Source organism: Fusarium coffeatum (genome assembly GCF_003316985.1).
Source record: "Fusarium coffeatum strain FIESC_28 chromosome Unknown BRIP53273_contig_39, whole genome shotgun sequence".
NCBI classification, from domain to species: Eukaryota; Fungi; Ascomycota; class Sordariomycetes; order Hypocreales; family Nectriaceae; genus Fusarium; species Fusarium coffeatum.
The window spans coordinates 1,622-135,202 of record NW_022157836.1 but is presented as its reverse complement, the minus strand read 5'-3'; the positions used below and the strand labels follow the sequence as shown (position 1 = coordinate 135,202).

Genomic DNA, 133,581 nt, shown 5'->3' with positions numbered 1-133,581 from the left:
ACCATCATGGGCATACCGATACATGGCAGACTGGAACAACACACGCCTATACCCGACAAGCGGCGCTTACCACGGCGTGGACCTTCACATGATCTTTGGTGCATCTGAGGATGTCAGCGGAATCGCGCCATCAGAGGATCAGAAGAAGCTTACCAAGACAATGCAGCACGCATGGTTCTCTTTCAGTAACAACCCTTCATCTGGTCTATCGAAGCTTGGTTGGCCCAAGTTTGATCCGAAGCGAAAGACACTGATTGAGTTGGGCAAGGGTACTAAGGCACAGATCGACTTTGTTAAGCCATCAGTCTACGATGCGCCTTGCTCAACAGTTACAATGGGGGCACTTTCGTCTTCCTCTTAGTTAGATAATGTAGAGGTACTTCTTAATTTTATAATATCAACTATCTAGAGCGACCACTTACAGCCTTCCGATAACCTTGAGATCATTAATTTAGTGACTCTTATTAATTGAGAAGGAAAGGAGAAAAACTTACTGTCATACTCCTGACAACAGGTTGTTATGTTACTAACAACCAACACAACAGAAAATGTTTGGCCGAAGCCCCAGGTATCCTCAGAATCCCCAGAGAGGAGTCCCTTGTTTAGTGCTCTTAGTTCAATAATGAGATGAATACCAAGACCATAGACAACACTTTGCAGGACCGCGACGATCCACGCCGCCAGCCCCAAGGGATTTGAAGGTACGGTGGAGGGAGAGGCTGATTCATTCAAATCATCCCGACGCGCATTGTAAGGTTGACGTTCTCTTTGGCGCTTATCGATCCATTGGGGGTACCCAAACACAAAGACCATTATCATAACTTCTGTTCCACAGAAAATGCCTGTATAGAGCTGATAACTCGAAGGTTGGGCACTCGTGGAGTAGACGCAGGAGCCTGGCTCGCTTTGATCCCAGCTGCCCAGCGCAGTAATCAGGATAATGGAAAATACAACGTATAGAATAACAAAGGCACTGAAGGATAGCTTTCTGACTATTCCCTGGGTCGGAGTTGAGTTAGCAATGCTAACTGTAGTAACGCAGACAGAAGCGCTATAACTCATGTTAATTCAAGATATGGTCCTCCGAGTTGACTTAAAAAGATACCTTATGAAGTTGACAATATATGATACAATGAGAAAATGATACAATGAAAGTGAGTCCTTCTGTATAAGCCCAGAAATCAAAAGTCCCAGTCCTATTGCAGTTAGCTATTTGAGTTTTCCGAATCGTAAGTCCTGAGTATATAGGAGAGCTTACCACTTAAGAGTGCTAACTCGTTAAATCTCATCAAAACGTTATCTGTGGCCTTCTTCTTATATTGGTCTGACTGCTTTTTCGATTTTCTAGCTTTCCTCCATATCACCAAGGAGAAAAAGGAACAGATAATCGAAAGCCCAGCTTGAATTGCAAAGCCCACGATCATCTGTAGAGAAGTTAGATCGCCACTCTTCTGGCTACGCAGGCTGTTAACATACTCCAACTCCTGCAATGTCAGGGTTTGCAGGACCAACATCCGTGCAATACGCGGTGTCCATGTGTATTGTCCAGGATGGAGGTATTGAAAAGAGCCGTTGTATTCGTAGGTATATTCACTCTGTACTAGAAGTGAGAGAATTTAATGAAGGGGCAGGGAAGGGGAGAATATTTATACAACAGATCCAAGGACAAGACACTCCTTGCATAATGGGTATTCAGCCTCATGTATACCAACGTGGGATACATGAGCAATGCCACCTTAACCCAGTCTAATGAGTAGCTATTGCACAGCGTGTGAAGAGAACGTGGTACAAGACGAATTTACAAAAGTCATTCGCGAAATGTGCCATTGGGCCAGAGTCCTGAAGATGCGCCGTTCCGCCAGATTGACAGCAAATTAACTGGTGAGAATAAGCGTTGGCGGTGGCTGTGTGGAGGCCTGGGCCGATAGTTTCTCAGTAGCGTGCCGGGGCTGAAAAGAATGTCTTTGACCAGGCACCCAAGGTTGGACAACCAATTTGTCGCAAGTTTTGTAAAAGTGTACTTCAAGATATTAAATTCTCGTCAATTTCCTTCGGATCGTGTGAAAGTAAAGAATACCCGAGGCCAATGTCGGGCTCGCTAGGTAGTAGAGGTCGCCGCTTACGTGATACTGGATATAAAGATAAAGTCCGTCATCTGCTGCAACAGGCGGTCTATTTCTCCGGACTTCGATTAAAATTTGACGTCCTACAAGTAACCTGATCGCGTGGTATGATAAGCAAAATCTAGTTACGCGTTTCCATTTCGGCGCGGCAACTATATGCAATAATGGTCGGTGTGCCAAAAAGCAAAGGGTGCCTCTTATGCCTCCAGCGAAGCGTCAAGGTATTTACTCAATACCATCGGCTTTCATGATGACTAAAGCGATTGATAGTGCGGTGAAGAACGACCAGCCTGTGCCCAGTGTCGAAGAGGTGGCCGAACTTGTCCTGGATACGACCGGCCGATGAAGTTCGTGGATGAAGGGAGCAAAGTCAAAACACGCCTCGCAACAAAATATGGTCGCCGCAGAGCAGTGGCTAAGTCAGTCTCTGACTCGAAGGACCAGACCACAGTCGACAAAGAAACTCAACCGTGGGACGCGAAGAAAAGACAAGGTACTGTTGACCAGCTCGAACTACAAACGCTTAAGCAGCCCAGCGGAATGAAGGCCCAAAGAGACCAGTTACTTTCTTCGTTTGTGTCTTCTATGTTTCCTCTCGGGTCCGTTGATGTCCAGAAATCCTTTCTTGGAAGCTGGTTGTGGCATCTGCCACCCCGACTGGGCAGCAGTGTAGTCTTGGATCATGCTGCATTATCAGTGGCCTGGGCTTATTTCGCACGCGTATTAGGGGACGTTTCGGCATTAAGAAACGCCCAGATATCATATGCTTGTGCCGTCAAAAATCTTGCTTTGGCTCTAGGTGATCCCAAGCAACAACTCGCGTCGAATGTGCTGTGTGCTACCATCCTTCTGGGTCATTATGAGGTATGTTTTTATTCTTAAACAATTATTGCTTTTGAAGTCTCTCTAAAATACTGAACTCGACAGACCTTTGTCAACGTGAACTACGCCTGGATTCGTCATGCTGGCGGAGCTGCTCGACTTATGCAGCTCCGAGGTCCGGAGCGTTGTTATGACTCGGCGTTTGAGTACTCTATGTTCCTTACATCTCGTGGAGCAATCGTTGGTCCAACCACATCCTACTCTGTTCCTGTAGATTACTGACTTGATCCTCAGATTGGCGAAGCATTGGTCTCCGGTGAGCCATGTATCCTGGAGTCCAAAAGCTGGCAGAAGATCCCTGATGGTCTGATCGAATTCCCATTGCTACCAAAGTCTCCGAATATGTACCATGAAATCTTCGGCTATTTTGCTGTCATTCCCGGATTACAGAGTCGAGTACGCCGTCTCGGTGATGATGCTTCTGATAACACTCGAGCTTCTTTACTTGACAGTGCTCAAAGGCTGTATAAAGACATGCGGCTATGGTATGGTCAATTCGTAGGCCTCGGCGAAGGTCTAAGAAGACCTCGAGTTGTGTCTCCTGTTGCGCTAAATACTACCCATTCCACTCCCAGTATATCTACCATGACATCCCTTCAGCGAGCACAATTACCACTTACTACGCTTATCTGATCCTTGTCAAGCAAGCAATCGACACCTTACAGCCTAACAACGACGGAAGCTTGGAAGCATCCGAGCTCGCGAACTCGATATGCATGTCATTAGACTATTGTCTCCATGCTGGCTATTGTGGGACGCAAACAATGAGATTCTCGCTACCTATTGCTCTCTCCGTCCTACCTACCCAGCACCATGAATGGATCAACAATTGGATAGACAGGTTCTCTGCAATCATGGGGGCAACGATGATCCAACCACTATATTCTTAAACAGCACACGATCTACAGTCTACCCTGAGAACCCCAATCTAGTATCCAGTCACAGCCTTGGGTTCATATGCCGATTCAAGTCTTGAGATCTCGTCGTCCGTCAATCTGATCTTGGCAGCCAATACCGCCTCGTCAATACGTTCCTTGCTGTTCAGTCCTACAATTGGGTTGACGCCCTTGTGCAGACACCATGCGGTTGCGATCACTGCCATTGGTACTTCTCTTGCCTTAGCAACTTCCTCAACTATATCAACGGTGGCCTTATCCATCCCATTACCGTCCTCGTAAAGCTTTCTGATGGTGGCGTCGTGCTGACTTCGAATGGAAGTGCCTGCGTCTATGCCGTTCCAGGGACGGGCCAGAACACCACGGGCGTTGGGGGACCACTACAAGGAATCGCAGTCAGACAATGCCGTGTACTAAGGGATAATAGAGCAACTTACAGGAATGCATCCTACCCCCGCATGTTTGCAGTAGGGTATCATCTCTCGCTCCTCTTCTCGGTAAAGAAGGTTGTAATAGTTCTGCATAGAAATGAACTGATGCCAACCATGCTCTCGAGCCACATTCTGCAACGCTTGAAACTCCCAAGCAGGCATCTTGACATTCCATGGTTAGCCTTGTTCATCGAGCTCTAAGGGCTCAGACAAACTTACAGAGCTCGCTCCAATATATCGTGCCAATCCCGATTCCACCACGTCATTCAAAGCCTTCATGATCTCTTCACGCGGGACATCTGGATACATGCGCTGGATTTGAAGCACATCGATATACGTGCCGAGTCTTTGGACACTCGCTTTTGCTGCGTCAAATACGTGCTTGCGTGATAGGCCGACTCTGTTGACCATCTCACCATCATTGACTGTGGCAGCATATGGAGAAAGTTGATGTTCATCTGGACCACTTATAGCAAAACGGCATTTGGTCATGATTACGACGCGTTCCCGAGGGATCTTGTAGGTCGATAGTGCCTTTGCGATAATTTCTTCGGAGACGCCATTGGAATAGAGATCAGCCTGGTAGTCAAGACCAGTCAGTCAATGCATCAGATATCTTGGAAAAGGTAGATAGAGACATATGAGGTTGCACTTACAGTATCCCATGTGTTTATTCCAGCCTTGAAGGCGTGTTCGAGGAGAGGAAGAGCTTCATCTTCCTCCAACACCCACTTCCGCCAGTCTTTGCTTCCGTATGACATGGCTCCAAGGATGATCTTCGAGACTTTCAACCCAGATTTGCCAAGTCTGTTATAGCCCATACTCGTGAGCGGTGGTCCTGTGATAAGGTCCTGAACGTAGCCATGCTGAGAAGACATGATGAAGTTGGAGAAAGGATGCAAAGAATTGGGCTTGAGAAAGATGTGAGATTGGACTACACGCAAAACCAAAGAGGCTCTTTATACTTGTCCACCGTCATCCTCGTTAAATATCAATTGATTTGCTCATGTTGATGAATCGGCTGTAAGTCGATCCGCCTGTCATGGGCCCTGGGCACAACATGTAAGCGCTAACACCAGAAGCGACTCATACCACGAGAGCACCTTGTCTTCTTTCAGTTCCATGATCCGAACTAATCCTAATGGGGTTCCATACTACGATTTTTAGTACGACCCGCAGTCCGCTGACAGGTCGGTACAATTTAAGATCAGAGGCGACGAATTATCGACTTGTTCTCAATGCTGGTATCGGACTTGAAGAACATGAACACACCAGGCGGAGTTTCGAAGCCGTGGAAGCAGATATCATAATATTATCCCCAAGATGCATCTTATAAAGACATCGATACCTTCACCTCAGGCTGGCGGTACATACACAGCTCGTTCTTCACTTGATATCCCTTCACTCTTCAATTCATCACAATGGTATCTCTTACAGACGGTCAAAAGGCCACTATCAGCCCTGAAGCAGTCGAGTTTCTCAACAACGTCCGGCATCCTCCATTAGCAAACGCAATTTCTTCCTTCGTTACTTCACCATGTCGTGTTCCTGGTCTTCGGGAAAGCTTCAGCGAGAAGACAGCACCTGGCGAAGCCACCCTGATCGAGAAGCACAACTTCAAAATCACCGATCATGTCATTTTTGGCATTCCAGTTATTCTCATTGAACCTCCGGTCATAAAGCCTGGCAAAGAGAAGAAGATACTGTTCAATGTCTTTGGAGGCGCCTTTATCATGGGTAGTCCAAAGGACCGTGCTGCGTTGACTATGGCTGCTGAACTGGGCGTTCGTGTCTACTCTGTCGCCTATACCAAATCCCCCGAGGCTAGATATCCCGAAGCTCGCCATCAGTGTCTTGCTGTGTACCGAGAGCTCCTTCAATGTGGCCCTCCTGGAGGTTCGCCCATCGACCCATCTGACATGTACGCCATGGGATGCTCTTCAGGCGCTCAGATCCTCGTTTCCATGCTCCTCATGGCGCAGAAGGAGGGTCTTCTCATGCCCACTGCCGGTGTTTACCTTTGCACTCCCGCTATTGACCTAAGCGGAGCAGGTGACTCAATGGTCTTCAACTCCTTGGGCCGCGACATCATGCCTGTCAGTCTTCTCACAGGTATGGTATCTCAGAACTATGTTCCTGAGGGCATTGATTTGATGGATCCTCTTTACTCTCCCATCTACGCTGAGTATGATGAGACTTTTCCACCGACGGTCATTACAGTTGGGACGCGAGATTTTGCTCTCAGTCATGGAATACGTTTCTATTGGAAGTTGAGAGAGGCTGGTGTAAGGGTAGAGCTTTTGGTGTCGGAAGGAATGTGGCATGGCTTTAATTGGGATCCTGTTATACCAGAGGCACTTCGCGCTCGTGCTGCGGTGATCAATTTTCTTGAGAGCGGACTGTAGGGAAGACATCCATCATAATGATGTCGAAATTGATCAGAAGTCAACCCATAGATTTTTAAATCGGATTCCGGACGGTATAATTAACTATTTGCGTACTCATCAATAAGATACATAGCCAGACTTTGGCAACGCTCTGTCAATCGTCTGTGTCCAAAACATGGTTCAAAGCTCAAGAAACGATGTCGCGATAACGTGCTCTGTTACCACATTCAGCTAAACAATCCAAGACATTATGACGAAGTCAAAATAGCGCCTACCGCAGCGACCGTCGTTTGCGGAGTCTAGCCTACGAACTTACGCAGCATATGCATGTATGAGGGCTCGCCCAGACCTCTAGCCTCTTTGACCCCAGCCCTTTGCGTCACTGACTTGAGCCTCAACTCCAACAACTTCTCGTCAGATCTATTCCCTCAATTACTACAAACTCTCAATTCCCCAAGAATCTTCTACTGTGCAGCCCAAACACATTCGCCATGAACACGGACTTCTCGCCCTCAACCATAGTCTCGGCACTCCCTCTGCTCTTCGGAGTGACCGGCACGAGCATTGGCATCTATAGCTTCGTATCGCCATACAACGCAATTCGTCTCTTTGGTCTTCAGAATTCGGCTACCGAAAAGACTACTACCTCTTCGCATTCTGAGGCCTTTCAGAAATCTCTCATCTACGCATCTGGTCTACGAAATATCGGCACAGGTCTCAGCACGCTCGGCCTGTACGCCTTCTGGCAATTCTCACCTATCTGCCAGGTTAGCCCATTGGCTGCCGCAATCACCAAGAAATGCATGGGTATCTGCTTCATGTGTGGAACATTCGTTGGCATTGGCGATGCTGTTATTGTACGGCAATTCGCCAACAAGGATTACGTCAAAGGGGAGAGTGAGGACAAGGCTACGAAGGCCAGTATCAGTCATGCTGTGACTGGTGTTCTTATTCTCGCAACAGGCCTTTTCTTGTATCTTTGAGAGGATATTTGCTTTCTTCAGTGGCGGATGTACAGATTCCGTAACAACAACTTCATGTCTCGGCTCTCCATGATTCATCATTTGCATTCACGTTCTGCATCGCATCAAGCACACGATTTTCAAATTGTATCAAATTAATTTCCAATCAATCTTCATTATTCATACACAAATTCAGGTTCGATTTAATGCTTGCGGTGCGCTCCGCTGGTGTCGCCAGTATCATGAATGGCATTTGGTACAGCCCTCTCAATGCCTTCTGGTAGCTTCTCCTGCAGCTTTTGGGGAACCATAGAAGCATTACCGTCGTCTTTAGCGTGTGTTTTGTCGGGCGACTGGCCCATGTCGGTACCGGTGGGGTGAATCTATCTTGTCAGAATTGTACATGACGGACTGGGGATGTTTGCCATACAGAATTGGGGAGGCTTTTTTCTAGACCCTTGGGAACCTGGTGTGCTATACTCTCAGGGACCTTGGAGGGGCCTGTCGCATGGGACATGCCCTGGCCGCGTTCGTTTTGGTAAATTCCTGACATATTTACTGAGTGTGATGAGTGGTGATAACGGTAATGGTGTTTACTAAAAATGTAAAGTTGAAAATAAAGTAATTCTTGGCGCGTTTGGGGCTAGATTTATATGGCTCAGCAAGCTCAGGCACGAATGAGGTGAGGAATGACAAACGTCATTGATGTTTCGTGTGTATCAAATGCAGGGGTTCTTTTATGCCATACAAAAATGCGATCATACGGAAAGCATAATGATATCGAAGATCGTGAGGTGGTGGAAGGGCATTGGCTGTGGGCATGATCGACGATGAGCTGTCACCGTCGCTGGCTGAGTGGCTGGCTTGCGATGACGTAGAAGATCACCGCCTGTCACCTCGCTAAGCTCCCGGTCCCTTCGCTCCTCCACTGTAACGAGATGAGAGAAGACTCCGACCAGACAGATTATGAGAGGCATCATATTTCGGTAGGATCGGGATCGGAATATTATGCACAGTACGGTAAAATTCTTGGATAGCATGTGTCGGGGCTATATGTTGTCGCGGTTATGGTGATTGTGCATTGTGTTCCGCAATGCCTGGGGCGGAACACAATGCCTGGGGCTGCGCGACACACGCAGGACATCAGCTATGCCCGGTGACAAGAGGCAATGAGACCCGGGTACAGATCAAGCGCCCAACAAATTAATGCTGACATTCACTACTTCACGTGAGTATGGCAAAGAAGGCGCAGGCATGTTTGCACAATAATATTTTGAGACCTTTTGACCAATGAAGGGTTATCCTCTGGAATCTTGATTGAAGGTGGGGCTATTGTTGGATCATGAATTCGCATCAATGAAGAGAATAACATGATAGCAGTAATTTTTAATGCGCACCTGAATACCAAGACATTGACAAAAAATGCAAGGAAGATATCGATGGTTACAGTAATTATTCCTTGTATTTTCTCTATAGTGATGATAAGAAAGACATCACAAAGCAAAAAGAGTAATGACCGTAGGGTAGGCGACAGACAGAAGATAAGATCAGATGATGCCTTAACAGAGTCAGGCGCTACTAGTGTCGACATCTGTTAAGGGATTAATTATCAGGATCTGCCGACTGGTCGATCGCTGTACCCCGCTTACGGTCGAGAATCTTATCGCCACGTGATTTGGCGTCTGCCACGAGACAGTCAACGCGTTCCGCCATGCGGAAGGAACGAAGGTGGGAGCCTGGTAGCCTGTCATTGCCATTCGCAAAAGATCCAATTTTCGCCTTTCCCATCACCGCAATTGTCTCAAGTATTGTCGCATATCGTCTGTTCGATTGAGCAAAAACATCCTTGTCACTATCTTCGCTCATCCGACACCAAAATGGGAATCCCTGATGACGACTTCGACTCCGGGGACGCGCTCTTTGACGATGTGGATGAAGATGACCTCATTTTCGACGGTATTGAAGAAGAGGATCTAATCGGCAAGACACCCGGAAAACACAGCCGAGGCAAAGAGAACGACAATGTACCTGTCAAGAAAGCGCGAGTTGGCTCTGTGAGCACCACCAATGGCAAACTTGGTGAGACACAACGACTCCAGATCGCTCAGAGAATATTGGCAGACAACTTCCGCTACAAATCGTTTCGACATGAGCAAGAAGCTGCCATCAGCAGACTTCTCAATGGGGACAGTGCGCTCGTTGTGTTTCCCACCGGCGCTGGAAAGTCGCTCTGTTACCAGGTATGCATCACCTCAGCGCACCTCAAGGGCCTCCTGGCTGACACCCATCCAGATTCCTGCCATCGCTTTCCCAGAGGTGGACAAACTGACAAAAGAGCGACATGCCGACGATGCTGGCATCACAATTGTCGTCTCCCCACTGATTGCTTTGATGAAAGATCAAGTCGATGCACTCAAGCGAAAGGGCATTGCTGCGGAATGCATGGATTCAACAAAGACCTGGGATGAACTTCAACAGATCAACAAAGATCTCCGCGAGGGTAAGCTGCGAATATTGTATTGCGCCCCGGAGCGTCTCAACAACGAGGGATTCGTTGGCATGATGAAGCACGTCAAAGGAGGAGTCAGATTGATTGGTGTGGATGAAGCGCACTGTATCTCAGAGGTATGATTCTCTGTTTCATCTATTTCCGGAATCTGACTGACATTCATCCAGTGGGGGCACTCATTTCGTCCAGACTACCTAAAAGGTTTTCATCCGTCGCTCAGGCTCACTCTTCGACATAAGCTGACTCTACCCAGTTGCACGATTCGTCAGAGAGATTCAAGCAGAGCGTGTCATCTGCCTCACAGCCACAGCCACACCACCTGTCATCGACGACATTTGCAAAGCTTTTGATATTACCGAAGATGGTGTTTTTAGAACATCAGTGTATCGACCAAAGTAAGCGCCCGCAATTTTGTGAGCTATCCTGGACTTTGCTGACTTGACTCTCAGTCTACGACTGGAAGCAGAGGCTGTTGGAGAGAAGGATGACAAGTACAAGCTTTTGTATGAGTTCTTGAAGACACATCCTGGTTCGACTCTGATATACGCTACTCTTCAGAAGGTTGTTACCTCTTTCTGAATCTCTGTATCACCCCAACGCTGACATGTGACTCAGCAAGCCGAAGAGTTGGCGGAGCATCTCACCAAGAAGGGATTTCCTGCTGCCCACTTCCATGCTGGCATGAAAGTGGAGGAAAAGAAGATGATTCAGGATGAGTTCATGACATCCAAGATTCAAACGGTGAGTTTGACTGAGATGATGAGATGAGCGGTACTGATGGTGGTCTAGGTTGTTGCGACAATCGCCTTTGGCATGGGCATTGACAAGCCAGGTATGTCAGCATGTCACCTCACAGTGCAAGACTAACATCTGCAGACATTCGCAACATCATCCATTGGGATGTCCCAAGCACCGTGGAAGAATACTGTCAACAAGTAGGCCGTGCAGGCCGTGACGGTAAACAGAGCTACTGCATGCTGTATCTCTGCCGAGAGGACTTCTGGATCCGCGAGAACTTTGCCCGTGGCGATCTTCCCTCCCGCCAATCCCTACGCGAACTTCTCAAAGATATCTTCGACGGCGATGTCGTCAACCTTGCCAAGGGTGAGACTTTCAAAGTCAGCCACTATCAGCAGTCTACGAAATTCGACATTCGCATGAGTCCTCTTAGTGTGATCTATGCGGCGCTCGAGTTGAAGTTCAATCTTATTCGTGCTACGACGCCTGAGTACAGCTCGTACAAGTTCGAGGCAACGTCAAGTTACTTCCCTCGTCTCAAAGCTCTCAATACACCGGAGAGCAAAGCCATCCTTCAACATGCCAAAAAGGCTAAGAAGTTCCATACTATCGATCTGACCCAGGTAGCGAACACAGAGGGACTACGACGAAATGATCTTGTCAATCTACTCAACGATCTCAACAACAATGGTGCTATTGTCCTCACCGTCGGCGGCGTGGAACAAAAGTACAAAGTCCTGGACAAACTGCCCAAGACTGACAGCGCAATCGATAAACTGACGGACGAGCTCTACGAAGATCTTAAGAGGCGCGAGAAGCAAGCTCTAGACCGTCTGAAAGAAGTCGTCAACTTTGTCACATCTCCCAAATGTTTCGGCGTCGCTATCGCAGAGCACTTTGGCATGGATCTACCCGACAAGGCGAATAAGTGCGGCCACTGCACGTTCTGCTATCAAGGTCAACGGGTTGCACTGCCACCCGCGTCACCGAAGAAGGTTGATAGGGCGGCGGTTGCCCAGGTACTTGCGGCGACGGATGTCCGCGATGATGCGCGATTCCTGGCGAGGATCGCATTTGGCATCAAGAGCCCTCGTGTCGGGAAGCTCAAGCTTGACAAAACAAAGGCATTTATGTCGATGGCGGATCAGGATTTTGATGTGAGTTGTTCTATACTTCCGATGAAGGCCTACTAACGCTCTCCAGGCGATTTTGAAGGAGTTCAAAAAGGCTTGTAAAGAAAAAGATGACTGATGAGTGTCGTCCAACTTTGTGTGCCGTGTTTGCTGTTTGAGATGGTGTTGAGGACTTTGGGATCGTACGGGTTATCAATCATCTGGAGTTACACGAATGGAGTACATTGTCGGTCAATTTGATCTCTTGACTCTAAGCATATATGTCTTGTGCTGGTAGTCTCTAGGACGGTGTTACATATGATGGCATGGGAGGCTATGTAATCTATCATGATGTTTGTCTGTCTCACGTTTGTGTCGTACATTATCCATCCTGAGCCTTCTTCCACGCGGAATTATGTCATGTATCACAAAGCCACTAAGCTGCCAGAGGAGGAGTTGAGTTTGTTGTGATAATGGGATGAGAGGCCGAACCAAGTAGCCCCAATGATGTTCTGTCCTATGTGGGCTTTCGTTCTTTCTTTCGGGGCTTCATTCAGCTTAGAAAATAGTCTTACGCTTACTCCGACATCATTGTTTCACCATTCGTAGACTGTCAGATTGCGTAGCCTTGCATAAAACATTGACAGGACGTGCACTGACGAGACCCTCCAGCTGAAGATGTTCCGAGATCCGCGTGAAGCGACATTGCACGAACGCAGTGGATTGAACTCGGCACGTGACCCGGAGCGCGTCCGAAGGGATGGAAAAGGATGGATGGCAATCCACTCACTCACTGTCTGTTCGCCTCGAGAAGCAAAAAACAACGCACTTTGTGGTCTTAGCAGCTTACTGTTCATTTATTTCCCAAGCTAAATTATTAATTAGCACCGTTTTGCGATCGGCGGCCGGCCACTAAGTTAGAAGCTAAGGCTGACATTTTTCGCCTATGGGTCTGGTCTTTCGCTGTAGAATGAACCGTGCGACATTCCAGGGACTGGCTGAAGTCCCCGTGCAGAGGGATAAAAAAACACCGGACGGAATGAGACGAGACGGGCAGACCGAGCAGGAAAAAAAAGTCAAACGTTAGCTGCCTTCTAGAATAAAGTGTCGTGTTCTTTTCTGGTGGTGTTGTTTGTCCTGAGGTTAGCGTCGAGGCAAACGCTCCGAGGTGCTGGAAATGGCGTCATTATGGCAGATTGCGAGTTTTTTTCCTTCTCGCTCATTCTTCTCGCATTCACATTCAAACTTTGATGGGGGAGCCGAACCGAACCCGATGGTTGGTAGCGAAATGAAACAGAGAACAGAAAGTTACATTCGGCATCGTTTTATGTGTCTAGTTTTCCCTGTTTTCTCGTTTCCCGTGTTTTTATGCAGAATGCCAAATTGCATGCAGGGGAGAAATCAGGAATTGTGATGGCGTCAGTGCACTAGACATGGGGAGGGGCTATAACCGATGTGTCTTGGCTATTGTCTCTCAACTGGAAGAGACAGACATAGTGATGGAACAGTATTTGCATTGAACAGACCTTAAAAGAGGGCTGATCTCGGGGTAACGTTGATCTGCTCTACTCAATCTGCATTACCCGTACAAGTCCGTGGGAAAAACTCACTGATACTATTTTTATGAGATGCGCGATGCAAGTGACATGCTTGGTCCTTGTCTTGCTGTCCGTACGTGGGGTTATACTGTAGATACTGTAGAGTCTAATACTGTACGGTACCTGACCCGATGAATCAATTTATTATTCAAGGGATTAAGGAGTGGGGCCACATAAGAATTTGGTGTCTTTACTTGTAACATGAAATGAACGCCCTGTTTTTTCTTGACGTAACGGGCCCTCAACGGTTCATTATGGCATGGTCAGCCACAGGGACAGTCAGCAGAGCAATGCAATGGACGTTTAATGCTACAGTATATGTTCCCATGATATGGATTGACTTTTGTTTTCTGGGTCTGGGTACACGCATCAAGTATTGCGCGTATACGAGGCTTTGTTCCCCTTGCCTCGACCAAAAATAGTAACTGTGCTTTTTTGGCTGACAGGATTAGACCATCCTGACCATCAAATCCATGCCACCACACAAAGCAAAGGACTCTACGTCACCCTCTCACCAACCAAATCTGCCCTGAGCTGGCATAAACTGGAGACGCTAGTTTTTTACTCTAGGCGATCAGCAGTGAAGGGGATGGATCCATTACCCATTACCCAGTTAATATAGCATTTTTCTCAGACTGTGTTGGCTACAGCTTCTGACTGATGCGATGGATCGGAAAACAAGAAGACTGATCAGACAGCCTGACAAGACTGTACCGTACCGTACCTGATTCCATAGACTGTCTGTCCATAGTAGCACAAGCACAAAGTGACCAAGCTCGCACCAGCCCACAATCCCATCCCATCTCAAAGCTTCCTGTCCCGTTCCATTTTTCGCGTGACTTTTTCACACTCTTCTCTTCCTTTTCCCCATCACAGACAGAAGTAGCTGTTTTGTTGTTACCTCTCGTTTTCCTCAAGAGAAAGTACAGAGCCATTCTTGTGAAAAAGAAGGTTTCTTCCATTACTCTACTCGACTACCTAATTCCCCATAATCTTTACTGCTTATTGTCCCTCGTTTAATTCACCTTTTTTTATTTTGGCGCCCCATTGCATCACTTATTCGTTTTTTTTGTGCCGGCACTCCCGATATCGCGAATCGCATGTCCACCATCGGCTAGAGCTGGGGTTTTCTGGAAATAAAGAAGAAGGGATCGATACAATATATTTGAAAGCGTTTCCGAGTTCAAAGAGAGCGCAAAAACGACAGACAAGATGGTTTTTAACGAGCATGGCCAAGGGAAAGGCCCAAACTATGATGCGCCACGAGAGATGCAAGATCTACCCGCTGGCCAGGCAGTAAGTTACAGTTAAGCCTCCAACAGTTACAGCGACTGTTACAGGGCAGCTGCTCCAGCAACAGCCCTGCAGCAGCCTCGACTGTCGCAATCAATTTTGACGACCGTTTCTGACATTCTTTTTCTTGCAGTACCACTTTCGCGAATCCGACGACGCAAATGTCTCCAACAGATCGCCCGTGAGCAACCCAAGCAACCCATACGAACCCGACTATGATCAATTGTCTCCCCCTCCCATGCTGGGCGCCCAGCGTCCCGTCCCCGAGCAAAACGAGTCGAGCCGCGATCTTCTGCACAATTCCTACCATGGCAGTATAGGCCAGGCCAGCTTCGACAACGGCAGCTTCGGTCACAACGGCAGCTATGGCGTTGGCGCTTTCGGCCATTATCCTCCTGACCAGCACGGTCGCATGCCTGGCTCGCCGGGGTACGAGTACCCAGAGCCTGAATATGATGTCGAAGCTTCACGTCTCGCTGAGTCGCGCCTCTCGGTCATGCACCGGGCGCCTACAATGCAGGAATGGGACCAGAATGGCGAGGCGCTCTCTGTCCCGCCTGATTTTGCCCGCGGTGGTCGTCCAGACTCGACATACCAGGAATTCGACGTCGACGAGAGCTGGATGATGCGACAGCAACAAGCACAGCTTGGCGCTGGCGGTCTCGGTCGCTCAAAGACCCGTAAGATCAAGCTTGTCCAGGGCTCCGTCCTCAGCATCGACTACCCCGTTCCCAGCGCTGTCAAGAACGCCATCGAGCCCAGGTACCGCAACGGTCCTGGAAGCATGGAGGAGGAGTTCACCAAGATGCGCTACACAGCTGCTACCTGCGACCCTAACGACTTCACCCTGCGTAACGGTTTCAACCTCCGCCCGCGAATGTACAACCGCCACACCGAGCTCCTCATCGCCATCACCTATTACAACGAAGACAAGGTCCTCCTCGCGCGTACCCTCCACCATACAATGAAGAACATTCAGGATATTGTGAACCTGAAGCGATCCAAGTTCTGGAACAAGGGAGGTCCAGCCTGGCAGAAGATCGTTGTGTGTCTCGTCTTTGACGGTATCGATAAGGTCGATAAGAACGTCTTTGATGTTCTCGCGACTGTCGGTATCTACCAGGATGGTGTTCTGAAGAAGGACGTCAACGGTAAGGAAACGGTCGCCCACATTTTCGAGTATACTAGTCAGATCTCCGTGACGCCCGACCAACAGCTCGTCCGCCCCGATCCCGACAAGCCACACCGAAACCTGCCCCCCGTGCAGTTCATTTTCTGTCTCAAGCAGAAGAACAGCAAGAAGATCAATTCGCATCGCTGGCTGTTCAACGCCTTTGGCCGCATTCTGAACCCAGAAGTCGCCATCCTTATCGACGCCGGAACGAAACCTGGCCCGCGCGCCCTCTTGTCTCTCTGGGAAGGCTTTTACAACGATCGTGACCTGGGCGGTGCCTGTGGAGAGATTCACGTTATGCTGGGCAAAGGAGGAAAGATGCTTCTCAACCCGCTCGTCGCGGTACAGAATTTCGAGTACAAGATTTCCAACGTCCTCGATAAGCCGCTGGAGAGTGCCTTTGGATACGTCAGTGTCCTCCCCGGTGCCTTTTCAGCGTACCGCTTCCGTGCGATTATGGGACGGCCGTTGGAACAGTACTTCCACGGAGACCACACGCTTTCCAAAACATTGGGCAAGAAGGGTATTGACGGAATGAACATCTTCAAGAAGAACATGTTCCTTGCCGAGGACCGAATTCTCTGCTTCGAATTAGTCGCCAAGGCGAGTCAAAAGTGGCATCTGAGCTACATCAAAGCGTCCAAGGGCGAGACCGATGTGCCTGAAGCCGCTGCTGAGTTTATCGGCCAGCGACGACGATGGCTCAACGGATCTTTTGCCATGTCTCTCTATTCTCTTATGCATTTTGGCCGAATGTACGGCTCTGGCCACAACCTCATCCGACTCTTTTTCCTCCACATCCAATTCGTGTATAACTTGCTCAACGTCCTCTTCTCTTGGTTCTCGCTCGCCGCTTTCTACCTCACCACCACGATTATCATGAAGCTTGTCGGAACGCCGCAGGTCTTGTCCGGGTACCATGGATGGCCATTCGGCGACACAGCCACACCAATTGTCAACGTCCTCATCAAATACATCTACATCGCCTTCCTCGTATTGCAATTCGTCCTTGCGCTTGGTAACAGACCCAAGGGCGCGCAATACACCTACGTTCTCTCCTTCATGGTCTTCGGTTTGATCCAATTCTATCTTCTCGTATTGACTGGTTACCTCGTCTACCGAGCCTTTACTGGAACGCCAATTGAGGAGCAGATCTCTTTCGAGTCCGGACAAGCCTTCTTCGATAGTTTCTTCGGAGGCGATACGGGTGTCGCAGGTCTGATCATCATCGCCCTGATCACTATCTACGGTCTCAACTACATTGCGTCCTTCCTCTACCTCGACCCATGGCACATGTTCCACTCCTTCCCCCAGTATCTCGTCCTCATGTCAACCTACATCAACATTCTGATGGTGTACGCCTTCAACAACTGGCATGACGTGTCCTGGGGTACCAAGGGTTCCGATTCCGCCGAAGCCCTGCCCTCAGCCACCATCGTCAAGGATGAAAAGGGCAAGGAAGCCGTGGTCGAAGAAATTGAGCAAGAACAGACGGATATCGACAGCAAGTTCGAAAAGGTCGTGTGGCGAGCTCTCGCGCCCATGAGCGAAATGACGGAAGAGCAGCCAGAGAAGAAGGACGTCGAAGATTCCTATAAGTCTTTTCGAACGGGTCTGGTCATTCTCTGGTTGCTTTGCAACATTGTTCTCATCGTCTTTGTCACAACAGACGATTTCATCACTCTCGGCGTTTCTGTAAGTTACCTTTTCCTTACTAGTCATACCCAACGCATACTAACAGCCTTTACAGAAAGCCGCAGATGTCCGCACACCCATGTACTTCCGCTTCCTTCTCTACGCGACAGGTGTGCTATCTATTGTCCGCTTCTTTGGTTTCCTCTGGTTCATTGGACGAACCGGCATCATGTGCTGCATTAATCGGCGATAAAAAGTATGGAGCAAAGGAAACCCTTGCTTGTCAATGTCTTAACGAATTACATTTTTACTACATTCATGGGTTGCACGGGAAAATCCGGTGTGATTTCTTCTTTTAGGGTTGGGAGATACGGGACGAAGGGGTTTTGTGTTACTATTCGGTGTGCTATTGCCACGAACTTTTACATACTGGCGTTACTACATAGGTAGATTGTTTTCGGATTCTTAATCTAATCCATATTGAACATCATCACTGTTTCTTGTCTCACTTCTTCTGCGTTTCGTGTCTTTGGCAATTAGGTCTAGATGCACCATCATTCTGATGTCGTTGTGTAAAAGTTCGGCCATCGCTTGAGCCTGAAACTTCTCGAGGTTGTCAATAGGCTTCCATTACATATTATAGCTTTTCTATCGAGTATGTCCAGTCTTCCCAATATTCTCCCTCAAATACTCGACTGTTGTCTCATCCCACATACCGAGGTGACTCTAAATTATATCCTCGAAAGCTTGGCCTTGAACTCTTGCTTCCACTCAGCTTCCTGCCTCTTCCATCTCCAACGATCCAACTTGGGAAGAAACATGTTACTCCAGATCACCAGCCATCGGGGATTAAATGGTGGTAAGATACGTCCTGTCGTACCCTTGACAGGCTCTTGGGCCATTTCCCTGAACCATTCGAAGAATGCTTCATAGTCGGGACCGATGGTGTAGTACTCCTTTCCTCCTTTTCTTTCTTCAACGCGTTTGCGCTCCCATTCATATTGCTCCTCGATGCCTGGGAGGGGTTTGGAGCGGCCTGCTAGGAAGCGAGCTACTGCTACGGCTTGCCATTCATAGGCCTTGAATGTGAAACTTCCGATCTGATAAGGTTAGCTAGGGTACAGATTGCGATAGCGAGGTATCTTACCATTCCGATAAATGTCAGCGTTGGATCCTCGATATCCCAAGTATGTTGATAAACTCCCGGCAATCGACGGTAAGAGTTCTTGACACGCTCTTGGACAGCAGGGAGGAAAGGAAAACTGAACGTGTAACCAGTTCCGTAGATGATGTGGTCTATATCGTCGAGGTAAGACCCATCAGTGAAGAAGACACGTCCAGTTCTGGGGTCTAGGCGCTCGATGGCTGGTTTGACAGATATCTTGGGATGTTCCAAGGGAACCCATCCGTAAAACTCGATAGGTTCGTCTCGCACAGAAGCGTATACTGGACCACCGACATGGTCTAGAACTTCGTACATTATTTCGACAGAGGAGACTGAGGCCCCTACCACGATAACGCGCTGCTGGCTGTGAGTATAAAATGCCCCGTCGTTGATGACTTGGAACGGAAACGTACCTTTCCCTTGTAATTCCGACCTGCTCTGAAATGCTTACTGTGTACGATGGCACCAGGGAATCGCTGATCATACTCCAAGAAGCCCTCAACCAGTGGAAACCAAGGCACGTTGTAATGGCCCGATGCAACGACCACAGCATCAAAAGTCTCTTTCCACCAGTAATTACTACCATTGACGACCTTTCGCAAAGTAACCTCCCACTCGTCCTTCACCTTGACAACGAGCTCGACTGAAGTTCTCAACTCAAGCAATCTATCATGTCCGCCACGGATAAAAATGTCTTCGATCCATTGTCGGACAACTGTGTGATGCCGATAAGGCGCACCCGGACCATACTCTTTCAAAGTTTGTGGCGATAGTCTGTTTGGCAATGGCTCCTCAGTAAAGCTCATAATCTCAGGCGCAATGTTACTGTGCAGATTCTCATGAAGTGGCGAATCAGAGTATCTCTGCTGATGGCTATTGATCTTCTCATCAATTGGTGTCACAGCTGGTAAATACTCTGGTATAGGAACAGGCTCATCCGCAGTACCATTGACCAGCGCTTCTAGCGAGGGGACTTTGGGTGGTAGATGTGGTGTGTAGACCCTTTTTTAAGTTCAATTGAGGTTCCTATCAAGGGGGAAAGGAGTGGTATCATACCATGTTCCTCCGACTATAACTCTGCGATCAAAGACTCTGATCGTGTCAAAAGCGCCTTCTTTAGCGAGAGCGTCTGTGGCGATTGCGCCGGCTGGTCCGGCTCCTATGACGGCCACGCGTCGAATGTTGTGAGGCATTTTGTGAGGGTTTGTTGTCTCCCTTTACTGAGGTTAAAATTAGGGATCCTCGCTGGAGATGCTCATCGCGCGACCGGGAGGAATGAGTCCAATCAATTGAGCCAAGAAAATGAACAAGTCTACGCGTTAATCGGGGTCTCTATGAAGGAGGCTGATTGTAGCGACAGTGTTTGCACCGATGCAATGATATGATATGAGATGAGCTGAGGTGAGAGGTTGGCCCGAGGTCAAATTCAAGGGTGGCTGACTTGACTGGTGAGCGCGTCCAAGCGTGGCGCCGTCAACGTAAGCTGAAAGAAAAAGTAAGCGCTGTTACCAGGCCAACTTTTTCTAGCAAGCCACTCGCACTCGTATTTTCGCTCTACGTTTCAGCTTTTGCCAAGCTGCGTCGAATATCCTCGAAGATTTTCTGGAGCGATTGATCCGGGGTTCTCCACATACAGAGTCACCTCGGATGAGCTTCTTTCTTAATGTTACCTATTTATATCACATGTCTGTGCAAAGAAATCACGCGATTCTTTGACATGGTGTTATGCACATCATCCAGAAGGTTCAACCAAAGCAAGGCACAGATCATAGAAACTGATCGACGCCAAAAGTGTGTGAATTGCTTCATTATTATATAAGTAATTAATATAACCGACAACGCCTTTGCTGAAAGAACTCCGTCATACACATCGCCCTGTTCAGCAAGGACTCCTAGAGTCTGACACATGCACAATTGTTTCATTCTTGACCATAATACGACCAACGCCTGTATAGGTCGCAGCAATCGAGGGGCTTGGGATAGTCACCGAGGCCGTATGTCCATGACGCCTACAGCCCTCGCTTTCGGCCACTGAAGCCATTGATGTATTACTCGCGCTCGGTTCGAATTCGGTGAGCTCTTGTGTAGAGCTACTTCCATCTTTGGGTATCGTTCCAAGACGGATTGAATGCTTTCTTTGGTGGTTTCGGGGGTAATTGCGACGGTATTCGTTGGAATGCGAGTCAATGGTCGATGCAGGGTTCGTGCATGTGAAGAGATATAGGCAGGCCGGTCGGATGATTGGTAGACAGGCTGTTCAATTAGCAATTAGTATAACATACATGCATGAGACAGTGACTGGGGGTGAGCTTACTCGATATTGTTACCAGGTTTACCTCGACCGAGGCCCATATGATGATGGGCGCCAGTTGATAAGTCATATCCTCCGATTTGTTGTTGAAGCGGGTAGCCACAGTGACAATGACTATACCAGCAACACAAACACTATTGATATGTTAGATGGGAGCTTAAGAGGCCTACGGAGAGAACTTACAGAGCACCAAACGTGAACAAGAGGCAGATCGCCAGTTTCTGAAGACCGGGGAGCTGAAGCTTCTGGATTTGGACGATAGGTAGAATCAAGATGCCAATGTCTATTAAAACGTGTGCAAGAACAGTACCAAAGAAGAAGTCTGCACTCTTGATCGGACACACAAAGTCCTTGACGCTAGGATCCCAGAAAGCACGTACGGGATAGCAATGGAACGTGGTAAGGAAGATCTAGAAGATATATGTAAGCTTGAGCTAGTCTTAGGTAGCACCTAAGATGGCTTACACGAATAAGTATCCAGAGAATAGAACAAGTTAACAGAATTAAGACAGCAAATTGGATATTAGCGACGCGGAACATGCGCCAGTAGAAGGACAAGATGGAGATCTTTCCAAAGAAGAGTGTGAAGGCGTAAAGGTGTTCGATGATGAACAGGTACCATTTAGTAGTGTAGCTGGCATTTTCAGTAGTCATACCATCGATATCGTCCGAGTGTAAGCCGAAGCCGTGATTTATCCCTAAAAGAAAGAGAAATTAGTAAGTAAAGCACAGGGATGACGATCAAACATACAGATTGGAAGCATGGTGGCCCAGGCTACCGCAGTGGCCTATTCACTGTTAACAAAGCGTCCCACGTTGTAGATTGGATGGTTAACGTACATAGCACAGTATCGCAAAGTAATCATCCCACCAGAGCTTTACTCTTGTTATCCTTCGGCTGAATAGTCGTAGGATGAGACAGATGGTTGCAGCTGGGAAGGTGACGAACTCAGCTGCCCATAGATCAGGCTGCAAAGAACGCATTATGATAAATAGTATGGGGAAAGATAAAGACAAAGAAAGGCAAGGTGATGTACAAGATTGGCGATCTACCGGTCGGGAAGAGAGTGGGACCATCCGGGGATGTTATACAAGCTGTAGATCGTTCATGCGGCTGGGGATGGGATGATGAGAGCCTCGACCTTGGCCGAGAAGAGTCGGGATTAAGGCTGTACATGCAGCCATCACGCATAATCGTCAAATTAGTGCACGTCAATTCGGGAATAGTCCAGTCGATAATGAGCCTCAAGCCGAGGAGATCTGGGCATCTGCAAGTCTAAAAGCCAACAATCCGCCACCAGACATCCTCAATTCGAATACTTCACAAGAGGCTAGGCGGTATTTGGGCAATCAAGAAGCGTGTTGTTTCATGCATTTTAGCCTGAATAAAACATCCGAGTATCCGGGAGCAGAAGATCAACGCGTTGCTCAGTTAGAGGACCGTTCAATCTTCAGGGCGTTGAAGCAGGGCTGAGCCTGAAGACGATGGCCAGAGCCCTCTACCAACACAGAATACAGCGTTTCATTTCAGAAGCTTTGTCACTTATTTAGAACCATCTGATTCGCTATTCAATCTGTGGCGTCGAGTAGTTGACTGTTAGCTTTGAACTCTATTTCTGATCGTAGTGAACTGCAGTTTGAGCCTCGTACTGGCGCGATCTTTTCTCTCCGTAGTTCGTTTCAGATCGTGGAGCTATTGGATTGGCAATAGACTTATGGCGTGATTCTTCACTAATAGCCTCCGAAAGTTGGAAATTAGACACAAGATCTAAGAAGACAGGATGAAGTTTGCTCCAACAAACTTGATAAGGCCAAGACCCGGCACTAATACAAGCCCAGGCTATCCCGCAAAATCACTTGAGTCTAAGTCTTTGACCGAAAGCCAATTGAATTTTTTACCCTTTTCCTACTCGTTGTTTCCCGAATTGACGTGCACTAGACCACATCTGTCCCGTGTCCTCCTCTTTACCTATGATGAGAGTGGTGCGACCATTAGCAAGCTTTGGACAAAACGAGCATTCGCCTCACCAGAGTTGTGGCACCGATCAGGTTTTGAGGCGAACGGTCCTTGGGCAATCTCGCTCCAAACGCCCTACAAGAGCCGGGGCCACAGACTGGCATCTGCCTGTAAGACATCGAATGCAGGGTATCGTCTGCTCTAAATAGGGTTCAAACAGATGCTAGGATCGTCTTCCTAACCATTAGTCGATGATCGTTACAATTTTAACTTTTCATGCCTCAAAACGCATCTGCTGCTTCATACACGAAGCTTTTGTAACCTTATGGGGGAAAGCTAGAGCAAAAGTGATATCAGAATACTCCAATTTTTGGGCAGGCTATGGACGACCTTGCTCGATATCAAAAGATATTGCGGGGAGTCTGTAGATCATCGTGCCGCGCATGAGATCCGGGACACGTCCGCCTGTTTGTGCTCGATTAGAGTGTCAATCTTTGTACCTATCCAGGTGTTTTGATGGAAGAATTGTCCTCTAAGGCTTAGAGAACCGAAATGGACTAGCCTAAGTGCTCCTCTAAGCAGACATAAGGCGACCTAAATATTTTGTCTCTTATGCCCAACTGAACAACCTGTGGTTCGATCTAGTTGTAGCGAGGTTTCACTGTCGACGTTCGACGTCGAAGGCGTCTGTCATTCATGGCAAGAACTGTAACATTAGGACCGATTTTATAGAGAAATTATAATGAATTCACCTATAGTTGGATTGCAGCTGGTCCGGAAGTCCATGATATATTTGGCTTACGAGCTAACGTTCAAAAGACCGTGGTGGCTATGCTGACAGATAGGTAGTCATGGATAATTGAATACTTTGCTGACCAGTAAGAAATTGCAAAGCCAGCTAGAACGTTCAGATTTTCTCCACTCCGCACCTCAGCATCACAGAAAGGCATCAATATCACAACAACACCTCAGAACTCTGTGGCTGTTATTGGTCTGCAGATTACTCGAGACTGTCTAGTCTATTGATCACCAGCGTACCGGATTGCAACGGAGGTCCCTGTGCACAATGGGCAAGCTCTGCCGGCACTGCGCGATTATTGTTTCAGTGCAGACAGATCCAGAAGCATTCGAAGACTATCCTCTTCGCTCTGTCAACGCCTATGTGGACTTGATACATCACAAGTATGTCCAAGAACTCATCGACTCTGCAGAGACCTGCCTCCTTTGTGATTTCATCCAGCATTCTTGGTCACTGCCCAAACTTCTCAAACGCTACCCAAGCATAAGAGAAGAAGACTACAAATCACTCGAGCTCAAGTTCAAACTGACCACCAACGTGTCTGCTGCCGATGATGTATCTTGCAACTTTCTTGGTGGAGATATAATTGTGCCGTGGTATGCTTTTGCGGATAGCTTTAGAGTGACAATCACAACTTGTCGTGATGGCAGTATGAATTGACCGCTCTCTGTTATCCATATAAATACTGACTATTTGAATAGGCAAGGCTAGCGAGAATCCAATTTGGAGCTGGAGGGAACCCTCCAAGGAAGACAAGATCCAGACTATCAAATCTTGGTACGCAGACTGTGTGTCTCAGCACTCTGAATGCAAACCTTCCTCTCACGGGTATCCAAGGCGTCTCGTGCAGATAGGCCCGGAGAAAAACAATCTTCGCCTAGTAGACTCGCTTACACAACCTGAGGAACGTCCGGAATACGCTACTCTTAGTTACTGCTGGGGGGCATCACGTTCGTTTGTGACCACCAGGGACAATATCAGCTCTTTGCTCCAAAGCATACCAACAGACTCTCTTCCCAAAACCTTTCACGACGCTATAGATATCATATGGGAGCTCGGTCTTCGATATATATGGATCGATAGCCTTTGCATCGTACAAGATGATTTTGAAGATTGGCGTAGGGAAGCCATATGTATGAAAGATGTGTACGCAGGAAGTTCGGTCACCATCTCGGCATCAGATGCACAGGAAAGCACGCAGGGTTGCTTTGTTGATTTGGACCTAGATCTTTTGGAGGGCCGCGCTTTGGCGTATAAAAACATGGGCGCGCGTTTTGACGACCAGACTTTCCGGATTCGGGTACATCAAGACGATATCCGGCGCCGGACAAGAATTACAAAACTAAGTACCAGAGGCTGGACGCTACAAGAGCAACTACTATCTCATCGAGTGATACACTGCATGCAGCCTGAAGTTCACTGGAACTGCCACTGCAGCTATTATACAGAATCCCAGGTTACTTTCGAAGCCGAGAGGTTCAAATACTTCTCGTGGAAGTTCTTCCCGCATGATGCTTCCATAGAAGATATGAAGAAGCTGTGGCTAAGATGGATGACCGACTATTCTAAACGAGAACTTACTGTTGCGGGAGATCGCCTTGCAGCTCTGGTGGGCATGGTACAGTACTTTCGTGACAGGACTAGGTTCAAACACTTGTTGGGCTGTTGGCGCGAAACACTTATCGACGAGTTGTTATGGATTCGATGTGGCGAAATTATTGATCCCTCGGAAGCTCTTCCTCAAATCCCATCGTGGTCATGGCTCACACGCATTGGAGTCGTCCATAACAGCTTCTGGTCTCGATCCATGGATGATGAACCTTGTGATGTGAGAGACCACACAAGCATTGTGGAGGTCAACATCACATGGACAGGAGAGCCAATGGTCTCAGAGATCTCATCCAGCACCATGATCCTCGAAGGGCCAACTCGGGAGATAAGACTACGTCCAGACCCCAGGACTGTGGCTTTCAATCCTCCCTGCTTCAACATCAACGATGAGGAGCTTGATTTTCGGGCGGGTCCAATGCCCTGGCGATGTTCAGGAATGTTCGATTTAGAAGAGGAAAGGGATGACGATTTGTTTACCTGTCTCCTTGTGCGATCAGTTACGGTCAAAACTCAGGATCTACATATGAATCGATTTCAAGAAACATGTTTGGTCTTGGTACCTGTTGATTCTGAAGGTACGACTTATAGGAGGATTGGCATTGTTTTATTTCATGGGACTCAACCTGAGTTTGCGTCTGCTGAGACGAAAAGAATTAGGCTATTGTAGAGTTTCACATTGAATCATCTCCTGAAAGAATATGGTTTTACGAGTCATGCATCATTGCAGGTGCCCGGTGGAATCGTGGTCCAAAGTCGCCTGTGGAGAATCGCCATCCACTTCTACCAATGGCTCCACCGGCCAACAAAGATTAAAAGTCTTTATGGAACTCAAAGTGCTCTGGAACATGTTTCTTGTATGGTCAAAATGTTACTTTGACTTTGCCGCCACGCGAATGAGTCGTTGAGTCTGGCTATATAAACTTAAAACTCAAGCTTTATCCAATAACAACACGGTGCGCTGGCGCAATGGTAGCGCGTAGTCCTCCTAAGACTAAGGCTCAGGGTTCGAGTCCCTGGTGTATCGGTAGTTCAGTTAACCACTGATCTGTTCACTTTTTGCGGTTTATGAGTCTTGGGTCATGGTACATTTTTGACCAGGTAGTCTGTTTATATCACCACAGCCACATCACTCTACCAGACTCTAACTTTTCCTTCGCGAAATGGCAAATCAACCTCAGGCAGTAACCTAATAATTATCTCTGCAACCTATTGCTATTTTGCAGAGCCGCTTTCGTTGATCTGGGTGTTATAGCCGATATCTCGCTACGGATCGTTTGTGGTTACACAACAGCTCTTAGTGCAGTAGGAACCCTCTACATACACCGTCGAGCCATCCATTTATCAGCCTCTTCAAAAACGATTGACCTGGCTTTAAACATCCATCTTAGCCATGGTTTCCTCTGCCTCCTGCTTCCACTCCTCACGCCGTCGAGTCAGTGGTGGTCGTCTCTCCACCACATCGCCCATAGTCCACGTCATGCGCTTCTTATCCATCTCCTCAGAAACATCGTTATCAGGACAAATAATGTAGAATTCATTCTTGCCCATTTTCTCATACAGATACTCTGCAACTTGTTCGGGTGTCCAGGCTCCATCTGGTTTCTCTTTGAACACCTTTGCGCCAGCCTATAAAGACATCAGTCGGAAGCTTCGGAATTGGAACCATTGGTCTTACGAGGTTAGTAAAGGTCCAGCCAGGGACGAGAAGATGGACGCTCGTGCTTTGGTCCTTGAGATCGTAGCTCAAGTGCTCAGCTAGAGTCTTGACCGCTGCCTTTGAGGCATTGTATGCTGCGTTACCGGGAGGGTTGGTGATACCCTGCTTGCTTCCGGTGATGACGATGCTTGTTGGCTTTGACTTGGCGGCTTCCTGAACGACAGGGAGGAAAGCGTTGATCCCGTGGATGACACCGAAGAGATTGGTCTCCAAGGTCTTGTTTCGTTAGTCTCAGCTGACGGGACCATGTTCAATCGCACTCACATCTCTAAAATAGCTCTCATCACCCCATGTACCCTTCATTCCCCGTCCTGCGTTCAACACCAAGAGCTCAACGGTGCCGAACTTGTCCTTGGCGAGCTTGTTCAAAGCCTGCCAGTCCGAAGTTGATGTTACATCGACTTTCGAGGTGACGACGTCGGAGTCATCTGGGAAGTGCTGCTTGGTCAAGTTCTCAAGAGCTTCTTCGTCATTGTCGACGAGGAGCACTCGCATGCCCTTGCTTCGGCATATCTTTGCAATGGCAAGGCCGATGCCTGCTCCGGCTCCAGTGATCAAGGCGGTAGAGCCTGAGCTGAAGACGTCTGTGGGAGGCATTTTGAACTCGAATAAGGTGATAAATTTAGGTGTGTTCTGTATGAGTCGTGATCTTTTAGGTTTGTAACGTTATGAGTTTCTTCGAGATGTTCAATTCGGACTTAACGGGGCGGTGATACGTAATCACCACCGTAAGTGGTTGCAGTCAATGCGGGGGGTTCCATTCTGTTAGTCAATGTTAGCGAATGAGACCCAGTTCCGACTCTACGCTAACATTCAGTATCAACCTTTGACATCCATGAAATTATCTATTCTTCCATGCATGTCCAGTTGGTTGGACAATTTATGTTGCATTTCGAGAATAAGTCCCGGTTCTAGAAGTTTTGTAGCTTAATAATGGAAACCAGACCCCAAGTGACTGATCTGCCGTAGCAACTCATGAGATTGAGCAAGCCTCGTGAGTTCAAAATCCCTAAACAGAGTAACATCAATGACGCATCGGGAGGGACCTTGACCACGAGCCCACCCCCAAAGACTTCCACTAATAACTTCCATCGTCCTTATCAAAGTTGCCTCGCAAGTTGATTCCTAACTTGCAAAAACTCCATCAATAACGTTAGCCTCTCTCACAACTGCTTACATACATGGGCTTATTTCCCACATAGCCCAATAACATGCATAAGTTTCCGAGGCTCAAGGCCCATTTCTGACCCGCCAAGCATAAAGTCCCTAGTAAGCAGGAAACGAAAAGGGATATAAAAGACAACCACAAACCCCCCGCCTTTCACTTCTTGTCGACGATTTCTACTGAGTACTGTACCAAGCACCAACTCAAGTTCACGCACCATGGCTCCTCAGAAACAAGGACGCAAGATAGCCATCATCGGCGGAAGTGGTCAAGTCGGAAACCCTACTATCAAAACCCTTATTGCCCAACAAGTTCACACCGTCACCGCCATCCAGCGTGTTGAAGCTACCAGCTCATTCCCCTCTGAAGTCATTGTCAAGACAGGTGACCTACGAGACGAATCTTTCCTGGCGGACGCCTTCAAAGGACAGGATGTAGTCGTCCTAATGCCACCATTTCCACACATTATCAGCGTGCAAGAACCAGCTGTCCGCGCGGCTGCCAAGGTCGGCATCCCATACATCCTGCCCGCTGAATATGGCCCCGACCCATTCGCCCAACGACTCATTGAGCAGAATGAGCTTTTGCAGAACAAGAAGCGGATCCGCGACTTGATCGAGGAGCTTGGCGTAAGCAGCTGGGTTTCGGTAACCGTCGGCCCGTTTCTGGACATGCATGTAAACTCAGGGCTCTGGAGTGTCGACTTCAGAAACCGCAAAGCAACCCTGTTGACTGGCAGCGTCGGCACAGTCAGCAGCACTGATACCAAGCATACTGGCCAAGCAGTAGCAGCAGTTCTCACTCTCCCGGAGGAAAATCTATCCAAGTACAAGAACAATGCCATTTACACACCTGCATTCCACTTCACACAGCGGGAGTTCTTTGAGGCTGCGCAGAGAGCGACGGGGACGACAGAGAAGGATTGGAGTATTGAGAATCAAGGTATAGAGGAGGTGCTGAAGAATTGCAATGCCAAAATTGAACAAGGAGATGCCATGGCTCCATTGAGCAAGTTCATGCTGACGCATTTCCAGGAGGGTAATAGAGGGGATTTGAGAGGCAAGGTTGATAATAATGAGTTGAAGAAGCTATATGAGCTTGGACTTGAGGAAGAGAAGTTGGAGGATGTTATTCAGGCTGCACTTGGCTGATCTTGTATCATCTGTAAGGTCAGAATATCGTCTGTTTGAGTTTTTTGAAGGTCAGTTTTCAAGTCATATAGTCCGAATCAACACAACAAACAATAACACAACTACGAACCTAATACTGGTGAGGGTTTATCAAAATATCGACAACTGTTGGCGTGTATCTAATAACAACGTGACGTTCTACTTCCATTTTCTGTGTACCCTTGTCTGCCATTCATATTTCTGGGTACTTTATGTCTCCTCTTCCACATTCATGTAACCAAAGCTCTCAACAAGATTGGTCAACACGCGGAACTTGAGATCCTCTTTCCTCTTCACCACACTGACTGGCCATTGACTTCGCACAGCAACAGCCAATTCCGGCTCTTGGTCGATATCACCAGCCTCCAAAGCCATGGAAGACTTCAACAGTCCAATCTCTTGCGGACGCATGCTTCCTCGAATAACTCGAAATAGCGCCTGGGCTAGGTAATGGTTTCGACGTTGGTTGTATAGACCTTGAGCTACGAGGATAAGTACCGCTCGGAGAGCCTCTAGCTCTGAGGGTGGAGTGTCGTCGTTGATGGCACCTAGGGAGTCGGAGCCGATGATCATGAGTGGTATGACAATGAAAAGATCCATTGATTCGAAACCGTGCCGGAGAAAGTAGAGTCTAACAAGAGTTTGAAGGTTTCTCTTCGCGATAGCTACGATGTGGCCTGGTGATGGGTCCTCGTTTGTCTCTACGTCGAGTAGAGGTTCGAACATGGTGAAAAGCAGCTGGTGGTACATCATGCTGGATCCCGTTAGTTGGCTTCTCTTACGGTGTTAGATAACTCACTGTATTTGTAGCTGTCCCGGTAGGACAATTCTTTTCGGTGTCAGGGATTCTGGAAGACTGTTGTACCAATTCTCCATTCGTCTGCGGAAATGATGAGCATGGTAGAGATCTACCTTAGAGCCTTCCGTGTAGGCTATATCGGAGTATTCGTTCATGATAATCCGGAATTGGCTCCTTGCCCGAATAACTTCGCCCAGATGTAGGGGCGAAAGGCCACGGTTCAAGGGGTAGTTTACCCATATTTCGCCATACCACAATGAGTCTTTTGAGGGATCTGGTAATTTCCATATAGGAGGCTCTTTGATGATTGGACGGAATATGAACGAGAATGCAGATAGGCTGTGAATGTCAATATACAATCAGAAGTCCACATGTGAGGGCACTCACGTTTCCCAATTGTACAGAGCCCATGCAGTATACTCTCTGCCCCTCTGCAGTCTCTCACTCTGACCCACCACAGGCGTGTCAAAAATACGAAGTTGGTGACCCAGCGCCACAGCTTGTATTAAGTACGCATTTCCGATCTCATCTAGACCGCAAAGGTTATGGTATACAGCAAACAGCATGCCCGCTTGGATAGTCGTGATGCGCGGCACCTTCGCTTCCAGCTCCCATAACCTCTTTGCCTCCGCCATAAAGCGGTATGTCAGATTGTTGGGATTCCAGTACTCAACGCGACCAGAAAGTTGCGGATAGCAGACCTGATTAGCATGTCAATGATTAGATCCTCAAGTGTTGATAATGTTCTCCTTACACAAGCATAAGCAAGAAGCACGTTGACGAGAAGGGGGGAGCAAAAGCTCTTTCGTCCTGCTGATAGATCTTGGAGAAAAAGATCCTTTTGAAATGCTGCGGTGAATTGGTATTCGCAGCGCAATAGTGCGCGTATCAACTCTCTCATCAGCTCATCATCCTTACAGACGGGTGTCCACTTCGATATCTTCGCGTCGGTGAGAAGTGGTTCGACAACTCGTGCTGCATGGAAGGGCTTTAAGTAAAGACTCTTCTCTTCTTCAGAAGTGACTTCGGCGGGAACACTTGGTGTTGTCAACTCCGGACCTCCCTTGTAGGAGTAAACGGAAGCTGTTTCGTATAGCATAGACTTCAAATAAGGATTATCAATATAGTATCCTCTTGGCATATTTGCTTTGTAAGGAAATTCATATCGATATCGAGTTTCGGGTGTAACAGCCATTTGGAGTAGAACGTCTCCAGATTTAGCCTGCTGTAGAACTGAGCCAACATCCGATCCCGACCTGATCTTTCTCAAAATATCTTGAGCATCTTGGTCAGGTAGATTTTTCAGCAGGCCAACAAGTTCTTCAAAGATGGATTGCTTGCTTTCTTTGCAGTTGCCTGAACTGCGATGAAAGGCTTGAATTCTAGTTTCTCCAGGCTTAGCCAGAAAGTTACACGTAAGATTGCGTTCACCACAGCGACGGCATTTCGGTCTTTCGCCAGAGCACTAACACAAGTAATCAGTTTTCCTTTCCGAGATGAAAACGACTCAACGCGTGTCGGAACATACCTTGACTTTATGCTTCCGACATGATTCACAGGCCGCAATTACAGGATTAATTCTCGGTGTAGTGATTATTGGCCCCGAGACCGAACCAGGTCTTACGCTCGCCGGTAGAAGACGGCGTGCTGATCTTGAAGGACCTGCAGTTGATGGTGGCGGTTGATTGTCGGTCATTGATTGCGGTGTCGTTCGCTCCAAGGAATTTGTTTGAGTGTAACAACGAGGCACTTAGCAATTGTCACCAGCTATAAGCGTCGGGGCCGCTGTAGGTGAAAATTCCATCGACAAACGCGGTTGCCTAGACGTTTGTAAGAGAGACTCACGATATGCAAAAGGCCCCGCTTATGCTTGTATCCAATCAGAGGTTACGGAGCATCTACGTAACTGTGACGTTATAACGTATCAACTCATGGAATTAGGTGTGACATGTGGATACTTATCCGGCTTTTCTGTAACTATAATTGGACAGCAGTTACGCAGCAGAAGCCTCCAGTATATCCGTCTTATAGCCTTCGAGAATAGTCAACAGGAACCTACATATCCAGTAGCTTAACTCCACAGTTCATACCTAATCTTATGAGTTTTTACAGTAGCTGAGGTTTTATGCAATATTTCACATTCCCATGTTCAGAGCTAGGTAGTTAACAGGTCACCAGACAGCAAATTGATCCTAGTGCATTATCATCGTACGATGGTTGAAAGCAAATGACATCTCACAATTCCTCTTCTCTCTTCCGATCCCAGACCTGCATGAGTTACCAGTCAATCGTAAGCTCTATTAGGCATAACCCGGTTTCCAGGATGCACCAATCCATTGGTCGCCCTGAGTCTGAGAGTGCTTCCATCTGCCGAGATGCAAAAGTTCTCCCTCATGACACTCGCACCTCTACCTTCCAAATTTGTTTTGTCGGGTCTTGAATTTGGATTTGCAAGTGCAAGAGCGAGAAGATCGGGCACAGATTCCCATGAAGATGATGTGATGCCCGACCAGATGGACCATACAGAGTATGCTATGACGAGAAGTGCATAGACGTAGAATACGGCCATGGCTCCTCTCATGGTCAGACTGTTATCAGCAAAAGCAAAACCAGTCACCCACGTCTCCATCTCAGTCTTGAAGAACCGCTCTGTGTCTTCTTTCGACACAGCATAGGGACTTCCGCCTGGACCAAACACTTTGCCATCCTGTGGCATGAAGCTCTTCCACCACTCGCCATCTGGATCAGCCAGCGTGGTGATGGCGGTAATATTAGGGTTTGAACGAGCCAAGCCATTGGCTGCCAGTCCGCCAAGAATCGCCTCCAAATGCGCCGTAGAATTTGATCCTTTGCCGTCGGTGGTCCACACACCGCTGTTGAGAAGCATTTCGTGAATGACAGTTCTATTACCTCTCTCGTCCAACGGGTTGAGATACTTGGCAAAGCTGGGTGCAAGATGAACGCGCTGGCCATAGCCTGGGCTACCGATCCATGAACCCCCAAGTGCTGTTGCGATGGCACCTGAGAACGGAGGGTATCCCTTGCTGGTCATTGCGACTGCATCGCCGCTCAAGTCTGTAGTGATCCATCTTGCATCGATCATGCATCCGTAGATTTCAGCTGCTTGACTCGACTTGCTAGAAGGCACAGCTATGGCTACACCAACAGAAGTATTCGCGATAGCTGGCCCAGAGTCAAACCATAATACTTCAGGTTTCCTCAAGTCAGGAAGAACATCCGACAGCCAATCACTGAGGAAGTCTCTTTCGACTTCCAACGTCGTGGGAGGAAAGGTGACCAAGTCAGGAAATAGTATTGTCTTCGTCTTGTTGTCGCTTACAGACGTCAGCTCACATCTGGTGTTGGTAATAGGCATAGGCGCACTAAGTTTATGCGAGATCTTCTGGCCGTTGTTAAACCTAGTTTGCTTCCTCTTGGCCGAGTCATCGGCCGCCTGTTCCCAATGCAGCGACGTTGTGACACAAGCCTCAGCCGGTCCAAGATGTGGCATTCGAGCAACTGTGTGGTTAGGACTGTTTAAGTTGACCCACTTCTCTCTGACATCAACCACCAGATTGACCAGTGTCGAAGAATGGCCAGCTAGCATGATCTCGTTTGGTGGTCTTCTGACGAACGGACCATTGTTAACTTCACCAGACAGTCTGAGTTTCGATATCAGCTGGCTGTTGATAACATCCCACTGCCAAGAGGGGCACAGCTCGTTTCCGGTGACGTTGCATGCCGAACCAATTGTGTGGTCTTCTGTCAGTACAGCCGGGAACATCTCGTCCCGGGTACCGTTGTAGTACACGAAGCTTCCGCCGGCTCTCCAGTCACCTTCCTGTGGCATCATCGCAACAGCGCTGAGAGAAGAAGCTCCCAATGCCATGATGGTGCAGACAAAGACTGTGATAATGAAACCAATTTTCTTCCAAGTCTGTGAGAACTTCCCCTTCAGGATACTAAAGAATTCCTCAGACCACAAGAAGCTAATCTCGGAAATCTGTTGGCCTGCTACCAGAGCACCATAAGGCACAGACTGACCAATGGTAAACTCATGCCGAATCATAGAGAAGACGATAGCGTTGAGAGATAGCACGATGAACATCTCCATCAACTTCGCCGCGAGCTGAATGCCCAATTTCTTCTCAACATCATAGCCAGGTTTTCCTTCGAGCTCTTTACCAATGTAGTAGTTCTTGAATATGTAGAAGCTCAGTGTGATGATACCAGCGATCGCCGGCAGATGAACCAGTGCTGCCAGGACCGCCGTGAGTCGATCTTTGACGATGGGCACTTGGCGATTCTTTTTGCGTGCCGACGCCGCGACAATTTGCATGCGCCATTTCTTGAGGATTGTCTTTAGACGCCAACCCGCTGGTTTGATCTTCGTACTCTGCCTCTCCAGGGCAAAAACCGCGACATCGTCCTTTCCATTGTCCGCTTTAAATGTGGATAGTGGGGTTCCTTCATGGTGCAAGGGATCAAGCGAAGCATGTTCGTCTGAATGGACGGGCTCATACCGCGGCTGGGTGCTCGAACCAGTTCCTTCAGTCATAGTAGCAGCTTCAATTTCACATCATTTGGCACAGCAGATACGAAATGGACATAACGGACATTTATTATCAGTTAACTAACCACCTGCTTCGCCCGTATGCAACCATTATCATCGTGGGGGCTGAAAAAGTGACAGGCCCTAGGCTTACATCGCCAGGCATACTTGAACCGCCAATGAGACGGCCTAGAGTTTCTGCAACACAGCCTTAAACAGGGGTTCTATACTCGTAAATGTCACTCGATGATTAATAAACTGCCATCACGAGCGAGAGCGTGGTATCAGCAAGGTATCGTAGGATTCATGTCACAAACGTGTGGTAAGCGCTAAGAAAAAAAGACTCACAGCCCTGCAGAAAAAAGAGAATCGGCAGTGATCTTCCCCCACTCAGGCGCTTGCTGTTTCTTCATTTTCATGCTTCCGAGGTGTCATTGTAAGGATCAAATTGCATGTCACGCAACGTCGGATTTAATACTGGTCAGCGTACGTGGTTCTTCCGACGTGTGGTCTAACATGCTTAACTAACATAATTGCATCAAATAAACACTAGGAAGGTAGTAGGGCAGGTAAGCGAGTAATTTACGCGAAGACGGGGATAGCACCATGACTCTCACAGAAATATTTTCACGACATGTCACTGTCGCGTGATGTGCCAATTGCAAGCAAAGACAGTATCTGTCGGTAGTAAAGAGAACAAGCCGTGGTAAATGCTGTCTCGGGTGCAAGAATCAATAAATACACCAACACAAAGGTCCAGCACTATCAAGGTTCAAGATCTATACAATAAAAATACAAAAAGATTGATCAGTAAGAGAGTTTAACTATCTGTCAACTCAATCTCGCTGCCCCCTCACCAGCTGTATACTATAGGTGCTTAGTAGCCGAAAAGTTCTAAACCACCACCAGGGTAACCGGTCTTTTAACGTAGCTGGGTACGTAAGCCGAGTCATTGAAGCAACCGTGGTGCCAGCTGATGTCAACCGCCAAGGCCAATCCGCCTTGTGAGCCCAAATGCCTAACGCGATAACAGGTATACCCACATTCGTGCATGTTGAGGTAGCTAACGTCTTAGCCACTTACTTATCCATGGACGAATGGGGGATCACCTTCAACCAGTTTTGTAATTAACAGATAGCGTATTGTTATAGTGTGTTTATGTAGAAGGACAATGTAAACGACTGGAACCGGATTCCATACTCTGCATGACATTTATGCGCTTACTGGATTGCCGGATTTTTTTCTGTACAGATCGCTGTCCTCAGCGTGCAATGCCTCCGAGTACGCGGTTTGCTCGCTCCCAGCCTCTCTGTTTATGACCCTTGTTCTACCCCTGCCACCACCTTGCAACCCGCTGTGAAAACGAAATGTCCGAGACATCTAGGGTAAGGCCGCGAAAAAGAAGCATCAATTCATTGCGAAGGACATTGGACAAGTATTTGTTAAGTGTGAGGATTAGTTACAATGGCATTGGAGTTTCTTCTTGAGTATGGTTTAGATTGCATCAATTTCCTGCCATTAGGTACTTTGAGCTTGTCATAGGTTCTCTTGTCTCAACCTTGCAGGGCCTACACCTTACTCTTTAGCATAACTGTTTTGACCACAACTCGCCTACCTAACAGCCAACAGTCTCTGCTTGGCTTTGGCGGGTCTTACCAAATCGTATACCAAACAAACATCCCCGATCATCGACGAAAACGCGTCACAGCAACACGTCTGATCCACAGCGGAAATGAGGCTCCAATTTTCATGTCTTAAACACGATATCGATAACGACAGCATTGACCTTCTATCAGCTATAAAAGTCCACGTTTCCCTCGTTCTTCTGTTTGTCTTTTCCTTTCTTCTTCATACTTACCTTGTTCCGAGGAGGCCAGCTCACAAATTGGCCTCCTCAGTATGGAAGGCCTGCATTGCACATCGCGGAGTCGTTTCCATGCTCTATTGTCCTTCGGGGCCATAGGGGGCGTAATTTTTGATTTAAACACTGTTTTCATTGTGTCTTGGGCTTGATGCTTGAGTATGAAGAAGACGTAGATAGGTTCCAGTAATTGGCTCAACGTTGATGCGTTGACGCGCCCTTGAGAAATGACGCGACGCGCTTAGGCTAGCGCAGGACAGTTGTTGATAAACATTCCAATGGTGCGATGCTCTTGACGCGTTAAAGCTGGCTATGAGAAAGATAAATGTCAAGTGACTGTATGTGGTCTAGATCAGACAATCATGACAACCCAACGTTTATCCTCTATCTAAATGCCGTACTGTCGTTCTACCTCCTTTTCAACTCAAGCCTTACCCATAATTATCGCAGCAGCCTGCTCCGAAAGCGCGTACAGAGGCGCTTGAATATGCGCACTCAACGGCACAGGAATAACCGACGCGTCGACAACCCTCAGGCCTTCAATCCCCTTGACGCGAAACTCTGTATCTACTACTGTACCCATAGAGCAAGTACCCGTCGGGTGCCACGATGTACCACTAGTCATCGCTATCCTCTGGTCCAGCTTTCGGTCATCATCATCCAGAGCCAGTGGTTCCGCGGGGAGAGCCTCAGGCACTGATTCGCCAATGACATGCTCACTGAACTTGGTGCCCAGCATGAACTTTGTCAATTGACGCAGTCCTTCACGAAAGACGTGCCTGTCCACCTCGGTAGCGAGGTAGTTCAGGTCGACTGCCAAGAGTTAGCTGTTTATACTTTTCGTAGGACATTGCTTCTCACCTTCCGGATAATCGTCAGGATTCGCCGACTTCAAGGACACAGAGCCTCTAGACGTCGGCAGAAACGTTACCAGAGCAGTGGTCATATGCTCTGCATCAACCGGAACGCCGGGGAATGGAATCTTGGCAAATGCAATGATGTTTTCCAGAAAAGTTCGCTCCTGGGCGAGCAGAGGATGCTTAGAGCTATCAGGTCGTTCACCCTCGTCCTTCTCGATAGCTTGAGCAAGGCCGTCGCTTGCAACGCTCGTGTTAAAGACCCAATCGACCGGTGTACCTTGTCCATACTGGGGTTGTTGGAAGAGAGGATTCGATGAGCCAAGAGTATAGCCGGCTGAGGGATCGCGAAGGCGCCAGTGCTGGAAGAAGATCATGTGGTCGGCCAGGTTCTCGCCCACTGGCAGGTCAACCACTGGCTCAATTCCAACTTCTTGAAGATGAGCTCTTGGACCGATACCCGAGAGCTGGAGGATTTGAGGAGAACGGTAGGCTCCGGCAGACAGGATGATGTTCTTGCCAGCAACGACACTGCCATCCGCCAACTCAACACCTGTCGCCTTGACCTGTCCATCAGATTCCTGCACGACAACTTTGCGAACAGAAGTCTCAAAGCGGATCTCAACTCCCTCAAGCGAGTATTGACTCGCCGCCCATTCGCGTCTACCTTGTTCTCTGGCTTCACAGATATAGCCTCGACCGAGGTTGTTTCCAGTATTCTGATCGCCATCTGGCAGCGTAGAGACACCGAGTTCTTCCCAACTAGCAGCGGCCTGCTCAGCGAGGGGAAATAAGCGGTTTGAAGCCTTCGCGCAAGTAATACGCATGGGTCCATCGTGACCATGCTGATCAGGATTGGCATCGTCAAACCAATGCTCAGATTTCTTGAACCAGGGTAGTTGACCTTTGTAAGTGTATCGGTCATCGCCGACGAGCGATGCCCATTCGTCGTACTCTATTGACGCACCACGTGTCCATCCACCTGATATCCTTAGCATACAGCCTTCACTCATTAAATATGCACTTACCAGAGTTGATCAATGAGCCGCCACCAAGGCCCTTTCCAGCATTCAGTGTAACTCGTCGACCACCAAGAGCAGCAACAGGCTCCGACTCGTACTGCCAGTCTAGTTCGCCGCCCAAGTTCAGGACCTGCATGTCTCGAATCCCAGGACGCTCACGAGTGTCCTCTCCAGCTTCTATGAGGAGGATTGTGGTGTTTGGATCATATTCTCGCATGCGGCTAGCGAGAACGCAGCCTGAAAGGCCACCTCCTACTATAATATGATCGTACATTGTTGTAGAGCGATTGGTCAACGCGGTTAAGCTTCGAATGGATATAAGCCTGGGAAGTTTAGATGTGAAGCAGAGTCTATCGTACAGATCCGAGAAAAGACCTCGTATATAAGAGAAAGGAATATGGCCGAGGCATGATAGTTGAAGCTGACGTGAGACAGAAAGGGTGGTTGAGATACTCCACTACTGTGCCGCACGGATATCTAGGGGACAGACGTCTGGTGTTGAAAGACCCATTTCGAGCACCAAAGATCATTTTTCTGAAATCCGGACATTGAAATCAATGATTTCCATGATGTAGAGTAGCTTAGCTTGTTTTCGTTGTTGTAAATTTCTTCGGTGGAAATTCCGAACGGTTCCAAACATCAATTAGAAGCGTTGGTTTCGTGGTCTAACGGTTATGACTGCGGATTCTGATTCCGCCAGCGAGGGTTCGACTCCCTCCGAGACCTGTCTTTTTGCTTCATTCCCCAAGGTTGAAGAAGACGAGTAGCATGAGAACCGTGTTAAAAGAGATGTAAATGGACAAAGGATGGTCACAGGTTAATCCATCTGTCATGTGCTAGATAGGGTGTGGATTGTGAGCTTATGCGCGCCGCCTAGCAGCCCAGGCAGTTGAGTTATAGCGCATTACAGTGAACCTACAGTGAGCCGGTCCCTGAAAACCTAGGCGCCCAACTGCGTCTGGGATTCCATGAGCCTTCACCAGTTCGATCAAGTATGGCAATTGAGATATGTCCTCGAAACTATTGACAGCATTAATTACAACAAAGAAAATTGAAATATAATACGGTGCCCGTGTAAAGAGATTGCAGGTGAAATGCATTCCCGAACCGAGCTTTACTTCGGTTTGTCCCGAGATAACGAACCCCCGCACTTTTTGGACGACCTCTAAATCTTTGGCGATGCCAATCAACACCAAGGCTGCAAGACAGACGCAGCTTGCACATCAACCATCCCTCATAGCGATCGAGAGAAAAGACTCTGGTATCTCGGGAAGTCGCATTCTCTAGGAAATTTTCAGTCATTAAAATACCGATCAAACGACGCCTCAGAAATGCCGCGGAAGCGGGGTATGCCGACATCAAAGACTCCTGGGCGTCAAGTCAAGAGCAATCCAACAAGGGGTGGACAGCCACTCTCGATATCGACTGCTGCGGCTGTCGGGGTTATTGCTATCGCAGCACTGATTCCTTGGAAGTTGGGTCTCTTCGATGGAATACAAAGCAAGACTGCTGTTACCGATCTGAAAGGGCTACCAGACAAAGCCCAGATAATTGACCAAAGAAGATTCAACGTCCTGGAACGCGTTGCGCCACCGAATGAAGCCAATGCTACAACAGTATAGCATCTCTACCAGAAACTCGCGAAAAAAATACTGATGTAGGTACAGAGGTTTCTGTGGCCGGGTGTCACGCATGAGTCCCTCCTCGAACGACCTTTCCATGTCTATGATGCAGAATTCCTGGATATCATTGGGAAGAATCCAAGCGTAACACTGCTTGCCACTTCGGAGAAAGACCCTCTCTTCCATGAGGCCGTCGTATGGTTCGCGGACTTCTCTAGTATAGCTATCTCACAAGCCAGACTGACGAGAGCAATGCAGGTACCCGCCCACTGAAGAAGTGTTCTTTGTCCAGTCAGCTGGCTCTCCGGATGCAGGAACCGGCCTAGATAAATCTTCTATTATCCAAAAGATCTCTCTGGCTGACGCTGAAGGCATGAAACATGGGTCGCATACACAAAGTGAGGTTGAAATAACGATCGTGGACTCAAAGCCACAAGTCATAAACCCCAATGGTAGACAATCGCACCCAGTTACATATTGAATTACTGACCACACGATAGGCGGAACCAACTACAAAGGCCAGATTATCTTTGCGGGCGAGGGTCAAGGAGAGAACATACCTTCCGCCCTTTACTTGATGAACCCCAAGAAGCCCTACAACGCAACAGGTAAAGCCCGGTCGACAATTATGCAGAGATGGAATCACTGATGTGAATATCCTAGTCCTCGTGAACAACTACTTCGGGAGGCAGTTTAACTCCATTAACGACGTCTCCGTCAATCCACGTAACGGCCATATCTATTTCACTGACACGATGTATGGCTACTGGCAGCACTTCCGTCCTGAGCCGGGCCTGCGTAATCAAGTCTATCGTCTTGATCCCGAGACTGGGGCTTTGACTATCGTAGCAGACGGCTTCGCTGCTCCGAATGGTGAGTTGGTCTAGAATAAGCAGTCTAAGCGCGATTGATACTGACGAAGCAGGTATAACGTTCTCTCCCGACGGGATGCACGCATATATCACAGACACGGGTCTGAGTAACTCTCTGTTTGGGACTAATCCCACCTATCCTGCATCGATGTAAGTAACAATCTGTATAGTGTCAGATAATGTCTGACTGTATTTAGCTACCGCTTTGATGTTCAGAAGGACGGTTCCTGGGACAATCGTAAGACGTTCGCATACGTACACGCCCGCTTACCCGATGGTATGTCTCACTACAGTCTTCGACTCATCATAGAAATACTAATTATTAATGTTCTACAGGCATCCACTGCGACTCAAAGGGTAATGTTTATGCAGGCTGTGGTGATGGTGTCCATGTCTGGAACCCATCAGGGAAACTCATCGGGAAGATTTACACTGGTATGAATGCAGCGAACTTTCAGTTCGCAGGAAAGGGACGTATGGTGATCATGGGCAGGACAAAATTGTTCTATGCAACTCTTGCTGCTTCTGGGGCTTCTTTGAGTTGATCATGGAGCGAAGGATTGGAATGGCTGTGCTGCTTCGTAACATGAGCGCAGTAACGTCAGGGTGACAGAAGGATTGGCTACCGAGAGCATAAGAGATGAAAGAATTTAGTTATCTTATGGTAGATTAAGCTAGCAATTAGGCTACTTTATTTCTGTAGTCTAAGTCTTAGGATGATTCTTCTGACACCCACCCGAGTGAGTTGTACCATCATGACACCGGCTTTCCTCCCGTGAAAGTTACTAGACACGCTAGAGTCGTCAATATCGTACACCTTCCCCATTTGGTACTGAGACGGGGTCAAAGCTGGTGCCTAGATCGAACCACGATGCCGATCATATGGTTTAGTCTGAGGGGAACCTGGATAGTCGTCGGCATATGTCGTCTTACAACCGACTCTGAGGATGAACAATCCGATCAATGCACCGACCGGACGATCCGCGGCTGAGAAATGATCATCAATAATGCAGGGCGATACCAAAAGAACCTTTCGGTCCCGAAGTTTTCAAATTCATGCCGATCCCAAACGAAGTTTCCACAAGGCTGTGCAGCTGAGTGCTGATCAATCAGGGGTGATAACCAAGCTTTCGAATGCAACGCAAGAATCCTTCTGTGACATCAGGACTTAAGCTCATTTACCTCTTAACCTTATCACAGTGACTGCCGTCGTGGCTTGGACTAGATTGGGATGTAATGAGAGGAACCCTTGTAGAAATAAGCGGCATTCAGACTTGGGGATCATCGCTGGTGAGTGGAGCCGAAACAAGACACGACTTGCCCGATTTGAACATTTCTTTTTCGTCTCTGACGTCAAGTTGGATCTGGTAAGGCATATTTGCTCGGAGAATATTGAGCTGGTATGTCACTGTTCTCGGTGATGCTCAGGAACACAAACTACTCTGGACCTCAAGTTAGACTGCGAAAGGAGTATCGCTGAAGAGTAGTGCTATTTCCAATTGACCAATTCCACTGCTTCACGTTCATAACTTAATAAGTATTTAATTATTCTTGACTCTCAATGTCATGAAGGTAGTTAGTTCTTCGAGGTGTTGCGTGGTAGCGAGAGGTGTAGACCGCCGACTTCACACAGCCTTACAGTTGCATGATTGACCCACGTGCGCTACAACGCCGTGACGATCTTTTTTTAGTGCTTCATCCCTTGTTAACTCCGGGCATTAAAGTATTCACCGTTCAATAAAAAGCAAGACGATGATGCAATTGACTCTATAACGTTTCATGGCTGAAACAGCACTACACGTTAATTGGGCCCGATGCATAACGAAGGATTCACTTAGCAAAAGGTCTATCCCTCGTGGGATTAATTGAGGCATGCGAGAGTTCCGTGGAATTGTGAAGGAACTCGTACAAGGAGCCAGTTAGGATGGTGGGAAAATATTGTGATCAGCGTTTGTGCAACGTAATTGTCTGAGAGGTGCATAAGCTGAAAGATCAGCAGTGCAAGGCTCAATAGTAACCTGTTCATCGATCGGATGTTGATGAAGGAAGATGGTTGAATAGAGCTTCAATGAAGTATAAATATTCCAACAGATGCCAACAAACCTCAATCTCACCATCACCATCACAACCCCATTCCTCAACCTTCATCATGCAGAACAAGTTCTTTACCGCCGCAGCCCTTCTCGGTGCCATTGCTTCAGTCCAGGCATCGCCCGTCTCTAAGCAAGTCAAGAGAGACGTTCTCACAGCCCTGCCCGAGGGTGCGGACGAGATTGAACTCAAGTTTCAACCTTCGCTCGACTTCGACGGCGATGGTTGTTACCAGACTGCTGCTATCGACCCTGATGGCAATTTAAATCCTGGACATGGAGCAACTGGCACCCCTGAGGGGGACTGCCGTGATCCTCCTCAGCTGGATAACTCCAACACCTACTCTCGCAAGCGATGTAACAACGGTATCTGCGCTATCATGTAAGTCCTTCCGGTCTTCAATCAGAGATAAGTATTGATGATGGAACTATAGGTATGAGACATACTACGAGAAAGACCAGGGTGCTCTAGGAAGCTTCGCCGGTGGTCACCGTCACGACTGGGAGAACATCGTTGTCTTCGCAAAGGGTGACACCGTCCTCCGCGTCGCCCCCTCATGCCATGGCGGCTACGGGGGAGCCAGCAACGAGTTCCCCATCGACGGCACAAGCCCTCTTCTTGTGTATCACAAGGATGGTCCTGGAACACACTGCTTCCGCTTCGCCAATGATGATGACCGGGCGAACCCTGAGAACCCTACAGGTTCCTTCTTCAAGGCTCCTCTTGTTGGTTGGGACAACTGGCCTGATGTTGGTCTTCGGGACAAGATGCTTCAGAACTGGAGTGGTGGTGTTGGACCGAAGTTGGATGATGAGTTTGGTGACTCGCTTAAGGATGCGGCTGGTGATGGCGGTGTTGAGGGATTTGACCCCTACGTTGACGAGTAAATATTCTAGTTTGACACAAGAGTGTATTTAGTTTCTATTCCAATATATTGTCCATATTTAAGTATGTATAATGTTCGCGTCTGTCGATAAACAAATCGCAATAATTGTGAATATGAGTTTGGGATTAAACTCAACATACTTAGTTACTGTGCCAAAGCATAATTTCTCTTATTGCTGTCGTATCAGAAACCTTGTTATCGAAAACCAAAACCTATCGAACCTCAAAGGCTCGCTGTAGTACCCCGTCCGCCTTCTTATACTCGCCCCTTCCATCAGTCTCAACGAACCTAAACAGACCATCGCACTTCTTCGTACCATCAGAGGAAACACTATTAAACGCCCCCACACTTTTCCAAAAAGCCTTCACATCATCCATATTATCCAACAAAAAAGCTCCCAGGCGCACAGCATACATGCCCTTCTCATCATCTCGTCTATCCAGAACCAAGCAGTGAAGAGGCTTCGTTGTTCTTGTCATATCAGCAAAGATGGGCACTGCAAAAGGCCCTTGACATTTGGCAGCCTCTTCATCAAAGTCTACATCCCAATAGTTCTTACTATCGATGTCGATAGTCTTGCCTTTCCAACCAAGGTTTGGATCTTGGTTGACGGTTTCGAAGTTGATCAGTTTCATCCCGTTTCCCTTGCCGAGGCCGGCGATGGGGATGATGGAGCCTTGGATGTAAAGAGAGGAGCGAGGTGCCTCTTTAGAACCATGGTCTGAACTCGGCATAGTCTTTACATCGAGTACACTTGCGAAATAAATGTCGATCGGACTCACTCCTTGTGGTTCGATGAGAGCATCCTTCAGAGAACACCATGACCAGCTTGGAGCGACATATTGGTTGTATCGCTTACCAGGCGCCATCGGGGCGAGTCCATTCAACTGGAACCGCTGGACGTTTGATGTCGCTCGCCATGCCAGCTGCATCTCCAGATAGGGCCTCCACAGTCCCGCAATGAAGAGGTCTTGCTGTCTGTCGTCAACAGTTTCTTGCTTTTGCGAATCTTTGTCTTGATTCCTTACCTCAGTCTCGGAATCAGCTAAGTGTTTGAAGGCGGGATGGAATGCATCAGCTAAAGCACGGAGCGCTGCCAGCTTATCCGTTCCTACAGCGAGTCTTGCTTGGCCATAAACCCGGATGGCATTACCCCAGGCGTTGAATAAGCTCTCACGGGTAAGATGTTCTAAACCATCATTCCTCACTTGCGTGATGAAAGACTTGAGCGCTGAGACCGGATCAGAACTAGAGGTCCGCCGACCGAGTGGCAGCCTCTCGCAGACACTCATCGAACCGCATTCAAACATGAGTTGTTCTAACCCTAGATGTAACACTCGAGGCGCAAGGATACGTGCCTCGATAGTTAAAGCCTGCTTGTTCACTGGAGAGCGTGACACAGCGGTCCACCAGTCGTCATATCGCGAAACGCAATAGTCGCCGGATGAAGGACCACCCCATTCGCGGGAAACCCATATCGGAAGCCAAGAGCTCTCATCACGTGTCACATGAACACCAGAGATAGGCTTCCCTTCATCTAAAGCGCTATGGGCTACTAGGTGGAGCCAAGACCTCTCCCAGATAAAGGCCATACGGTCAGCTTCGTCTTCAGGGTCGTCTTGGATGACGCAAAGAGAGTCGATCCAGACATACTCTTTACCCAGAGTCCTGACCATTTCACATGCTGAGATGAAGCTTCGGGAGAGTTGAGATGTAGGAATTGACTTCTTGAATTCTTCGAGATTTTCCTTCGTAAGTCCCAGGGATAGCTCATTGTGACTAACTGTCAGGTACTCGACTCTCTCGGGTACATTGTCACTATTGACAAGACGTATCTGCAGGGATTCGGGCTCGCTGCTAAGATGCAACAGTCGACTTGGCTTCCATGATGGGTCTTTCGTGACTTTGCAAACGTTGTGTTTACTCTCGCAGCGTTTCAACCATTCCTTGATCAAAACTGTCTTATCTGAATTTGCCAATTGATTGGTGTATATGAAGACCGCAACTGCAACAAATGGTCAGTCATGCAATAGGAATACAAGGATAAGGCGCACTCACGTTCCGCTGGAACCAAGTCAAGCTTCGCCCACATATGACCTTGAAACGGCCAGCAAATATACTGTGCAGAAGTCTCGAGCTGCCAATCATGATAATTGATGAACTGAAGTTTCACGTCCTTTGGATCGACTGCGTTCTGCGCTAGAGGATGCTGCTTGAAAGCTGCGACTTGTCCATCTTCCTTCAATTCACGCCATGATTGGCGCAAGCCTTCCATCCACATAGCACAGTAATGGCAGTGTTTTGAAGCCTCGAGAAGATCTGCCAGAGCGCGGGTACGGTACGGTTCACCATTTTCTGAGATGCGCTTCAAGCCATCGTCACACCAAGCGCATAGTGTCCCAGCTTTGAGCGAGAGGAATTCTGACGGCTTGTCGATGGTGGGCAATGATGTTGAGGCTCCCATGATGATGCAAAAAACTTGATATAAAAACTGGAATATTGTTGAACAGTGGAGTCATGTTTATATATATCCTCCGTGCACTTTCGTAGGATGGGGCGCAGCACACCATCTTATGCTCATTCACGCAAAGTGGATCCACCGTAAGGCTCCTTCAACCTGCCGCGTCGAACGAGAATCCAAATCCTGTCCCATGGAAGCTTTTCGCATAAGCTTGCAGTTGTTTCCCCCAATCATTCCGAACGCCTCCGAATAAGAAGGTGTCTGGCCCGGTTGCCTGATGCGGCCTGTCCATGAAAACGAAGTCTCGACGTGCTTGGAGGACAATATGGTTCTTGTCGATGAACTGCACAATGAGGGCAAATCTTCCATCGATAGTGTCAAGTCTGTATTGTTTCAAACTCGAATGTGATGGAGGGTAGAATGGAACAAGTTCGCTTTTGACGTCTGGATTGAGCCATAAAACGCCCATCAGAAGACCGTTAGGGTTCTGCTCATCCGCATTCTCGTAACGCAAGTACTTCGTACGATTACCGACAGGACTAGGATCGTATAAATGGTCAAAGTAGTCCAGGGAGTAGAGCTCAAACGTGGTATCCAATTCACCAAGATCAGCCATGTAGCCCGTACCTTCCAAGGCTTGATAAGCAGTCTGCACCTCTCTCATTTTGTCCTCTTCGTCTTCTCTGTTCTTTTCTTTCTGTCTTTGGATAAACTCCCTTCGCTTTTGGAGTTCCCTTTTGCGCTCTTCTCGTTTCTCTCTCAGTTGGTGAAACCACTCTGCATCAGGCCCATTATAAGCACTAGCTTCATTATAACGCGCCTCATCGAGATCCGAGATGTCTTCATCGAAACTCCATGGAAGAACCACGCCGTGAGACTTGAGATGAGGAGCAAGGCGATAATACCACGAGGGTAGTGGATGGGCAGAAGACGACATTGTGCCTGTTCTGGATAAAGACGTTAGCAGTTGAGAGTTGGAATGCGGGGCTTCAAGAAGCTTAAAAGTTTAATTCTGGACGAGTCATGCATTATGCACGGCAGTTTCATTAGCCGGCCAAAGAACAAACAATAAAAAGTCTAAAGAGACTTTAGAGATGATGATAAGATAGATTGATGGAAAATGCAAAAAAAAGAGACGGTTCCCCGAAACCTGGATCGAACAAGTGACCTTTCGATGACATATAACAATTACAGTCGAACGCTCTTCCAGCTGAGCTATTCGGGGACAAGGTACTGGGTTTTGATTGTGGCTTAGCAATTTAAGTACAGATAACCAAGTGCTTGCCACGGTCGCAAGATTGCAGCCCGACCGTCGTAATTAATTGTTTGACGCTGGAAACCTACCATATGGCCTCCACTACGATGACTTCTTACACAGATATAATTATCACCAACGCCTTACGCTTCAAGCATTTTTAAGCTTAAACAGAGAGACCAGGCCAGCCACTGTAACGTTCACTCTGCAAGTCTACACTTTACTTCACTATAGAGCAGCTCGGCTCTAATTCTGAACTCCATGGCCCAAATCTGCAGGCCTTATTCCTCCTCTGACTCACGCTCACAACCACGGTAACAATGACGCTCGAAACGGCAACTCGGTGTAAACTGACTACTGCCGATCACGGCACCGATACCTCCGATCGCCGCACCCCGCAAACTAGACGGATATTAGGCAATTGACCATGCGATCACATCGGTTCGATATTTTCCTCACCTCTCATCTTTCAAATGGCGACGCAACGAACCTCTGTCGCTAAAACGGCTGGCTGGCTATACCACGAGTCCGGCATCTCAGCCGTTTACGGCGCTGGTAAAGATGCATGGTTACTCATCCTCTCGCGCACATGTCGCATGTTTGCCTTCAAGGCCGTTACGCTCACGATAGCGCAGTTCTTTTCAGAGTTGGGCTTTTCGGATTTTCGGATTGGACTGTTCATGAGTTTGACGCTTTTGGGCGATGTGGTACTGGGGCTGGTTGTTACGCTCATGGCGGATGGGCTTGGGAGACGGAGAATTCTTGTTGCGGGTGGTGTGTTGATGGCTTTCTCGGGCGTGATTTTCTCTATCTTTGAGAATTTCTGGATTCTTCTTTTGGCTGCTGTTGTTGGGGTTATCAGTGCCAGTGGCAGTGATTTTGGTCCGTTTCGAGCGATCGAAGAATCCATGTTGTCTCACATTACAAGCCCAAAGACTCGAGCTGATGTCTTGGCTTGGTATGTTACCAGCTCAAGTCTGGGCGCCGCAGCAGGGACGGCATTGGCCGGACGATTTGTTGAGACTATGACTGAAAGCAAAGGCTGGAACCTTGTGTCGGCGTACCATGCTACCTTTTGGGTATACATTTTGATGGGTGCGTTGAACGTCTTCTTTGCCTTTGTCATGAGCAACAAGACGGAGGCCGATCATGATGATTCCTCGGAGGCATCAGATGAGTTGGCTGAGGGACTTCTTCGAGACTCTATGGACGAGGACGAAGACACCAGCCGTCCGACAACTAGCGCTTCGAACCCTCCGCAACACGCCAGTCGCTTTTCACGTGTCTCTTCAGGCACCAGATCTGTCATGTACCGTCTTTGGTTCCTTCTTACTATCGATTCATTGGCCGATGGTATGGTATCGGAATCCTTAACGACGTACTTCCTCGACACCAAGTTTTCCCTATCTAAGGCTAGACTCGGAGACATCTTCTCAACAGCGCAGGTTCTAGCCACAATCTCCACAGTCTTCGCTGGACCTCTAGCTCGACATCTGGGACTCATCAACACCATGGTCTTTACCCATCTGCCATCTTCAATCTCAGTATTGTTCTTCCCTTTTCCAAGCGGTGTCGTCATCACAGTGATCCTGTTGTTTATCCGTATGGGTCTCAACAATATGGACCAAGCACCGAGAGCTGCGTTCATCGCTGCAGTAGTCAAGCCTGAGGAGCGCACTGCTGTCATGGGTATCACCTCTACACTTCGAACCTTGGCCATGGCTACTGGTCCTTCGCTAACAGGTGGTCTTGCTGAGAGTGGAAAGTTTTGGATCGCCTTTGTTGTTGGTGGTGTGCTACGAATCATGTATGATTTGGGGTTGTGGTTTATGTTTATTAACATGAGATTGCATAGCCATGAGGCTCCGCAAGAGGAGACGGTGGCGAGGGGCCAATCGATCGATGAGCAAGATGTTGAAATGCTTCGGCAATCTATTGAGACTGAAAGTTCTGAAGAAGAGGAAGAAGTACATGCTCACGGGAAGTAAAGTGAAGGAAGGGTCAGTGAGGAAAAGGACAAAACTGAAGTAAGTTGAAGGGTGAACGAGATATTACTATGGATAAGTTTGACAGCCAGCTCATATATAGGCTTTTGACAATTGCACACAAAGATAGACTGCGTTACTACTAAGAGCATAAGAGACGAAATGATATGGTCCCTTTATGCAAGCTTAGGCTAGCAGTTAAGCTACTTTATTTCTCTAATCTAGGCCTTAGGGGAGAATTTTCCTGACACCCACCTGACCGGTTTGACTACTTAGATAGTATTTACCTAAGCAGGAAGAAGAAATACGAATACTGCCGCCGCTCACATGATTCAAACTAACCAAACTCATCCGCTTGCGCGAACTGGCGGTAGCGATAAGTTATGATTCTCAATAATAATATCCCAAAGCGCCGATAGCTCTCCGTTAGGCAACTTATCATCCTCCTTGATGCGTCGAATATCATGAAAGAAGCCGTCTCCCTCAGTGCGTAAACCTCTTGGTATTGTCTCCATATCGGGAAAGTTGAAGAATGCCACGATGGAAACCTTGACTTCGTCCCCGCTGATATCGACATCATGAAATGTTGGAAGAAACTCATTAGCCCAACGATAAAGTGTAGATCCACCCATCATAATCGTGCCCTTGTATCCAGGAAAACGCACAGTTCCATCGAGGTCATAGACACGAAGTCCAGGTCCATTTGTGATGAGTGCAGACAGGAGATTACCATCAGGATGAAGGCCAATGCCACCAGGGGCGCCAGCATGAGGCGTATACTTGATAGCACGATACCGAACAGTACATCGCTGCACCATGTCTGCATCGATACCAACAGCCATACTGGTCTTCACCAGAGCACTGTCCAAGGAAGCCTTTAGACAATGCATAGAGTCTCGAATCCTCGAGTCACGCAGAGCTTGAAGACCAGTAAGACCATCCTTAAGATCACCGTCAAACTTGGCGATGTCATCCTCAGAATCTAGGAACGGATGACCTATGCCGTGGCTAGCGAACCAGCAAGACTTTCGCCAAACAACTTTCTTGTCCGTTCCCTCATAAGAGAGAGAATGGTCAAGTTCAGTCAGGTAAGAGCCAAGGTCGTTCATGGCTTGTTCTATCCGTGCATCCTCTTGGGATGTCCATGGGACGACGTGTTCCTTGCCAGCCTTAAAGGCATTCTGTATGTGTGTAAGGCTTTCATCTGCTACAGGCATGTGAGAATCTGTAAGGGATTGAGCGAAGTGAAGTACATACTGTCCTCCCTAGGTTGAGAGCTACTGGGTATAATCGGCTCGTCGAGACGAAGGCCGTGGCTTGGCTTAGTGGCAATAGCAGACATGTTTGCTTAGGTGCTTACTGACGAACATATTGAGCTAGAGAAGAACTTTGGGGGTGAAGGAGCATTAAGTAATGATGTACTAGGCCTCTAATCACGGAATAGCTTTTGTGTATGCCTTAATAAGTCACTCTAGCCTGTCCGTGATTATCTCACGCTACCCTAACCGTGACTGTCTCACTGCATTGTCGATCTGTTTTCGTCCAACGCCACATCATACCGCCCCACGCCCAAAACCTTAAGGAAACACGGATGCAATACTGCATGACTAGTGAGTTCTCCCCGAAATCTACCCATCGATTGAAGTTATTGGACTTTAGGGATCGACATCGGGCGTCGCCGAAGGGGCTGTAACCCCGTCCCTACCGCGCCTCTGCAATCTCACCCAGCACCACGTCAATGTTATCCATCGATAGCGATCGTATATGCAACTCGCGACCCGCAAACAACTTTGCTAGCCTGGGACAATGTGTAATCATCTCCGCTTCCAGTTGTTCTTTTGTGGCTGCCTGTGCGGTGTCTGGTGTTCCGTATTGCAGCAGCCAGATTTGTTTATCTGGATGGCGGTCAGTGTCAATATCACGATTTCTCAGAAAGTGAGTCCACTCACCGCTTCTCAGGCTCATCTCCCACTCCCAACGATGAATATCATCCATATTTGAGAAACGATGCCAATCGCCAGGTGCTGCCAAGATAACAATTTGAGAGACTGATAAGAATGTCTGAGATATTCTCTTGGTGACTTCTCCAGCTTCTGTGCTTCTCGTCATTTGATGCTGGTCAAGCCAGACACGGCGTGCCTTTTTCTCAATCATCTCGGCTACTAGACGTGCCATAACTCTGCCTCTTTCGTAGAGATCTGGTGATAACCACCGATAGAAGATGATATAGTCGTATTCATATGCCTCATTTATTTCCACAGCTTGATTTCATCTGTCAGTTTAACTGTTTGGTTGAAAAGCGGACTATAGCTTACTTGGATAATGCTTGATGGAGGGAATGTGGGCCTCCAAGACCGATGTTGTTGGCATAACACTCAACATGATAAAATTGCGTATCTGATATCTGATGGTATCGTGACAGCAGGGTCCAATGTAGTGCGTTGTTTTTAAAGGACCAAAGAACTCCTTCACGAGAATGAATCACTTGAACAGCGGTGTGCAGTGTATGTGATATTGTGTCTTGTGCTTTTGTAATACGAAACACTTGATCGAGTCGGTCTGGTTCATGTTGTGCAATTTACAGGGTCTTTATTCAGAAGCATCATATGTATTAATAATGAAGAGGTCAATTGCATAACTAAACAGTGGCTCTTGTTGAGACCTGGGCATTAAGCTTGCTTAGTTGCTCATTCCCGGCGAACGGACGAGCAATCAGGTCATACTGCATAAACCTTCCCAAGGTCGGCAGATCAAGGCAAATACCTTGCGTGCTATATCCTCCCTCTATTGGGTACGCTCCTCATTGTTCAGCACGGCAACCCGCAAGCTGCGCACGATCAGTTGCTGTTTTAAGGTATTGATGTCTTACTTGTGCGCCATAAGCAGCCACCTTCAGCTGGAGCGGATAGGGCCGCGGGGTTGGACCGCTGGTTGCAGTTCTACACGGTTTCGGGTATAGCGTTGTACACAAGATCGGCAATCCATCTTGATTTGAACTTTGAAGATCTCTCTAAGATCTACAGACGGGGACTCGGAGGGTTCATCGCATATCCATTGGAGGATAAGTTAGGCACAGCGGAACTCTATTGTGAAAAACAGATCGAGGTATAGATCTTCAACCAGAAACAGAGCTTATCTTGCACTAAAGTGGCGACCTGTCGTATGTGAAGTTTCTGTATTGGGAAACGCAATGGGTAGCGCGAATACTGATTAGTCGTGAACGGTGAGCCTTTCCAAAACGGTGACCGGGGCAACTCTCTAGCTCCGGTAGAATCTTAGAGTCAAACGGAGAAATAGAAAGCCGTGATAGTTTAGACTAAGGATACTTTCGGCGTACCTTCCTCTTGAAGCCGATGACAGGTCCAGTCCAGTATATAATACTACCTGACTGAGACCCAATGAGATTGCAACTTCCATTGATTGAAGGCAAGGGTTAGCTATGAAGTAAGGTCACGCCCAAGAAGGTTTACGACTTCGTGCAATGACGGTTCCCCCGTCCGATCAAAATTCCGTCTTCGCTATATCTTGCCGTCAGGGTCAGAAGAATTGGTCGCCTTTAGCATAAGGGTCGAAATAATTTGGTTACCTCATGCGAGCTTTTAGGCTATCACTTATGCTATTTTATTTTCACGCCCTAAGCCTTAGAGGACAATTCTTCTCACAACCACTTGCAGGTCTCCCACATAACGTCTCATCTTCATGACTCACCATGCATGGTATAACTCTATTACTTTTCCTGAAGCTCTCTCCGCTCTCTTGGCTTCTCCGGAGGTCTGTTTCATCATATCAGAGCCTTGGTCTCATCTAAGTCTCATATGTTCACTACAGCAGCTTTAAAAGTCATGTACGAATCTGTTTTATTGGCCATGCTGTAGACGGCGAGTTCATACTTGCTCCGTCAAACCCAACTTGAAAGACGATACCGATGCATCTATATTCTTGAATACGGAGTTACAATGAAGTACTTGATTATCAGCAAGACCCAGAAAGAGGTGGCAATACGTCTGTGACGATGGAATCCAGGGCCGATCCATATTCACTATCGCCGACGGTGATTTGATTGGTATCAACACTATTCATGGCGACAATGCCAAGACGATCAACATGTGCTAGATGCAGAGCTGTATTATGGATGATAGTAGAGATTGGACGAAGAAGGATGCTGGCTTTGTCATGGTATCGCCTGAGTTCTAGGTTGAGCCAAGCTGCATTGCTTAGCGTGGTGAGTAAAATGCTGGGTTGCCTTTGTTTATATATGTATAGATAGTGTCGCCAGAAAGAGGAGTTATGATATGCCATGTCTGGTCGTCTGGTTGATCTGCCGCTCGGAGACTACGGAGGAAGATAATGTCTTGGCCAGCTGTTGGTGAGGTCAAAATTCTAAGCAAAAGCCCTCTCCCAAAATAAACCAGGGCTAACTGCCGGCTTATGCAGGTTATACTTGCCGTGCCCATCTCTCCCCTTCTCAGCTAGCTCATCGCAGTACGCCTCTGGACTTGCATCGCTGCTTTCTGTGCAATTTATCCGAAAGTTAATTGCAGAGTACCGATGCCCAAAACTTGAAGTAATGTTGCCTGACGCAACACTAGCCCTGGTGTGTTTTGCGAAACACTACAATGCCATTACGAGACATCGCAAATGAAGAATCTCTCACGTGCGAAAAAAGAGCGAATATTATCAGTCTGATAAGAAACAGGCCAAGCTTTTCCAATCGCGTGGATCAGTGGATCAATCCATCGCCCACAAGGGAATCTACACGCGTGCTCTGTTTCCTCTTCAAGCATCAAATTTCCTCTAGCAGACAAGCTAACAACAAACTCGTACGAGCGCAAGCAGCTTAGGTAATTGTTGACGCCGACACTGACGCGGCAGTTGAGCAAAGATTAATGATCAGACCAAGGCATTGGTTGCTTTGAGTTGGCGCTACAGAAGCTTAGTCGAGCGGAATGACGACTCCTGTTGGTGCTCGGGCCGTCTCAGGTCTCGGATTCTCCCACATCCCACACCTTCGGCTCGGACCCGAAATCGATCGGTCAATTGATACGAGTCTTCAAGAGATCAGAGTTGGGATGTGCCAAGTAAGGCAGATCGGTAACATCAATTGATATCGGTAGTTTTGTAATAAACTCAAATGCTATAACCTTTACTACCCCAGGCCTTTTAAAACACTATACTCCCGCTTTACCCGCATCTTGTTTTCAAGACAGGCTAATAAGTTAGATGATTGCTTTTAGATTCGGAGGAAAAAAGGAAAGGCGCCACGAAATTACAGGCCTTGTTGGCCATGGACTCGCCTACGTGCGCTGTCCACGAAACCTGCTACCATGCCCCTCTTTAAACTCCCCTTACCTGCAAGCCTAACTCATCTGGGCATCGTGAAGTTTTGGGCTTTATTCGAAAATTCCATGGGATGACGCATTGATGCTTGACTCTGCATATTCTTAAACAGGCGATGAGCCGTGATGGATGTGCATCCCCCAGAAAGATCATCACGACTATCAACAATCCAATTTTCACATTGGGTATCGCCACTTTATTTACAATGAAACGACAGATTATTGCTATGGCTTCCCTTGTGGCGCTCGGTTATGGCGCAGATGTGGACAATTCTAAGCTTGATCCGTTGCAGTTCAAGAAGGATGGCACTTTCCAAATTGCCATCTTCTCTGATATGCATTTTGGACAATGTGAGTTTCCTCAATTGGCCACCGCTGATATACGACTGACATGTGAGTTTAGATGAATCAACAACAGGTCCTGAGCAGGATCGTCACTCAGTCGAGGTTATCAGCAAGGTCCTGGACTACGATAGACCAGATCTGGTCGTTCTCAATGGCGATCTCATCAACGGTGACTCAACATGGAAGCATAACAGCACACATTATGTCGACATGATCGTTGAGCCTATGGTAAACCGCAGTCTTACCTGGGCTTCCACCTATGGAAATCACGACCACAACTACAACATCGCTGGCGATGGAATTCTTGAACGCGAGCAAATGTTCCCTGGAGCACGTACTCGGAAAATGGTCAACACGACAAAATCTGGTACAACCAACTACTATCTACCCGTCTATGCTTCCGACTGCAAGAAGACTTCCGATTGCAGTCCACAGCTCATCCTATGGTTCTTTGATAGCCGTGGCGGAAACTATTATCAGGGAAGCTGGCAGGAGAATTGGGTTGACCAGAGCGTTGTGGACTGGTTCAATGAGACCAACACGGACATCACGGACAAGTACAACAAAACCATTCCTTCACTCGCTTTTGTCCACGTACCTCCCAACGCGACAGTCGCCCTTCAGACCGAGCTGGGTATTCGCAAGAATTACCAGGTAGGTATCAACGATGACCCTCCAGTACCTCAACAGGGCTACGGATGGTGCGCAGACGGAACCCCTACCTACGACTGCCCATACGGCGGCCAAGACATTCCTTTCATGGAAGCTTTGGTCACTATTCCTGGAATCATCGGCCTGTTCTACGGTCACGACCACGGAAACACATGGTGCTACCGCTGGGATACGAAGCTAGACGGAATGGACATTGAAGGCAACGGTATCCACCTCTGCTACGGACAGCACTCAGGGTACGGCGGCTACGGCGATTGGATCAGAGGTGCGCGAGAAATCGTCGTGACAGAGGATATGTTGGAGAAGCACGAGGTTCAGACATATATCCGCCTTGAAGATGGTGATGCGGTGGGCAACGTGACGCTGAACTCGACTTTTAACGACAATTATTACCCTGCCACACCGAATACCATGACTTATATGTCGGATGATGCGGATGATGAAAGCGGTGCATTTGGTCTTGAGAGCTGTTTGGAGTTTGCTTTGGGAGGATCTTTGGCAGCGATGGTTTGGTTGATGCTTTGAGAATGTTGTTTATACGATTCATGATTATCTGAGATACCCATGCTCTAGTTTTATTATGTAGATATACCATATGTTTAGTTTTTAGCAAATGCATACCGTTCATACATGCCACGAAATCATATGCTTTTCTGCTGCTCATTTACTCAGCCACATTTTGCGCCGCGGACGTCTGAGGTCCGCTCCTTCCTCAACCTGTCAGTACCGACAATATCGTCGTCGTCACCGACCTCTAGGCAGGGCCCCACAAACTTTGGTTTCCAATCCTTCCGGGAGGCTGCGTACTGTTCTCAATCTGCAAATTCCCTTTCGCTGTCTCAATTGCAACTTTCTCTCGGATGACTTCTCTTAAGTTTACTACAATGGAAGACATTTCAGCATCGATTAGCGACAGCACTGAGCTTGCTTGGCCCAATGATCTGCCAGATGCAGATGAAACTTCTGGCTCTTTGAATGAAACAAAGTCTGAGACTCGAAACTGTTAGTGTGCTCTACTTCAGCATATTTCCCATGTGACTAACTTATACTATGTGGATTGACGTCCTTGAAGAACAAGATCAGCGACTCTCTGCCGCACGACTTGAAAACCGAAAACGTGCCTCAGAGCATATGTTCCGTCATCTAACTAATTCAGAACCTGATTGGAATCTGAATGGAAGATGGCTGTGCCGCATCCAAGGCATGTCCTGTCATGGTACGAAATTTGAGTCTGAAAAACAGCTCATCACACACTTGGCGACTGGAAAACATCGGGTAAGTGCTCTGGTTGTTATCTTGACGATCAAGCTCTAAATATTACAGGAACACCATGCATCCCTTGCCCGGGCTGCTATAGCTCCGGATCCTACTCCAGTTATCAGACGATATGCAGACTCTGAGATTCTACACTTAAACTCTAAGAAGCCTCGAGTCAAACTGAGTAGCAAGAAGACCATGGGAAGCAAGACCTTGAGGAGTACAAGGTTGAAAACAAAAAACCAGAGTCACCGGAACCTATGGTAATGGCAGACTCAGATGAGGACCCGGAGGGGTTCTGTGGGCTCAGCAACCGAAGTTCAAGCATACCACCAACGATACCACTGGCCATGATCTTACGATGGCTGATTCGGCTGAGCCACCAATCATACCGGAGATCCCACGTGCTATGTTGTACCATCCTTGATTGGTAATTGCAGATTCTGCAGAGGAGTCTGGAGATGAGGTTCTGGAGTGAAGTTTTGATAGGATATTGGAGTTACAGATGGAATATCGGAATGGGTATGGGATGGTATTAGAAGAATTGACTGTCATAAGCATAAGAGACGAAATAGGTTAGGCATCTTATGGTGATTTAGAGAAGCGTTTAGGCTACTTTATTTTGGTACCCTAAGTCTTAGAGGACATTTCTTCTGTTACCCACCTAGCTCCCCTCCGTAAACTCTCAGATCGTGCCATAGTCTGTGTTCTCCTTGGCCTGGAACTGATTATCTCTTTGGTCCCCTTTCATGTGTCTACCTTGACCAAATCTTAGCTGTAACTCCTCAGGACGATCTGAAGCTGTTGAAGTTGATGTATTACCATCGATAGCCTCGATCCAGCCAACCTGACTTGTAGGAACCCATGTTCTGATACCCGCCGAAGTATTTTCTAGTCCACGTTCACCAGTCTGTCCAGGGCGGTCTGGGTTGAGACCCAGAGTAAACACTTCGGTGATGTTCTCCCAAGCGTCACTCGTTCTTCGATACCATACCACCCATACCGAATGGCTGAGCGCGATGATAGTATGGGTCAAGAGGACTGCAATACAGAAAAAGTCGAACCAGCTCTCGGCGGACATGGCATAACCGTGTAGTTCCATCTGCATATGGAGCTTGGCATTCTTGGCCGAATTTCCTGAGTCCGGCTTGTTCTTTGGGCCACCAATCCGGACTAGAGTTCTTGCAGATGCCCCATTCCATGTCGTCGAGACAAGAGGCTCGAAGGTGGAACTATAGTTCGTAGTGCGCCAGCTTGATGATCGCGAAAGACCGTCAGCAACAGTGACCGCCAAAGCAAGCTCCCGCATTATGTTCGCATCGACATCACCTAGTGGGCCATCAGAAACGGCTTCAAATATACTCGCGATCGTCTTCTGCTGTCTGGTTCCATTGTTCTGACCATTCGCTGGTATTTCAGCATTCAGGGCACTCAGCCAACCAGCAGTGATGTTGATACGTCTCCATGTCCCATCATTCGGGGGCGTAAATCCTCCCCAGCCATATGCCTCGACATCTGCCGTACTGTCCACTGTGGAACGAGGTTGATCAGCGCTGAAGTCATATTTGACGCTAAGGGGGTCTTCTGTGATTTTTGTCTTTCCTTTGACCCACCTCCCGTCGATGGAACACCCTTGCAACTTCCACCTTCCAGTAATTTCACCTTCGGGGCTGAGGAGTAGCACCCCTACAGAGCTGGCTTGATTTAGGTCTGGTGGTAGATCGACTGGCTCCACGACGATTCTTGTGAATGCCGGAGTGTTCATCATACCAATCACAATATTGGTCACATCGTATGTTTGGAACCAGACAACATCTCCCCCAGGCGTACTGTTCCGCAGTTGCAGACCATACTCTGTGAGCATAGGGAAGCTGGCTAGGATATATGTGCTATTCTGTTCAACAGTCTCGGCGACATCAGTGCAGAATACTCTTGCCGCAGGAAGCTCAGTCTTGACGCTAGCCGTGCGGCTCGAAGCGTAGCGAAGAAGCTTGGGATTCGGGTGCATGATTGGGTTGGCGATAGATACCAGGTAGTTAAGTGCTGCCACCCACAGACTTACGGAAGCCGCATGCAGTATGGCGGTGGGGACATGAGCTGTACACGCCCAAGTTTCGACGATGTAGGTCGTTGACTCTCGAGCTCGAGCATGAACAGTCTTGTAAAGATCGCCATCAGAAATTTGCAAGGCTATCCGTCCCTCCTGGCTGCTCCCTCTTCTGTTGGTAAATGTATCATGGATTGATTGGTAGCCATTTGCAAGGCACCGAGAGTTATTGAGCCAGGTGTCCCCGCTACAGTTCACAGTCGGTACGTCGAGAAAGTTCGGCCACATCTCTTCCTTCGTTCCTGGAAACCATAAGCTCAAGCTATGTATCTTCTTCTTTTTACTCACCATTCAGGTAGAAGTTAGCCCCTCCAGCTTTCCATTCTGTTTCTCGAGGAATCATCAACACAGCAGTTGTCGGACCAGCAAGGACAGCCAAAAGACCTGAGATGATAAAGAGCCCAAAGATGCTAGCCTTTCGGAGCAGGGCTTCTTTGTATCTGGTAGATCCCCAGAACTCTTGAGACCAAAAGAAACTACCACTAATTAGCAAGGTCACCTTATCACCATGCATTAATCGTACTTACCTCAGAGACGTTCACTTGAACCCTGCTCCCAGCAAACCAAGCGGTAAACCCGGGCCGAAAACAAGCTCTGATCTCAAAACATGAAATATCACAGTTGAGAGACTTGCCACAACGAGTAGCTCTTGTGCTTTTGCGCAGATCTGAAGTATACCAAGTTTGATGCTGTCGCCATTCTGGAAAGCTTGTAGCTCAGCACCGATAAAGTAGCTTAACAGATTGATGGTGATGAGAATCAGAGACACACAAGACGGAAGTATGTGTGCTCCGCATCGCGCGAGTGCAACCTTTCTGGACATGGTCAAGAGCCTTTTGGGCTTCTCAGGACCTTTCGTGATTGTTGCGATACCGAGACCGATGGCGCGTAGGAGCGTTGAACATCTATTGACAATGCGGCGATACGCTGCTGCAGGGAAGCCCCATACAGTCTTGAGCAGCCCTTTCATGACTAGCATGAGCTTTGCGATGGGTTTGTTCATTCTTGTGATGTTGTTGAGGGATTATTTTGCAAATCATGGTGAAAGATTTAAACCAGGCTCTGGATTGAAAATGAGACTGTGGTGGTGGTGAGAAGTGCACAACCTTCGTATAACCACTAATAGTATTTAATCTGACGGAACGATGAGCCGCCCTCCCATGGTCACGCAGGCACTCTAGGTGGGTGACAGAAGAGATATCCTCTAAGGCTTAGGGTACTAAAATAAAGTAGCCTAAGTATTAGTCTAAGCTGGCATAAAGTGATCAAATTATTTCATCTCTCATGCTTTAACCGGCCAATTCTTTTGACACCCTTGCGGCACTGTTACTGTCTTGGTCTTTATGGCAGAGGACGAATGACAACCTGTGCGTTGATCAGAAGCTAGAGATCGCTATCCAATAATCTTGTCGAGAAGTCAGTCGTGAGACGGCACAGCCCAGCTCGCACAATCAACCTATTGGGGTTTAGCGTCTGCTTTTCAGAGGCGCTATCAGACAGCGTCGATCTCGAGCAATGATCCCAATTGGGAATAACCTCATTTCAGCGCTACAGTTGGTGATGGAACAGGATGTGATGGACTGTCGCTCTGTTTAAGATAAAAGGTCGCATATCCTCTTCGTGAAGATCGCTGTTTGTATCTTCATCATCTAAACTCCAAACAATTCACGATCCTCTCAAAAGCGATGTACTCCGACGAAAAGAATTCCCAGCAGCATCAAATGCTTGTTGAACTACAAGGCGATATGCAGCATCGTCACAGCTACGAGCACCAAGGAGCTCCACCATCCTACCAAGAGACCATTCCAGCGTCTCCTTCACAGACCACCATGACTCTATCTCGACCTATTCTACTCCCTTGCTCCTCGATCACAGGGGGTCTAGAAGCCACTCCTCCATTCATCAGAGCATACCCTCCAGTCCTTGGCTCATACGGAATATCCTCCTCCGAGTTTATGGCCATCGTGGACTCTCTGAATATTGCCCACGCCGAGCCAGCACCTCTCAAAGCGATGCAGCTCGCCAGCGATGGTGTAGGCTTTGTGCCAGACCCCATTTGCCAAAGCGTTTCTCTAGGTCTTGGACTTGCAGCGGGCACCGCTACAGCCGCGTCTGCAATCATCAGATCAAAACTTGTGTTGGACAGGGCGAATCGAGATGTCTTCGGGCCCAAGGGTTTGAAGATGGAGATTGTGAAAGATGGAAAGGTTATGCAACGACTCAGCGCTACAGCTAAGAGTCTAGATCCGCTTCAGAGACTACAAGAGCTCGGCCCCTACGTTGAGGCATTGTCTTTCGACGTCGAGCCTCCAACTAGACACAGCAATGTGGTAGATCGCATCAGCGCAAAACAAGCGTCCATGAAACAAGCCAAGAAAGAGAAAAGGAAGCAGAAAAAGGAGGACAAGAGGCTACACAAGCGCGAGGAAGCTGCTACAAAGTACAGCTACCCGATTGCATCCATCGAAGAGCGATATGACTCTGATACGGAAGATCGGCTGCAGCTCGGAGCCAAGATCGTTGGTCTGGAGTATAAGATCTTGGACATCAATGCCAAGGCTGATGCGAAGCTCGAGCACGCGAGTGGTAAGAAGGTGGCCGAGATTGAAAGGAGACGGATGAAGGATATAGAGGAGGTGGAGAAAGATCGAGCAAAATTGGTTGAGAAGCACGACAAGGCTATGGCTAAGTTGGAGAAGAAGTCCGAGAAGAGAGAAGAGAAGGATGAGAAGAAGGTGTCTAAGCTGGAATGGCTCATGATTTACAGTGTTTAAACAATTGGATTCATTATTACGGTAGACATCATATAGACGGCGTTAATTCGTTACGCATTAGTTATCATTGAAGGCCTCAACTCCCTTCTCCGTCCAATCTCGAACCCATGTTGTCCAGCAATAACATCATTCATAACTTGCTCAGCCAACTTCTCTTCAGCACTTCCCGCTTGCAAGTTCATACTCGCAATTTGTAAAGGAAATATGAACAGTAATGGCTCGGTTCCCGTGGAGTCATCACCGACACATGATATGGCCAGTTGGCATATCTCGATCGCAATACATGTCCGGATTGCTTGTTGATCTTCGAAGGCCGTCGGTATCTCTGCGACGAGGGGGACTTTGAGGAGCGTACACAGGTTGACCATGCAAAGAATGATAGCTCTTTGTAGGGCGAGTAGCGCTTTGTCTCTGACTGAGTGTATCACTTCGCTGTTTGGTAATGAACCAGAGAGAGGACGTGGGTGGTGATAGAACTGGCCCCAATCTTCAAGGTTCGACAGCGTTATTTCCACACGTTGTCGTAGATCGTCCTTGAAGTCTCCGTCCACTTCTCCCCTTTCTACACGATCCATGTCGTGTAGTTGACCTGGGACATAGGCAAAGATGTCGTGAATAGTATCGCTGGCTGTCTTCGGTACACTCTCGGGCCAAGGGATGGTCTGCCACTCATGGAGGGCAAGGTAGCAGTGACGGCGTTTTATCAGTGCACACACAATCTACTTAAAGTCAGTCAGGCTTCTCATAGGCAAGGGTTCAGACATACAATCTCGAAGCGACACTGTCGTAGGAGCTCTCGGTCCAAAGCTGTCTGATGTCTCCACGGCCCTCTCAGCTTAACCTACATACCATTAGTCAACACGCAGCCCAGCATTGGAAGACAAGTAATACCTTACCAGTTCAGAGATCCCCTCATAGTGTCTTAACCACCCACTCTTATCCGTAAAAGCAATACTCTCAAACATACACAGACAAAGCACACTGACCAACGTCTCCCATTCCAAAACCGCAGTGTCACTCGACAGATCTTCATGCACCTTCTTCAACGCCTTTCCATACTCCCTCGTGCCCAAGTCAAAGATGCGTTTATGAGAGTTAGTTTTGCCAAAGTACACAGCTGCTAGTGCTCGGATTGCGAGAGATCGGGTCGAGGTGGGAAGGGATTCAAGGTTGGTCATCAAGGGTTGGACTTCCACCATCTTGGATAGGAGATGGGTATGTATTATATCGTTTTCGTTGATCAAGGGTCCCGTTGGAAGTGGGAGCTCTTGCCGACGTGGGTTGGAAGGCCTGTGAACCAGTTGTAGTTCATGCTGGCTATATCTCGCAGGAGATTTGTCCTTGCGAAACCTCGCCGTTTCATCAACGAACTCTTCGTAAGTGACATATCCTTCACACGTCAACCCAGCCTTTTCACACCGCTGACAGTGCGGTTTGCCATTATCTACAGACAGTCAGCCACTAGTCCTCGAAACACTCCTCTCGTAAATACCGCATTTGACCCGCCTGCGCTTGCAAGTCTTACAAGCTTTACTCCGTCCCCCACGATTAACCATGTTCGCGTCGCCAAATATCGTCAGTTGAAAGTGTAAGGACCGACGGATGCGGAGCAAGACACATGTCAGATAATTGCCAAGCTATAGCTTGCGCCACACTTTCGTCGTCATCCGACAAATACGAGAATGCTCCTACCAAGGTTGACAGTCAACCCTGGAGTCTGGACCCTTTGACAGCTCGAAGGAATTGGGCTGCGTCTTCCGGAATCCGTGAAATATGGTTCTTGGCTATGGGTACGTTTAAGCGATGCTTACTATGGGGAGGTTCCGAGAAAGGATCTAGACCCCTACTTGGTCACGCGACAGTCGGTGTGATCAAAAGTTCGACCGTCTTACTATGCAGTAATTGTTATTTTCAAGGTGAAATACTTTCATCAAAATGCAATGGATAACAAGAGAGGAACGGACTGTCAATCTCCAAGGTCAATGTCAAGTCCAGCCGAGATACTGGCCTTATCTTATCATAGAGCTCTTATCTCTTATCTCAGCCCTATCTCCAGGTATCAATCCAACAGCGGCCGCCCCCTTTCGCGTACTGACAGCCCTGTTCATGCCCCGTAAGTTATTTACGCTCTTACCAATCAAGCACAGCTGCCAAGGTGACCCCTGGTCCCTTCGGTATCGACCCTCAAAGCTAAAGGCAGAACGTCTTCGCCAAGAAGCATCTGGAAATTAATTCTTCAAGCGGGGCTTCAACAAAGGGCCCTTCCGGCGTTTCATAGAAGATCTCAGGGGTTTGGGTCATGAAGATCAGTCAATTGTGTGTGTTCATTTCATTGGAATGCTGCCTTCTCTATTCTACCGTTGGTTCCCACAAACTCCATATCCCAAAAAAGGTGGGAGGGTATACACTTTGATCTCTTTCAGTATATGTAATGTGAATGTGCTATGCCTATATGTAATACACTCCTTTTGCGCAAAATTAATGTGATGCCACTCTATTACCAATTACATTGTTCGTGTCTCGTCATGATGAATGCTGCTTGATGCTGGATCGGTAGTCCGATGTTGCGTTTTGGCAGAAATAGTGGTCCAACACCAACTCCTCTGCCTTGATGTCCAGCCACCCAGGTGCGGAGTCGCCAATGCCGAAGCTCAGCCAAATCTCGTCGTCCAGGAAGCCGTGACTGCGCTGCGCTGGCTGGTCGCCGTGGTACACCATACTCCCGGTCCAGATGTACTTGCTGTTGGTCTCACCATGGTAGGTGAGCTTCTTGCTGATGCTCATCATGTTGAAGGGCGCAACGGGCGAGTAAACGACGATTCGGTGGTCGTACCACGTGTTTGTGTATTGAGGAGGGTCGTAGCGCATCTGTACCATGCCCATAATGACTGTATTGTTCGCCGCAGGTTCGCAGGTTCCGCGATTGCACAGAGTCAGACTCAGCATGGGTGTCGATTGATGGACTCGCTTGTCGGTGAGCATGACGTCGTTCATGCAGGTTGCGCTGCTGGAGTGCCATGTCTCGCCCTCATTGTCGGGAGGGAAAGGCTCGTCCACGGCTGACTCGGCGTCGGCTTCCATGTCTTCAACGGGCGAGTCGGAGGAGTTGAATTTGTACAGCTGGCTAGGCTCAACCATAAACATCATCTCGTCGTCGTCATCGCTGAAGGGGTTGTATACAGGAGCCCAGTTCTTCTCGCGTTGGTATCGAGCCGCGGACTCCTCACCCTCGGGGGGCTGGCGTCGAAGAAGGATGGGTTTGTCGAATTCGATGGGTGGTATTCCCTTTGCGTGCTTGCCCATTTGCTTGACAAGCTCAGGGACAGCAGCGCGGGCGTCGACGATGTACATGCCCTCGCAGAGGTTCTCGTCGTTGACTTGGTGGGTGAAGATAAGCATCGGGGTGCCGTTCTTCCTCCAGAAGAGCTTCATATCCTCGGGACCAATGTATTTATCCATATCGGGCTGGTGCTTGCAGTGATGCTCGGGGCCTTGCTCTTCTGTAAAGTCCTCCACGAGCATCTTGTGCCAATCGTTGTCCGCAGTGAGCTCGGGCCGGCCGAACGCATCCCAGGTAAGGCTAACAAAGGTGGCGACTTGCTGGGCGCGTCTGTACTTCTTGCCCTTGATATCTTGGTCGACGTGGGGAGCGCGGGCGATGACCAGGAAGTCATGCTTGCTACCCTTTGGCAGTTCAAGGAGGGTAGGATTCATAATCTTCTGGCCCGTCTTCTTGACATTGATGGTATTGTAGAAGCCCAGGTTATTCCGCCTGCTCGTGAGGAGACGGTAATCGTTGGTTCGGGAGAGCAGAGGATCGAAGCCGGTGTTCTTGGGCTTGCCACTCCAGAAGAGGCTGTCGTACATCGTAAACGTGACAATCATGCCGACCATCATGGCGGTCAATGTTATGTAGAGCATGATGCGCCTCGGGTGAGGATGGGGAATCTTTGAAGCCAAGCGCATGCTGAAGTTGCGCATGCCATCGGGCAGCCGCAAATTGGAGACGCGCATCTTGAAGATCTGTTGATCGCTTCGGCGGGGGTAAGGAGTCGAAGTCGTGGTAGGTAGAGGAGGGTCGAGGACCTCACATCGAAGGACAGGAAGAGGACGTGTCTCGTTCTCGCTGGGCCACGATCTGGCTGCTCGAGTGGATTGAAGTTGGCAATGAGAGCAAAGAAAAGGAAAAAGGCGGAGGAGCCAAATAGAAAAGAAAGCCAACGGATAAAGAGCGGATAGAAAGCAAGGAAAGAACCTAAGGATTGAAAGGAAGGAAGCGTTAAGTTGCAGCAGAGTTGGATCCTGACTCCCCCTAATCACGATCCATGAATTGATTGTCCTAACTTTTTTTAAGGGGACAGGGAGGGGGGAGGAGCCACCCTCAGAGTCAGGCCTTTCTCAGGCATATGGTCAGGGCCTTTTCTCGCCAAAAGGTTCTAGCCCAGGTCCAAGGGCCAGTTACTGTTTTCTAGTGGGTGTCGCCAAATTTAGTTGGTCAATGCACTACCATTACTGAAGCTGGTCAAACTGCGCCACAATTGATCTATGACCCCCACCAGTGCTCTAAAAACTGCCTCTGACACTGCCTAACTGTAATGCAAACGGCAGTGGCTGGCATTCACCGGTTTAGCTTGGCTTTCAATCAAGGCCTGAAACCACTGATCGATCTCATGCGTTGTTTATTGCTCGCGATCAGCAACTTTAGTGAATCTGCTAATTTGCACGTGGGGCCAATGTCAGTTCCTGATTGTTCTGCTCAAAATCACAATTACGGATCCAAAAATCCCATCCTGCCAAGTTTGTCGAGGTGGCACAGTAGGTTTCCAGACTGCGGAGAACCTGACAGTGCATGTACTTCCCTAAAAGCTGACGCCAGCACTGAGGTCGCATCGCCAAGTCTGCAACCGACACAAAAACATCAGTGGAGATGGATGAACAGACGATTTGCCAAGCGATATCTATCCACCAAATCAGCCCTACAATAAACTCTATGCACCTGGTAGTAAACGGCGATTCAAAAAGCACATGTACTATTAATGGCAATTGCTTTGCGTTGGTGTCCAGATTATCGCACCACAGTGTTGCGTTGACATTCCGGCGGTGCGTATCACACCTCCAGTTAACGGGCTAAGCGGTAGCCTAATGGACGAATACAGACACCAAATATCATCGTAAGATCCTACTCAAATACCTATGTCAGTAGCTATGATTACCTGCGGGGCGAGTGGCCAAGGAGGTGAGGGACTGGTACCCGCCGCATCAAAGATTGGACACGCAAGCAGATGAACACCTCAAGTTGGCATAAATATTGCATCTACAGTGACATTGACACCCGAACATGCCGCGTAAGCCCCCCAACAAATAATAAAGACTCTTTTAGTAAGTTCCGTCAAATATGGACTGTGTTATGTAGGCTTCCATGCGTTTTTAACATGCTGTCGGCATTACCCTACACTGTTGGGATGACGACATAAAAACGGGCACGGGCAAGCCACAACATGGACAGAAACCCAAATGCTCCGCAATTGAATCAGACAACGGCAAAGACAGGTACTCAACGATTGGAACAAATTGGATGTCACTTATCTGGAGGCAAAAGTTCCTAAATTGTGAAGCGCATGAGCTGCCATCGACCTGCAACGCGTTGCCGATGGTGGGTACAAAATGCAACGGCTGTAATAAATGACTGGCTAACTTGCTATGGAGGGAGGAAGTAACCCGGGCCCGTACACTCCCAGGCGACCCTAGCAGAGCATTCGCCATCGTCGATCCGCAATTAGCTGTCAATCAAAAAGCTTATTCACTTCTGTTTTACCAGTCGCGCGACAGCATAGCAATAGACTATTGCAATATCCGCTCAAGGCCACCATGTCTCACATCCAATGTAGGGCCAAGCCAAAGTCAGCTGTTGCTTACGCCTTGCAGCCAACAGACAACATGGCTTTGACTTCTCCGCACGAATGCTGACTGCTTACCCTCTGTCTTCCAAAAACCATCAGAATATCACCATAAGCATCATGTGTGAAGGTTACATGGGCGTCGAGAGTTGGTCCATGTCCATCTTAGCGCCGCTGCGCAAAGAACAAATCCCACTGGAAACAAACGACTGGCTTGGACTTTTCCTAGAGCAGGTTGCAGTTGGTGATGCTGTCAGTAGTCCGAAACTGTTCTGCATCCTCAATGACTCGTTCGACGCGTTTCATCGACTCTACAGGCCTTCTATCGATGTGCATAATGCGGCATTGGTACAGCTGGACCAGGCTTTGAGGGAGCCTAATCGTCCTGATGCAGAGTCTCGGTTGGAGAAGTTGCCATCAGAGTTAATCAGAGACATTCATCTTTATCTCGAACCGGTGGACGTCATTGCTCTTGGGCTTTGCAGCCAGCGCCTGTGGATCAGAGCAGTGACCACTATCCATCATGATCGCCGCTTGTATTCATGGATAGATACACCAATCTTTCTTACGGGCTTTCGAAAGACGACTCTCCCGCCGGCAATCTATGAGTTGTACCATCAAGTCAAGGATCCATCAATGCAAGAGCACAACGTCGACTGCGACATGATGGATCAGCGGAATCCATGTGCGCACCACGAATCAACAGGGTCATGGTCTGCGTGGAAGCAAAGTGCAATGCATGGGTATACTTCTTTACCACCCCCAGAATTCGAATACCATCAACGTAGAGAGATACCTCGTCTCTTATCATCAAGTGGAATCCCGGATAATCTACATGAAGCGCTGATGTCATGCTTGGCCCTTCATGACTTGGATGATGCAGGACAGTGCTATCTTCGCAGCCTCACCACCAAGCAATACATACGGATGGAACTCGTGAAAGACCAAACCATCTCTAAGCTTACCACTGTTTCATTGACGGGAAATCGATGGCTTACTCTGGATATCCTGCTAATGTGGCTCATTAACTGGCAGGAGAGTGACGAGCTTCCAAAGGCAGTACCTACGAGGAAGCCAAGGGATTTGGTCAAAAATGTTTCCAAGAACGGGCCAAGGGTCATTGAATCTGAGATTGCACAGATGCGTGGGTACTTTATGGAGATGTACACCGGCAAATGGGCAGGCCACTGTTTGGATATTGTGAAGCATGTGCAGCCCAGGATGGAAGGCTGGACTGACATCACGGGTGAGATTGAAGAGAGCTCACAGAGATGGTTTGCTGGAATATACCTGGAGGTCTATCTTGTGAATGATAGAGACAAGAAGAAGTATTGGGACCGTTTTGCGAAAGACCAGATGGAAAAGTAGCATACATAGCGTTATCTGACAACGTTGCTATATGCCTACCGGACGGGTAATAGGAAGCATGGTCCCCTAAGGCTTAGGCTACTATAATAACGTACCCTAAATGCTAGTCTAAGTTAACATAAAGTAAACAAATTATTTCATCTCTTATGCTTTTGGACGCTAATTAACTTCGGTACCTATCACAGCAGTAAGTGCATTTTTTGAGCGTTGGTCTGTCAGTTACTGATGTAGCCGTAGGTCAACTTGGACTTTACAGGAATAATTATCTTCGAGCTGAACTCATGAAACAACTTGACAGGATCGATTGACTGTTACGATATCATGCAGTAGCGTGGCATCGCGTTAGTGAAAGAATTGGCGATGGCACTAAACCACACTCAATCTTCAATCGATGGCCCGGTTTTTAAGCCTGGAAGCAGGGAATAAGGTGTGACACAATCAGTGGACCAGAAAAGGCTTCGCTTTCTCGGCATTCACCGTCAGAGTTGATGCAGCAAGTAAAAGAGATTAGGTATGATGCAGAGGGAACAGAGCCGCAAAGATCTACTGACACTCTGAAACATATGACTCGCTACTCTCTGGGCATTCGTCAAAGAACGAAGACACAATACGCGTCCTCTCAAGATCGAGATGATATAAGGAAAAAAAGGAATATCTTGTTGCTGTTTTCTTGATTTTGGAGCCGCCAAGTCCACACGCTCGGATAATGCGGCCTCGGCTGACGCGCCACGCCAACGTGCTGATTATGGAGCCTCAAATCTCCGGGGCCAATCAGGGAGAAACATATCGACAACTGCAAGGAACAAACGCAGGCCAGACAGGTTTAGCCGTGGATCGTTTTATGCTTGTGACGTCAAAGACACGGCTACCAACATGGGGACTTTCTTCAACATCGACACTAATGATCTCATAGGGGGAAACAAACAATTAAAGTAAATAGACTGCCGAGATATAATAGGTAGCTGTGTAGATGGTCAATTGAGTTTGAGTTTTACTGAGCAGACTCGTTCTCTTTGTGCATTCCCATTGACTCACAATGCCTCGTCAATCTTCTCCTCTGAGCAAGGCTCTTGTGAGCTTGCTGCCTTTGGCTTCTGCAGCTTCTCTCAACTCTGACTACAGCTTCAACCCTCTTCATCACCTTACCGGAATTGCACCCTACTTCGAGTCCCAAGATCCTCCCGTTTCTCCCGATGCGCCTCAGGGCTGCACTGCCGAGCGCGCTGCCTACTTGGTGCGACATGCTGCCATCTACGCGAACGACTTCGACTTCGAGGAGTACATTGAGCCCTTCATTGAGAAGCTCGGAAACAAGACTGGCGTGGACTGGAGCAAGATTCCTTACCTGAACTTCCTTGCCGACTGGGAGGCTCCCATCTCCGATGCTGAAGTGTCCCTCCTGACCAACCTTGGTCGTCTGGAGGCTACTCGCTTGGGAGTCGACCTCGAGTTCCGATACCCCGAGTTCAAGCAGCCCAAGAAGGTGTGGACATCCACTGCTGAGCGAACTGTCAAGTCTGCTCAGTCTTTTGTCCGAGGTCTCCAGGCCGACGATACCTCTATCAAGGTTGAGCAGATCTACGAGTCGGAGGAGTCTGGAGCCGACAGCTTGACCCCCTACAAGGCTTGCCCTGCTTACTCTGGCTCCACTGGTAGCGAGGAGTCTGCCGAGTACCAGGAGAAGTATGCTAAGCCCATTGTCGAGCGCTTTAATGCTCTTGCGTCCGACTTCAACTTCACTGTCAGCGACATCTTCGGCATGCAGCAGCTTTGTGGATACGAGACCGTCGTTCGCGGCAAGTCTCCTTTCTGCAACCTTGAGCTCTTCACTCCCGATGATTGGCTTGGCTGGGAGTACTCTGAGGATGTCCGTTACCACTACAATGCTGGCTACGGTAACGAGGTTTCTGGCTACGTTGGCATGCCCTGGCTGAACTCTACCGCCAACCTCCTCATGAACGACAATTCTGACGAGGATCTCTACGTCTCCTTTACGCATAGGGAGTTGCCCCCGATGACCTTGGTCGCCATGGGCCTCTTCAACAACTCTGAGCCCGGCGGTAGCGAGTCCCAGATCAACGACACCATGCCCCTCAACAAGATCAACTACCGCCGCGCCTGGAAGAGCTCCCACATCCTTCCTTTCCTGAGCAACATTGCCATCGAGCGCCTCAACTGCAGTGGCAGCTACGGCTACGACGATGGCGAGTACTACCGCGTCCTGGTCAACAGCGCACCTCAGCCTCTGCCCGCCTGTGAGGATGGTCCCGGCACTAGCTGCACCCGAGACAGCTTCGAGGAGTACATCCAGGCCCGTGTTGACAAGTTCACTGGCTTCTCTGAGAAGTGCGGTGTCGAGTACGATAACTCGACTGACATTCTGTCGATTTACCATGAATAATGATATTTCAAGATTAGATTAACTTCATGTAATAACTTTCTAATACACTTTGTTCGAAACAAACCTTTTTCCCTTGTGATCCTTCTCTTCCCAGCACGTGGGCAACAGAATAATTGTTCTCTAAAGCTTAGAGCATTAACAAAAAGTAGCCTAAGTGCTTGTCTAAGCTAGAGATAACTGACATAAAGTCACCAGGTTATTTCGTCCCTTATGCCTACACATGCCAATCTTTCTGACACCCTGTGCAGTGGGTGACTTGGGTTACCAGAAGCTTTAACAACAAATGTCTTCCAACCCAACAGGCTCAACAGCCACCATGTGGTGGCTGAGATATTTGTATGGAGTACAGGCTTTGAACCAATGGGAGTTTAAGTTTAAGCCCGGTATCTAAGACAAGAGAGTTTTGATTTCAGTCTGTCAGACGTGATGCCCGAACTATATCTCATTGTCTTTAATCTGCGCAACTTTAAGCATCCGCAGATGGTTGATAAAAATCTTCAAAGTTAAATATTAAATCTATAAAATATAAACACTCGAAATCTTTATGTCTTTCTTCTTCACTTATTCTGTACTGAAATCTTGCCCAAAATGTGCCCATCCTCACCTCTCTATTACCTGACTGTTGTAGCGGTCCTAGCTTTGATGATTCTACACTGTTCCGAGTTCCCCACCAGCCCGATCCATGATTTGCCCTTCTGGTGGAGGGATATAGTGAAGTGGTTGGCGGAGATGTGGAAGCCACCAAGATTCACCCGATTCACCGAACTCCCCCCCGAGCTCCGCTTGATGATCTGGGAGGCTGCCGTCCACAACAGACCGGTAGACCAGAACAGCGTGTGCAACCTCTGGTATTTCAAGAGCGATAGCTCATATGAGAGCAAGGACAGCATCAAAATCGATGGTCGTTACCAACCTTACCAGCCGTTCGGATTACTGTGGGCTTGTTATGAGTCTCGAACCATTGTTCTCTCACGAATGTCGCTGTTGATGTATGAGACTGAGAATGATTACGGCCCCCGACGAAAACTGAAGTTCGTCGACAAGACAATGCGCACAATCATGCCATCCTCAAGAATCACCAAATGGCCTCGTGGGATACCAAAGTCTTTTCAGTCTTATGTTGAATTCAATCCCGATGAGCTCTGGCTACCCATCATACTTGACCAGCTCATGTCCGATCCACGCCACAACATCAAAACATTCCTAATTGGTGTTACATGGATACCACTCCCGTACAGCAGCGGCGATGACCTCGAAAGGTATTCATGCGTCGACTCTGCCACCGCTGCAGTTCCGCTTGACGACCCAAGGCTTCTGGGTTACTTGCGGAGGGCGTTCAGACGCCACGCGCGGAACATGAACGAAGATATAAGTGATGAGTGTCACAGGAAGAGTGCCATGAGATATCTCGCTTGGCAGAGATTCGGGAACCATGATTTGCATCTGACAGAAGAGGTTGCACAGCTCCAGCGAATGGACTACAACGTGAAGCCCTGTGTCATATTTGGCATGGCACTTCACCAGCCTGAAGAGGTATTGCATGGGTGTATCGTCGAACTGGACTGCTTTATGTACCGGAGTGAAGACGCCGAAGAGGTGGAAGAATGGGACGCGACGACACCTTACCCGTCACCGACAGACTGGACGCCTCACAAATTATGTCAGGCTCGTTATTGGCGGAGCTGCCAGCTACTCAGCTATCATATCCATTTTAGCCATCAAGAGTACTTGGAGCATATGCAAACAGACTTTGGAAACACTATTGGCGAATAATTGGACTATACTCGATCGTTTAGATTCTCGTTTCAGATAATTAATCAGTCTTGACACTATCCTTTTGCTCCTTCAATTTGCGCTCCAAAACATCGATGCCTCCCGCTGGCTTTATCATACTATCCAACAGACCGGTCGGCAGATGACTAATGAGATGCCTCGCTGTTCCCGCCGTGCCGCCCCGAGAGACCAGATATGGCACCTTGCGCTGACTGAGATCACCGGCAACATGCTTCGCCCACGTCGTAATATCTTCCTTAACAAGCCCCGGCTCATTACCAGCCATCGATGACTCAATCGCTTCCTTGGCGGGGTTATATATCGAGTCCTTTGGTAGCTCTGCGTGAGGAGCGTTGACAAAGAATGTGGACTTGACGCCACCAGTGAGAAGATCAATGACACGAATGCCGAAAGGATCAAGCTCAAGTCTGAGACTCTCGGTCAAGCTGACTGCTGCTGCTTTCGAAGCAGCATAAGCGCCCTGGAACGGAACACCGGCACCTAATAGTCCGACGGCTGAGGTATTGTTGATAAGTAGAGGTTGATGAGAAGACTTGCGCAACAGTGGTAGAAAGATCTTGGTTACTCGAATGATAGAGAAGACGTTGAGGTCGAAAAGATCGCGGGCCTTGTCGATGTCGACATCAAGAATGGGCATGCTGTGTCCAATACCGGCGTTGTTAACCAGGGCGTTGAGGGAACCGCCGGTGAGCTTCTTGACCTCCTCTGCGGCGTTTGTAATCGATTCAGTCGAGATGACGTCCATTTGTATACACTCGATGCCGACATCCTGGACCGCCTTTAGCTTGGAGAGGTTTCGGCTTGCTGCGAGTACGCGCCACCCTTCCTTGATGAGAGCCAGCGCTAGGGCCGAACCAAGACTGCCATCAGAGCAGCCCGTTATCAGGATAGTTCTTTGTTCAGACATGGTTGATGCAGTGAATGTGGAAATATTCTGGCAAGAAAGGTGCAGGGTGCTGCAGATTAGAGTAGAGTAAGCGTGCTTTAGGCTCAACATGAGCCTTTATATACCTAGCTTCTTAGTGTTTACCAATGTATAGTCTCATGCAAGGGTTTATGTTATCCATCCCGGCCATCCCGCCTTTTTCGGTCTCGACATATAATGACTGGAAAGGATAAAGGCTGATAAACCCAGGCGCAGGTGGGTAACAGATGGATTGTCCTCCAAGGCTTTGGTTACTAAAATAAAGTAGCCTAAATGCTAGTCTAAGCTAGCATAAAGTGACCAAATGATTTCGTCTCTTATGCTTCTAGCGGCCAATTCTTTTGATGCCCTGAGGGGCGCATCGGACTCGAGGGGCTGGGGCTCGGACTCCGCCATACTAGAGGAGCATGTACCCCATCGAGGAAGGAGGTAAGAATCCTTCTCAGTCAGATAATAACCACCAAAGACGATATGATTGGCTATGTGGTGGATGTAGGGCTGGTCTTATGTCATCTTTTAGATCTGACACGCATGAAGCCAGATTTGTCGCAATTTCCGACTGGGATGATAATGTGGAGTCTCACTCTACAATGACTTCTAGATACAAGAATAGCCAGCCCGAGTCAACATCCTATCCTCTAGAAGACTTGCCAAATCCAGTTACTCTCTACCCATCGCACGCTCAATCTCCTTAAGAGCAGCAAGAACCTTCTCATCATACTGCCTTCGACCAACAACCTGCAGACAGATAGGCATACCGGCAAACTTCTCGGGAACGTATTGATCGTATACGAATTTATCCTCGTCGTTCTTGGGGACGTACTTGACGTCCTTGGGATCCTTTAAGGGATCGACTGTTGTTACTGGGAAGACTGCTGCTGGGCTGTGAAGGTGTTAGTAAGGTCGACCAGTTGAGGTGAGATTGACTTACTAGTCCAGAAGGTTCCAGTGAGCAGTGTATCCCCAGTATCGCGACTGTTCATGAGGAGATGCAGCTCCGAAGTAAGGTGGGCAAAGAATCACGTCTACCTCTCGGCCATCCGCTTTGCTCGTATAGGACCAGGCTCTCGCGTACGCAGCGCGGTAATCGTCTCGCTTCGTGCAAAGCTAGATACCCAGTCAGAAAATCAACAACTCTGCTTGTAAAGCTGTACTTACCTCCCATAGCTCGTGCATGTTCAAGTTCTTCACGCTGGGTTGCTCCTGGATGATAAACTTTGTCAACGGAAGAACAGGCTCTCCGGCCGCTTCCATAAGATCCAGCGCTTCTTTACCACCATCAGGCCAGTACAGCGCTGACAGAATCTCCCAACCCTTCTTATGATCAAGAGGCTCACAGTCCCAGTCTACAACCTCATGACCAGCTTTACGACAGGCCTCTGCGACTTCTCTCAAAGCTCTCGTCATAGGCGGGTGAGGCTGAACAACGCCGTCCCACCACTGGATGGCGATCTTGAGAGGTCTGTCGAACTTGTATGGTGTCCATTCCTTGGCTGTAAGAGAAGGATCTATCAGCCATGGCTTGGATGCTAGGGCTACTTTCATGAAGAGTTCGAGGGTTTCACGGTCAGTTGTCATGGGGCCGGGTGTGGATGAGATGGTTTCTTTGCCAGCCATGATTGATCGGGCGCCCATAACTGAGATTCGCTTCAGAGTCGGCCTAAGATTACGTTAATGTCCGGTAACATAAATTCTAGCTTTTGAGGAACTCACTTGAAGGCATAGATTCCGTTATGAGCCGCTGGGCAACGAACACTACCGCCGATATCACCGCCAATGCCCTATCGGTGTTAGAATTGAGGCTTTGTTCAATGAGGAATCAGGCTTACCAGAATACTTCCTCGAAGTCCGAGCAGGGCTCCTTCACCTCCACTGCTACCACCGGCCGTCAAATCACGGTTGAAAGGGTTGACAGTTGTTCCATAGATGTTACTGATAGTCTCTAGATGCATGATGGTCTGAGGCTGCGTAGTCCTCACGTAAAAGACACAGCCTTCGTCATACAAGTTGTCGTAGAGGAGGTTCGATCCGTGAGTCTTGTTGATCCATGCAACGAAGGATGCGTGGGTCGTGACATTCTCGCCCACCATTCCATGGTGCTCCTTGGTTGAGATTGGTAGGCCAAAGAACATGCCCTTGGGCTCGGGTAGTGAATCCAGATACCTTGCGCGCTCGATGGCCTCATCCCACATCAGAGTGACCAGGCAATTCGTCTATCAATGTCAGTCATTTGTATCCCATAGTATCACCGGACAAGAGCACCCACAGCAGCCTGAGCTAACGCAGCTCTCCTCAAGAACGCACGAGTAACCTCCTCAACCTTGATTTCTCTCTTGCGAAGGATTTCCAGAAGTTGAATGACAGAGTACTTTTCAGTGATCTCTATCTCTCGTTCTGTGAGAACACTTTTGGGAAGATCTTGTGAGCTCAGAGGAAGGTGTTTCGGGAGACCCTCCAGCTTCGGCTCAACCTTGGAAAGGCCGACGTCCCGTTGTTGGAGGGCCGCCGATACTGTTGCTTTGTAGTCTGCCATTTTGAGTCTATGATGCTGTGGTAAATGGTTAGTTGTGACCTCTAAACAGAGGTAGACTGAATTTCGTGCTCACAATAAGGAATACTGTAATTGTATGTAGATGAAAGATGAAAGAAACAAATCTAGAGTCCGAAGTCGTTGATAAGAGTCTCCAAAATCCACCGTCATGCGGGGTTCTTGTCATAGATCGCCCGCGGCTTATCGCGTCCAAGTCGGCTTACCTCGTTTAAGAAGCCCGAGCCGACGATATCCAACCGCTAAAACCCCGCATCTCAACGCCCTTTTACATGTCAGCCATGTCAAGTGATACGAACAGTCCGGAGTTAAAGAAGCTCATGAATTTGAAGAAGCCTGGTGGAGCTTAGTATTTAATTTGTAACATTCCTATTCGCCGATCGGGGCCACCATTACAGGAAATGGTAATTGGAGACGCCAACCGCATCACATGCTGCGTATCGATCCACTAACACGATGGTATGTCCTCGTGGTCTTGTGAAATAGATTACATAAATTTCTTTTAAACTGAGTCTGTGTTCCAGTCTAGGTAGTAAGGAATAATGCAGAGGAAGATGCCTATTGGCGAGTTACACCCGCAACTCAGTCCAGGACACAATGACCTATGTGGTGGTATCACCAGTTACAGCAAGAAACACACAGAGCTTGGATGTATCTCGAGCGACAGTAACTAATACATATATATTGATGTTGATACCCTGATGATATCAATAATTCCATGCAAGATAGTTATCTGTGCCTTGCCCTTCGCGGCATACAATTCCCAACCCATCATTTACGCCTCCCAAGTAAGCTCATCCCTCTTGAGCCCGCCAGTGAAGCATTGAGTCAAAGAAGCGTAGCCAACCAAAGCACGCTCGGGATAATTGCCGAACGGGTGCTGGATGTTGACACAGGACGTATCGGTGGCGCAACTACCGCGATAATCGAAGCCACCGCACTCGCCTTGGACAGAGTTGCCCACAATCTGCCATCTGGACGCATAGCCAGAGAACCGGCAGGACTTTCGGCCTTCAACATTGAGACAGAACCTTCGCATGGCAATGTCATCATCTGGTGCGTAGGTCAGGGTTCCTGCGTCGCCGTTGCAGTTCTCTTCGCTGAAGCACTGGACGTCCCAGGCTGAGATAATGAAGGGAAAAACAAGAGCCATGGAGGCGATTTTGAGAGCCTGGGTGAAGATCATGGTGAAGATGGGTTTACTGGTCAGAAGTTAGCACAAAGATGCTGTAAGTATTGAGAGAAACGTCCTACTATTAAGTGACAAATACTTTGATAGTGATGATTGTTTGTGTTGAGGACTGACTGATTTCTACTGTAAAGCTCGAAGACCCATTGGCCTCTTTATACTCATTTCTTCGGCGACATAACGCTTCTAAAGTTCATCGTACGTCTCATTCACTCTCCTTCAGAGTATCACCTGCGAAATGTGTATCTTGATGGCGGCCGCTTTTCTCTCGTAAAATTCTTAAGTAAACGGGTTTATCATCATCGAGATACTCAAGACGCTTGGCATATTCCTTCCACCGGTATGGTGACGTCAATATGTTCAAGCGTCTGCGATAAGAAAATACGAGTATCCGTTTGCGATTGTTCCTTATATCATCCATCGAGATTGATTCAAACGAAAAGGATTGAGATCCTGGAGTTCTTTGGGACTTTGGTTGTCAAAAGGGACGACCAGCCCTACCAGGTCCTAAAAGTTATTCAATATTGCCTTGTCTGCACCGCCAAGGCTGTCTTGGCACCGCTCGCCAATGCTGAGCTGTCATTATTTGCTCCGGGCTTTAGATTGTGGATATGCCATTCGCACTTCGGGCTTTGATGGACCCCGATGGCAAGGGAGTTCCCGTGGGAAGTGGCCGAGACAGCATATTCAGGAACCAGGGAATTGTTTGACTCATCAGCACAGCTGTTCCACCTGGCCGGAGGTAATACTCCCATAAGTTCTACGGATCTCAAGGGCTCTTACATGAATTACCTCTTTCGTAACTGATTGGAACGTCATGTAACTAAAATTCGGCGAGACCTAGAGGGATAACTGGCCTTTTTCACCTGTTAAGAGCCATAGGCTGCTGCTAGACACTTAGTGATGTGACGGCTGAATCAACTCTGTAATCTATAGTTCAGTCTATCTATCCTCTCATCATAGCCTCATATCTATCTCTTCTATGATCATCCTCATCATCGCTATCAGAGTCAGATGATACCAACGACTCCTCCTGCCTTCTCAAATCATTCATCGCTACATCCTCCTCACCAAGTTTCGTATAAGCCCTCCTCTGCCTCCAACTATTGAGCTTCCTGACTCCAAATATGACAGCAAGTACAAACACTGACACCATGACAACCAGTATGCCCGCTGATCTCCATAACCTCCAGCCTCGAATACAGCAGGGATACCATGCCATAAAAATACCTACACCCCATTCTTCCCAGCCCATCTTCCTAGCATGATCACGCACAAGACCCTTGCGGACGAGGTGCTTGAAGCGTGGACCGTTGGGACCGGTGTTGAAGCGCTTGAGGCCAAAGTGTGGAACGGTTTCTTGACGTGGATCAGAGTCGGGATACCTCTTGTCACCCCAGTGACCAGTGAAGTCGAACCAGGATGTTAGGTTCTGGGCAGGCTCAGTCTCAGATGGCTTAAGAGGTGAGATAATTGGCGTGATGGTGACTGTGTCTGGATTGAAGCGGTAGAAGTACGCTGACTGGACGGGATCCCATATTTTGCCCTCGTCACAGTAGTCAAACATTGCTGCATTGTGAAGTTGGTGTCTGGGAAAAGTAAGCTTAGACGCCATGGAACAGATGAGAAGAACTTACCCTCCTGCTGGATAGTTGGCATGAGAGCCGAGGCCACTGTATGATATTGGCTGTATTTCAGTTAGTTAATGCTTTGATGCCACACAGAAGTGATTCTCATACTCTTCCATCAGTTACGTTGATTCTTTTGTCATCCCACTTGAAGCCAACCCCATCAACATGCTGGCTATAGTACACACCAAAAGGAGTGCCATTGTGGAATCTGACCATATTATGTTCCCTTAAAAACCTCGTTAGCTTCATTCTGAACCTCTCCACGATGAACTCACCAGTCTCCAACATGGTTGCCAAAGTGCATCCCAGAACCCAGATGCTCATCTCCAATAAGATGGTTGATCGGTTCTAGGACCTGTGTGATATTCGGTCCCTCATTAAATGAATAGAAGTAGAAGTAGAACGCATCTACGTCAAGTTCGCTCTTTTCCACCAGAATGACAGCGCAAGGCACAGAATCGTGAATCCGTCCACTAAGATCTGGTGCCTCGCCCAATATCCACTTCGGATATGTCATTGGATCCTCCTTGGACGTGAGTGCAACAGCATTACCGCCGTGTTCATTGAGATATCCAAGATTCTCAAGTTCAATTGAAGAAAGACCACTGATTGGTTGTTCATCCAACTTGGGGATCGTGTTGGAGACATGAGCTGCGAGATCACTCGGCATGAAGCGGTCCTCCGAATGAAGCCATACTAAAGGTGCTGCGAGGTTTTATCAGATTTTGTGGACAGACAAAGGATTCGCGATATAACTCACCGTGCTTGGCGACATAATCTGGACACCTATCCAAGGCCGAAGCTTCCGAAGCTGCAGAAACAAAGCCGGTGACTACATTGAGCAGCAAAAGCTGTTTCTGTAGCCTCGACTTCCTGAACGTGTCCCCAAACATCTTAAGGGCCTCCTGTTATGCAGGATTCTTGACGTTTGTGACTTTGTTGTCAAGAAGCAAACAGATCTAAGCCCGATCTGAGGGAAAGATTCTAGAGCCAAGATGCTGAATAAGCACGGCTTCTCGGCTGGAATGGATCTCCGTCATTGGTGATGTCGTACGCATATCTCCACTCTCGTATACTAAGTGGACAGGGATGATTAGAACGGATAAGAATAGATGCTAATTAATGATGCGTTGAAAGATATCGTAAAAAAGCCATCGCGTATGAAATTATTATTAATAATGAAGGTACTGGCTAACTTTAGTTATACTCTTGGGCGTTTTATTGGAGAAAGCAAAAAGCCACAACCCAATTGTCCACCTCATCCCGACTCCACAGCTATTCTAGATCTCTGTTCCCGTTATAAGATCCATCTCATCCAGCGGAACCGTCTTTGTCCTGAATAGCAACTTATGGCCAATAACCATGGCCAGGAATAAGATCAAGCTGATGTAGTTCGTAAAGAACTTGCTAGTATCCCATTCGATGAACACTTCAAAGCCACTGGTAATAATAATCAACGTGCTGAAGAAGAGACCATACCAGGAAAGATATGGCTGGAAGGGTGCGAGGTATGGGAGGCTGGCCCGTGATATTCCCTGAAGCGAAAGAGCCTTCATGAAGCGAATGTGACAAAGCGAAATGATGGCCCAGGCGATAAATCCGGCAACCGAGGTAATACTCAGGAACCAGTTGAATACGACTGTACCACTGTTCGACAGATTGAGGAACGAAAGGAATCCAACTGCTGCGCAGACAGAGACAGCATTGTATGGCGTTCCGAACCGATTCGTCTTCTTCAAAAAGGATGGAGCATGGCCTGAGTCGGCAAGGGAGATGAGAATTCGACTGCTTGAATACACGTCTGAGTTGGCAGCAGTCAAAACAGCCGTCAACAAGACTGCGTTGAGGATCGATGGCAGAATGGGAACTCCCGCTAACTGAGCAACGATAACTAGAGGTGATGCTGAAGCGTCGTGACCCTCGCTAAGAAGGTCCTTGTTCGTTGAAGGGATATTGAGACCAAGAAAGAAGACCGTCGCGATGAAGATGGAAAAGACGCCCCAAAAGGTCCAACGCATGGCAGAAGGAATTGTCTTTCGAGGATCCTTGGTTTCGCCCGCACCGATAGCTACTAGCTCAGACCCTTGATAACTGAAACCCGCGGTGATCAAGACGGACCAGAAGCCAACAAAGCGTCCAATCCCGCCTTCCACGATATGTTCATTGAAGGCACCAGGGTCTTTCCAGTATTTGAACCCGAGATACCCTTGGTCGCCAACGCCTGCATTGACGCAGATTGAAAAGATAATGAATCCGATAATCGTGACGACCTTGATACTCGAAAACCACATCTCGAATTCTCCAAACCAGCGAACAGGCATGAAGTTAGCCGCTGTGAAAAGAACCCAAAAGACAGCGATCCAAATTCCAATATTCAGACTCTTCTCCCAATATTGGATAATCAATCCAGCTGCAGTCAATTCCAGTGCGAAAGTGATTGACCAGCTGAACCAATAAATCCAGCCCATCGCGAACCCGAATGTTGGGTCAAGGAATCGCGTCGCGTATGTGGTGAATGCACCTGCGACAGGAATATACGCAGCCATTTCACCGAGCGCTGTCATTACAGAGAACAACAGTGTTCCGACAAAGATGAAGGCTATGAGGAGAGAGACTGGACCGGCTGTTGCAAGGGCGTTTCCTGTTCCGATGAAAAGGCCTGTACCTACAGCAGCACCTATGGCGATGAATTGGAGATGGCGGCCATGGAGGGCTCTTTCGAGTTCTGTGTTTCCGGACTCTGGGTTCTGTTCAATGGATTTGGTCGATGAGGCTGATTCGGCGGCCTCGGGCTGAGGATCTGGTTTGATTTGATCCATTGTGTTGTACATGGTGAGATCCTTGACATGAGTTCAGACAAGGGAACCATGGGATCTCTTTACCTTTATTATATAGAACCAGGCCCGATTTCGGATTTCTACTCGGTATAGTAGCTCATATCCGAACGCTCTGGATGCTGCGTTGAACATGCGACTACTGGACATGTTGTCGTTGAAAGGCGGATGTGGTGGAGCAAAAACTGCTCAAGTCGAGTATCCATTATATAATGGCTTGTTGAATTCTTCGCTAGTAATTCCTACCCCAGAGTCTCCCAAGTCTAGTTATATCTTTTGACTAAGAGAAATTGGGTCGCCGTTAACATGTCTCGATAGGGCGGATGTCGAAGTTGGGCGCAGTGGGTCTGGTCCTGTTAAGGCGGAGGCTAGAGTTGTCATGATGAACACCTTCTCTTTGTGGCAATAGTTCCAAATTCTGATTGATAAGCTCGCTATAAGAGTAGTCTAGGATAAGTAGCAAACCATCAACTACGCTTCCCCAATATCGTTTTACCGCAAGATGGTGGTTCAATTTCACCATGGCGCGAGGGTAAGCTTCTCGCGATGAGTACGAGGGATCATCGCATTCGGGTTAGTTAGTGGCGAGCCAATAATTTCACCCCGCTCTCTCAATGAGTGATATCCCTAACAACAATAAACCTGCACTCGTACCACAATGAATCGCCATGTCTGCTCTAGCCGGCTAGCTAACAAACAGAACGGATGAGACCCCCAACAGCATGCACGGAATGTAGAGTGGGGAAGAGGAGATGCGATCGAACAGTGGATCAAGGTTGTGTGCCGTGCGTGCAGCGAGGGTTACAATGCTCAGCAGCTGCAAAGAGCACAAAGATACCTAAGCCATTGACTATTCCGAAGAGCCTATCATCTGATGCATTGGACGAACCGATGTACCTTGTCAACTTGTATTTTCGTTTCATGCATGATTCGCCTCACAGTCTATTTCATGAACCCACATTCAAAGCACGTGTCGTCGAGGGTACGGTATCTCAGCCTGTTTTACTCGCTATGATGGGTCTGTCGGCAAGGTACTCAAAAGCTCTATAGTCTTCCAGTCAAACCAGGCCTAACGCAGAGACAGGTTCGCTACACAGCCAGACATAGTCGCTCGCGGGTCTATATACCGGGCCAAAGCCTGTGCAGCGCTTAAGGAAGATCTTGAGAACATCTGTCTTGAGAATATCCAAGCTTGTATTTTGATCGGCAACAACTTCTTTGGCGAAGGCAATGCGGATGTTGAATCGCTATACTTTGGTACACATGTTTATGATACTCTTGTTGGGCTTCATGACTGATTCTTAACCAGGTCTTGCTAGTCGAATGACGCAGCTCCTGAATCTAGGAGTCTGCAACGAAAATGACGACGGACCAACACGTGAAGTTAAAAGACGCATCTACTGGACATGTTTCATAATCGACACTTGGGCCAGCAGCGGATCCAATGTCTCACGCCAGTTTAGACAACAGGCCAGCCATCCTAGAGCACCGATGGACGAATATGTCTTTTACAACATGAAACCAGGTGACCCGGACATCCCCGACTTCCAGTGGAGGTCTGGCCTATGGGGTCACATGGTCAACACCGTCGAGATATACACCGAGATACAGAATTTTCAGCAGAGCCTGGCAGATTCAGTCGAGTGGAATGAAGCTCTTATCGATGACGCTGTTCAACGTCTTGAACACAAACTTGGAGCCTTTGAGCAGGTTCTAGGTCCCAATCTCAAGTTCAGTCGAGAAAATCTGGCGGCATTCGTGGAACGTGGTTTAGGTCGCGTCTTTGTTGCCTTCCATCTCGGTTACCATCATTACTATACGTTGCTATACTACCACTGCTTGGATCGTCGTCGACCACCCACGAAAAACGGCAAGAAGTATTCGGACTCTTGTAAAGCTCATGCGGCCATCGTCTGCGACGTGCTAAAGGCGTCCCGAGAAGTCACCGGTGCCGAGGCTGTGTATAACATCGTGGGCCATGTCACCATTGTATCCTCGTCAGTTCTACTTCACACCTTCCTCTTCGGGGAACCATATGAACTAGAGGACTCACGGACTCGGCTTGCATCGAATCTTGAGTCTTTGGTGCAGCTACGAAGTTATTGGCCAAGCGTGGAGAGAATGGTAAGAGCTCTGTTTCTGTCACCTCATGTTCATACTAATGCGACACAGATCAATCGCCTAGTCGTCTTCCAGAAAAGCTGTGTCAAGTCAATCAACGCCGAATCGTACAGATTCGACAAGTGGATGGTCAAATTTCTTATTGCTCATGCGCTGACCCTTGAAGAGAAGGCAGATGAAAGTTGGCCAAGTCCACAGACCATTCCTTCATTTGGAGATGATCATATTGAGCGGGGTCTTATTACGCAGGCTATGATTGAGGATATACAGTGGCAACTATGAACATAAATCACGAGGGACATGCTTAATTAAATGAATAAATAAATGGCGTCATAGAAGCTGATGTAACTATTACCAACGTAGAGGGTGTTGCAGACTAAGCATCTCGAATCTTCTCATTCACTCCATTCTCAATCGCGTAGGCTTCCTCAGCACGGCGTTCAGCCATAGTAACCGTCTTTCGGAACTTGGGAGCAGGAATCTTGTTCTGGAAAAGCTCATCCAACTCCTCATAACTCCTCATGCGAGTCTCCGGTACCCAGAAGTAAGCCATGACGGCGAATCCGACCATGAACGCACCAAAGATGAATCCAATCTTTGCCTTCAAGTTGGCATACTCAGGGTTAAAGATGTAAGGCGCGACAAACGACCACATGGTGTTGACAGCTGAAGAAATGGAGATGGCAATGGCAATCGTCTTGGTTCGTAGGGCAGAGGTGGGAACTTCACCCGCCAGCGTGTACACAGTTGAACCAACTCCAACGTTATAGAAAAAGTTGTACATTGTGTAGAATCCAACAGAAACTGTCACAGCGGCGGTCGTATTGACGGACCCGGAAATACCCATGCAGATGAGAAGGCATGATAGGGCAACGCATCCGATGATGTACATAGGTCGACGACCCCAGAAGTCTCCGACAAGGAAGGCAATGGTTGCACCGGACATTGACAGAATCTGAGCGCCGATCTGGATCTCGAAGGACTTCTTGTCGCTAATTCCGAGGTACTGGTACATCAGAGCACCGTAGTTGGAGACAAAGCCCAGACCAGACATGGGTTCAGACAGGAAGACCATGATGGCAATGAGGGTTCTTCGTAGATTGATCCCCTTGAAGCAGTCCATGTAGGAACCAAGGTTCTTCGAGTCCGCTTCCTCCAACGTCAACTTGATACGCTCGAGATGGCCGGAGGCGTCCTCAGGGTCAGAGTACATGCGCTCAAGAGCACGTCGAGCCTTTTCCATCTTGCCTTTGCGAACAAGGAAGACGGGCGACTCGGGCATTGAGACTTGACCAACGAGTGCAACTGCTGCGAAGCCCCATTGCGCAACGATCAGCGACTGCCAGGACCAATTGCTATCCCACTGCGAACTGAAGTTGGACATAATGGCGGAGACAAAAGGACCAATGCACTGCGCGAGGTTACAGAAACCGATAGCAGTGGATCGAATAGCCAGTGGCGAGACATCAGCAACATATGCAGTACAGAGGTTCTGAAAGGCTCCGATAGCGATGAAGTTGACCATCTTTCCAGCAAAGAACATCTCGATAGATGTAGAAGCGAACTCAACTCCAACGGATGCAATATTGATAGCAGCAGCCGCCAGAATAACAGACTTGAAGCCAATAATATCAGCCGCATATGACGAAGCCCAAGCACCAAAGATAGCAGCAGCATTAGAACCACCACTAAGCGCGGATTGCCAGCTTGTCTCAATAAAGTATTCTCCTTTCTCGTTGGGCTCGCCGAATCGTCGCTTGAATACGGGGATGCTGATGACGGAGCCGGAGGATTGGTTTTCGAAGCCACGGACGATTAAAGTCCAGAGCATAACGGCGATCCAGAGTAGAAGCCATGGATCTTTGCGGAGGGTTTCGAGGTAGGTTCGGCTGTGTTCTTGATGTTGGATGGCATGACCACGGGTATGGTTGGGCGAGATGCTGGGTCTGGACTCAGACTGCTCGAGGTGAGCGGCTGCTTCTGGCTTCTCCATGATCCAGTATGAGGATAGCCTCAATCAATGAAGCGATTGAGTTGATGATAGATGAGAAGGATTGACTGTTGTGGAGATAAGAATGGAGAACGAAGATGGAGAGCAGATCTCTCTGTTTATAGAAGGATTTATGAAGGCAAAAACGGTACGAATAGCATCGTACCATCTCTCCGCATGACACGGCTAACCTAATCGCTCAATTTCCCCCTCGGTCTTCTGGGGCCCCGCAAATGGAACCTGGGGAAGGCCGGTCTGGTCGGAGAACATGATGCTAGCGTCGGAATAGATCGCTCATCTGCCAATAAGAGGTATCCAAAGCCGGCGCGACATTTTGGGGCTACGGCTTTGGAGTTTTCCTATTGGTAGTGTTGAAAGCGAAGTATTTCCGATGCAACCCAGATCCATCATGCATCACTTTAATGATCCAACAGACCCAGCGACTCGGGACCTGATGCACCGAGTTGTGGATGAATCTGGGGTATAACGAGCCATTAGAAGAGGAGTAGTATTTCATGACTCAAGGATTGAAGAATCTTGTCAAAGGTCTCGATCTTCGCATCTCGATGGATCGAGACAACGGAGGACATCATACCGATGGCGTTCAATAGTCAGAATATGAACCCGAGGGAGGGAGCAAACATTGGGTATTACACAACAAACGTGATATCCTAAGAGTCTGCAATTATCATGGCTTCATGCAAGCATCTATTGAGGCAGGGCGTTAATCTATAGTTGTATACAGAACTATGAGAGGTCTCATTTCTGATCTCATGCTTAAGCGTCGTCCTTTTCCGCCTTCTGAGCCTCTTCAAAGATCTTGTTTAAGATAAACTTGGTCTCCTTCACAGGCCACTCAACATCCCCCCTATACTCTGTCTTAAAAGACCACTTGCCCGACTTAACAGTCTCAACCTTGGTTCCCTCACCCTCAGGCAGAACCACTTCCATTGTCGTACTGACAGGTACCTCAACATCCACATACAACACCTTCGCCCCTGCTTCACCCTCCTCAATCTTCCAAGAACTAGACACCATACCATAAGGCGTAAGATGCGATGCAGAAGCCCACGTAAAGTCACCCACAATCTCAGGCTGCATCCTAGACTTCTTCCATCCAGGTTCGACCAGCTGCAGTCCAGCAAGTCTTTCAACCATAAACTTTGCCACGGCTCCATAAGCGTAGTGATTAAAGCTAGTCATTTCTCCGGGGTTAATTGACCCGTCGGGAAGCATGCTGTCCCATCGCTCCCATGTTGTTGTGCCGCCCATGGAGATGGCGTATAGCCAAGAGGGACACTGCTCGTTTAGAAGCATTGAGTAGGCGACGTTGCTGTGACCTGTGCGGACGAGGGCCTCGCATACGTATGGCGTACCCGCAAAGCCGGTGCCTATACGGAAACCGTTGCGTCGAACAATGGACGCCAGTTGGGCGCCAGCACGAGGAAGTTGTTCTTCGCTGAGTAGGTTGAAGCAGACGGCGAGGGAATATGCAGTCTGGGTGTCGGATACTAGACGGCCGCTCGGAGTAACATATTCTTGTACAAATTCGGCTCGTGCATTCTCCGCCCACGTCTTGTATTTAGCGCTTGCATCCTTCTTCCAACGGAGAACTTCATCCTTTTTCCTAAGGGTTTCAAAATTCTTGTTCCAAAGGACATCGCAAACGTTTGCCATGATGTCGAGACAGTGGATGAGAAATGCGTTGGCGACTAACGTGGGGTCTGTTGTAGCTTTCGCGGCATCGTCAGGAGGCGCACTTGGATCAAGCCAGTCCTAAAAAGTCAGCAAACGTTGGTTCCTTGTTGGATGTGCACTCACCGCAAGCTGATCGGCATTAAAGTCCCATAAGTGAGTGCACCGATCCTTATTCCTCGGAATGACCCTAAGCCAGGTCTCCATAGACTCAAACTGTTCAGCCAAGATATTGTCATCGGCACTTTCCTGATACAAAGCCCAAGGCGCGAGAACGACAACATCGTGCCAGATCGCGCAAGGCCAAATAGGACCCCAAATCTTGCACTTGTCCAAAACGTTAGGCGAGACCATTGGCGGAATGCCGTCTCGCTGCTGTTGGTCGTACCATACACCCTTGAGCCAATCTCTCAGGATGGGATAACAGCCGTAGATGAAAGTGGCTGTTGGTGCAAATAATGCCAGGTCACCAGTCCATCCGAGACGCTCGTCGCGCTGGGGACAATCTGTGGGGATTGAGAGAAAATTGTCTCGCATGCTCCAGCGGACATTGCTAAATAGCTGATTGAGTTTATCGTTTGAGCATGCGAATTTACCTTGCTCTTCCATGTCGGTGTGGCAGACGACAGCCTCAAGAGCCTGTGAGACGTCGTCCGAGGATGGCCAATCCTCAACCTGGACGTAGCGGAAGCCATGGTAGGTGAACCTTGGCTCATAGGTCTCACCCTCTGCATCGCCTCGGAGTGTATAAATGTCCGTAGCGGCGCACTGGCGAAGGGGCCTCGTGCCCAACTCGCCACCCTCGAGCACCTCGGCATGTCGCAGAGTAACCTTGTGTGCGCGCTCACCTTGTACGCGCTTGATGCGGACATATCCTACCAGGTTCTGACCAAAGTCAATGATGGTCTTTCCAGACGGAGTTGTAAGTTTGTCAACAGGCTGGACTGTTTCAATGCGACGGACAGGCTCGGCTGTAGCTGCGACCAGATCAATGCTCTCAGGTATGAAAGGGAGCTCTTCAGCTTTCTCCCACTGCCCAGTCACATCGCCTGCAGATGACCATCCCGGCAACTCCATCGTAGCATTATACTTCTCTCCATCGTAGAGCTCTGCTTGGCGGATCGGGCCCTGGGCCACGGTCCAATCATCACCTGATAGGATGGTCTGGACAGAGCCATCGGCGAAGCGCAATTCAAGCTGCGCAAGCAAGGTAGTTCGATCGCCATACACATTCCTTCGACCTCCCTCAAAGCTCAATCGACCAGTGAACCACCCCTCAGCGACACGTACACCGATACAATGATCGTTGTCGGTTCCGTTGATATGCTCAGTGACATCGTACGTCTGATAGTTCAATCGGTCATTATAGCAAGTCCAGCCAGGCGCTAAGAAATGATCGCCGACGCGACGCCCATTGATCTCAGCTTCATAAACGCCTTGAGCAGTGATGTACAATCTCGCCGATTCGACTTTGTCTTGCACCGAGAAATTCTTGCGAAAAAGATCTTCTGGTTTCGGTTTATCATTGCCCTTGTTTGCCCAAGGTGCCGAGATGAACTTGGCCTGCCAGTCACCCCGCTGTAAAAGGCCTGTTTCTAGCGTGGCTTCCTCACTCCACTCAGTGAATTCAGGGTGCTCTCTGCTCCGCACGCTGACTGAGACAGTGCATCGTTCGCGGGATCTGAGAGGCTCAACTATTGGCAAAAATCCCAAATAAGAAGAGTGGGATGACACCATCCAAGGACTCGTGCCCTCCTGTCTGACAATTCGGATACTGCAGTAATCCTGTTTAAACTCTGGTGGAGCGTTTTTGACGCGCCATGAGATGCGTGGTTTGGTCTCATGGACACCCAGTGTATTGGGCTCACGGTAGTGCTCGAAGCGCACGTCAGTTACTTGCAAAGACATGATGATGACGGAAATGCAAAAATGAAAAGAACAAAGGATTTAGTTCACTGAGGTAGGCCGACGACTGTCATCTTTTATACCAACCAAGCAATAATTAAATTGGGGAAGAACCGATCCATCGGTTTGGAGAAAGGAGAACAGTCCTAGATAGGTCATCAGGTCGTTTGCCGCTACAACTAGCCGTCGGTTACTGTTGACCCGAGTTGGAGATGCTGGTGGAACACCCAAGTGGGCTATGTAATGGGGCAAACTCATGACGGCTTTGCGCTTTTCGGACTTTCTACGGCTCAGTACTTGCCCAAACTTATCGTTTGGCCCATGTTGCTGTCGATTGCTTCTTGGGTCACAGATTGCTATGGAGGTAGAAATTTGGCTGTCGCTGAGGTTGAGCTGGGTGACCTCCACTAACAGGCGCACTAAATCCCCCATAGCGGACAGCAGCCAGACATGACCGGGCTGCCTGCTAACAGGAATGCGAAATGACAGAACTGCGAACCGACGAAATGCGAAAACAACGATATTTAATTGGCTTTAATATATACATGGAATAGCATCATATTGATGCAGATCAACTGCACCATCTCTTCGCCTGATCTACATATAAGAACCATCATAGAAGCCCTTAGAAGTGTAGCTACCAGTCAAAACAGACGAGATAGACACAGCAGAGCCAAGCTTCTTGGAGAACGAAGCACGTTGACCAGTAGAGCCAGCACCAGTGTTGCCAAACTCATTGAACTGGACGTGGCCAGTGTTCTCCTCGCCCTTGTTCCAGATGGACCATCCAGCAGGGTGGATGACAGCGCTCATGCTGGTCTTCTGGAAGGTGACGCGGGCATATTGTCTCCAGGGTCGACCGAGGTAGTAGGCACCATTGGCGACGTTGTTTCCGGCGGCGGCGGCGATGTTGCAGTTGTTGAAGACGTAGTTGGACATGTTGGAGTCGGAGTCGCGGCCGTTTGCTGTTGCTTGTTAGTAAAGACACTGGACAATTGGGGCTTGGGGTAGACTTAGACTTACCGGTGATGTAGCCGACGGAAGCAGAGACAACGCGAAGATCGGTCTTCTCGAACCATACGGAAGCGCGCTGGCCAAAGATGAAGTCGGTAGCACCGGCGATCATGCACTTGGAGTACAGTTGGTATCCCTCGTTGGCGAGGAGGGTATCCTGGAATCCGGTGAGGGCAACGCCGCTGCAAAAGAATTAGCAATACTCCTCGGCACCTGTCACAAAGCACTTACTAGTAACCACTGTCAGCGTAAGCGCTCAGAGCGACAGCCTGGCTACCCTTTCCATAGGTATTGGCAACGTTGACGTTGTAAAGCTTAAAGTTGGCAGCTTTGACACGAAGCGTTGCACTTCCATCATTGTTGAGACCATCAGCCTGGCTCTTTCGCGCAGTGATGGTAACCTTGTTGCCAGCGTAGCCGCTCGTATCGGTGGTGTATCCGTACATAGTCAGTTGGGCTTTGCGAGCAGGAACAAGGACCTGCTCATTGTAGGTACCTTGGTCGATGAAGATGCATTGAGTTCCGGTCGCAGTGGTGGAAAGAGAGTTGACAGCTGACTGGATGGTGCCGAATTGACCGCCCTTCTTGACGGTGATACATCCGGCTGGTGCAGTCGTTCGACTGGCAGCCAGCGCCGCAGCGACGAAGTTCAAAGTTGCAAGAAGCTTCATTGTGATGTGTACAAGGACGATTGAGACAAGCCAATGGTGAGTCCAAAGTGACAATAAGGAATGCCTACAGTGTAGTACTTATATATCCATCAAACCCCATGTTTGGATCGCTTCATGTAGATTCATTGCAGCCTTGAACCTTAACTTTACTGTTGTCTGGTTCGAATGATTGGTGGAATTAACCTGGTCTTTGAAAATACGAGCTCTTCTAGCAAGGGTCCATCGTGTGTTAGTGTTGAGCTTAGCCTGCTACCCCGGAAGGTAAACCTCCGCTGTTGGTTTCAGCCGTTTCAAGTCATCTGCCGTTTCCACAGATTGAGTAACTCAAATAAGCATAGCAGGCCTATATCGATCTATTTGATGTCAGGTCCAGAACATGCACGCGACGTTCCATTCGATGGATTAATCTTTTCCGTATGCACATCAGTGAATCCGGGGTACACAAGTTTCATGCTCCTCCAAATGCCGTAATTCCTCCACTGTTTCTTACAGGGCCACTGGAAATTAAGGCCAGGTACATTGTGAAAGTCAAAACTCAGAACTGATCTGCCACTTTGCTGAACGTTATAGTTACATTTGACAAACTTTGAGCAAGGACAGACAATTATAGAAATAGAACGAGGATCTTCATGAGCAATCAAAGAGAAACAAAAGTCACGTCATCTTTGAACAAATCAAGTAGTTGACAGAGAAGTAAATTGACCTCTGGAAACAGAGTCTAGAACGGACTATGGAATACATGTACTAGTCCCCCAAAGTCCCCCCCAATAAACCCCCATCATCCAGAGAATCTCTATCCAGTCGTCGATATTACATACGTGTCTATCGTGAACTATTTTATGCCAAGATTATACCCCCGGCGAAAAGCACCCATAAAACATAAGATCATGAAATGATAATAGTTTAAAAACCCCCACTGCGCAGAACAGACAGCCCACTGAGAAAGTAAGAAGAGAAAGTCGCGGACAGCCCCAAGTGCAACGGAGTGTGTAATAGAACGTCGAAGCGAAAAATGTGCGTGCGCTAGTTAGACACGATGCATTTCTGTATACAGGTTAGTATGAGGTCACGTTGGGGGTGAGAGGGGGTACTAACAGAGCAGAGCGACGGCACCGATGGCAAGGAGAGCCAGGACGGGGCGGACACGCTCACCACCAGAGACAATGACAACATCATCGTGAGAGGGCTTGTCGTGCTTGCAGACACTGGGCTCGACGTAAGGGTGGGAGTCGAAGGGGTTGTAGCCAAGGCAGACGGTGTAAGCCTCGTTGCAAGTCTCGAGGATAGCACCAGAAGCGTCACAGCAGGCCTTGTAGACAGTGGTGCAAGAAACAGCGCACTCCTCATCGCCCTTGTTGTTGCCCTTGGAGTCACCACCGGTCTTGGAGTAGTCGTCACCCTTGGAGTCACCGCCAGTCTTGGAGTAGTCGTCACCCTTGGAGTCACCACCAGTCTTGGAGTAGTCGTCACCCTTGTTGTTGTTACCCTTGGAGTCAGATCCGTGGTTGTCTCCGTGCTTGCAGACAGTGGGCTTGACGAAGGGGGTAACATCGAAGGGGTTGTAGCCAAGGCAGACAGTGTACTCGGACTTGCAGGTCTCGATGTCGTGGCCGTCAATGGAGCAGCACTCGTCGTAGACAGTGGTGCACTGGACACAGCACTCCTCCTCAGAGCCAGACTTGGAGTTGTCCTTGGAGTAGTCACCCTTGTTGTTACCCTTGGAGTCGGAACCGTGGTTGTCTCCGTGCTTGCAGACAGTAGGCTTGACGTAGGGGGTGACATCGAAGGGGCTGTAACCAAGGCAGACAGTGTACTCCTTCTTGCAGATCTCGACATCAGCACCGGGGACAATGCAGCATTCATCGTAGACGGTGGTGCACTCGACGCAGCACTCCTCGTCGGAACCGTGCTTGGAGTAGTCACCCTTGTTGGAGTAGTCGCCCTTGTTGTTACCCTTGGAGTTGTAGCCAGAGCCGCCGGTCTTGCAAACGGTAGGCTTCACGAAGGGGGTGACATCGAAGGGGCTGTAACCAAGGCAGACAGTGTACTCCTCCTTGCAGATAGCGATATCAGCACCAGGGATAGCGCAGCACTCATCGTAGACAGTTGTGCACTCAAAGCAGCACTCCTCATCAGTGTACTTGACCTCCTTCTTGCCGTAGCTGTCGTACTTGGAGTTGTAGTAGTCCTCGCCGTGCTTGCTCTCGTACTCCTTGTAGTAGGACTCCTCGTGCTTGCAGACAGAAGGCTCAACCCAAGGGTGGACATCGAAGGGGCTGTAACCAAGGCAGACAGTGTACTTCTCCTTGCAGATGGCGATATCGGCACCAGGGACAGCACAGCACTCATCGTAGATGGTGGTGCACTCGAGGCAGCAGTATTCGGCAGTGTAGTAACCCTTGTGGTAAGAAGAAGAAGAAGAAGAGTAGTGGCCAGTCTCGTAGTGAGAGCTGTACTTCTCGTAGAAGTAGCTCTCGTCGTGCTTGTACTCGAAGTCGATGTAGTACTGCTTGTCGTGCTTGCAGGTGGAGGGCTTGGAGTCGAGAGGGTTGTAACCGAGACAGACAGTGTAAGAGGACTTGCAGACAGCGATGTCGGCACCGGGGTAGGAGCAGCACTCATCGTAGACAGTGGTACATTCGTAACCGCAAATCTCAGGAGTGAAGCAGCTTCCGCTTCCGATGCTGCACTTGCCACCCTCATGCTTGGGAGGGTAGGAGTCGTGCTTGCAGGCGGCGGGCTTGACGTAGGGGTGGACGTCGAAGGGGTTGAAGCCAAGGCAGACGGTGTAGCTCTCCTTGCAGACAGCGATGTCAGCACCGGGGATGGCGCAGCACTCGTCGTAAACGGTGACACACTCGTAGGCGCAGACCTCGGGGCTGGCGGTCTTGGTGGGCTTGACCATGGTGGTCAGGGTCATGGTGGTGGTGTCAGTGACGGTGTCGGGGAGGACAGTGGTGACCGAGGTGGGGACGTTCATGCCACCAGTGGTGGTGGTGAAGTCCTCAGTGGTGGAACCAGGAGTCATCTGAGCCAGAGCACCAGAGCCCATGGCCACGGTCAGAAGACCGGACAGAGTGTTGGAGTATCTCATCTTGATAGATCGAGACACAGAAAAAGAGAGTGTATTAAGTTGGATAAAAAAACAAAAACAATTAAAGAGTGAATAGATAGTTGGGTTAGTAAAGAGTGTCGAGTGCAACCGAGCTGTAAAAGAGTGATGCTGGTTGAGCTGAAGAACTGATTTGGAGTGGGAGTTGAGCGTCTTCTTATACTCAATTTTCTATCTCAGAAACCCCTTGAGTCTCTATGCTAAGGAGCTAATGTCCGTTGGGGCCCTTCTTTTCCCTCAAACTAGACACGATAGTCTGTTCTGGAATCTGGGGAAGGGAGGTTTGGAATTGGGGAAATTCGATATTCCCCCAGATCGGATTACCAGAGGAAGGCGGTCTGGTACTGACAACGGGAGAGACAAGCCCCTCACAAATGTTTCAATTATGCATATTTGTTTAGCGTCACAGCTGACCTTCGTATCTGGGTAAAGAATGTGGTAATATTGTTGCGGAATTAGACACGGATATTTTTATGGTAGCCGGCTTGGCAAACCAATGCTTGAAGGGATGGATGAATGATCCAGAACACCGGACTCATTCACAATAGGAGGTCAAGGGATCTTTTTCTTGGCCTCGGAGGTTCATCTCAGCCTTCAAAGGGCATTTCACCGCCAAAGTTGACAGTTGGTGAAAGAAGGGCTGGATGAGACATTGTCTCGGAACCTCGCCTTAGTCACAACCTTTCCTCAGTAAAGATCCAATTAGACTCTCTGGACTCATCCAACTTCATACCTAGAGTGGATTTTGACTTGCCGCAGGCCGATGCCCAGACTCGTTGGCTTGCAGGCTGAACTAGTCCAGCGTATAAGCTTTGCCCATGTTTAAGACAAACAATTCTGCATCCCTTTGAGACGGCACAAAATGACCGTAGGGAAATTTGAGACCAGCCATCTCATTTCAAACTCCCGACCGCTAGATTATCGTGAGATGTTGTTTCTCTATGAATGTTTTGTAGTGGTTGAGTAAAGCTTGTCTGCATCCTTCACCAAATTGAGGCCGATAACACAAGACAGTATACTCATGAAACCCACCAATCTAACCACATAACCAGACTTTAGATTGACTCGAAGGAGACAAACTGGTCCCTTGGAGATCGGCTCCTCGCCTTCGCAAGGATCTCGCGGCAATTTGTGGTTCAGTAAACATATCAAAAGGTCTTACACGATCCTTAATAAGGAAATGTCTTACCGCCACCCCAGTCTGCCCAAATAAACAACTATGCATTTTTTTAACCTTGAGTACGTTATTCGCTTAGCTTACTGCATACCGATCCAAATTGCTGTTAGGGTTACACAACCGCCACCAATACCGAGGGCGGCGAGATCTGTACTACGGAACTCGTCACAACGAAGTTTACCCTGAATTCAACTCGCGATCGGTAGATTGAGGGATACAGGGAATGTATTGATTTTATTTCTGAGAGATTAATTTCGTGATGGTATTATGCTATGGCCATATGGAGTCAGGCGTCAAAAACTTCGTCGTGAGATACAGATCTCTATCACGATCTACAAGTCTTTTGCCGTAGAGTAGACTGCAAAGGATGTATCGGACCACGTTGTTCAATTCCAAAGCTTGTATGCCTCCGGCTTGTTCGATCATGTTGACAGCTCCCAGTACATGCTTCGCAGCCAGCGTGTGATTTCCACATATCACCTATTCGGCGTAAATATCTCTGTCATCGTGAATGAAGTCTTCTTGACAGGGGCGCCTTACCTCGTCAAAGGCCAGCACTGTGGTCATCGACACAGCTTCCCGACGCGATGAAGGTTTGTCGACGAACATGCATTTTTGCAGTCCTTGCAGATAAGATAACTTGTACTTGATAGCCATATCATCGTACTGATCCTGCAGGTCGACAAGTGATAAATGGCGACAAGCAGCTAACAAGAACCCTCGCAAGATAATAGGATCACTGGATATGAAGAACATCCAGTGGCTTCGTATATCTATGACTTTCTCTTTCAGACCCATGACTATGGGACAGTAAGAGATTTGTGCGGGTAGGACAGTTTGGATATCTACGGCTCGTCTTAGTGACTTCGGGAATTAGATATTCACTCTAAATCGACTTACAGTGATCGAAGATGAAGTGTTCCAAAGGCGAGAGATTCTGTCGGAAACGTGAGATGCCGTCTGGCTCCAGATCTCCAACCAAATTGCGCGGTATCGGCGGTAATGGATCTTGCGACTTGGGTGGTGTATCATTTGGTTTTGAGTTATCTCTGGTCACTTGATCTGTATCACATTGCTCAAGATTTGCCTTGGTCTTATTGTACTCGGCCATATGTCTCCTCCGTGATCTCGCATGAGCCACTCGGGCGGCATGAGCATGGACTCGGCGGCTCGTCTTGGCCGAGGCGCGCTGGCCGGGATCCGTTACAACAATAAAATCCATGGATATACTCGCTGGAAAGAATTTCCGAATTGCTTGTTGAGAGTGTATTTATTGTTATGAATACCGAGACGTCCTCCCAATTAATGATGCGCAGCCAACTTCAATTGTTCAGGCCAATTTGTCAGCGCCCGAGTCGAGTCGAGTCAGCTCAGTGATCTTTGCCAAGAAGTGCTCCTACTCTATTGAGCCTAGTGTACCATGACAAACTCATTCGTCCTCATATGATTGGCTGTCTGTTCTAGCCTACAGATGGTACGCGATTTCGTCTCCAACCTCTGCGTAGACTTGATCAATCGCAGCCGCTACCTCATCAGGCAATGGACCCTCTTCAATCGTACTGAGATTGCTCTCAAGCTGTTCCAAGCTCGACGCACCGATAACAATGCCATCGCCATATTCCGCCTTCAAAATGCTGTGATGAGCCGTCCATCGAAGCGCCGCCGCGTGGCCCTTGATGTCGTACTTGGCCGCCACCTGTAGCGATTTCTCCACAGCGCTTTCAATTGACTGCTTGACGTACATGCCAACGTACACGCTTCCAACGGGCGTCTAACACGCGTGATAGTTAGCTTTTTATCTCCGAGACCTCTGTCGCAATACTTACCAAGCCTGCAAATCGCGACACTGGGTCGGGGTTTTTATGCTTCTGGGCGAAAAAGCCACCCGCGGCAGGACTGTAGCAGTAAAACGCGATACCATGCTTGCGTAGGAGAGGGAACAATTCCTTTTCGCCACCACGAACAATTGGGTTGTAGTGACCTTGGTACACGCTCGGCTTGACAAATCCATGTTCTTCGCAAATATCGAGTGTCTTTTGAACTTCATCCGCGCGATAATTCGAGATGCCCCAGGCCTTGATCTTCCCATCTTTATGCGCCTGGTTGAGAGTCTCAAGAACGGGCTCAAGTGGGTATTTGCGCTCAGGGAGCTGAAGGTAGTAAAGATTGATCTGATCAACCTTTAAGTTCTTGAGGGAGTTATCAATGTCGCGCGACACACTCTCCTTCGTGTGTCCTTGGAACCAATCGGCTTTGGTGTCGATCTTGAACCGATCACCTGCTGAGACGGCGCCAATTCTGGGCTCGGACGTGTAAGGAGCTCCAGGGGAGTAAACGGCAGCAGTGTCAATCTCGTCGTAGCCATGCTTAGCGAAGACGTTTAGGAAGCCATTCACTTCGTCTGGGGTAGAGAAGCGTGCCATAGTGTCGACGGCATTGTCACCAATCTGTAGATCGTTATTAGTCTTGGAAGCGTTGGCATGGCTGTCGCTCTTCTTACTGGTGCAGCTCCGAGAATAATTTTGAAAGTATTCTTGGGTTCCATTATGAGTATTTGGCGAGTGTCAAAATGATAAGAGATGAAATGAAAGTGATTGTGATGGTGAGATGAGTTCAAACAGAATTGACGCCTTCTTAAATATCACAATCGGATGCAATGCTTAACAATCATATTGAAGATTCGTTCATAGGCCAAGATATGCTCTTTCCATATCGAGTAATAGTAAAGAAGATGGATTGAAGGTCTTATGGTTTACCATAAGCTATGGTGAATAACAGTGTGGTAACTCGAGTTGCCAAGTTGTGCACTTTCCTATTTCGGCAAGAGCAAAATTTGACGATGTAAGAAAAGAGTATCATGCTCCAAGATACTAAAGGTCCGGCGTTCATTAACTGACAAATCAACTTTTTGCTAGAATAAGACGCTTGATAGTTTTATAACGATCAGATCACAGATGCAACCTACATGTTGGGTTCAGATCTTGCTCATGGATTTGTTGTGCTTCTATTACTACACAAGCTACCCTATGGCGCTGAACTGCACGATTTGAAAATTGGCCTTCAAAATGTTAAAAAGATGGCACGTCACCATGACAGACGCTAGTCCAGAAAGGGCCTTATCACTTATCGATATCCAGATAGCACAATTCCAACTATGCTACAGTTATGCAGACTTGTTCTCGGTAAATTCCTTATCGCGTATCGATAAACTGATTGTCTAATTATGTTTCTTTATGCTAATATTATGCACATTTATCCAACATAGTTGGCCTCCATCCAACCACCATCAACATAAATCTCCTGCTTGGTCATAAACTTGCTCTCATCTCCCAACAAGAAAGCAATAGAAGCAGCGATCTCCTCAGGCTTGGAGTATCGCTTGATAATGGATGTCAAGTTATCATCCTCAGTCATGGTCCATGTTGTACCGTTGGGCAAATGGAGAGGCTGCTTGATCATGTCTGTGTCGATACATCCACTGGACGATGTCAGTGGATAGAATCAGTAAATATAATATGGGTTGACTTACGGGCATAGAAGGTTGACTCGGATGGGGTTCTTGGGGTACTTTGCGCCACCTTCATACGCAGCAGATTGACTCAAGCCGCGAATAGCATTCTTGGAAGCGGCGTAGGCTCCCATGTTTCCAGAAGCGTACTTGACCTGTTGGCTACCGCAGTTGACAATGCTGCCTCCAGGCTTCATGTTCTTCATCTCATACTTGATACAGTTGAAGGTACCGATGACATTGACGTCAAGCATCTCCTTCAATTCATCAAGATCAAGATCCTCGATGGGATGAATGCTCTTGTTCATCTTGGCTGCATGATGTGTCAGAACCTTAATTACTCATTTGCTGGACGTTTCATCTTACCTGCGACGTTGGCGGCGCCGTCCACTTCACCCCATTTGGCAACTGTGCCCTCGATCCAAGCCTTGACATCATCAGGCTTGGTGACATCGGTAGGGAAGTAAATGACACGATCCTTAACATCAGGAATATCTTGCTCGATGCCAGCGATGGCCCTCTTCAGGTTCTCCTCAGAAGTAGCTGCCATAGACACCTTGGCACCACGGGTGAGGAGGTATCGCGAGAGGGCCAAGCCAGAGCCTCGGCTGGCGCCAGAGACGACAATGACCTTGTCTTGAAAGGGGTATGGGTTTGCCATTTTTAGAGTATTAAAAAATTGTTATGGAAGAATGCTACTTTTTGGGATCGGATGATTGTACGGAGTACTTTGTGGTAGAGATTATATAGGCGAGTCAATGTTACCTTCAGACAAGCCAAGCTTTAGTGGTCCGAGGTTTAATTCCGTTGGTAAGGGTCAGAACAAGCATGGGGGAGTTCGCCAACGGTTTCAACGGTAGCCCATCCCCTTGGTATGGATACGGGCAATCCTTGTCATCTCGACTCAAGATCATCAACAACCAGGAAGAATGCTGAGTCGGGACGTTGTCTCTTTCCCCGAGGGGATATCGCTTCCGGTGCCATGGGAGAGACTCTTGCGCGTCAGTGCATCTCGCTTGACGCATCTGCAGCGGATTTCGTTTCGAAAAGGAAGGATCCTTTCCTTGGTATCGGGTCAACTTGATCCCTACCGGTCCTGTAGAGTTACATTCCGCTGGATGTAGGAAGCTGAACGCTGCAGGGGGTGACAAGGACTTGGTATCTTGGCCAATGCCTTTGCTTGTATGCTGCGGGCCTTGCATAGGGGGGAAACGAGGATCCTCTTGTTCTCTCAATTGCATACTAGTTGAGAAGATAGAGAGAAAGATAATTGACCGTTACGCTTTCTACCAGTTGCATTGAATTAACTTAGCGTTGGGCAGAACGCAACGGTCGCATTTAAACTTACGCTCCGGGCCGTGATTGTCTGAGCTTTATTGCCAGCCGAGTGTCCTGATGGAACACGAAAAGGAATTTTGGTGGATCTTATGACAAGGATAAGAATCCTAATCCCACAACGCGGGGACCACTTGTCGTCTCTTACCTCCGGTGGAAACAGGGCCCGTATAACCGGGCAAATGAGAGCAAAGAAGGTCATTTTCGAGTTGCATTGGACAAAGCAAGGAAAGTGATGTATCGTGAAAAGTTGAAGAGCTGAAATTTTCAAAACAAGTTGAATATTGCGAGGGGACACGGGAAAAAACAAATGGATTGCTACTGTGACGAGACGTCGTGATGTACCCGCAGTGATAACTCATGCATCCTGCATGTTGGTAGATACGCACATGTGAATGCTGCCAGGTTAACATGATGGCAACAAGGTTACCAAGCTTCCCCGAGGGCGAAACCAACAATCCTCCGGATAAACATCAGCCCTGCTGTTCCTGACGCAAGTGCCCATCTCACAATAACGGCTCAGGTCCACGTTCGGTTACGGATCGACAAGGTCGATGGGGGAATATTTCCGGAAATCGTCAACAACCGAGAGTTGCATTAACTCAACGCATGGCCAGAAATCCTACAGTCTTGGCTCAGGCCATAGTGGATCTTTGAAATCAGGAAGAGAGAACATGCAGGTCCTGGACGAATCACGATGGATTCCAAAGGAGAAAAAGAAATTTGCATTGATGAGTTGGACCCTGAGACGCACCTTCTGGAAAGAAAGTTCCTCTTGTCTCACTCTCTTACGCCAGAACAAGCAAGCATAAGTCTCGGCTACGGACAAGACCTTTCCAATCCCTTCTTCAGGTCTGCTATTGCCGGGATGTACAAATGGAAGCCAATCCCTGATGAGGTGGAGTCAAAGAAAAAAACATGTACAACGGCTCCTCATATGATTGTGAAAAAGCAAATAGGGCATGACTTTGCAGATCTCCCTTCTCGTCCCGTAACTTAATTAACGGCTCCCTCCCGATGGAAAATAAGGGGAACTCGATGGCCTTTTGTGTGTTTTAATATCGAACTGCAGCATCCCAAAGTAGTGTCCTCTCCTCAACGTTATACATCTCCATACTCGAATTCGCTGGGCTCAGCTTGAGCATTCTTCGCCATGGACACCGACCCGTTTATGATGGAGCCGCCTGGTAACCAGGACAGATGGGATGCCGGTAGTAGAGCTACGGTACAGATTATTCTGGGAGCGTGTCTGTTTACGCTTGCAACGGTTATTTATGGACTGAGGATCTTGACGAGAGTGCGACTACAGAAGAATGCTCTTCGTCTAGATGATCGTGAGTTTGATCCTTCTGTGACCGGGGATGTCATCAAAGCTAACTGTTATCAGTCCTCACTGGCGCTTCGTTAGTGGCATGCTGGGCATTCTATGCATGTACCATGGGCAGTAAGTCAACCCACCATCGATGGATAACGTTATACTCACACGAATAGTGGTTGCTCAGGGTGGTTGTGCTACGAACTTCTGGCAAGTCAGACAATCCCAATACGAAGCTCTCCTCAAGGTACGTTCAGCCATCAAGCAACACCACTACCACATCTAATATTCCCTAGTGGACGATCCCAGTCAACATCTTCTACATGCTCTCCTCCGATCTCGCCAAGATTTCCCTTCTCTTCTTCTACCTACGCCTCTCGCCCGAACGAAACTTCCGAATGATAATTTACGTCCTGATCAGCCTCTTCGCTCTATATGGACTTATCTACGCTATGATCAGTTTGTTCGGTTGCCAGCCTATCAAGGCGTCTTGGGATCTTGCGGCACAGGCGACAGGAAAATGTATCGACAAGTTCGGGTTCTTCTTGGCAGCTTCCGTGGCGAATGTTGTTATGGATCTGGTTATCCTTCTACTCCCTCTACGGATTGTTATTCCACTACAGATTCCTCGTCGACAGAAGATGTCGCTGCTGTTTCTCTTCACCACTGGTGGCTTGTGAGTAACCAGCCTGCGATAAGTATATGAAGATACTGACATTTCTAGCGTGATTATCGTCGCTATCTATAACTGCATCCTCACCGTCAAGCTGTTCAGCAGCCCCAACTACACCTGGGGCCTGGCATACGAACTATGCTGGATGTACGCCGAACTCACAGGTTGCGTCATCTGTGCGTCCGCCAGTTCTCTGAAGCCGTTCTTCAAGCGCATTCTACCACACCTATTCACCAGCCACGGCGCCAGCTACGGTCCTTCTGGAAACACTGGCGGATCTCATGCCTTGGGCAACAGCCGACGTCAACTCAGCCGCAAGCAAGCCGATGCTATCGAGCTCCAATCCGGCGACGACTCGGAATCTGGAAGAAAGGTTGGGGATGATGACGAGGTTACGCTTTGGCCCAAGCAGCAGAATAGCTTCGATAATGGGAATCCTAATGGGAATCACCAGGTTCTAGTCTCTGGGCCGGGAGCCAGTGTCGGAATGGGAAGAAGTAACTCGAGGTTCCAGAGACCAGGCAAGCCCGACGGGATTGAGATCGTCTCTACGACAGAAGTCATGTACAGTCCTAGATAGATTTACGTTCTTTGTATATAATATCCATTTTGTTTCAAGTCTATTCTGGTACCACTACCTGTATACTAAGTAAAAAGACTCACTTCTTACAGGCCCTTCCAGTAGAAAGTCTCATTAAGCACAAAGTCTGCCCGCTGAATCTCATCCTTGGGATTTGAGCTTGAAGCAAGGATAACAGTGTATGTTCCCGCCTCAGCCTTCCACTTATGTGTCTCCTGATCCCAAACGGATACGGAGTATTTATCAAGCGTCAGATCCACCTTCTTGGTCTCATCGACATCCAAGTACACCTTGTTGAATGCCTTGAGTTCTCTGATCGGCCGTTGAAGAGTGCTAGCGGCTTGGTGGATGTAAAGCTGCACAACCTCTGGTCCTGAGTATTGACCCTTGTTCGTCACATCTACACTAACTTGCATTTGATGGTCGACGGAAGACTCAAATTCCTTGGGTACGTTGAGGTTCGAGTAAGTAAATGTAGAGTATGAGAGACCGTGGCCGAAGTAGAAGAGTGGCTCTCGGTCGACCATCTCGTAGTATCGGTGACCGATGAAGACTCCTTCTCCGTACACAATATCGTAATCGGCCTTGGAGAAGGTAAGATATGCTGGTGTATGCTTGATGGACTTGGGGAATGTCAAAGATAGTCGCCCAGACGGGTTAACCTTGCCGAAAAGAACATCAGACATTCCGTGACCACATTCTTGGCCACCGAACCAGGCATGTAGAAGGGTAGAAGCCTGTGACACCCAAGGCATCTCGATTGGAAGTCCAGATTGGGTAATGATGATCTAAAATATGTGTCAGTCATACAGCCCTGGTCACTACTAGATGGATTATTAACTCACAGCATTGGGATTGGCTTCCAAGACAGCGCCAATTAGTTCGTCCACCCGACCGGGCAATCTCAAGTGCTTTCGGTCACTACCCTCATACTCAAAGTCCGAAGAAAGTCCCGTGATGACAATAGGCACATCAACCTTCTTCGCGACCTCTACAGCGTCCTTGATACCTTGATCCTCATCGTAGAGCTCAAAAATACCGACACGCCCCACGAGTGTCTGCGCAGTTCCAACACCGCCCGACACATTCTCATTGACCTGGACAACCTGAAGATCAAGAACCTGTCCCTTTTCAAAGTTCCCCTCGTAGAACTTCTCCATACAAACACGGTTGAAGCAAGGTGTCGAGTCCGTCTTGGGGAGCTGGCTCGTCCATTGATCGATGACCTCCTTGCCGTCAATGTAGAACTTACCCTTTCCGGAGGTACTGAAACCGAACTTGAGACTTCCAGATTCTGGAATCGTATACTTTGAGTTGGCCTTGACGTAGAACTTTGTGGGGAGGGTCGAGTGGTAGCTTTCAGGGGTATCGACGAGTTGTTTCTCCGCGGTAACAGAGACGATAGCTTTGGAGTCTTTGTTCTCTTCTGGATCCTCCGCGAAGATGTCCACGTGCCAACCTTCTGTCTTGTCATCTGGAGTTCTGTGACCTTTGATGATTGGGCTGAATCGGAAGGCTAAGACACCGTTAGCGGGTTCATCCTGACTATGAGGTTATCTAAACTTACAGTTGCAGCCTGGGGTATAGGTGATGTTCTCTTCTCCGACTACCTCCTTGATGGCTTCGTATGGAGTGATACCATAATAAGGCTCAACCTCAGCACTGCCACCGCCACAAAGAGAAGGGTTCTTCACATGATCTCCAATAAGTCCATACTTTAACTTCTCGGGATTCTTGATAGGCAATCTTTCCTTGTCATTCTTCAAAAGCACGACTGACTCAGCAACAAGCTGTCGAATCAAGGCTCGTTGTTCGGGTGTGTCGGATTGAGGAGGCTTCCCCGACACCTCTCCAGCTTTACACTTGTTGATTAGGTTCAAAACGTTCTCGACTGACTGGTCGACCGTCGCTTGGGTGACCTTTCGTGTGTTGACGGCGATGCTGAGGCACTTTCCTCTCCAGTCTGTTGGTCCAGGCATCTCGAGATCTAAGCCAGCGTTGATAGCTTCTGATGTGCTATAAGTGCCGAACCAATCACTCATAACAAGGCCTTTGTATCCCCACTCCTCGCGAAGAATCTCCTTCATCAGTAAAGGATCCTCGCTGACGTGAATGCCGTTGATCTTGTTGTATGAAGTCATGATCGTCCAAGGATCTGAGCCTCGGAGTGCAAGTTGGAAAGGCAGCATGTGCACCTCTCGAAGCGTTCTCTCCGTCATGACCACGTTATCCTCGATACTGTTATCAGATTGATCGTGAGCCGCATAGTGCTTAACACTAGTTCCAACGCCATGCTCTTGCACACCGTTGATGTAATGCGCACCCAAAGTACCGCTGAGAAAAGGATCTTCACCGAAGGCCTCAAAGCCACGTCCGATAAGAGGTGAGCGCTGGAGACAAAGTGTGGGTGCTAGCAAGACGTGGACACCGCGGTGCTTTGCTTCCTCGCCTAGAAGACTGCCAATTTTGTGAATGAGCTCTGTGTTGAAGGTCGCGCCCATTCCTGTAGCCGATGGCATCATGGGACTCGGCATCTAGGAGCTTGTTAATTCGCTGGTCATGATCATTCCTGGGTCGCTTACGCGTTTGAATGATCGTTTCCCTCTAATTCCATGGGGTCCATCTGAAGTCTGCTCTGTCAGCTTTGCCTCTCACCGACTCATCTCATAAACCTACAATGAGAGCCGGAATCCCATGCTTATCAAGCCCCGTCATGCGAAATGAGCCCTGCCCAGCAAGAAGGTCCACCTTCTCACCCAGCGTGAGCTCGCTCAAAAGAGCTTTAACATCAACAAAATCTTTCTCAGCCATTCTTTCAGTATGTTTAGCAAACAATCACAAGAACTATCTGTCAGAAACTGCCAGGTATATAAAGGTTCCAAAATTCTGGATCGCTTACGATATCCTGGTCGTTTTAGCCGTCGGCATTTCGGGCCGCTAGAGCATCCCCTCATATTGGCGAACCTGTTTGCGGGGAATCGCAGGGCGACTCTCAGCCTGACAGGCTTGGCATTCATGATGATCGAATTGTTGAGGGTTATGCTTATTCGTGCGGATACTTCAGGTGACATCGATGGATTTAGTAACTTCTTACGGCGAGATTTATAAGGAACATTTATCATAATGCGCGCATGTGCTAATGTTGCTCCGACCAATGCTTCTCAAGAGGCTGACTACCGAGGTTATGGACAAGAAAGAAGGTCTGTTCCAGTATACACCAGTTCAGATACAATGATACAAGCTTAGACTGGCTTCTGACCCATAATAACCTTCGTGTAGAAAACGCCGCCCTGCTCCCGGATCTCCTTCTCAAATCTCTCTGGCAAATTCTTAAGCACCGACTCGGGGACATCAGCTTTGAGACCTGGTTCTGTTAGCGGTGAATAGTTCAATCGACATATATAAACTGACCTTTAGCGCCCTCGATTAAGCTGGGGATTGTAAGAAGAAAAGGTTGCAAGGACATTTCGATAGCTTCCTCGTCACCTAGAAGCTTACCCATCGGAAGCTCAACAATTTCGGTCGAGTTATTCTCAAGTCCAGCCGCCTTGAAAGCACCAGGGAGCTCTCCAACAAGGTCGTAAGTCATGCCCATGGCTTTGAACACGCCAGAAAAGAGCTTACAGACGTCTTTCAAAGCTGGACCGACGCTCGGCTTATCCTGTAGATCAAAATCCATCTCATGTACTTGCAACCAACCTCCAGGTGCAAGCGTAGCTTTGGTGTTCACCGTCAGTATAACTGTCGTAAATCAGACCCAGTAGACCAGCACTCACCAGCAAGATGATCAACTGCTTTCTGATATCCCACTTTGGCAGCTCCAGGAAGGACAAATCTCACGTGCGTAAGATCAAAAGCCCCGGTGAGCTTTCCTCTTGCTTCTTCACAAAGATCATAGAGCTCATATCGCAGCCCTTCTTCAGAAGGGGGCAAGAATGCATCAACAACATCTACACCGACGAGCCGGGCAGATGGGGCGACTTGCTTTTTCAAGTCTCGAAGGAGAGTTCCTAAAAATGCTGCCTCAGTAATGGATCCGGGGTGTGGGTTGATTTGACTTACCGTCAGCGCATCCCACATCGAGAACTTTAAGGCCCTCTGTGTCCAGTGGCACAGGTGCAAAGACTAGTTTGTTGTCGATACATTTCTGGATCCAAGCATATTGCTTCTGGAGGCGCTCTACCTCGCTCTTGATCTCCCAGGGATATTCGAAGTCGTCTGAAGGCATAATTGTAAGTGAGTGAAGATGTCAAGTTTGAGTGACAGAGAAGGAGAGACTCACATCGTGGTTATCTTATACTACGACACTGTTGAGCATGATGACACTCATTCTCTTGCATTCGGTCTCCACTGGGCTGAGTGCTTATGTGTCCGGCTCTCAAGGTATGTGTCCGACCTTTCTCAAAAGTTTCCGTTCAAGGATCTCTCAAAGGTCCTCGAGTTAGTGCTTATTGCTTAGCTTCTTGTGTAGCATGACATATATTTACTTGAACACAGTACTGATTCAGCTCTATCCGAATGCCTCGGTGTCAGCATCCCAGACTCAGGGGTTTAGCAGAGGTCATCCTCGGTCCGAGCATCTGATGAACTAAACTCGTCCTGTTTTACCGTCGTATCACTTGCTGCTGCAACACACCATTCTCCTTACGGCCACGGTGCGTGAAACAAATAACTGCAGTGCTTGAAAGTGATACCCCTAGAAGACTGACAAGGTTTGCGCTGGTTGGCTTTGGGGGCTGCGGTAAGACACAGCTGGCGACTGAGTAGACTGACCTAACCAGTGTATGGTACAATTCTTTAGTGCACGGCGGGAAATAGTCTTCGACTTTGAATCGTTCACCATACATACTAGACCTGGTACTTATCGAAGGTGACGACATATTATCATTCTGGCCAAGGAATTCACCCAGTTTCAAATCTCAGTTTCTCCCCTTTGAGCCACTTGATGTACGTCGATTCTCGTTACGATATAGGACATACGACGCCGAACTCATATCTGAAGAAGGTAATGCCACTCATCAAAGATACATTCCTCGTTTACTCTCGAGCGTATATAATGTCATGGGCGTGTTGGAGTACGAGTACAGTTTAGGACTTAACGGTGACACATCTGAAGATGCCCACAAATCGTAGTCAATCAAATGTAGGAGCACATTATCTACATGCGCCGAAGTCGACAGTGCTCAGCCTGACGAGAGAAAACCGGCAATCTCTGGAAATAGTCCTTCTGAAAGCGCTGGTCTTTTGCTGGTCTTGCCCAGAAAAGCGCGAGGAGGGGTGAGACGCGTAAGGGACGCGTATGACCCGCATTACGACTTGGGGATATATCATGACCAATCAGAAGACGGCACGTCACGCCACTTGAGCAATAAAAACTTTCCGTAAACCCATCGTTTCTTAGACCATCTCGGTCAACTCAAATTCCTACACTCATGGGTCAAGCAATCGGGACCCTGTTGCCATTGCGACTGTTGCCATTACGGCTGAGACTCTGGCTCGGCAATTTGCTCTTTCGTCCTCTTGGTGATTCTACAGTAAGAGTAAGCTGGCATCGCGTCATCAAGGGACCATGCGACCCTCCAGAGGTGGAGGCCATGCAATTTGTGGCTCAGCATACCCGCATTCCAATTCCTAGGATTCACGCTATTCACACTGAAAAAGAGACTGGCTGTATCTTTATCGAGATGGAGTATGTTAAGGGCGAGCCACTAGAGAGCGCCTGGGATCACTTGTCAACAGGCGAAAGAGATGCCATCTTCGCCGATATCAAAACGCATATTTCTTGTCTTCGCGAGCTCCAACCCCCAGCACAAAACACAGTTTCGTCCGCTTTTTCAAATCCGAGTTTTGACGGCCGGATCGGAGCTCGATATTTCGGCCCTATGAACCATACCGAGTTCCTTTCATTGACACGGGGTCATTTACGCATGGAAGACGTTGCAGAATTCCTTGGTCAAGAGGTGGCTAAAGTGCACACAAGTCGCTATCAGACACACTTTACCCACGCAGATTTAAACCCAAGAAACATTCTTGTGAGGCATGGGCGTGTTGCTGTGATACTTGACTGGGCATATTCGGGATGGTATCCCGAATATTGGGAGTTCACCAAAGCGCACTACAGCTATTTGAATTTCCCAGAAGAAGATTGGGAGAAGTACCTCCGTCTCGCTCTCCCCTCTTACGAAACAGAGCTTGCGGCAGAACGAATTCTATGGAGGAGATTGCCGGAGCCGGGCACCCCGGCTACATCGTACCGCGATGGAGTCAACTACGAACGTCCAGGTTCTGATCCCTCGGCAACTTGGCTGGGTGAAAGAGCAGGTCGTCAGCAAACAGACTTGTGGTCTTTGGTCCTGTAGGCAAGATGGCCACTTGGGGGATATACAGCAATGTAGCCATCATGCCTTCCCTCGTCCTCGACTATCAAGTTTATAAAGAGTAAGAAGTCACCGTAGTTGCAAGTCCGTTAATTGTCTTCACTTGAGTCTACTTCCTCTATTGTCCTGACATAGACAACTTTCTCAATTTTAATTGTCACTCGAATCGGTAAGTGGTGAGACAACAAAAAGAGATTACAATGCTCATAGACATTTTGTCCTAGCCTTTCACCATGGTGCAACTAGTTGCTCTGGCTTTATACGATCGGGTTAATTTCTCCCGTGGGAACTCCCGGCGAATTTTTGGCCATGAGGCTTATCACTGGGGCATTATCATTACGCCCCAGCCAAGCAGCGGACGAGACTGCCATGCCTTCGAAGCCACCGATGCATCTGATATCGACCCTGTCACGTTTCGCATGAACAATCCTACCATGGGCTGGTGGATGCGACATAAACCAAACGTCAATCCTGACCTTAGCGCTAAGCTCCTTGGACGTATCGTTATTGGACAAATTCCAGATGGTGTCTCGGGTGCTGACCTGAAAAAGGTCTTTGAAAGAGTTCCTCTGCCAGTCAAGAATACACATCCGCAACAGAGCTGTGTTACATGGGCTATAGACGCTATACGTACCATGCAAAAGCAAGGGTGGGTACCGCAAATTGAACTCAATGGGTTGAAGGACTGGGCACTCTATTATGCCGACGAGAGGATGAAAGGAACGAGTGGAAGGGAACCGAAAGTTAAAGTCTATGGTGTTTAGCAGACACCATTCTTTCGGTCCAATGTACGATATCGCCGATTACGATACTATTCCGCTCGGCTTTTCCTTAGTTAAATACCATATTGAAAGCTTCTTATCAGACGACGTCGCCATCCATATGTGTTACCAGTCGATTGGAGCAATAACAAACTATGCGAGCAATTTCAAAGAACCCTCTCAAGGGGATTCCGGTGCCGAAAGCCTTCAGCCACAGAAAACATAACGACTTCAAGTCCAGCTTTCTAGAGACAATTTCGCCTAGGCTGTTCTGAAAAGCACTGATTACAAGGGAGAAAAGGTAATAACGTCGAGGCATGTGGTTGTTCTCTGTCTGATATGTACAAGGCAGGCCTCGACCGTTGATTGTGCTAATTGATACAGAAGGCTCCTGCAATGTTTGTGGTTAGCACGGGGGTCACGTAACACATTATGATACTGCAAATAGTGCCGTGATATGCATTGCATATCCCGATATTGGTCAGAAACAATCTGCCTTGACCCGTGAACATCCTACGTAATACGCTACTTGGCATTTCTCCTGAAGTTTTACAGAAGCAAAGCAGTGGGTGTTAGGAAAGCTTGCACCGTCGATACGGCCACCCTCGGAAACATAGTTATGCAAAATGCTGGTCTACAGGGGGTTTGGCATTTAAACACAATTCTCAATGGTTACCTAGGTCTTCATCCACTACAGATTTCCAACCCACCAGAGACCTATCTATCTTCATTAATTGTGGGTTTTATTCGCAATAATAGTCTTCAGGCAAGAACCAATACGCCAACTTCTCTCTCGGAACATATACGCGAATCGATTTGCGCCTCTATGGGTAGGTCTGTGTAGGTTCCATGCAGACATCACTTCGCACACATTGGCGACACACAGACAATTTATAACGCAAAGCTTCTTGTATTGACGGAGGCTCAATGTGAGGCACCAGCTCACATGGCATATATGCTACTTAGAACAGGTGATGCATGACACGCTTCCAGGCAGGACCGTTGGCAAGCTTCTCACGGTAAGCATTGATGGTATCCCAATCATGCTCACGACGACCAGTATCCAGATCGATCTCACTGACCTTCCTCCAACCCTCTCTCTTCCAGATGTATCCGATGATGTAGAACAGAATCACAACAGGCATGGCCAGGTAGGACTGGAAGAAGCCCTCAGCAGTACCAAGAGATCCATCGATGTTGGTCATGGCGGTGTAGAATTGTGCAATGAGAACGATGACAATGAGGATAAGTCCGACCCAAGATCCATAAACACCAAAAACGTGCTTGAAGGGGATTTCGTCGAGAGTGTGGCCGTGGTATTTCCAGGCTTGTCGGAAACGGATATGGCAAAGGCAAATGGAGCCCCAAGTGAACAAGGCAGCCAGACCGGACAGAGCCTGCAACCAGACGAAAACAGTGTTTCCCTCGCCGTTGACACTAATGTATCCAAGGGCACCAATTGCGATGATAGATACAACCGCGGGAAGAGGTCGGCCCGACTTATCGATGAAGGAAAAGAACTTGGGAGCGTATCCCTGCTGCGACAAGGCAACTAGCGTTCGGCTACCACCATAGACACAAGATACACCAATAGACAGGACGGAAACCAGGATAATGACGTTCATGAAGGAGTCGAAGCCGTGAAGTTTAGCGTTAGAAGCGGCGATAACAAAGGGAGATGCGCTTGGGTCGTTGTTTCCAGAGTTAAGCAGTCTTTCATCGGTAGAGCTGACCAAAAATCCAACAAGAAGGAGACCGACGACGTAGAAGAGGGTGATTCGCCAAAAGACTTGCTTGATGGCACCGGGAAGGGCTTTAGCGGGGTTCTGAGCTTCGGCGGCGGCCAGACCGACAAGTTCGGTTCCACTGAAGGAGAAAGCAGCCGTGACGAAGACACCTGTTGATATTAGATACTGAACAACGAGAGGGATATGAATGCTCAAGACTTACCGCAGAAACCACGGAAACCATGTTGAAAAGCGCCAGGGTTATGCCAAAGACGGGCGCCCCAGTACTCGTTGTAGAGACCATCGGATGGACCACCTCCACAAACAAGCACAACAGCGATGATCATGAAGATAACGGTGGCGGAGAGTTTGAGCAGGGCTGCCCAGAATTCTTCCTCTGCATATCCAAGAGTTCCGAAGATATTCACGAGAATGATAACGGCAAGGAAGACCTATAATTGGTGAGTGATTGTTCAGAGATGAGTAGCAAGATGGTGACTTACGCTGACCCAGATAGCCACACTGGTATCTGGTGCCCAGTACTGGATGACAGTACCACAAACCGTCAACTCGAGAGGAAGAACAAAAGCCCATTGCATGACATAATTCCAACCCATGGCGAAACCCCAAGAGGGATCCACGAAACGATTGGCATAGCTGATGAGTTATTAGTATTGTCAGGGAAAAAGTATGATTGGATCACTCACGTATAGAAACCACCGGAAACGGGGTACATGACAGCGAGTTCACCAAGCGCGTAGACGACATTGAAAATCATGACACCCATGATCAAGAAACCAATGGTCAGTGATCCAGGTCCACCAGTCTGTAGCGCAGCACCACTACCAACGAAGAAACCCGCACCAATACTGCAACCATGTCAGCAAATTACATCGAAATGGGTGCGTCATCACGGTAATAAGACGGCGTTACACCATGACGACAGAAAACGGGAAACTAACCTGCCACCAATCGCAATCATGTTAAGATGACGAGGCTTCATGTCCCGCGCAAGCTCAACGGTGCCCTTGCCATGATCCTCGTGGGGCTTGAAAGACTCGGGGGTGAGACCATTACGCAGAGCCCATGATTTCTTGGGTGCCTCGATAGGCTCCGTGGTGCCGTGCTTCTCGTCATATCGTGGGGATCCGCCATCGTAGGCTTCTGACTTGGGATTAATTTCTGAAGCCATGGTTTGCAGCACACAAGGAAGAGATTATCTAAGCTTGTGATGAGATGTTGTGAAGGAAAAAAGGGACGCGCGGATCACTCGGCGGTTTATATATAGACTACGGAAAACACGTGGCAAGAGCAACGGAGATGGGCTTACAGGGGAGCCTAAATGAAAAGCGGAAGGTGGTTTAGAAGGAAGGGGATGGGGATGTGGGAGAGATACGTAACGTTAGGGGATTGTCATTTGCGGCGTTGGTTTCAATTGTTGTTGGTGATCGTTTCGGGCAACCTCTTAATCTCACGGATAAAGCGGCACTTTTGCTCAGCTGGGGCAAATTATTGAGGGGGGAGAGCTGTCAGCCCGCCCGCGTGCTTCTTATCGTTGACAGACGTTTTCAAGCTGAGCCAATAGCTGAGGTATTTCTTTAGTCTCTTCTCTATTCTACGTCATGTTTAATTCTTCGGCTCCGAAGAATAGTGTTCCAGTTCAATTCTGTTCTTCCAGACGCAATCGAGTGAAATTACACTGAAACAATGACAGTTTGTACAACGATAACATCTGCAGTCGAAGGATACGATGCAATCTGGGGTAAGTGAATGTCTTGAGCAATCTATTTGTCATAGATTCATTTACCCCAGAATCCTTGATTTCTTGATTTCCACAGTGACATTGCGACTCGCCTGGTTCATTGGTGCTTTCCACCTCTGTCGCGGAGCCGAGCTAGCCGGTCCGTCTTATCAACCGCCGATCCCTTGCTAACGTACGATGAGACAGTCAGTATGATTGGGCGTTTCGTAGTTGGTACTGTAGAAGGATTTGTTTATCTGGGATGCACTGATACGAATGGGGAGATATTTGTGGTAGGACCGAGACGCTTGCTGGATGCAATCATCAATAGAGTTTTGTCAGAGCGACAAAAGTGCAGATCAGATTAAGAAGGTAAAATGATGCGATCCAGATACATCAACAGATTGATACAGTACATGGTATGGGATGAAGTTGAACGTCGTCGGGATATTTCCCAACTAAAGCCGTATTTGATCTCTTGGCAGCGGGAACAAGAGGCGTTGACAGCTTGGCGCTGCGATCACGACTTGGCATTGCGACCAGGTTCAACAAGACCTCGGCATGTTGACTTGGGATCAATTAGGAAGCTGTTAATTGAATGACAACGTCTCAGCAGCCTTTGCCGCCTTCAATTCGACAGGTCAAAGTTTAAGTCAATTAGCCTTCTGATCCTGCATTTGCTCTTGACACGATGCGATGGATTCTTAGGGGAGTGCCGCTGCAATCCCCACTGTAACAAGCCCTGTAGCCAGACGAGTTTTTCACTGCCATCGAACAATCGTCGCTGTGATCGCTTTTCCCTCGAGATAACTAACGCCTTGTTTCTTCAAATGACATGTCCATAATTCCATTTTGACATGACTCTCGAACCACAATATGACGCAAGCATACGCCGTTGATGGGTTTGGCTTGCATTAGATGACCAACCTCCTCTGTGTCGCGTGTGCATCCTGATCAACGGTCAGACAATCGACCATCGAAAATGACGTAGTCTAAGCGAGCAGAGACCCGTTGATAAGAGATGGGGCACTAACAGATACGGGCTTATCTAGGCGCAGTATCCTCCTTATCAGTTATGGCACTAATGCCATTCGCTCATATTCCGTGACTGCGGAATCAACGTCGCGATCGACCTTTAATGCATATCCTGTTCATGTCAACAACATTTTAGCTTAAATTAATGCTTATTTGAGTGATCAGCGATCAAGCCAGTCTATCTATTCACGTGATTCATGCTTCATTCCTCCTGCACCACATTCAGAACTGCCTTCTCAGCTGAAAGCTTGCCTTCCTTGCTAAGTCGAAAAGCTTCAAGCGTATCATCCAAACTTCCCACCTCTCTAACTGGGTTTGGTTGAAAATCTCCATTCTCCAACATCTTGGTAACCATCTTCAACCACTTCTCCCAAAGGTTGATCCTCTAAGGTTTCACCGCCAGCATTGTCGAACGTGCCGAATGCTTCTGGGAGGGCTCTGCCAAAGACGGTCAAGGCAATCATGGCTTCAACCTTGACATGTGGGTTGACAGCATGGACTGAAGACTTATCGACAAAAGACAAGGAAATAAGACGAGCTCCATCTTTGGTCATCAGGGCTCGGGCAGTGTTCTTTGCTGACTCTCCGTCTGCAATACAGTCGAGGGCGTATGGCAGTTCACCACCGGTTATATCTCTGACTTGATCAACCCAATCTTCATCCCGATAGTCAATAGTGACATCTGCTCCTAGTTTCTTGAGGAAATCATGGTTCTTGGTCGAAGCTACCGCAATGACTCGAGCGCCGCTAAGCTTTCCAAGTTGAACAGCATACAAGCCAACACTCGTCGAAGCACCGTAGACTAAAAAGTCAACCTGGTTGAGCTTAGGCCAGTCAGGCTCCGGGAAGTTCAAGTGTTGCCATACTGCCTGTGCAGCAGTTGCAAAAGCAAGTGAGATAGTCGATGCTTGCTGGAAGCTAGTATTATCCGGGATTGCAAAGACAAGAGATTCTTCGATGGCGACAAACTCGGCAAAGGAGCCAATGTTTGGGTAAGTTACGCCGTGAACCCAACCACCGACTCGTTGGCCCTTCTTCCATTGTGTGCTGTTGGACTCTTCAACAGTTCCGGCAAAGTCGAAACCTACGATGAGGCCTGACGGTGCTGAGTTCAGGACTGTCCCTTCGACAACTTTCCAGTCTGCCGGGTTCAAGGCCACAGAGTGCACCTTGACAAGGATTTCACCTTGGTCTGGGACTGGTCGTGGAATGTTTTCAATTGATCCGCTGCCCTGGCCATCTGTGACAAAGGCTCGCATAGTACCGATGGCCGCCATTTTTGATATCGTCGATGTAACAGGGCTGGGTGTCGTTGGTGTTGTGTGTATTCTCACAGACTTGGGAACTGGTGTTTTGCTTGATAGAAACAGAAGATTCGGAAAAAACGGATAGAAACCGACTATGTCATGAAATTTCGCCATCTTGTCAAACGTTATTTGCTCCACAATGTGACGAATCTTCTGTTGCGGATCCAGATTCCACCCAAGTTGTTTGTCCCAGATGCTAGATATATCCGTATATCCTGATTGATGGAGACATTGAACACTCAGAGCAGAATAGCAAAGAAATTGAAAGAAAGTTAGTACAGTAGTTGACAAGATCACATATGATCGGAGAAAGTGGACAGACATATAACTTTGAAATGTGGTTCATTAACATCTATTAAACATCATCGCTCGTTATGCAAAGTGAGCTGTCTTACACAAGACTTTTCCCAACTCAATGGCATTGCCACAGGAATACCCAGCTTCTTTCCCAATCGCAGATAAACATCCTGATACATGATAAAAAAAGGAAATCGTAAAGTGGTCATAATCTACAGACGAGCAGAGAAGTTGGAAGAAGCGTTCTGGCCGTACGCGCTCTTTTCGGGCTGGTAGAAGGGAAGAGATGTCACGGTAGCCTTGATACGCTTGCCAAAGTACTCAATCTCGACCTTGTCGCCCTCGAGGACCTCCTTGGGGAGGTATGTGTAGGCGATGGGCTTGCCGATGCTGTAGCCGAAGGCTGAACTTGTCACGTAGCCGACTGCGCGACCCTTGACGAAGACAGGCTCCTTGCCAAGGACGACGGACTTGCCATCGTCGATGATGAGACCGCGGATGCGACGAGAGACCTTCTCGCTTGAGCGGCCCTTGAGGGCGTTGTAACCAACGTAACCGTCCTTGCCAGGTTGGAGAGCGAACTCGAGACCAGCCTCGTAAGGGTCGTACTCCTGGGTCACGTCGGAGCCCCATGATCGGAAACCCTTCTCGATACGGAGAGCGTTGAAGGCGCTGCGACCAGCGGCGATGACACCGTAGGGAAGACCGGCCTGCCACAAGGCATCCCACAGTCGGAGACCGTTGTCGGCAGTTGTGTAGATCTCGTAACCCTCCTCGCCAATGTAAGAGAAGCGAGTAGCGATCACAGGGATGCCAGCGATCTCGAGCTTCTTGGTGGTGAGGTAAGGGAAAGCTCGGTCGGAGAAGTTCTCCCTGCTGACGAGCTTCATGAGATCGTTGGCCAAAGGACCCCAGACACCAACGCTGGCAAGACCACCAGTGATGTCGCGAACCTGGACGGCTCGGTGGGGGCTGGCCTTTGTCTGGACCTTGGCCTCGCGGGTGAAGTAGTGGAGATCGACAGGGCCGTTGACACCGAGGTGGAAGAGATCCTCGCCTAGTCTAGCGACGAAGATGTCACTTCGGATACCACCGTGGTTGTCGAGGAGAAGTGTGAATGTGACCTTGCCAACCTCACCAGCAACGTTACCAGTAGTCAATCGCTGAAGAAGTTCAGCAGCACCAGGACCAGCAATCTCCAATCGTCGAATAGGAGTCTGGTCGTACATGGCAACACCAGTTCGTGTCTTCCAGGCCTCGACAGCAGTCACAGGAGAGTAGAACCTGGATGACCAGGCATCGCGCTCAACAGGCTTCCAAGCCTCGGGCAGATCCTTGAGAAGCTTCTCGTTGGACTCGAAGTAGTGAGGACGTTCCCAGCCTCCAGCCTCGAGGAAGAAGGCGCCGAGTTCTTGGTGACGCTGGTGGAAGGGGCTGACGCGGAGGTTTCGGGGAGACTCCTTGGGCTGAAGAGGGTGGAGGATGTCGTAGACCTCGTTGAATTGGGTGGAAGCGGTCTCGACGACGTAGGCAGGTGAGAGCTGAACCTGCTCGAATCGAGACAGCTCGCACTCGGAAAGATCGATGTTAGCTGTGCCGGTGGTAAGTAGCTCGGCCATAGCGCGACCGACACCAGCAGATTGTGTCACCCAGACAGCCTCGGCGACGTAGAAGTTATCGAAGTTGGGGGCCTGGCCGACGAGAGGGCCACCGTCGGGGGTGAAAGACATGATACCGTTGAAACCGTGGTCGACCTTGGTCTCGCGGAGAGCAGGAAGAATCTCCTGTGACAGCTTCCAGCCAGGCTCAAAGTCCTTGGGTGTGAACTTTAAGCTGGAAGGCATGTTCTTGTAGTCGATGTCCTTGGGTGTCTCGCCCAGCGAGGCTGCGACAACGGGCATGGGACGATGGCCGTAGTATCCAATACCGTAGTGGTCGCCGTGCTCGCGGTAGTAAAGATCCTGATCTTGGTGTCGGAGAATAGGGAGTTGAGCGCCGTTGGGCTCTTCGTTCTTGCCCTTCTGGCTAGGGACTGATGTTGTGTGGACGTACTGGTGAGCCATGGGTGTGAGAGGAATGGGGAGGCCAACCATGGCTCCAACCTCGACACCCCAAAGACCAGCGCATGAGATGACGATGTCGGCTGTGTAGTTGCCGTTGTTGGTGTTGACGGATGAAACGTGACCGTCGTGGTGGTCAATGGATCGGACCACTGTGTGCTCGTGGTACTTGACACCAGCAGCTCGTGTGCGCTCAATAAGCTTCGCTTGCGCATCGCGAGCGAGAGCTAGACCATCGGTAGGAATGTGAAGTCCACCAAGGACCTTGGACTTGTCCAACAAGGGGTAAATTTCGAGACACTTCTCAGGGCTGACAAGGTTGGCCTCGACGCCCCAAGAGTAAGCATAACCCCGTTTCCTCTTGAGCTCCTCCAGTCGTGCAGGAGTAGTGGCAATCTCCAAACCACCGACTTGGTTGAAGGAGCCTAGTGAGAGGAGCTTCTCGACTGTGTAAGTGGCCATCTTGGTGAGAGTCTTTGATGTGTTCGTCTGGAAGACCAGACCGGGAGCGTGAGAGGTTGAGCCACCAGGCATGGCTAGAGGGCCCTGCTCGAGGACCGTGATGTCGGTCCATCCTCTCTGAACCAGCTCATCAGCGACGTTGACGCCGACGATGCCAGCGCCGATGATGAGAACCCGCGGTGAGGGTGCCATTGCTGTGTCTGTGTCGTCTCTGTGTTGATGATGAAGGGGGTTCTCAGAGTGGTAGTAGAGAGGCGAACAATGCAATTGAAGAGACAGATGAGAGATGAGAGATGGGTTTCAAACACAATGGCTTCTATTGGCAAAGGTTCTAGTCTCGTTATATCTTGTTCCATGAGCGCATCGCCGCATCTACGACTCCGCATTCTCCTCCGCACGCCGTAGCCGTACCGCACCGTCTTGCCCACCAAGATCAACACATCAAACTATCTCCGTCCTATGTCATGGTTACGATAAGGCAACTAACATGAGAGCCTCCGGTTGCGGAAGCGCTCACGTGATCGGGAGTTGAGAAGTGTGGCCGCCGGGAGGGTGTGTTGATAATGGGGCGTTTGCGAGACAAGCAAGGCAAGGTATGCTTTATGCGGGGAGATAACGCTGGGCAGATCCAAAATCTAGAATTTGAGTTATCGACCGGGCTTCAAGTGCCGACGACGACTCAAGTTCCACCAGACGAGTCCGTGCCGAGACGATAGGACACGCGTGATAACGTAGCGAGTGATGATTATACACGCGGCTTCGGAGATGTCGTAGCGAGATAGAAAACAGACAGGTGCAAGCAAAATGCAAACGGCCGCTATCGCTATGCAGCGAAGCGCCCAATGCTTCTATTCTAGTGCAAGACGCTCGGTTGGGGACAGTGTATCCGTACAGCAAAGACAAATCAGCTGGACACGACAGCAAGGGCCACGGTATCTTTTGAAACCCTTGCAAGCCTCATTTCAAAAACACCGTAAGTTTCTGGTCATGGGACCTTTTGCGGCAGAGTCACATTTCACGATACCTTCAAAATTTAGACTCTTTTCGTTTCCCTTACCCTGAGGCTGGGAGGGGATGAATGACCCCCGGAAGCGCCACCACCAATTGACTTTGGTAGGGAATGTGTTTCGTTATCGTATTGGATTGTGACTGACCGTTAATTGACATGCTGATTCTGCTGTCAATCCGATATGCGTTGTCTTTTCGGCAACCCTTTTGCATCGGGGTCTCCTTGTCAAAAAGATTAGCCCCCCAAAAAGTGTGGCAGCCAACTGATGTCCGGGCGGGAAATTAACCGGCTTTACGGGACATAACCTTTGCCTTCACCAACGGGCAAGTGATCGGCCAAAAAACTCAATTTCGGTCCCCAGATTGGTAAAATTAGTTTTAAAGTTGGTGGTTGATCTCTTCGGTTCTCGAGTTGCCGTACGATTCCATCACAATGTCTTCCCGCGGAATCAGAATCCCATCGTCAGCTTGGGACCGTCAATTAGACCCCTCAATTGATTGCATATAACATAACATGGTGCCAAGAGTCACATCCCAATTCGCCAATTCATAAACTTTTTAGTGCTCGGCCGAGCCTGCAGCCGAGTAACGTCTAGAACAGCTCCCAGCTGTGCGAATTGCTCAAAAGGGCATCGTGAATGGCTTCACATGGGCTCTCTACTACTGTACCTACGCCGTGTAGTGACACCCTACTGCAATGTGAATGCAGGCAGACTGTTTTGTCTTGGCTGCTTGGGTAGTTGATTCATAACAAGTGGAGCGGTGAGGGGAGGCCCAGGAACAGAACACAAAAGATGAGATGGCAGGGTCTCACCGGACGAGGTGAACAGCTTAATTGATGGTGCCAAGATAAGACAGTGTGAGGCACAGGCACAGAGGTTGATTGAATCAGTATCCGCGTACTCGTTAAAAAATCTAGACAGTCCAGCTGACCCGCCTTGTTGCAAGCCAACCGCCTAAAATCGCCAAGTCGAATCTTGTCTTGTCAGCCATGGATACCACCCCCGCCTTTTCCTCCTCCTCACCTTGACCCCCGTCTTGCTTGACCTTGGGTAGCGTCAATGCGTCGGTCCTCAGATCACTACCCCGACTTCCCCGGAAAAGTAAACATTTTCTTGACACATAGATTCCTGAATAGCTTCGTTTTACCCCAGATGGGGGAACATGAACTGGTCTCCGCCTCCGCTTGGTCCGAGTTTGCCATGACACATAATAATCCCAAGATGCGTAAGTCTCAAGTTGGGGGAGGGGAATTTTTGGTTCCATCGTCTCCATTCTCCGGGGCAGTCCAGTCCAAGCGCCCTGGAGTTACAGATACCCTCCTGCTGTAGTGTAGTCTACTGCTCTAATTGAGGCACTGCACAGTGAAATTCCCGTCCATAACACATAACACAACAACAACTCACCTGGGCTAGGGATGGACACATTGTGCATGTCTAGCGTCAATCTCCATCTCTCCATCCCCGGAATCACTTTCTCGTTTCTTCGCTTCCCCGCATATTCCACTGTAGCAGATGCCGTATTACCAGTGTTACAGTACAGTACACTCTTTCTTCTTTCTTTACCCCAGGAAATCTTCTAAACCCAGCCCCAGTGCAGCCTAAGCGCCTCACTATTATTTTCTTTTACCTAAACCAAGACCAAGTACTCCTCCCCCGGTTTCGGCTACCCCGGTCTTCCCTCCCCCATCCCACTCCAAATCGAGACGGTCATCGGAGAGCAAGGGCCAATTGTGCCCATAACGCTTGTTTTCCGTTTCCCGTTTTCCGGGGGAGGAGACGATGCTCCGCAATCATGACTCTCTTCTCTTGGAGTTGTACCAAGATGCGCGTTGTTGTCATGGTGGAGTTGGAATATGGAGAATATTGTCAGAGCGACTATCTCTTCGCCCTGCTTGAGTGTCCATAAGCCACTGTACTGTAATGTACTGTATCTTACAGTGGATATTTGGAGAGAAGACCCATGACATGCATCTTGTAACTAAACAGGACATTCCAAGTTTCTTTATGCATGGAATAGCGGGAGAAGTAATGCGGAGGAATGAATCCCAGTGTGTTCCTGGTCATCTTTTCTTTTTTGTAACGCCTAACAATAAAATAAACCACGAGAATCTTTGTCTAAGCCTGTACAGTAGTGATCCAGATCCACTAATATTCCTTAACCCGTGCCTTTCCTTTTGCTCAAACATTACAACCCCCAAACAATTCCACTACTCCTAAAAGTGATTAAACATGATATTACTAAAGTTTTCGCCTTCCCACCAAGCGGGCCCTCTGCTGCTCTCGCTCATGGGAGGCTGCGGGTCATCGCAGCCCATGTCCGCAATATTAACAAACTGCGACGAATCCGCGTAGAGCCAAGGCGTCGTGCACAGCGTTAGGCTGTCGTCGACGGGGATCTCGTCGTAAACCGTATCGCGCGCAGAGTCTGGACCCTGCGACGACGACAGCGGGGCCTTGTACGATAGAGTTGGGGCCTCTTGGCCACCGTCAGCCGTGTTGATAGTTATCTCCGGCGCGCTAGCGACGATGATTTCCAAGGTGACGTTCTCGTTGTCGCCCTCGTGCATCGAGTTGGGCACGAGTGATTGATTGAGGAGTCCAGCAGTGGGCAGCTCGTGCGAGTCTGCGAATGTGTTGAACTGGAGGATCTTCCACATGAGGGGAACGCTAAGGTAGATTTTGGAGGGCATCCAGTCATCTACCTCCATGCTGTCAGATGTACCAGCAGCAATGCGAGTCATCTTGTCCAGGTTGCGGTCCTGAAGAATTTGTTAGCTGTCGATCGTAAAAAATAGAGCCAAGGGAACATACCAATGCTCTGCAAGCTGCCGAGGTAGGCAAAAAGTTCTTGAGGAACCGCCTACACTTGGCAAAGTCGGCGTTGGACTTGTGCTTTAGCCTGGCCGCCGCCGCGCAGCAGTAGTACAGGTGCACCGTCGCCGCAATGGCAGCGACATGTCCGAAGAAGGGATCGGCAAGGGGCACTTGCTTGTCAACGACCATGTCGATCATTCGAACGATCCATGTCGAATGTAGAAGAGCGAGTTCAGAAGAGCGTCTCCAGAAGGTGTTGGGGATGGCGAGGTTGGGGTTGTGCTGTGCTCCGACGATGTAAAGGAAAGGATGGTTGAGGACGGTAGGAATGACGTGATATGTGAATTGCTCCTTGAGCCAGGGCGCCCAGTAATCGCGCTGCATCTTTAAATCTTCAACTTTGCGCTCGTAGAACTTGACTGTGTCGTAGCGATGGCACATGGGTATTCTGTTCTCCGTCTCCATAAAGTCGGCAAGGACCTTTGCGTACATGGAGTCATGTCGCCAGGGCTCCTTAATGTTATTGTGCGCGCAATCGGAAACATATTTTCTGACTTGACTCCAAACCCAACCGAGATGCACGCTGGTGTTCCAGATACCAGGTTCGTTCTGGTGTTGGCAGCCGAGGTCATCTCGAGGTAGTGTGGGAGCTCGAGGGTCATGCTCGGGTGGGGGACCTCTTGTTGTAGAGTAGGCAGGTCGCCAAATCTCTGTTGGGACACTCAAAAGACCTTCTTGGCGACCGTAGGATTGCTCAAGCATTTGCAGACTCCAGAATAACCGCTTCTTGCGCTCTGTCTGGGGGTCTTCAATGCCGTAGACGGACTCGACGTCGAGCATTGCGGATCGACATAATTGATGGGCCAGACCGAGGTGGAATTGACCGAGATGCACATTACCATCTGCCAAGCGTTAGAATTGATGCGCGATAGACTGGGGAATAAATAATGACGTACCAATAAATGACGAGTAAGATAGCAAACAAAGACTCTCAAGCGTCGCAAGATCCACAGTACCGTTGGCGATACGCAGCATGACAAGGCTCTTTGCATTGTTGGCGTACAACTTGGCCTGGTCGGCATTCTCGGAAAAGCGCAGAGTGAGGGCGAGAATACTGCAAGCTAACTCATCGTGCATGGCAGCAAAGTCGCTGACCTCTTCCCTCTCGAAGCACCATATTGGCTGTCGGTGGCAGTACTCAAAGTAGAGTGCAACCCCAACTGCGATGTCGGATACGCTGGGCCGCAGCGAAGAGTTTTCGGATTCGGACTTGACCGAGGGATGGCTCGTAGGGTAGCTGGGCTCGCGGGTGTTTCGAACACCAGAGTAGGACTTTTCGGATGTATCTGTTGTTTCTTGAGGGGATTCGAGTTGTTGTTGTTGCTGGTTGTTCTGGGGGTTCGGTACGTTTGGTAGAGGTTTTTGCTGTTGTGACGTAGACCTAAAAATTACAGGGCGTTGTTAGCGGGTGTCCCCTCACTAAAAAAAGTATATGTCCCCCAAAAAAGAAAACAGAGGAGACAACAAAGGAACAGAGTCAGAATAAACTTACAAGTTGCCGTTGAGTAAAAAGTCAAGCTTCTCTTCCAAATGCGCCAATCTCTCCTCCTATAGTAATTCCGTGTTAAGATGGATGCATTTTAGTCGTGTGCAAAGCATGCACAACGTACCGAAGGGCCGCTCTGAGAGGGTCTAATAGCTGGGGGATAAGAGCACGACTGCTTGAGGCGAACACAGCTCGAGCATTGCGGTTTCTCGCCTGGGCAACGAGTCTTTTTGCGCCTGAAACGGGGAGAATGTGTCAGTATTGAGACAAACATTGAGAGACTCGTTTTTGTTTTTACCTGCAAGTCAAACATGCGTGATGCGATCGTCGTCGGCCACGGGTGCTTGTGGTAGGATTGCTGGTTGTGTTGTTCTCCTCAGCGGGAGACATTGATGACCTTGACATTTTGTGAGATGGGGAGGAGGTAATGATGAGAGAAGAATGAAATGTCAACGGTCAAAAAAGAAAAAAAGTCGAGAGGCGTTGGAATGATAAACTGGTGAACCTTGTTCACAAACAAAAGGGGCCCGCTTCCACTAAATACTTTATGGCTTCAGACTGGACTTGTACAGGCTGGAAGGATACGGATACAGTGAAGAGAGCACTGGGGAGGACGAGAACTAAGAACTGACAAACCCCGCACTGCCTACTGGTCCTTGCTGAAAATGATAACGCGGGGTTTTAGTACTGTGCAGTCGCTCTAATCCAGTCCGTTCGCTGCGTTTTTAGGTGAGTTAGGTCTGCGAACTAAGACAATTGGTGAGTGTGCTAATGTGCATTGCCGTACTTGGGTATCGTACAGTAACAGCTTACAGAGAGAGAACAAGGGTCAAGGGACAAGCGACAAGGGAGGGCCAAGAGCTAAGAACTAAGGCCAAGGGGGCGTGGATTGATGGTGTCCAATTGATCAGCTCCTGCTCCCCCCAAAGAAACGAGGCCCACCAAAGAGAAGCCAGAGAGAAGGACGAAATGCCTTTCCATCCGTTCCGTACACGGCATTGCATTGCATAGCATAACATTACAGTATTTGACAATTCACCTGCAGTGCAAACAGTCCCTGGATGCAACGGCAAGTGCTGAAACGTCGAGAGCAACAGCGACAAAACGAGGCGCTTTGTTTGTCGCTCCCCCAACTACCTCTACCCAGTTACCAGCTGACAACAAAACGTTTCGCTTGCTGCCGCTGCCATTGACTCATGACCAAAACCACCACATAATAAATCTTTTTTTCACCGTAGAATTACCTATCTTCAATGAATCTCTATCAGGATGCTCCATCTAGAAGTTTTATTTTTTCGGGCGCTCCTTATCTGGTACATCATATCGCATCACATTACAGCATTTTTCTCCAATTCAGACCCGTTCCACCACACCCACACGCCTTCCATTAAACCTTCCAGAAATAAACCAGGTCCATATCTCTTCACCGAGATCACACCTTTACTCGTTCCCGTCCATTTTCGCCCCCGATCACCGGAGATCCATCGGGTAGAGATAACGGATGTGGAGAAAAAGATGAGAGAATGCCTGCTGTGATCTACTAAGCACAGCAAGCAAGGGTGCTGAGATAAGAGTGGAGATGAGGAGAATACAAGGGTAGGAGGGAATGGAACGGGGAGAACAGTGAGATAAACTACGTAACTAAGGTTTGGTCTTACTCCGACAACGCAACGCTGCAGACGGAGACGGAGATTCTTGGCTTGGCTTTTGGGCGTTAATCTTTGCTTCTAATCTTGGCAAAAGGCGATCATGGCTGCAGCCCCGAAATCTCCAAAAAGTTGGCAAATCTCATGTGAGGTGAGGTAAGGGACCGTAATAATTAAAGAGAAATGTTCAATTCGTTCATTATGGTTCTTCATTATGCTAAGACGCCCAATCATAAGCTGCCCTTTAATCCCTGGCAGAGGTTCCTTGTCGACTCCCCCGCAGCCGCATTCCCCTCAGAGGATGAGACCTTCCTCCAACAGTTTACTGCCATGCATCATTTGTTCCTTCCATGCTTCATTCCATGCGTTCTTTCTTTGCTCTGGCATCTTCCGAATGCTTTCGTACATGCTTCTAAATGACATACTATACTCTATTTTGACTCATCTCGCCTTGGCTTGCTTAGCTTACAGCCTGGCAGCAGGGTCGAGCAGGTCTCTCAACTCCGAGTTGGGGAACTCGCAGTTGAAGGCTCCATCGGGACGCTCGCGGTCCCAAGCCCACTTCTCCTTGAGCTCAGGCTCCAGCTTGTCCTCGAGCATCTGCACCACGTACTTGCCCAGCACGGGGAAGAACTTGTACCCGTGGAATGAGCCGCATGTCGCAACATACAAACCCTGCGCCCCTGCGTGCGGGGAGATGATAAAGTCTCCACTCGACGTGAAGGCATCCCAGCAAATGCGGTGGTGCTCGTACTTCCAGTGGGCTCCCTTGCTTCCAAAGAACAGACGGTTCTGCGTGTCAATGTCCTCTTTGAGAGCGTTGGGCACCTTCCACTGCGCGTAGTCCTTCTCGTCCGGTGGCGCAGAGACGTAGCGTCCTGGCAGCACTTGACGGGTGTTGCTGAAGATGTTCTTACCCCACCACTTGATCTCGCGATCCTTGGTGGGTGGCAGACTGCCAATAAAGGGAGACTCTGTCGCTGACGTTAGCAATTTGCTTCAATGACTTGCATGAATGGAGGGTACTCACTGTGCTTGTAGGTGTAACCCTGGAATCCGACAGGCATGTGCTTCATCCTGCCGTATGATTCGTCGTCGAGAGTGACCATGCCGGTGGTGATACCAGCAGCTGTGATGCGATCACCGGATTGCAGATCAGGCAGGTTGTGGCGCGCGGCGCTGTATTCTAGAAGCTTGGCTGTGTAGGCTCCAGTGGAGAGGATCACGGTATCGGCCGAGATGATCTCGCCCTTGGAGGTCTGGATACCCGTGGCTCGGCCGTTCTCAATCTGCAGAGTAGCGACATCGGCCACGACGTACTTGACGCCGAGCTTCATAGCCTCGCGGGTCACTGCACGCAGGGAGTCGCCTGCAGCACCCCAGCCACTGTTTCTGTTGACGAGCACCTCCTTGGCGCCGTCGTAGTTGGCCTCCTCGTAAAGACCACCGTACAGCTTCTTAGCCTCCTCAATTGTGTAAACCTGGATGTCGTGCTCGCGACCCAGCTTCTTGTAGTTGTTGATGACGTCCTGGGCGTAGTCGCTGCGGCACACCCAAAAGACACCCGCCTTGTGGAAATGAGGCATCCAGAGAGGGTCGGACTCGAAGATGTCCTGGGCCTCGAGAGCGAGACGGCAGTAGAGGAGATCATCGTAGTCAGCACGGACGACCTTGTTCCAGTCCCAAGAAGCAGCTACACGGTTGTCTCCATCGTAAGGGTCCCTGTCCACGATTGTGATGGAGGCATTGGGGTACTTTTGGATGAGAGTGTAGGCCGTGGAGACACCAAAGACGCCTCCTCCCACGATGAGATATGACTGAGAGGCCATTGTGAAGAGATACTATTGGTAGACTTGGAGTATAGTGGAAAAGGAATTGAGTCTGAGTCTGCCAATTGACCTGCAAAGAGACAAGTATAATTGAGATGGAATAATAACCTCCAGAATCAAGACGAATTGTTCATGTCCATACGGCCTTTTATCACCGCCGCTTGGAGACGAGACCGGTCTCGGTGGCCACCGTATTCCGGACGGCTCTCACCAAAACTCATTTTCCGGTGCCTCACCTGGAATTCCGGCCATGAGATCCGGAGTCCGGGTGTGGAGAAGAGGATATCCGATCACGTGAGCAAAAGTGAGGGGAAAGTTGAAGAGTTTGTTATCTTGAGGATTGTGAAGTCGCGATAACTTCATTTTTGGAATGTCACGATATTATTCTGTGATTGAGGTCAATTGAGCTGTATGGAGTGAACTTGTTTGCGATGTCGGTCTTGAAGGTGTCTACAATCCAGTCCCGCATTGACCAAGTCAGACTGAGGTCATCCCCGTCTCCTCCCTCCATCTTCTGGACATTGGTGTCCCCGTCCACCATTCTTTGTGCCAAGTCATCAGACCAACGAAGACGCACGTAGGTCTTATCCAGCTATTATCTCACAGTGATGACTACCAAGGTGAGTGTGAGGATATCCACAAGGCGTTGTTCCAGCCTTCCTCCAACCCTTCATGTACGAGTTGCTCCCCTAATCCCACATCGGGGAAAGTCTTATCTCCATGGTCTTGATTTGGTTCACCTCTACTGTACGTACTCCTCGCTTGATCCTCCCCCGCATTTTCAGTGACTCTTCTCCATCGGCATGCACGTATGCAAGCACACGGCTAGCCGGAGATCATTGATATCATTAGCCTCTCTTTTCCTTAGCTAAAAAGGAATCCTTTCTCCGCACGCAGATAACGCGTAGCCCCCCAATTCCGTTCTGGGTCTAGCTTCATGCACAATTTGTCTTCCGCCAACCTCCTTTGGTATCGAACAAAAGACAGGGATTATCCCTCTCCAGATGCGAGATGGGAGAGCCAAGACATTTTAGGCTCTGCTACAGCCAAGGCTTATCTTGGGTGTTCGCCTTGTCTTGCCCAATCCCTCACACCATTAGTCTCTCCTGCACCAGGGCCTCCAAACTTTCCCAGACCAGCCAAGCATGCAGTAGTAGAGTAGACAAATCTGATTCTGACAAAATACCGACTCCGCTTCCTGCTTATCTTGATTCAGCATTGTAGTTCTCGTCCCACTTCCCCATGTCAGAGATCCATCATGGTCGAGACGTTGGGCTGGCGTGGCAATGCCGGCACTCGTCATCCTTCTGGGGAAGAACCCCAGGCACCATGACCTGGTCTCTGCGTCGCTAGCGCTGCTCTTATCCTATCATTTGACCATCGAGATATCAAGGGATACGGATAGAAGCCATCGTGATGCAATGTGATACGCCCACGCGGTCTCCAACCCCGGGTTTTTGTTGTTGCTTCGTTATCTATACACAACCCCGGAGTGGCACACCGTATATACCGTGCTTTTCGCTTCCAAGAATGTTCTACCACGTGTATCAAGTTGAGACAAGGGCTTCGTCGATAATGATCAAAGCCTTCGAGAAGAACTGGCATCCCATGATTATGCACGACGGATGTGTAGAATGCTGGAACATTACCGACTTCGGTCTTGTTCTAAGATCTCATCTCGCTTGGTGTTTCTTATCTTGTTGGCTCCGCAGTTCGGCACCGGTACTGTGCAGATTGCACCGTCGGGCGGCTACCTGCAGATCGTTTGCGAAATGACACATCCAGCCAAGGAATCTCTATCTCACTGCCCTTCTCAAACTTGTTCTATGTCAGGTCAAACGCCCAGTTCCTTGCAGTTTCTAGTGGGCTTCTCGTCGGTTACGTAGTTAGGAAGGCGAGCAACATGCCCTGATGTCGATTGAGCTTAAATCGAGATGTTCGTTCTAGGGTAAGGGGTTGGCGATGATCATGCTGAGGCTCAATTCTCGTCATCCTTGTAGTGGTGGAGATCGTGACGCGCAACGTCTTTCTCGAGGTTTCATGAGTAATCATGTATAGGGTAAGATTTCGGTTTTCTTTTGTCGCAATTTTCAACTGAAATGGGTGCCTCTAACAACAACTGAGTGAAGGATTTTGTCGCAGATATCCTGTGAAGTTGTTCCCGTTATAGAGATTCGATGCCTAGTTCCATTGTCGTCGCTTGAAGTAGAATGTCGAACCTGAGTGTTGTTCTTTCGTTGAAACAGGCCAGGAAGAAACCAAGGGACAAACAAAAAACGAACGGAACTGGTTGCAGCACGATTACACATGAACGTGTAGGTTATTGACAGCACACACGTTCTCACCGTCTCACAACATACGATTCATTCAGTCATGTCGTACGATCTCGTTCTCATTATGATCACTATCGTCTTCTTACACGAAGCGATCGTCGTTATCTAAGACGTGTCTGCCTTGGTTGGGAGGAAAGTCTATTCAAAAGAACATGCTATTCAGAGAACATCTGTATTTATTGAACGAGTCTGATGTCACTAGACTTTACAAAACGCACGATTTTGAATTCTGTCATACGATATTTCACAAAATATTGACCTCTTACTGAGTTATCATCGCCATCTTCTCACATATTAAATCGAAGTCTGCCGTTGAAGTTTCCACACACAATCTTACCGCCAGCTCTCCCACAACCATCTTCGCAGATTTTTCACCTCCAATCTCTCTGCTTCACCTCTCGACAATGTAAACAAAGCCCTTGGGAACTAAACGCCGGAGAAAAAACCTTCAAGGTCTGGGGCTCCCTCAACTCCCCCATGGGGAAAATGGAGCGGCGACCCATACACGAGCCATCGCTTGATCTTACCGTCAATGTCTTTACTCCGTGATGGAGTCGTATGGAGTCGCGAGTCCATTTTTCGATGGAGTCTTGGTCCAGACTTTTTACGTTTAGTTTTACCCCAGCCCCAACTTAGGCGCTTGCTCGGCCCCGGACTCACCGGCACAGACCAGTCGCTGGCTATCTATATAGGCTAGGGCGGCGCGGCTCTGACTTGCATATCACTGCAACTCTCGCCTAAACTTGCTGTTGGTCGATAATCCCTCGTCCTCGCCCTGACCGGGTCCAACCAATTTCAGGGGTGCTCTATCTCTATCAGTATCTACAGCACCGACACTAACACTATCGCCGACATAGCTTGTCAGTTAGCCACAGCATTATCGATTCCTTTCGGTCACGTATCAGAAACCCGCATTCATTCTCAATCAATTAACGAAGGTCAGACCATTTGTGGATTCACGTTCGTTTCGACTCACCTTTGTTGAAACACAACTTCGCATATTGTTGCTGCGATTGAGATATTGTTACGAAATCAATCTGCCTGGACCCTTCTTATTCTGGGTCCGAATGACCATTGAAGCGGTCACAGCTCCGGCATTTGATTACCATCAGCAAGAGGCAATGGGGACATCAGCGCTTCGTAATCGACTAATCATCGTCACCCGGTCAGGTGAACACTTACACCGATAGGAAGATTCTACGTTCAGCCTTGCAACTTTTTCTAGAAGATGCAGCGATAGAATGGCAGAGATAACTATAGCAACAATGTTGATCTATGGGAGCAAGTTGAGCCGAGTTACTCCAATTCTTTCATGCAGCTGATAACCAAAATGAAACTGCCGGGTTTCTAGAATTTCATGATCTTCGGTCGGAGTAAGGAAGAGTAAGATAGAGTCAAGGTCCGTCTTTCGGTCCATGTCTGGGCATCTGCAGGTCCGGAACGGTCCATTGCAACATCACCAAACAACACAAACGTGGGGGAACATGTCACGAAGCATCACGTCTAGGGGTCCGTTCTTGCTCTACGCCACTAGACAAGACTCTTAGAAACCGTCATCTATGACTCTTGGAGGGTCTAATTGAGGCCGGACATGGCTTGTTCAGAGGGGCGTACCTGGGGGTGCAGCAATGCTAGCCGGGCCCCAAAGATAGCCTCTCCGATCATGTGACCGGTCGTCAACACCGGAGCCAGAGGACCACCTGATGGACAAGCTAGCAAGCAACAACTCAATCTATCGAGATGGACGGCATCAGGTATCAGGTGGCAAGGGGTGTTGAGATTGGCGATGGGGTAAGGCCACACCCTTTGGTATTCTTAGTATCAGATTTGGCAGATGCAAAAGAAGTATTTAGAAGACGTCTAGTTCCAGCCTCAAACAGATTTTATTATCATCAACAAACACTCTTCTACACTCACAACAACTACAACAACAACTTTTATATAAGACTTCAAAGTCCCATCTTCTCTTGTGACTTTTACCTCTTCATCTCAGCATCACAACAACAACTTCTCCTCTTCTCTCTTACACACACACACACACACAATACAATGGCTCAATCATTCTTGAAACGATGCTTTGGCCTCGGCGCCTCTGCTACTTCCACTGCTCCCACTTCTTGCTCTACTGAGAAGTCTGCTGTCCGAGCTCTTCCCGCTTCATGGTACACCTCAGTTGAGATGTACGAGCTTGAGAAGCGCGCCATCTTCTCCAAGAAGTGGCTCCTCACCACACACAAGGCCCGCCTCCAGAACCCTGGTGACTGGCTCAAGTACAACATCGCCAACTTCGACCTTGTCATTGCCATGGATGAGGACAAGAACATCAACGCCTTCCACAACATTACCCGATTCGGTGCCTTCCCCATTGTCGCTCCTGAGCAGGGTGACCACGGTGATGCTTCCACTGGCTTCGACCAGAAGCAGAATGGTCTTCTTCCCATCCACGTCAAGGTTGATGCCCGCGGCTTCATCTGGATCAACATGGACGGCGCCAAGGTTCCCGAGGTCGCCTGGGAGGATGACTTTGACAACCTTGACACCCATGAGCGCTTCTCCTACTACAAC

The 133,581-nt window shown here is 48.6% G+C and overlaps 52 protein-coding genes across 52 annotated transcripts in view; 20 read left to right on the top strand and 32 right to left on the bottom strand.

Moving 5' to 3' along the window:
- The window catches only part of FIESC28_01544 (uncharacterized protein), a gene marked incomplete at both ends in the record, with an annotated part of 1,608 nt that extends 1,247 nt beyond the window's left edge, over nt 1-361 (top strand). The window contains one exon of the mRNA XM_031155694.1: nt 1-361. This exon is cut by the window's left edge and continues 751 nt beyond it. Coding sequence (XP_031020172.1) covers nt 1-361 — 361 coding nt within the window.
- Nucleotides 362-3,933: 3,572 nt separating this feature from the next.
- On the bottom strand, nt 3,934-5,210 carry FIESC28_01543 (uncharacterized protein; the record flags this gene model as incomplete). The annotated part of the gene is made up of 4 exons (XM_031155693.1): nt 3,934-4,281; nt 4,339-4,494; nt 4,552-4,911; nt 4,989-5,210. The coding sequence occupies 4 exons, from the start codon at nt 5,208-5,210 to the stop codon at nt 3,934-3,936; spliced, it is 1,086 nt and encodes a 361-aa protein (XP_031020171.1).
- Nucleotides 5,211-5,753: 543 nt separating this feature from the next.
- FIESC28_01542 (uncharacterized protein) lies at nt 5,754-6,737 on the top strand (the record flags this gene model as incomplete). Its single annotated transcript, XM_031155692.1, has 1 exon — nt 5,754-6,737. The coding sequence occupies one exon, from the start codon at nt 5,754-5,756 to the stop codon at nt 6,735-6,737; it is 984 nt and encodes a 327-aa protein (XP_031020170.1).
- Nucleotides 6,738-7,210: 473 nt separating this feature from the next.
- On the top strand, nt 7,211-7,702 carry FIESC28_01541 (uncharacterized protein; the record flags this gene model as incomplete). Its single annotated transcript, XM_031155691.1, has 1 exon — nt 7,211-7,702. The coding sequence occupies one exon, from the start codon at nt 7,211-7,213 to the stop codon at nt 7,700-7,702; it is 492 nt and encodes a 163-aa protein (XP_031020169.1).
- Nucleotides 7,703-7,884: 182 nt separating this feature from the next.
- Nucleotides 7,885-8,234, bottom strand: FIESC28_01540 (uncharacterized protein; the record flags this gene model as incomplete). The annotated part of the gene is made up of 2 exons (XM_031155690.1): nt 7,885-8,064; nt 8,112-8,234. The coding sequence occupies 2 exons, from the start codon at nt 8,232-8,234 to the stop codon at nt 7,885-7,887; spliced, it is 303 nt and encodes a 100-aa protein (XP_031020168.1).
- Nucleotides 8,235-9,558: 1,324 nt separating this feature from the next.
- FIESC28_01539 (uncharacterized protein) lies at nt 9,559-12,179 on the top strand (the record flags this gene model as incomplete). Its single annotated transcript, XM_031155689.1, has 9 exons — nt 9,559-9,921; nt 9,974-10,306; nt 10,358-10,391; nt 10,444-10,585; nt 10,640-10,754; nt 10,806-10,931; nt 10,980-11,022; nt 11,067-12,085; nt 12,132-12,179. The coding sequence occupies 9 exons, from the start codon at nt 9,559-9,561 to the stop codon at nt 12,177-12,179; spliced, it is 2,223 nt and encodes a 740-aa protein (XP_031020167.1).
- A 2,671-nt stretch (nt 12,180-14,850) lies between these two features.
- FIESC28_01538 (uncharacterized protein) lies at nt 14,851-17,993 on the top strand (the record flags this gene model as incomplete). The annotated part of the gene is made up of 3 exons (XM_031155688.1): nt 14,851-14,934; nt 15,065-17,800; nt 17,856-17,993. 3 exons carry the CDS (start codon nt 14,851-14,853, stop codon nt 17,991-17,993), a joined length of 2,958 nt encoding a protein of 985 aa, XP_031020166.1.
- A 478-nt stretch (nt 17,994-18,471) lies between these two features.
- On the bottom strand, nt 18,472-20,098 carry FIESC28_01537 (uncharacterized protein; the record flags this gene model as incomplete). The annotated part of the gene is made up of 4 exons (XM_031155687.1): nt 18,472-18,840; nt 18,888-19,265; nt 19,319-19,907; nt 19,962-20,098. The coding sequence occupies 4 exons, from the start codon at nt 20,096-20,098 to the stop codon at nt 18,472-18,474; spliced, it is 1,473 nt and encodes a 490-aa protein (XP_031020165.1).
- A 686-nt stretch (nt 20,099-20,784) lies between these two features.
- FIESC28_01536 (uncharacterized protein) lies at nt 20,785-22,200 on the bottom strand (the record flags this gene model as incomplete). Its single annotated transcript, XM_031155686.1, has 6 exons — nt 20,785-21,158; nt 21,220-21,350; nt 21,400-21,626; nt 21,682-21,914; nt 21,968-22,004; nt 22,057-22,200. The coding sequence occupies 6 exons, from the start codon at nt 22,198-22,200 to the stop codon at nt 20,785-20,787; spliced, it is 1,146 nt and encodes a 381-aa protein (XP_031020164.1).
- Nucleotides 22,201-24,239: 2,039 nt separating this feature from the next.
- Nucleotides 24,240-26,396, top strand: FIESC28_01535 (uncharacterized protein; the record flags this gene model as incomplete). Its single annotated transcript, XM_031155685.1, has 3 exons — nt 24,240-24,621; nt 24,674-26,158; nt 26,311-26,396. The coding sequence occupies 3 exons, from the start codon at nt 24,240-24,242 to the stop codon at nt 26,394-26,396; spliced, it is 1,953 nt and encodes a 650-aa protein (XP_031020163.1).
- A 558-nt stretch (nt 26,397-26,954) lies between these two features.
- FIESC28_01534 (uncharacterized protein) lies at nt 26,955-27,897 on the bottom strand (the record flags this gene model as incomplete). Its single annotated transcript, XM_031155684.1, has 3 exons — nt 26,955-27,209; nt 27,259-27,516; nt 27,565-27,897. 3 exons carry the CDS (start codon nt 27,895-27,897, stop codon nt 26,955-26,957), a joined length of 846 nt encoding a protein of 281 aa, XP_031020162.1.
- Nucleotides 27,898-28,683: 786 nt separating this feature from the next.
- FIESC28_01533 (uncharacterized protein) lies at nt 28,684-29,616 on the top strand (the record flags this gene model as incomplete). Its single annotated transcript, XM_031155683.1, has 1 exon — nt 28,684-29,616. One exon carries the CDS (start codon nt 28,684-28,686, stop codon nt 29,614-29,616), a length of 933 nt encoding a protein of 310 aa, XP_031020161.1.
- A 228-nt stretch (nt 29,617-29,844) lies between these two features.
- On the bottom strand, nt 29,845-32,129 carry FIESC28_01532 (uncharacterized protein; the record flags this gene model as incomplete). Its single annotated transcript, XM_031155682.1, has 5 exons — nt 29,845-30,388; nt 30,434-30,772; nt 30,821-31,134; nt 31,188-31,898; nt 32,058-32,129. 5 exons carry the CDS (start codon nt 32,127-32,129, stop codon nt 29,845-29,847), a joined length of 1,980 nt encoding a protein of 659 aa, XP_031020160.1.
- Nucleotides 32,130-32,717: 588 nt separating this feature from the next.
- Nucleotides 32,718-34,991, bottom strand: FIESC28_01531 (uncharacterized protein; the record flags this gene model as incomplete). Its single annotated transcript, XM_031155681.1, has 1 exon — nt 32,718-34,991. The coding sequence occupies one exon, from the start codon at nt 34,989-34,991 to the stop codon at nt 32,718-32,720; it is 2,274 nt and encodes a 757-aa protein (XP_031020159.1).
- A 2,279-nt stretch (nt 34,992-37,270) lies between these two features.
- FIESC28_01530 (uncharacterized protein) lies at nt 37,271-38,999 on the bottom strand (the record flags this gene model as incomplete). Its single annotated transcript, XM_031155680.1, has 3 exons — nt 37,271-37,659; nt 37,708-38,685; nt 38,732-38,999. The coding sequence occupies 3 exons, from the start codon at nt 38,997-38,999 to the stop codon at nt 37,271-37,273; spliced, it is 1,635 nt and encodes a 544-aa protein (XP_031020158.1).
- Nucleotides 39,000-40,056: 1,057 nt separating this feature from the next.
- Nucleotides 40,057-41,764, top strand: FIESC28_01529 (uncharacterized protein; the record flags this gene model as incomplete). The annotated part of the gene is made up of 8 exons (XM_031155679.1): nt 40,057-40,341; nt 40,393-40,547; nt 40,606-40,799; nt 40,848-40,955; nt 41,011-41,220; nt 41,273-41,369; nt 41,417-41,496; nt 41,556-41,764. 8 exons carry the CDS (start codon nt 40,057-40,059, stop codon nt 41,762-41,764), a joined length of 1,338 nt encoding a protein of 445 aa, XP_031020157.1.
- Nucleotides 41,765-43,368: 1,604 nt separating this feature from the next.
- FIESC28_01528 (uncharacterized protein) lies at nt 43,369-44,197 on the top strand (the record flags this gene model as incomplete). The annotated part of the gene is made up of 2 exons (XM_031155678.1): nt 43,369-43,691; nt 43,744-44,197. 2 exons carry the CDS (start codon nt 43,369-43,371, stop codon nt 44,195-44,197), a joined length of 777 nt encoding a protein of 258 aa, XP_031020156.1.
- Nucleotides 44,198-44,408: 211 nt separating this feature from the next.
- FIESC28_01527 (uncharacterized protein) lies at nt 44,409-46,660 on the bottom strand (the record flags this gene model as incomplete). The annotated part of the gene is made up of 2 exons (XM_031155677.1): nt 44,409-46,201; nt 46,255-46,660. The coding sequence occupies 2 exons, from the start codon at nt 46,658-46,660 to the stop codon at nt 44,409-44,411; spliced, it is 2,199 nt and encodes a 732-aa protein (XP_031020155.1).
- A 148-nt stretch (nt 46,661-46,808) lies between these two features.
- Nucleotides 46,809-47,594, bottom strand: FIESC28_01526 (uncharacterized protein; the record flags this gene model as incomplete). The annotated part of the gene is made up of 1 exon (XM_031155676.1): nt 46,809-47,594. The coding sequence occupies one exon, from the start codon at nt 47,592-47,594 to the stop codon at nt 46,809-46,811; it is 786 nt and encodes a 261-aa protein (XP_031020154.1).
- A 791-nt stretch (nt 47,595-48,385) lies between these two features.
- On the top strand, nt 48,386-49,900 carry FIESC28_01525 (uncharacterized protein; the record flags this gene model as incomplete). The annotated part of the gene is made up of 1 exon (XM_031155675.1): nt 48,386-49,900. The coding sequence occupies one exon, from the start codon at nt 48,386-48,388 to the stop codon at nt 49,898-49,900; it is 1,515 nt and encodes a 504-aa protein (XP_031020153.1).
- Nucleotides 49,901-50,244: 344 nt separating this feature from the next.
- Nucleotides 50,245-51,239, bottom strand: FIESC28_01524 (uncharacterized protein; the record flags this gene model as incomplete). Its single annotated transcript, XM_031155674.1, has 2 exons — nt 50,245-51,104; nt 51,155-51,239. 2 exons carry the CDS (start codon nt 51,237-51,239, stop codon nt 50,245-50,247), a joined length of 945 nt encoding a protein of 314 aa, XP_031020152.1.
- Nucleotides 51,240-55,439: 4,200 nt separating this feature from the next.
- Nucleotides 55,440-56,775, top strand: FIESC28_01523 (uncharacterized protein; the record flags this gene model as incomplete). The annotated part of the gene is made up of 2 exons (XM_031155673.1): nt 55,440-55,584; nt 55,637-56,775. The coding sequence occupies 2 exons, from the start codon at nt 55,440-55,442 to the stop codon at nt 56,773-56,775; spliced, it is 1,284 nt and encodes a 427-aa protein (XP_031020151.1).
- A 1,417-nt stretch (nt 56,776-58,192) lies between these two features.
- On the bottom strand, nt 58,193-60,617 carry FIESC28_01522 (uncharacterized protein; the record flags this gene model as incomplete). Its single annotated transcript, XM_031155672.1, has 3 exons — nt 58,193-59,856; nt 59,903-60,090; nt 60,157-60,617. The coding sequence occupies 3 exons, from the start codon at nt 60,615-60,617 to the stop codon at nt 58,193-58,195; spliced, it is 2,313 nt and encodes a 770-aa protein (XP_031020150.1).
- A 682-nt stretch (nt 60,618-61,299) lies between these two features.
- FIESC28_01521 (uncharacterized protein) lies at nt 61,300-62,388 on the top strand (the record flags this gene model as incomplete). Its single annotated transcript, XM_031155671.1, has 1 exon — nt 61,300-62,388. The coding sequence occupies one exon, from the start codon at nt 61,300-61,302 to the stop codon at nt 62,386-62,388; it is 1,089 nt and encodes a 362-aa protein (XP_031020149.1).
- A 50-nt stretch (nt 62,389-62,438) lies between these two features.
- FIESC28_01520 (uncharacterized protein) lies at nt 62,439-63,587 on the bottom strand (the record flags this gene model as incomplete). Its single annotated transcript, XM_031155670.1, has 3 exons — nt 62,439-63,107; nt 63,155-63,229; nt 63,285-63,587. 3 exons carry the CDS (start codon nt 63,585-63,587, stop codon nt 62,439-62,441), a joined length of 1,047 nt encoding a protein of 348 aa, XP_031020148.1.
- A 1,324-nt stretch (nt 63,588-64,911) lies between these two features.
- Nucleotides 64,912-66,402, bottom strand: FIESC28_01519 (uncharacterized protein; the record flags this gene model as incomplete). The annotated part of the gene is made up of 1 exon (XM_031155669.1): nt 64,912-66,402. One exon carries the CDS (start codon nt 66,400-66,402, stop codon nt 64,912-64,914), a length of 1,491 nt encoding a protein of 496 aa, XP_031020147.1.
- A 2,003-nt stretch (nt 66,403-68,405) lies between these two features.
- FIESC28_01518 (uncharacterized protein) lies at nt 68,406-69,653 on the top strand (the record flags this gene model as incomplete). Its single annotated transcript, XM_031155668.1, has 1 exon — nt 68,406-69,653. The coding sequence occupies one exon, from the start codon at nt 68,406-68,408 to the stop codon at nt 69,651-69,653; it is 1,248 nt and encodes a 415-aa protein (XP_031020146.1).
- A 1,036-nt stretch (nt 69,654-70,689) lies between these two features.
- FIESC28_01517 (uncharacterized protein) lies at nt 70,690-72,054 on the top strand (the record flags this gene model as incomplete). The annotated part of the gene is made up of 1 exon (XM_031155667.1): nt 70,690-72,054. The coding sequence occupies one exon, from the start codon at nt 70,690-70,692 to the stop codon at nt 72,052-72,054; it is 1,365 nt and encodes a 454-aa protein (XP_031020145.1).
- Nucleotides 72,055-72,642: 588 nt separating this feature from the next.
- On the top strand, nt 72,643-73,827 carry FIESC28_01516 (uncharacterized protein; the record flags this gene model as incomplete). The annotated part of the gene is made up of 1 exon (XM_031155666.1): nt 72,643-73,827. One exon carries the CDS (start codon nt 72,643-72,645, stop codon nt 73,825-73,827), a length of 1,185 nt encoding a protein of 394 aa, XP_031020144.1.
- A 40-nt stretch (nt 73,828-73,867) lies between these two features.
- On the bottom strand, nt 73,868-74,755 carry FIESC28_01515 (uncharacterized protein; the record flags this gene model as incomplete). The annotated part of the gene is made up of 1 exon (XM_031155665.1): nt 73,868-74,755. One exon carries the CDS (start codon nt 74,753-74,755, stop codon nt 73,868-73,870), a length of 888 nt encoding a protein of 295 aa, XP_031020143.1.
- Nucleotides 74,756-75,433: 678 nt separating this feature from the next.
- Nucleotides 75,434-77,306, bottom strand: FIESC28_01514 (uncharacterized protein; the record flags this gene model as incomplete). Its single annotated transcript, XM_031155664.1, has 6 exons — nt 75,434-75,656; nt 75,705-75,880; nt 75,932-76,433; nt 76,487-76,554; nt 76,603-76,986; nt 77,040-77,306. 6 exons carry the CDS (start codon nt 77,304-77,306, stop codon nt 75,434-75,436), a joined length of 1,620 nt encoding a protein of 539 aa, XP_031020142.1.
- A 790-nt stretch (nt 77,307-78,096) lies between these two features.
- FIESC28_01513 (uncharacterized protein) lies at nt 78,097-78,507 on the bottom strand (the record flags this gene model as incomplete). Its single annotated transcript, XM_031155663.1, has 1 exon — nt 78,097-78,507. The coding sequence occupies one exon, from the start codon at nt 78,505-78,507 to the stop codon at nt 78,097-78,099; it is 411 nt and encodes a 136-aa protein (XP_031020141.1).
- An 872-nt stretch (nt 78,508-79,379) lies between these two features.
- FIESC28_01512 (uncharacterized protein) lies at nt 79,380-81,034 on the bottom strand (the record flags this gene model as incomplete). Its single annotated transcript, XM_031155662.1, has 6 exons — nt 79,380-79,399; nt 79,741-80,099; nt 80,148-80,197; nt 80,250-80,367; nt 80,417-80,846; nt 80,902-81,034. 6 exons carry the CDS (start codon nt 81,032-81,034, stop codon nt 79,380-79,382), a joined length of 1,110 nt encoding a protein of 369 aa, XP_031020140.1.
- Nucleotides 81,035-81,421: 387 nt separating this feature from the next.
- FIESC28_01511 (uncharacterized protein) lies at nt 81,422-82,972 on the bottom strand (the record flags this gene model as incomplete). The annotated part of the gene is made up of 1 exon (XM_031155661.1): nt 81,422-82,972. One exon carries the CDS (start codon nt 82,970-82,972, stop codon nt 81,422-81,424), a length of 1,551 nt encoding a protein of 516 aa, XP_031020139.1.
- Nucleotides 82,973-83,989: 1,017 nt separating this feature from the next.
- On the top strand, nt 83,990-85,378 carry FIESC28_01510 (uncharacterized protein; the record flags this gene model as incomplete). The annotated part of the gene is made up of 4 exons (XM_031155660.1): nt 83,990-84,006; nt 84,060-84,232; nt 84,285-85,099; nt 85,148-85,378. 4 exons carry the CDS (start codon nt 83,990-83,992, stop codon nt 85,376-85,378), a joined length of 1,236 nt encoding a protein of 411 aa, XP_031020138.1.
- A 94-nt stretch (nt 85,379-85,472) lies between these two features.
- On the bottom strand, nt 85,473-87,089 carry FIESC28_01509 (uncharacterized protein; the record flags this gene model as incomplete). Its single annotated transcript, XM_031155659.1, has 1 exon — nt 85,473-87,089. The coding sequence occupies one exon, from the start codon at nt 87,087-87,089 to the stop codon at nt 85,473-85,475; it is 1,617 nt and encodes a 538-aa protein (XP_031020137.1).
- Nucleotides 87,090-87,863: 774 nt separating this feature from the next.
- On the bottom strand, nt 87,864-90,689 carry FIESC28_01508 (uncharacterized protein; the record flags this gene model as incomplete). Its single annotated transcript, XM_031155658.1, has 2 exons — nt 87,864-88,862; nt 88,908-90,689. The coding sequence occupies 2 exons, from the start codon at nt 90,687-90,689 to the stop codon at nt 87,864-87,866; spliced, it is 2,781 nt and encodes a 926-aa protein (XP_031020136.1).
- A 594-nt stretch (nt 90,690-91,283) lies between these two features.
- FIESC28_01507 (uncharacterized protein) lies at nt 91,284-92,371 on the bottom strand (the record flags this gene model as incomplete). The annotated part of the gene is made up of 3 exons (XM_031155657.1): nt 91,284-91,651; nt 91,710-91,882; nt 91,932-92,371. The coding sequence occupies 3 exons, from the start codon at nt 92,369-92,371 to the stop codon at nt 91,284-91,286; spliced, it is 981 nt and encodes a 326-aa protein (XP_031020135.1).
- A 1,090-nt stretch (nt 92,372-93,461) lies between these two features.
- On the bottom strand, nt 93,462-95,465 carry FIESC28_01506 (uncharacterized protein; the record flags this gene model as incomplete). Its single annotated transcript, XM_031155656.1, has 1 exon — nt 93,462-95,465. The coding sequence occupies one exon, from the start codon at nt 95,463-95,465 to the stop codon at nt 93,462-93,464; it is 2,004 nt and encodes a 667-aa protein (XP_031020134.1).
- A 2,660-nt stretch (nt 95,466-98,125) lies between these two features.
- Nucleotides 98,126-99,205, bottom strand: FIESC28_01505 (uncharacterized protein; the record flags this gene model as incomplete). The annotated part of the gene is made up of 3 exons (XM_031155655.1): nt 98,126-98,431; nt 98,487-99,107; nt 99,161-99,205. 3 exons carry the CDS (start codon nt 99,203-99,205, stop codon nt 98,126-98,128), a joined length of 972 nt encoding a protein of 323 aa, XP_031020133.1.
- A 707-nt stretch (nt 99,206-99,912) lies between these two features.
- FIESC28_01504 (uncharacterized protein) lies at nt 99,913-100,829 on the bottom strand (the record flags this gene model as incomplete). Its single annotated transcript, XM_031155654.1, has 3 exons — nt 99,913-100,138; nt 100,190-100,481; nt 100,535-100,829. The coding sequence occupies 3 exons, from the start codon at nt 100,827-100,829 to the stop codon at nt 99,913-99,915; spliced, it is 813 nt and encodes a 270-aa protein (XP_031020132.1).
- Nucleotides 100,830-102,656: 1,827 nt separating this feature from the next.
- FIESC28_01503 (uncharacterized protein) lies at nt 102,657-104,071 on the top strand (the record flags this gene model as incomplete). Its single annotated transcript, XM_031155653.1, has 5 exons — nt 102,657-102,837; nt 102,891-102,947; nt 102,995-103,065; nt 103,115-103,494; nt 103,543-104,071. The coding sequence occupies 5 exons, from the start codon at nt 102,657-102,659 to the stop codon at nt 104,069-104,071; spliced, it is 1,218 nt and encodes a 405-aa protein (XP_031020131.1).
- An 86-nt stretch (nt 104,072-104,157) lies between these two features.
- On the bottom strand, nt 104,158-107,088 carry FIESC28_01502 (uncharacterized protein; the record flags this gene model as incomplete). The annotated part of the gene is made up of 5 exons (XM_031155652.1): nt 104,158-104,859; nt 104,917-105,587; nt 105,639-106,605; nt 106,748-106,883; nt 107,036-107,088. 5 exons carry the CDS (start codon nt 107,086-107,088, stop codon nt 104,158-104,160), a joined length of 2,529 nt encoding a protein of 842 aa, XP_031020130.1.
- Nucleotides 107,089-107,313: 225 nt separating this feature from the next.
- FIESC28_01501 (uncharacterized protein) lies at nt 107,314-108,299 on the bottom strand (the record flags this gene model as incomplete). The annotated part of the gene is made up of 4 exons (XM_031155651.1): nt 107,314-107,435; nt 107,483-107,788; nt 107,848-108,081; nt 108,134-108,299. The coding sequence occupies 4 exons, from the start codon at nt 108,297-108,299 to the stop codon at nt 107,314-107,316; spliced, it is 828 nt and encodes a 275-aa protein (XP_031020129.1).
- A 1,204-nt stretch (nt 108,300-109,503) lies between these two features.
- FIESC28_01500 (uncharacterized protein) lies at nt 109,504-110,430 on the top strand (the record flags this gene model as incomplete). Its single annotated transcript, XM_031155650.1, has 1 exon — nt 109,504-110,430. One exon carries the CDS (start codon nt 109,504-109,506, stop codon nt 110,428-110,430), a length of 927 nt encoding a protein of 308 aa, XP_031020128.1.
- A 251-nt stretch (nt 110,431-110,681) lies between these two features.
- FIESC28_01499 (uncharacterized protein) lies at nt 110,682-111,212 on the top strand (the record flags this gene model as incomplete). The annotated part of the gene is made up of 1 exon (XM_031155649.1): nt 110,682-111,212. The coding sequence occupies one exon, from the start codon at nt 110,682-110,684 to the stop codon at nt 111,210-111,212; it is 531 nt and encodes a 176-aa protein (XP_031020127.1).
- Nucleotides 111,213-112,171: 959 nt separating this feature from the next.
- On the bottom strand, nt 112,172-114,128 carry FIESC28_01498 (uncharacterized protein; the record flags this gene model as incomplete). Its single annotated transcript, XM_031155648.1, has 5 exons — nt 112,172-113,106; nt 113,160-113,388; nt 113,440-113,593; nt 113,644-113,805; nt 113,899-114,128. The coding sequence occupies 5 exons, from the start codon at nt 114,126-114,128 to the stop codon at nt 112,172-112,174; spliced, it is 1,710 nt and encodes a 569-aa protein (XP_031020126.1).
- Nucleotides 114,129-116,017: 1,889 nt separating this feature from the next.
- On the bottom strand, nt 116,018-116,989 carry FIESC28_01497 (uncharacterized protein; the record flags this gene model as incomplete). The annotated part of the gene is made up of 1 exon (XM_031155647.1): nt 116,018-116,989. One exon carries the CDS (start codon nt 116,987-116,989, stop codon nt 116,018-116,020), a length of 972 nt encoding a protein of 323 aa, XP_031020125.1.
- Nucleotides 116,990-117,528: 539 nt separating this feature from the next.
- Nucleotides 117,529-120,030, bottom strand: FIESC28_01496 (uncharacterized protein; the record flags this gene model as incomplete). The annotated part of the gene is made up of 1 exon (XM_031155646.1): nt 117,529-120,030. One exon carries the CDS (start codon nt 120,028-120,030, stop codon nt 117,529-117,531), a length of 2,502 nt encoding a protein of 833 aa, XP_031020124.1.
- Nucleotides 120,031-123,061: 3,031 nt separating this feature from the next.
- On the bottom strand, nt 123,062-125,613 carry FIESC28_01495 (uncharacterized protein; the record flags this gene model as incomplete). Its single annotated transcript, XM_031155645.1, has 6 exons — nt 123,062-123,607; nt 123,660-124,564; nt 124,619-125,103; nt 125,215-125,270; nt 125,333-125,444; nt 125,507-125,613. The coding sequence occupies 6 exons, from the start codon at nt 125,611-125,613 to the stop codon at nt 123,062-123,064; spliced, it is 2,211 nt and encodes a 736-aa protein (XP_031020123.1).
- A 1,706-nt stretch (nt 125,614-127,319) lies between these two features.
- On the bottom strand, nt 127,320-128,683 carry FIESC28_01494 (uncharacterized protein; the record flags this gene model as incomplete). The annotated part of the gene is made up of 2 exons (XM_031155644.1): nt 127,320-127,828; nt 127,885-128,683. 2 exons carry the CDS (start codon nt 128,681-128,683, stop codon nt 127,320-127,322), a joined length of 1,308 nt encoding a protein of 435 aa, XP_031020122.1.
- Nucleotides 128,684-133,065: 4,382 nt separating this feature from the next.
- The window catches only part of FIESC28_01493 (uncharacterized protein), a gene marked incomplete at both ends in the record, with an annotated part of 1,197 nt that continues 681 nt past the window's right edge, over nt 133,066-133,581 (top strand). Inside the window, one exon of the mRNA XM_031155643.1 lies at nt 133,066-133,581. This exon is cut by the window's right edge and continues 681 nt beyond it. Coding sequence (XP_031020121.1) covers nt 133,066-133,581 — 516 coding nt within the window.